Here is a 130809-nt window from a genome sequence, read left to right as displayed (position 1 = left end):
CTCTTGCTCATCTTTTTTGCTACCCTACTTAGTGAATGTCCGTGCCGAAGTACAGGCCGATGTGACTACTCAAGTGGAGCAGAAACTGGTTATAGGATCCGCAAAGACCAAGTACTTCAGCCCCGAAGATGTCGGAGCCACGGTTCACCCGTACAAAGGAGCAAAACTAGCCGAACTTGCCGCTTCTGTCTCGCGCTACATATCCCTGAAACTGAAGTGTTTTACCATAGTAGCCGGCTTTAATGATAACTCATCTACAGACTCAGACTTAGCTAATGATTGCAGATTTTTAGTAAATTAACTTTGAATCAACTTGAACCTAATTGTGCTTATTATCCACAAAACCATCCTTTCTGCAATTAATCACTTCATAAATAGAAAAATTGATACACTAAAACAACATTTGTTTTGCCTTATACATAACTTTATCACTCAAGAATCAGATTTTTTTCGCAATCCAAACAATAATTTTAGTGCTATTATGTTTTGTAAAGATGGCATTCCTTTTTATATTAATGGTCATAAAACTTTTAGTTTGTTGCTCGCTCAGCCAACTTGTAAAAATTAGTTATAAATTTACCCTCCTCGCTGCCAAATCATAGCTGATCAAACGCATTGCCATATTTGCAAACGCAATCTTCAAAAAGGAATCATTTGGTTGTCTTGTACAAAACATACGTCCACGACTCATCTAGCGGGCTGCAGAGCAGCGAAACTTTTTACCATAGTTTTTTCCTGCATACAATGCAACCTAGAGAAATTTGCAAAAGGGTCTAACTCCACCAAGAGACCACTATGCAAGGTACCCATCACAACTGAAGAAGAAGCATCACTGGCAACACCCGAAACAAACGTATTGCCCAACGCAACACAGTCTATTCCATCGTCTCCAGTAATCACTACAGTCCGCTCTGACTAGTGGAGTATTATCGTAGAAAAACTTAAAATTAAAACAAAGTACATATATAAAAATGTGTTAAACTGGAAAAGGCGCATTATTCTAAGCAAAAACAATCCCGTTCTTCAATTCGTAGAATTACTGAGCCAGCGTTAGTAGAAGAAATATCAATTTCTAACGTTGCAAAAAAGCGGCAATGATTCTCACGTATCTGCTGCTCTCGAAAACTAAATCAGAAGCAAACGGATCCAATTCCAAAACTCTGAACAGCCGCATAGTTTTGTGCAAGGATACTAGACAATTTTTTCACTGAAGCAAAAGCTCTCCAAATCAGACATCTAAAACAGAAGAAGTGCGAAGTGAACGAGGAATTTAAACGATTTATTAAGCTAATGATTACAGCAAAATATCCGTCGCCAGTGGCTGCACTTCAGACAAAAAGACAAACGGAGTACTTCTCCAAACGAAGGTATTGAAGGAAAAACAGTCCTTTGTATCCTGCAAGAAAAACACCCCCAAGCCAAAGTAGCGAACACTAATCAAATAATTGAAGCAAGTGAAGACACAATGCGACCCCTCTATATTGGAACAAACAAACGCCAACAAAATTCGGAAATCAAGCCTGAAAATGCACAGAAGCCACAGTCTCTCAGATCAGATGCGTGCGAATGGAGAAGGTTGTTAATTTTTCCAACCCGAAATCCATTGATTTTTGAAAAACACTTGCAAAGCTATCCTAAAACATAGCAATTAAAACTCTTGAGAATCTTACGGCGTACTAATTTTGTCATCAGATAACTCTCGACAAAAATCCAAGGGTAAAGCAGATTCTTATAGGCGAGATTCTGAGACCAATTTTTGGCAAAACAGTCACCCAATGTATATAATCAGAATTTGAAAATCTCGAAAAAAAGTCCCAACTCTACGTAGGCCAGAATCAAATATGCTATCCACAGCTTTAGGAACGAGTTTGAGAAAGCGGAAGCGGACGCCATACTTTTTATCGATGCAGAAAATGCCTTCAATTCGCTCAATACAGATTTTGCTCTAAAGAATATACCAGCTCTTTGTCCGGCATTACAACATGCCCTGGTAAACTCATATAGAACTCCCTCAAAATTATATGTCACTAACACGGTTTAGACACCTACCAAAAACACAAGGCAAGGTGAATTCCTCGCATTGGCTTTGTACAGATTAGGAATAGTTCCACTGATCGAGCTCCTGCAAAAATCAAATATCAACCAAAAACGGTATGCAGATGACGGAAGCGCTGCAGGTGATCTTGAGAGTATCCAATACTCGACAATCTGTATAAGCTCAAAAGAAAGTTTGCAGCTACAATGTGAAGCCATCCAAATATGAACTCATAAAAAAGAAAAAGTGACGGGAATGCGCCGTAAGTTTATTTGAAGGCACAAATAGTATAATGATTTTTGGTTTGGTGTACCTGTATGGGTTATACGAGCACCATCAGCAAGCAATGAATTCAAAAGGAATATTTTTTTACAAAATTTTTTTCAAAATACTTAAAACAACGCCACAAAATGCGTAATCCTGCTACACAAAGAGAGTTTAAATTAAATTAAGCATCCTTACCAGAATAACTCCGGAGGCATATAAGAAAACGGACTGAAAATAGTATTACTTGTATAGGCCATATAACCAGTGAAGATTACAGCCTTTTCGCACTATCACTACAAGTGGGAGGACTAGTTCTCCTCAGCAACACGGACTATCCCAGAAACTATCCTTAGTCACGAATCGTTTGTGATCCGCTAGAAAAGAGTGATCCAGAAATAGCTGAAACGGATCAAAAAAGCTTAGATTATATAAAAAAAATGTTCATCAGAAAAAAACTAACATTAAATCTTCAGTTCAGTTCAGTTCTTTTTCTGAGCTTTTAGGCCTTTTGTCGCCTCTATCGATCAGCTCATGATGTACTTTTTTTTCGATTAATTGGTCTCAATTTTATTAATTTCGCTTTTCTTCCAATGTTTGTCCAGGATCTTCATGAAATTGTTCAAGGTCTTCGAGTCATGGCAACATGTTCCAATCTGTAGCTGATCTAATGGTAAAACGTTTTTCCGCAATTCGAATTTGGCCTTCTTCCTTATCACTTTCTTGTCATTTGTCCTTGTGTCACGATTACTCAATTCGAACATGTCTTTCGTAGTTTTTGGGTCATATCGGTTGTAACCTATGTTAAACAATTCGATCATTGTTCCTCGCCTTCTGCGGTATTTAAGTGACGGTAGTTCTAGTTTCTTTAACCTTTCATTGCAGCTTAGTGTCTGCAGCCCTTGTACCATTCGTGTCAACCGTCGTTGCACATTTTCGATTAATTGTGTGTTCTTCATTAATCGCGGGTACCAGGTTTGATTACAAAACTCCAAATGAGGCCTTATGAAGCCTTTATAAATATTTAAAAACACAGGTATATTCATTTTAATGAATGTTTTCTTAAAAACTGCAATGATAGAACTTGCCTTTTTAATTTTTGCAAAGATATGAGAGTCAAAGGAGAGTTTACTATCGATGATCACTCCAAGGTTTTTTTCTTCTACCATTTCAAGCTGTTTATCGTAAAGTTCACATGATCTTTTTTTTCACGATTTGATCTTCCATTTGAGATTATCATATGTACTCATTTATCTTCATTGAAATGCAGAAAGGAGCATCGAACAGGCTAAGCGTACAAGGTACACCACTTCGTCCCGTCTTTTTTTACCTGGTAGCTCCTATGACAACCTAAATAAAATATTGGCAAAGTACTTTGATGAAATTGAGGGGGCAAACATAGAAACGAACACTCAAATGGCCAGGGAGATCTTGGAGAAATTGAGTTCGTTTCTGACGAGAGTATAACTCCCTTGATGTACAATGTTTGTACACTATTGTCTCGCTCAATGAAGCTGTTGAAATAGCCCTGAGGAGGTTATATGAGCAAGTCAACCCTCCGGAAACATCTCGCAAGACTATGAAAAAACCACTGAATTTGGCAGTGAGATAGGTACACTTTAAATGCAATGGTTTGTGGTATGTTCAAAAAGACGGTTTAGCAATGGGCGCCTCCCTTGCAATGATATTGGCCAATTTGTGGCTCAAAGAATACGAACCTGCATTAAAAAAAGAAGTACCAAAATTGACTGTGCTAAATGAGGGTAACAAGGAAGTTTGCTCTAGATGTCAGAAAAAGGTGACATATCGGACAAAAAGGATAAAATGCGAAGCTTGTTTGAATTGGTACCACTTAAAGCGTGGTAACATATCGGAATCCGAATACGCAGACATCGCAGAAACAGTATGGTATTGCATGACTTGTAAAAAACAACAGGAAGCAGATCGGACTGTGAATGGTGTTAAAGTTTTCTACGATATGTGGACAACATAGTTAGAACGGTCAAGGGCAATCCTGAAGTAGTTCTCAAGGCTGCCAATAAGTTGCATCCAAACTTGCAGTTCACCATAGAAGAACTTGATAGTAACGGTAATTTGGACTTTTTGGACTTAAACGTCAACGTGGATTCAGGAAAAAAAGGTCACACGTGGTTGGTACCAAAAACCCACTGATACCGGCACCATTTTAAATTTCAGAGGCTGCGCACCTTAGCAGTACAAAAGAAACGTTTTTGAAGGGACGGTTCATAGGGTTTTCAGAAGTACCTCAAAGTGGGAAGATTTTGAACAGGCATTTAAAAAAATTAGAAGCAATGGATTGAAAATCAAAATCCGAATAATTTGTCTGACAGGGTAGTGTTTGAATCTCTTAGCAAGATCATAAAGGGAAAGAAAAATTTAGAGGTGAAGGCATCAGAACCGAGAAATGATAAATTTTTGAAAAACTCAGCCCCCTTCTTACAATGCAATATCCAAGCAATCCATATCAACTGTTAGCTGCAAAGGTTCAGCTAGTATCCGAGGCACAAATATGTGACATTCGACAAGAATGGACGAAAATGCAGATTCGAAATTTTAGCAGCTAGCCTTCCGAATTGGCAGTTTTGAAGGATTAGCATGTACTATTGGAACGATTAGTCAAACTGCGAAGGCTAGAATATTCTGGTGTTTGAAAGTTTTAAATTTTCGAAGTATGACGTCATATTTCTGAGAAACGCCAGAAACGATCATTTTGGCAAAAAAACGAAAAACAAACACAACAACAACAACAACAGTAGTTGCGACGATAACAACGGAAAAACTTAGAATCGGAATTAGAGACGAGCAGAAATTGCAGAGACCGTTCCGAGTTGCAACTATTGTGTCGCTACAATAGTTGGAAGGCCGTTGCGAACAACGGTGAAAGGTAGAAGACAGCCTTCCGGAAGGAAAATAGAGGTCTTATTTCCCCGGATTCAAGAATCCGGAGGGGTCTCGGGACTGAAACTCTTAGCATTTTATACAAACTTTTAGCTTCCCTATTATGTCCTGAATTGAATTTAATTAACATCTGAATTCATTTTGCTAGGATGAGAAGCTAGGAGTTGGGGGAAAGGGTTGATCCATCTTCAATGGAGATGATGATTTTTATCTACTGAACAATAACATTAATGATTCAATAAATAGTAATAGCCTTGATTTTAGGAGCAACCTCGTGGTCTGGGGATACTGAGACCCAGCCATGAGTTCACTGATTTAGCTTGTAATTAAGTTAATTTGAGCATTCTGGTCGAAGCCGGAGAACAGTAACGCTTTTGTCGACCCGATGTTAGAAAGACCACCAAAAGAACTGGCTTGGTAGAGACGGTGAAAAGCATGTAGAGCTCTGTTTAGACATTGGCCAGTCGTCTAAGAACCTAGCTTTATTTTCCGTCGATATGTATCTTCCGGGTGAATGTTACATAGATGTTTTTATGGCGCTCCTGGGTGTTATTCTTTTTTAACATCATGACCAGCAGAACCGTTAACGAGCACTCCGCGCCGAGCGGATGCTCACATTAACGCCCTTAATAGGCCAAAACCGCCGGGGCGGAAGGGTAGTTCGGAACGCGGAAGCCTTCCGGATTACCGTGCATAGCTTTTTACCTAGTTAAGTCCGATAATTCACGAACCAGGAAGGGTGGGGGGATCGGCCATCCCCTTGTTCCCTGAGAGGTTCGTGACCAAAAACACTTAAAGATATATAAATAACCAAACAAAAAGTAGTATAGTACCAAAGAAAAACAAAAAACATAAAAAATAACCGAAAAAACCAAAAACAGTAAAAAAAAAAAAGTAAAAAATCAGTAGAAATCATCACCCCAGACAAGATGTGATCCGACCCCCCCGTTTGTTGTTGATAGATATATTGTTGTTACAGGCATTTATATCAGTCAGGATTGTTACGATCAATTTTTTGGCCCGTTTGTGAGGCTTGTACTGTAGGGTTTTTTGAGCGTTAAAGCACGTTAATGATAAATTGCGCTCAATCCGGAAGGGTCAGCTGATTTGCGCTCAATTCGGAAGGGTCTTGGGAGACGACTGATCCGGCAAGCAGTACAAGGAGCAACAAGAAGGGGCTCAACGACAACAACAATCGACTGTTGGGTATCGTTAACAAGTTTTGCATCCCTTTTGGTACAAAAATTAAGATAGTAATCTGTGGGGTGCTCGACAGTGCTGCACTGTAGTGACCCTTCACCGAACTGCGAATATCCGAGTTAAGCACCTTAATTCGGATATTAAACAAACCCGGAGGGGTATAGTATTACTACTATTATTACTTATATAGCCTATGTTAATACTCCTAAATCGTTTTTCAGTGAAAAACACAGAAAGCAGACCGGTTTTTAGGGTCAAAATAGCGATATTTTGATCCCCCCACAAATCGCGATTGTTGAGATATCGATATTTTTCGAAACGGAAAAAAGAACTAAATTAGTGTGTTACATCGTAACTGCACTTTTATAATAGATAGAACCGGTTAAGTTTAGTTCGGAAGTGGTTGGAACTATTTTGGAACCAAAAACCAAATTTTCGTGATTTTTGAGAAAACGGAACACTATAAATTCAGAAAATTTTTGGAAATTTTTGAGTTAGGACAGTAAAAATAGTTGTTCGGACAATTTCCACTAGTGAATCTACAGATTCTAAGACCCGCATCCCGAAAGACTTCCGGGTTGCAGAGAAATCGAACTTAACGTGTTTGATTTGGTGAATTCATCAATCCGGAGGGGTCCAGGTTTTTCGCAAATTTTTTCAACTAAAGCGTTTTAGATCGGGTCTTTTGCATTGAACGAGAAGAGTATAGGCCTTCTGAGCTCGGATCAATAATTATTAGGTCGAAAAGAACAGAATTGCGGAAAAAGTTAGGCGGAACCTATAAGAGAGAAATTTCTTGACTTTAGAAAAAAAAGACGTTTTGGTTAATAACTTTTGAACGAAGGGACAGATCCAGTTGATCTTAGTACCAATAGATCAGAAATTAGCTGAGCTTACTGATAGGGACAACAATTTTTCGAAAAAAAAGCGTGAAAATTTTTTGAGATTGTTTTTAGCAAATTCACCAATTTGGGAGGGTAGACCCTTCACGTTTTATAATTTTTTTTAGGAAAGCCCTTACACCCCTACCAAAAGGTAATAACGGTTGAATAAAGTAAATTTAGGCTGTTCTAGACGAAAAGGGAAGGCTAAAGGTACAAGAAAACCTTAATCGAGCCGAAGTTAGGTAAGCGATAAGACCCTTCACCGTTGGCGTGAATTGTCAAGTAAGAGGCTTAACTTCAATAAGGGTCTAGGAAAGGATCGCATACCTTTTCTAGTTAATTCAGACAGCATAATAGCATTGGAAAACGTATCCGGAGGGGTATAGGTTGGAAATCAAGGAAATCTCCGAAAAGCTGCTTTTACAAAACCAGAGGGCTACCAATCCGGACGGGTCAAATCTTTTTTCAAATTCGGAGGGGTCCCAATCCGGAGGGGTCTTGTTTTCACAAAACCGGAGGGGTCCCAATCCGGAGGGGTCTTATATTTGCTAACTCAGAGGGGTCCGAATCCGGAGGGGTCTCAATTTTGCCAATCCGGAGGGATATATAATTTTTTTGTCAACCCGGAGGGGTATTAATTTGTTAAAGGACTTAGGTAGACAGAAGAAAAGATTATAGTGAGAGGTACTAGGTTATTAGCAGACAGGCTAGGAATCAGTGACTGCACTGGTAACTTGCCTTTCAATAAAGACCAGACCAAAACAAAACAGGTCCGAACTCGGATATTCGTGACACCCAGCCTAAACTAAAAAGAGCGTAATTCGTTGGTGTGGATTGAAACCCAAAACGTTTTTGCGAAAAGTGACTGCCCTGAGGATTTTAGTAGGTCTAGCTCGGGCAGTCCGAAGGCAGATAGGTAACACAGTACTCGGTGGGTGCAATAGACGCCCACTTGAGAAAATTACTGCCTTCAAAGTTTTGTCTGTTTGGTGCAGCACCAAGCAGGGAAAGCTTTTTCTTTAAAATACAAGTTCGACTATTGTACTGCGATCGACTAAAAGTACAATACACATACGTTTTTCAAAGAGATATTCTTATTTTTTTTTAAATTTTAAATCAACATAATTTGTGCTCGATTGGGTAGTGAGTACACTATCTTTTAAATTGACTGATATCATCATATTGTGCTAGTTCTCAAATCTTACGACCGATAATCGGTTAGAGTGAATAAATTATATACAAGCTGTACTCTGATAACATACAGGGCTTCGTGGTCACTATTTAATAGAATCTTGTGAAATTTATTGTGTTGTGTCATTATTATTGATAGTCAAACTATAAGGTCACTAGCAATCGAATTGAGTGTATAGGCATTAAGAAGTGACAAATTGAGAATGAGTCTAGACAAGTCAAGGATACCTAAACGAGGTAATAGCTCTAGGAAATTCATACCTAAAAAGCAAAGAAAAACATGACCGACTCTTTTGTGGATCGGATCACACGAGTCCGGACCGACAAAGGGGCGACGGTTTCAGGCAGAATAGTTGAAACTAGGAGTCAGAAGTCCTCAGAAGAGCGAAAAGCTATGTTAAAAGTGGAGGTCTATACGGACCAGGCCATGAATGAGAACCAGTAAGTACATGGGCCGGAGGGGAGAGACAGAAGGCTGGCGAGTGAATCAACTCCGGTAGAACAAGGCCATGATTTTGCCACTTCCACCGGGACATTGGACCGAGAGGAGATGTCGGAACTGTCCGACATCTCATCTGAAATAGCGGCAACTAGAAGATCTCCAACAGACAACACAATGATGGCAGGCGGGACTGAGAAACAAACAACGTCCTCATCGTTCTCAGAAAGAATGAAGAACACCTTCGGAAACATCTTTCCATTCACCATGGGAGTGGGCACAGGAAATGAAGGTGAATCCCAGGAGGAAGAAGAGGATGAAGACGAGCAAGTGGACTTTCGATCTCAAGTCAGCCTCAATAGTTCGACCCAGGAGAATGAGGCATACGTCGAAAGTAAGACTGGAACCATGGACAAAATTGGTGTGGTGAGAACGATAAGCAAAGACGCAAACACACCAGGCCAGTCGAGAGGCTTTGCGATTATGACAAATTCAGAGACGCGAACTGGGGAGACTAGAAACAAAGGGTTAGGCAACGCATTGGCAGATTCTGAAGTGGATAATGAAAAGACGTCGAGGCAGAGAGTCAAAGCCCGAATCTCGACCAGCACGAAGCTACCTGGGACCGACAGGGTGACACCGCCACTAGTGACGCCACTCGTGGATAACGGGGCAGCATTAGAAGAAGCCTTGAACAACATAGTGGGCAGTATAGGAGAACAGAACGAACAGATGTCCTTAAGAATGATTGAACTAGAAAGAGCAGTTCACATTGAAAGAGAAAGTCTACGGGAAGAAATAAACTGCTATAGACAAGAAGTTGGTAGGAGCTAAAAACGCTTGAAAGAAAGAACGGGCGAGCACATAGCGAAGAACTTGTCGCGAATGACAAGAGAAGCGGAACAGAGAGAGTTACGCTTAAGGGACAACATGGAGAAGTTAAGAGTTCAGCAAGAGCAGTCTCTTGGGACTCTTGACACAAAGATAGATGCGATGATGGAGAGGTAAACTCAGGCTATCATGGATAGGTTGGACGGGCTACTAGGCAGCAAGAGTGGACCAAAAGAAGGGGAACCGAACTCGGGAGGTCCCAGCAGGGAGCCGAAGGTGAACTTCAATGACCATCAAAGGAGGAGGACATATAGATCCACTAGAGGTAGGGGCAATTCATCAGGCTATACCACAAGGGATAATAGAACATGGGACCCAAACAGTAGAGCAAGTTCAACAGGGAACAGACAGACCTCTAACGAAAGACCGACGCAAGGCACACATGCGACTGGGAGAGGTGATTCCGGTAACAGGAGACATGCGAGCCCAGGGAGGAGTCATGTGGGCCAAGGGGGAAACACTCACGGCGATTCGGATTGCAGGGATGCACCAAATACAGAGCCATTAACAAGGTGTGAGGTCACTCAGGCGGGGCACTCGAGAGATGCTGTGGCAATGGTCACAGCCTTTGAGCCCCTGAACAGGTCTTTGGAGACATTCCTGACGAGTTTATCCAGAACCAATGAACGCAGTTATAAGTCCAGAAGAGTCTTTAAGAAACCAAGATGCTACAAAGACGAATCTGATGGCTGTATTGATACCTAGATAGAGGTAATGAAACTGAATTTTGAGGAAGAGGATTTATCGGAAAGACAAGACTGCAGTGCGCTTACCAGTAACTTGGAAGGGACAGCCCTGAACTGTGTCATGGCCAACAAGCAATATCAGCGAGATACAGCGGAGAAAATCTTCGAAATCTTATTAAATCGTTTCGGATCAGGGATGCAGGGGCACGAGGCAATGATGCGCTTCGAGAAACGGAGACAACGAGAAGATGAGACGATAGACAAGTTTCTAGACGATTTGGAGATGCTTAGAAGACGCAGCCAACCGGATGAGTCAAACAGAAGGATGAACCTGGCGGTAGCCTCTAATTTCATCGATGGTGTGAAGAATGATGAACTTCGAACAATGCTTGCGACGCATTACACACCACTATCAACCAATGCGCCAACACCAGAGCAGTTGAGGCTCAAGCCGAAAGAATATCTTTTGTTGAAACCTCCTTCGAGATCTGGATATTATAAGAACAATTATGGCAATTTTAACAACGGACCAGCCAACCAAGGGAACAACTGGTACAAATCGAGGGATGATATGGACAAGAGACGCTCTTGTGCCAATTGCAGTTCAACGGACCATCATGTGTCAGCATGCCCAACTTACAAACAAGGCATGAAAGGAATAGGCTTTAGCCTCGAGGACGAAGATGCGTCAGAATTTGACCATGAGGATTTCATGAGAGGAGTAATTGCAAAATTCGGCCCGAGGTGTTTCTTTTGCAACTTGGAAGGTCATTTTAAATCAGATTGTCCGCAATTCTGGGATGCAGTGGCAGACATCAAGCATCCAAGGCATGAGGAAGCTTTATCAGGAGTGAAAGCCAGCAAGGCTCGCCTGTTGAGTGAAGAGGAGGCGCGCAGAAAAGACAAACCGCAAGAGCTGGCTACGAAGAAAATGCAAGCGGTAACCAAAGAGACATGTGAACCGGAAACAGTGACTGCGGCCGATGACTTCAAGATTGGTTATAGGGCAATCGCGAGGGATGCTCTAAATAGAGTGCAGCAGGAACTGGTGACAAAAGAGATCGAACAGAAAGTGAAACTCGAACTGGAAAATGAGAAGCTACAGGAGCAACTGAATACCTTCGAAGCAACGGAGGTCGAAGAGACTAAAGCACCAAGCAGTTTGAGCATGAAACTTAATGTGATCTCCGGTCAGAGGTTCGGCATGGTGCCGCAAGGAAGCAAGATACAGTCGATAATCTCGGTGGCTGGACACCAGGTAATCAGAAATCTGAGTAAACCATCCCAGTTCACTTTGATGCATTTGGACACATATGCAGATTATCTGAGGCAGGTGGAGCCACGCACTGAGTCGAGAGCTGTGCGAGCACTACTAACAACGGGTGGCCCTCGCATAAAGAAACTGCATGGACGCTACGTGGAAGTCTATGGGCCGTATCAAGTGATGCTGAACGTGGATGGAATCAGTATCTACACTAGGACTTATGTAACAACAGATAGTGACCAAATAGGGCAGATCTATTTGGGTGAGGAGGAACTCAAAGTCCGCAGGATAGGCCATGACGCTATGATGGAACCAGATGCAGTACACATTGGGTATGAAGCAGATGTGATCGCACATCTGCTCGACACCAACGGGACGAAAATTGGAGTCACGGGGCTTGTGGACACAGGAGCGTTAGTGAGTGTGATGCCGATAAAAACTTGAGAAAGAATGGGCTTCACGAGGGAAGATCTAATTCCAACGAATCTCCGACTGGCCGCCGCCAATCGAGGAGCGATCTACGTAGCCGGAAGAACACCAATAACGGTTCTCCACATGGGAGGACGGGATCTTTGGATGAGCTTCCTGGTGGTAGAAAATTTGGACGACGCCGACCAATTCATCTTGGGCAGAGATTTCGTCAGGAATTTTGACGTGATGATTGACTTGAACAACGGTCTGATACGGATTAAAAACTCGGACCGGAAGTATGTTAAGAAACCAATTAATAGGATAATAACAGACAAAAACAAGGTACCAATTTTTTTAGATAGAAAAGTGAAGCTACAGCCAGGACAAGCTGTGGTGGCAAATGAGAAATTTAAATTCGTTAAGCGTTAGTAAACAGGTTTGTTTAGTACCGAATCCAAATAGTCAGAGTTCGGTGATTTTAGGCCGGAGCTTCTCGGTAACGCAAAACGGACTGTGTGTCAGTGTGTTATTGAACACACTGGACACCACGGTTTCAATCCAGCGTGGAAAGAAGCTTGGTTACGCTTTGCCGATGAGGACAGACTATGAGGAGACACAAAACTTGAAGAAACATAGTGTGAAAGACTGTCCTTTCCATGCCAACAAAGATAAAATTTTAAAGAGGATTAATGAATTAAAATCTATTCATAAATTGTTTTCAATGAAATCCGAAACGGATGACGGCTTATCGAGCTGCTCGAATTTTCCGGAACGCCCATCGTCAAATGAACTAGAATCTGACAAACCGGTTTTGCCAGAGATAGAACATTTAAAAGGGAAAATAGGTGAGGGAGATTTCGAAAAATTGCGGGACCTCCTTAATCGGAACGCAGATGTATTTTCAAAACATAAGGCGGATATCGGTTGCTGTAACTTCGTTGAACACGAAATTGAACTAGAAGAAGGTGCCGTTCCGCACAGAGAAGGCGCGAGACGAATGACGCCACACAAGTCGGAAGCATGCCGAGCGGAAATCGAAATGCTGCTTGAATACGACATGATAGAACCCTCGAAATTGACGTGGGCTTGCGGGGCGGTAATGGCAAAAAAGAAAGGGGGCAGCTTAGGTTTTGTTGCAATAAAAGATGCGTACCCGATACCGCGGATAGACGAGAGCCTCTCCGAACTTGGTGATGCCAAGTTCTTCACAACATTAGACTTGGGTTCGGCCTTCTGGCAGGTCCCTCTGGGGAAGAAGGATAGAGAGAAAACCGGATTCGCGTGCGAATTAGGATTGTACCAGTGGAAGAGGATGCCCTTCGGCTTGTGCAATGCAACGGCCACTTTTCAAAGACTGATGGCTCAGGCTTTGACCAGAGTGACCAGGAAGTACGGGAATCTGGTGATGTGTTACGTGGACAACGTGGTCATAGCGACACCAACCCTGGAAGACCACATTGATTGGCTCGATGAGGTCTTTGGATGCATGAAAAGAGCAGGCTTGAAGTGCAAACCATCGAAATGTGAAATCTTTAGGGATTCAATCAAGTACCTGGGAAGAATGGTGGACAGGTATGGGGTGAGGCCGGACCCGGAAGCAGTAGAAGCAGTGTTGACATGGAAGGCTCCCAGAACAGACACACAGCTCCTGAGCTTCCTAGGGTTTGCCAACTACTACCGGGAGTTCATAAAAGGATATGCGGACAAGGTGTATCCGATGCAGAAGCTGATGCGCAACAAAGGGAAAAAGTTCGAATGGAACGATGAAGCACAAGTTGCCTTCGAGAACATAAAGCGGGAACTGTGCGTAGCGCCAGTGCTAGGCATGCGTACAGAAAAGGGCATGTATGTTCTTGACACAGACGCATCGGTAGTACACATCTCAGGAATATTGCATCAGGAGCAAGAATGGAATGGAAAAACGGTTCTCCGTCCCATTGCATACGGCAGCAAGGTCTTGAGTGACACTGACATGAAATATGGTGCACCAAAAGCAGAAATGTTTGCAGTAGTCACATTTGTGGAAAAATACCGCGCATATTTGGGGAGCGCTCCCTTTAAGTTACGCGTGGACATCAGAGCGTTATCCTGGTTGAAGACCTACTCGATGGATCAGAGTTTTATTGGTAGATGGATAGTAAGATTGGATGGCTACCCAATGATAATCGAGCACAGGATGCGTGATAAACACCAGAATGCTGACAGCCTCAGTAAGAAAACTGAGTTCTATGAAAGATTGGAACAGAAGCAAGCCAATCAAGCAGAAATAAAGGAGGGATTCTCGTTTCTGGACAAAGAAACTTATGAAGCGCTTCCCTTAACGAGATGGTTGGATAAGTCTGGACATCCAATTCCAGGGCATCCTGAGTTACCTGTCGAGAAAGCAGCCGAGATAAAAATCCTATCCAAGGAGGACCCGGTCCCCTTGGATCTGTTGCTGCGCTCAAACCTGGTCCAACAAGAACTCTCTCGCATGAACATAAACAGCCTCTCATTTTTAGATAAAACGGTGCAGGTCACACCGCAAGTGATGCGGATGCTGGGTGGATTGTTAGAAAGAGAAGTGACCAGAGATGACCCCGAGTGGACAGCAGCAGTGGCATCACTAACAGTTAGGGAGAAGGTGAAGATCATGCCATCCAGACGACAACACGAAGAGAACGAGAGGGATTGTAGGACAATAGTTCAGCAACTAGTATCCTCAATACCACATGAGATTTTAACCAATACTTCATACGGACGGAAAGAACAGGGGGCAATACGCGAAGGAAAATTGTTACCTTTGTGGACCAGGATAAAGAAGGGGTAAAGGTGGAACGAAACCTGGTGCAAGATTGTTTGTCCGGGGAGACGAATAATGAGAAGAGCCAGCGAGCACAAGAACAACACTCGGGACAAGGAAGTTTGTCCGGGGAGTCTGAGATAGATGAAGAAGTTCCTGATGAAAAACAGGATAGGGGGAACAAAGTTTTGTCCGGGGAGTTCAGATGGATGCGAAGAAGGAACGAACATGATCTGGAGCAGAGATGTACCAGGACCCTGATAGTGATCGCTACCTCATACCAAGTGAGAAGGTCTTTGACAACGCAGCGGATGATTTGGAAACAATAGCGGTATCGAAACGTTCGATAAGTCTGTTGCCACAAAAAGAGGTATTCAGGACTGATCTTCAGCCGTTCAAGCAAGAAACACAGCCGTTGGCGAAGATTTGGTGCGTTAAGATGGAAGAAGACACCCACCAGCCCAATGAGCTGAATAGTCAGATGAGGGTCATGAAGACGTACTTGAAGGCGAGATACAGACTCTCGGATCTTCTAAGGGCGCAGAGAAATGATCGCAATGACAAGCAACCTGAAAAGGTGGATCGAGAATGGTTCTCCTGATAAAGGAGACCTCGAGGAAGACAGTTACCGTATCCTGAGACAGTACTTCATGCAGAAGGAGGGGAGGTTATATTTGAATAAGGACGGGATTGTGGCTTGCAAGAGAAGAGAAGAAGACAAAGTCCTATACAAGTATAACGCGATAGTGTTGCCGTAACTCTATCAGACAGAACTATTATTCAGGTCGCATGATCAGATGGGCCATCAGGGGATCGACAAAGTATACAAGAGGATCCTGAAGCGCTTTGAGTGGCCTGGAATGAAAAAAGCATGCGAGAAGTGGGTAACACTTTGTCTATCATGCCAGCAGGTCACGAACCAAGGAAATTGCGATTTCCTTTACAATCGATCGAGTCGTCTGAATTCAACGAGGTGGTGCAGATAGATCACCAAAAGATATGCATGACAGACAATAGTTATAATCAGGTATTGGTCATGATAGATCATTTCACAAAGTATGCAGAGGCCGTGCCATGCATAACTGCCTCGGCGGAAGAGACATGCGACCATCTGATCAATACGTGGATAGCGAGACACGGTTGGCCGATGACGTTTCAATCGGATAACGGAAGAGCCTTCGTAGGAGAACTCACGAAAGAGCTAATGAGACGCTCGCAAGTTGCTCAAGCTCACTCCACGACATACCCTCCACAGACAAATGGCTTAGCGGAAAGGCAGAATCGAACGCTAGTGTCGATGCTGGGAGTATATTGTTCCAGGTACATGACCGATTGGAACAGATACCTTGATGGGAGCCTATAATAGCACGCAACATTCCACCACTGGAGTTCGTCCACACATGATGCTAACTGGACACGAGAAGTCTTTACCCTTAACCTTTTTCTACCCAGAGTATGAGGAAAAGAAAACGTCTCCACAGGTCTACGTGAGGGATGTGATCAGACGTCAACAGGAGTTGAACAATTTGTGTAGACGAAATACTCAGCAAGCACAGGCAAGGCAGAGGAAAAAAATCGACAAGAAAGCAGGAAAGCAGCTGGTGCAAAAGCTTACTCGATGAGAGACTACGTATGGGTATTTCAGAAAGTTATACCACCGAAAGGAACAAAAAAGAGATTTCAAAAAGTTGCGGGACGTCTTAAATCGGAACGCAGATGTATTTTCAAAACATAAGGCGGATATCGGTTGCTGTAACTTCCTCGAACACGAAATTGAACTGGAAGAAGGTGCCGTTCCGCACAGAGAAGGCGCGAGACGGATGACGCCACACAAGTCGGAAGCATGCCGAGCGGAAAAAGAAATGTTGCTCGAATACGACATGATAGAACCCTCAAAATTGCCATGGGCTTGCGGGGTAGTAATGGTGAAAAAGAAAGGGGGCAGCTTAGGTTTTGTTGCAATAAAAGATGCGTACCCGATACCGCGGATAGACGAGAGCCTCTCCGAACTTGGTGATGCCAAGTTCTTCACAACATTGGACTTGGGTTCGGCCTTCTGGCAGGTCCCTCTGCGGAAGAAGGATAGAGAGAAAATCGGATGCGCGTGCGAATTAGGATTGTACCAGTGGAAGAGGATGCCCTTCGGCTTGTGCAATGCAATGGCCACTTTTCAAAGACTGATGACTCAGGCTTTGGCCAGAGTGACCAAGAAGTACGGGAATCTGGTGATGTGTTACGTGGACAACGTGGTCATAGCGACACCGACCCTGGAAGACCACATTGATCGGCTCGATGAGGTCTTTGGATGCATGAAAAGAGCAGGCTTGAAGTGCAAACCATCGAAATGTGAAATCTTTAGGGATTCAATCAAGTACCTGGGAAGAATGGTGGACAGGTATGGGATGAGGCCGGACCCGGAAGCAGTAGAAGCAGTGTTGACATGGAAGGCTCCCAGAGCAGACACACAGCTCCTGAGCTTCCTAGGGTTTGCCAACTACTACCGGGAGTTCATAAAAGGATATGCGGACAAGGTGTATCCGATGCAGAAGCTGATGCGCAACAAAGGGAAAAAGTTCGAATGGAACGATGAAGCACAAGTTGCCTTCGAGAACATAAAGCGGGAACTGTGCGAAGCGCCAGTGCTAGGCATGCCTACAGGAAAAGGGCATGTATGTTCTTGACACAGACGCATCGGTAGTAGCCATCTCAGGAATATTGCATCAGGAGCAAGAATGGAATGGAAAAACGGTTCTCCGTCCCATTGCATACGGCAGCAAGGTCTTGAGTGACACTGAGATAAAATATGGTGCACCAAAAGCAGAAATGTTTGCAGTAGTCACATTTGTGGAAAAATACCGCGCATATTTGGGGAGCGCTCCCTTTAAGTTACGCGTAGACATCAGAGCGTTATCCTGGTTGAAGACCTACTCGATGGATCAGAGTTATATTGGTAGATGGATAGTAAGATTGGATGGCTACCCAATGATAATCGAGCACAGGATGCGTGATAAACACCAGAATGCTGACAGCCTCAGTAAGAAAACTGAGTTCTATGAAAGATTGGAACAGAAGCAAGCCAATCAAGCAGAAATAAAGGAGGGATTCTCGTTTCTGGACAAAGAAACTTATGAAGCGCTTCCCTTAACGAGATGGTTGGATAAGTCTGGACATCCAATTCCAGGGCATCCTGAGTTACCTGTCGAGAAAGCAGCCGAGATAAAGATCCTATCCAAGGAGGACCCGGTCCCCTTGGATCTGTTGCTGCGCTCAAACCTGGTCCAACAAGAACTCTCTCGCATGAACATAAACAGCCTCTCATTTTTAGATAAAACGGTGCAGGTCACACCGCAAGTGATGCGGATGCTGGGTGGATTGTTAGAAAGAGAAGTGACCAGAGATGACCCCGAGTGGACAGCAGCAGTGGCATCACTAACAGTTAGGGAGAAGGTGAAGATCATGCCATCCAGACGACAACACGAAGAGAACGAGAGGGATTGTAGGACAATAGTTCAGCAACTAGTATCCTCAATACCACATGAGATTTTAACCAGTACTTCGTACGGACGGAAAGAACAGGGGAGCAATACGCGAAGGAAAAGTATTACCTTTGTGGACCAGGATAAAGAAGGGGTAAAGGTGGAACGAAACCTGGTGCAAGATTGTTTGTCCGGGGAGACGAATAATGAGAAGAGCCAGCGAGCACAAGAACAACACTCGGGACAAGGAAGTTTGTCCGGGGAGTCTGAGATAGATGAAGAAGTTCCTGATGAAAAATAGGATAGGGGGAACAAAGTTTTGTCCGGGGAGTTCAGATGGATGCGAAGAAGGAACGGACATGATCTGGAGGAGGGTGCAGACTCTATCACGACCTCTTCAACAGATGACAACTCCCGAAACTCAGAAATTGACACATACTCAGACAGGAACTCGAGCTCGGGATCAAAACTGTCCGAACTAGCGATCCACACACTACTAGTGGAAACTCGTGCAAGGGATCTGGATAGGGAGATGTACCAGGACCCTGATAGTGATCGCTACCTCATACCAAGTGAGAAGGTCTTTGACAACGCAGCGGATGATTTGGAAACAATAGCGGTATCGGAACGTTCGATAAGTCTGTTGCCACAAAAAGGGGTAGTCAGGACTGATCTTCAGCCGTTCAAATAAGAAACACAGCCGTTGGCGAAGATTTGGTGCGTTAAGATGGAAGACAACACCCACCAGCCCAATGAGCTGAATAGTCAGATGAGGGTCATGAAGACGTACTTGAAGGCGAGATACAGACTCTCGGATCTTCTAAGGGCGCAGGGAAATGATCGCATGACAAGCAACCTGAAAAGGTGGATCGAGAATGGTTCTCCGGATAAAGGAGACCTCGAGGAAGACAGTTACCGTATCCTGAGACAGTACTTCATGCAGAAGGAGGGGAGGTTATATTTGAACAAGGACGGGATTGTGGCTTGCAAGAGAAGAGAAGAAGACAAAGTCCTATACAAGTATAACGCGATAGTGTTGCCGTAACTCTATCAGACAGAACTATTATTCAGGTCGCATGATCAGATGGGCCATCAGGGGATCGACAAAGTATATCAGAGGATCCTGAAGCGCTTTGAGTGGCCTGGAATGAAAAAGGCATGCAAGAAGTGGGTAACAGCATGTCTGTCATGCCAGCAGGTCAAGGATCCAAGGAAATTGCGATTTCCTTAACAATTGATCGAGTCGTCTGAATTCAACGAGGTGGTGCAGATAGATCACCAAAAGATATGCATGACAGACAATGGTTATAATCAGGTATTGGTCATGATAGATCATTTCACAAAGTATGCAGAGGCCGTGCCCTGCATAACTGCCTCGGCGGAAGAGACATGCGACCACCTGATCAATACGTGGATAGCGAGACACGGTTGTCCGATGACGTTTCAATCGGATAACGGAACAGCCTTCGTAGGAGAACTCACGAAAGAGCTAATGAGACGCTCGCAAGTTGCTCAAGCTCACTCCACGACATACCCTCCACAGACAAATGGCTTAGCGGAAAGGCAGAATCGAACGCTAGTGTCGATGCTGGGAGTATATTGTTCCAGGTACATGACCGATTGGAACAGATACCTTGATGGGAGCCTATAATAGCACGCAACATTCCACCACTGGAGTTAGTCCACACATGATGCTAACTGGACACGAGAAGTCTTTACCCTTAACCTTTTTCTACCCAGAGTATGAGGGAAAGAAAACGTCTCCACAGGTCTGCGTGAGGGATGTGATCAGACGTCAACAGGAGTTGAACGATTTGTGTAGACAAAATACTCAGCAAGCACAGGCAAGGCAGAGGAAAAAATTCGACAAGAAAGCAGCTGGTGCAAAAGCTTACTCGGTGGGAGACTACGTTTGGGTATTTCAGAACGTTATACCACCAAAAGGAACGAAAAAGCTCCTAAAAAAGTGGAGGGGACCCTTCATGATTACGGAAGTGCACCAGGAGGGACGCTTTTATAGACTGAGTACTGGCCGAGCCGCCCACTACGAGAACATAAAGCCAGACAATCCATCGACAGAAGACTGGTGTATACCCGCAGACATGGAAGAAGGGGATTATCTAATGATGGATCCTGCTTGTGAGGTCAACGAGAAGGGCACGAGGGAGAAGAACGATGGAAACGAAGTCGTGGAGGAAGGAACGAATACACCGCTGGACCTGGATCCAAACGAGGTGATCGAAGCGGACGATGAAACCTTACCCTACGCAGAGGAGGATTGGCAGGATCCCGAACAGATGGAGGTTCCGAAGAATTTGGAACCAGATCTTCCGCTTACGATACTGACTCGAGAGAACGCCGGGACAAGACCAAGAAAGAAATATGACCCTTACGGTGACGACTTTGTAGTGGATAGGTTAGATCTGAAGAAGATAGTGGAAGAAGTAGTGGGTCTATAAGAAATAACTGTGTCACAGGACATTGACATAGTCGATGATCACGACGATGAGTGGGTCGACGACCGATCGAAACCCGAGGTAGAATTCGACGACGAGCAACAGCAGTCATATGAACAAGACTTGACGAATCTGCGTGTCTTAGAATGGCTGAACGAAATGACGTCGGACCCAAAGGAGACCAGTGTCACGATTCAAGATGTAGATCGTGAAAGCATAAAATACATGAAAACCGAACGAGATGATCCTTCCAGGGCGACTACTCATTCCGGCTTTCAATCTCAATTTGATACCCGGTATGCAATCGACGGGGACGTCGATGGATATTTTTGTCCGGGGAGTGGGGGTAGGACCTACCCACACTGAAAACTTGATAATAAAAAAATTAAGAATAGCAAGAGAGACAGGAGACTTAGAAGCAGAAACAGGCGAAGACCCTAAGAAACCTGATATAGGGAGGGTAGTTGAGTCATATTTTAACCTACCAAATGAATATTCAAGTAGCACAATACTAACAGACAGTGATTTCATACTCACAAATTGAACATGTGCGATAGCAATCACGGCAGACATGAGTTTTAGGACAGGGTTAGCGGCAGATTTTAAGAGAGAGTACAAAAACGTGGAATTCCTTTGGAAGCAAAGACCAGGAGTAGGGGTGTAGCAGCCTTACATCCGGTGGCGTCACAGATACCGGGAAAATACCTATGCTTCTTGGTGACGAGGGCGACGGAGAAGCAGCACGTGGACCCAGAGAACCTAGTCTTGTCCTTGACGAGGTTGAGAGACTTCCTCGTGGAAATGGGCGTGAAGGAGCTCTCGCTTCCAGTGTATGATCCAAACAGAGGACGACTGCATCCTCGGGAATTGTACGCACTTGAACACGTAATATTCTCTGATACCAATATACAAGCTTATTTACATAAGAAATATTACTTAAGTATAGGCTGAGTGACGTGCGAGAGGGTGTTAGGCTAAAAGACTAAGTTGTGTGACATGTGTGTTATGTTATGTTATGTTATGTTATGTTATCTGTTATGTTATTAAGATCTTGGGTAAGAAGGGGTTAGTGACCATGATCAACTGAATGAAGATCTTAGGAATAGATCCAAAGTTTGGACTGTCCAATCTTAGGTCGAATTCCAAAATTTTAGAGACCGATTGATTTTAATAAATTTTAGGACAAAAATCTTTTTATCTGACTGTTTTTAAGTAAATTTTAACGAGAAATTAAGGTGAAACTGACAAGTGTGATATTCGTGACCTCTTTTCTAGATCCTGATTGATCACTTAATTGCTCACTTGAGTCAAACCTTGGAATCAAATCAAATCGAACCTGAAGAACAGTATGGATAATTTCAACTTGGATGAATTGATGGACCTGGCAGAGGCATATGTGGGACCGATGATAGATGCGATCTATCGTCGGCTAATGGATCGAGACTTCGCTCTGGAGGACCCAGAGGTATTCATGTTGCTGACCGCCCTGATAAACATATTGGGACATGACAACCGTGGGGACCGCCCCACGGAAGTCCTACTGATGGCAGCATATGGAGAGAGGTGAGTACTAGACCGCCCGAACATGAGGGTTATGAGGTGGAGAAACGGGGCTCTCTCAGGGAGTGACTTGGCGAATGAGCCTGGATTGGGAAGTTCTAGGACTTACCAACCAGGTGAAATGCCTATGCCCTCCAAGCCCAAACCTGGGCTGACGAGAACGCATGAGGAGATGAACAGCGAGGCTGCCTCGTCTAGTTCATCACTGAGAGCAGCTGTGCCACCAAAGAGGGCGAAAGTAGAACAAAAGGTTCAGACGAACCAAACCATGCAAGATCTGGATGGAATAAAGGACGAATTGGAAAGGACGAAAAGGGAGCTGGATGAGATGACTAAAACCATGCTCAGTACGGAGGAAGATAGGGACATGTGGAAGAGATTGTTCGAGGACTGCAGCAAAAAGCAGAGCGAAGAGATTGAGCGCTTGAGGCGGGATTACAGAGAGCGGATGGCGTTGACAACGGCCGTGGAGAAGGTGATGCCTGCAAGGAGTATTCCTCGTGGGCAGTCCCCGATGGAGCTCTTGACGCCTCGAGAAATGAGCCAGACAACGGAGACACGACTCCCGACAGCAACAGGTCGAGTGACAATCCCGGACCCTATTGACACCTTGGGTGACCCAGTCGTGGAAAAAACGGTGAAGAGGCTGATAGAGACAGCTGGACGACTAGTCGCCATCAAGAATGCACAAGGTTCCGGGGTGATTGCATCCTATGGAACGATATACGACACGGGCAGAGTACGACTCTTCCAAACCGTGATCAGACTGGGAGTTATCGACACGACGCCACCAATGGGGAGCTCTATGGCCCCAGAGAGAAAATTACGGACCGCCCTGATAAACATCTTGGGACTTGACAACCGTGGGGACCACCCCACGGAAGTCCTATTGATGGCAGCATATGGAGAGAGGGGAATACTAGACCGCCCGAACATGAAGGTTATGAGGTGGAGAAACGGGGCTCTCTCAGGGAGTGACTTGGCATGTGGAATTCCTGGGGACATCACATCTGATACTGGGAGATAGCTTGGTCAGAGTACTCTCGAATTTGAGGACCTCTTGGGTCACCACGGTGATGGCCTTCGGAGGCGCGACGATAGCCCAGTTATATCATATGGTGGAACTAATGAATCCAGGGAGGATCCCCAATGTGATGATCCTGGTTGGAAAAAATAACATCCATAGAGGTTCGGATGAGCAGGAAGCACTATGGGAATCAATGATGGTGTGCTTGTTTACTACTCTCTGGCAGAAATTCAACTAAGCGGTACTCACCGTTTGCACTGTGCCAATGAATACAAGGAGCTTGACGGCAGCAGGCCGAAGGCACAACGAAGGAGTGATCAGGTGGAATAATATCTTGAGGAATCTCGCAAGTCGGAATGCCGGAAGAATGATCCTCATGGACATCGAACATGAGTTGAGAGCTATGGATCAGGCCAGGCTGACCACGGACGGCATTCACTTCGATAGTATAGAAGGACAGGCTTGGTTGAATCGAGTCTTCCAAGAGCGGTTGGATGAGTTGGAAGTAGAACTCTTTGACACAGGAGTGCTAAAGGAGGAAGGAGCATCGAATGAAACGGTGATTACCACCTTTGTTCCTCCTAATCTGGAAACACGCTTGGGGACGGTCCCGGCCGCCGCGAATTACAGACAGCAGACCTCCAGCGAACCAGGTCAAAGAACAGACGTTCAAGATCGATTGGTAGAAGCGCCGGTGAGAAGGACCATTCATCCTAGGAGAAGACTAGGGCCTGTCAACCCGATGGAAGAGACAACTAGCACGTCTAGATCAGACACAAGATCGGAGACGACAAGTACCAGTCGAGAAGAGAGACGCCCGGATAGAGGCTCGTTGATGTGTTCAAGGCCCATACCATCTCCTTGACATGTGTACAAGGACGAACTAATGAAGCCGGATCTCCAGAGGGCGAGCTTCATCGAGGACGCCAGGAGGATGCTGAAGGGAGCGAGGCTATCCGTCAGTAGACTGTACTCGATAACAGGCGTAGACTGGTTGGTAGCCGCTGGCATAAACTTCAGCTCCACGACGACCTTGAGATTTGCTGACCTAGAGGGACTGCCCTCTAATAACACAATGGGACCAGTGAACGCAAGACCATTGCAGGACGTGAGATTGAATCATAATGAGAGGAATCGAGAAGAGAGACCGTGAAGATTTCTGACAACGAGGGCGCCGATTGGACAACATGTGAAGATGTTCAGGCAAGTGGCGACACCCCCGAGTCATGTGAAAGATAGAACAAACCCGAAACAAGTGAGTCAAGATGGTGAAAACCAAAGGTACGACGGATTGAAAGCGACAGAGAAAGATGAGACCATCTTTGCCGCGTACGACAAAGCAGAAATGAGGAAGGCCAAGATTATGATAGTAGTGAATTCAGAGTTCGTGTACACTTCCAAGTCTCTGTTTTTGCCGGATGTCATAATGTTGGCAGCGGTCGATCTGGACCTGCTGCAAGCCGTATCTCTGGCAATAGGGGTACAAAGTCAGACGGACATGAACCCGATCACGATCGTGTTTGCTGGCATCAATGACCTTTTACACAGTAGAGGTTTTCTGAGCAGACTCAGAGATCCTACAATGGCAGAAAATGCTGTGTGGCCAGCAATAAAGGATATCCTGGAGTCAATGGGTGAAGTGGTGGATGCGACGAAGGAGGGGTCGTTCACCAAGGTGACACCGAGAGTAGTGTTCGCGCTGTTTGCGGGGTATGCATGTCTCCCGGATGGATTGAAATTCGTGTATGCGATCGTGACCTTGCTTTGGGAAGGGAAATATGATGTGATCATATCGGCCCCAAATCGCATGATAGAGATGGAGAACCTGAGACCACGCAGGGCTGAACTACCTGCGGTGTGGTCAGATATCTCGAACGCGATGAGATGATTCAAGGACTATGCGCTGCACATGTTAGTGTTGGATGAGGTGCTGGGGTTGGAACTGTCCAACTTCAGTCGACAACTCAAACTTAAACCGGGAATAGACGACGACCATCGAGTGATCATAGCGATGTCGAACGACTTATGGTTCCGAGCAATAGAAGTGACAGGTGAAAAAGCGAGAAGGAAAAATTCCAAGGAGACTAGAGCTCATTTGGAGGCGATGGTTTTAAGGACCAAACCGGAGGCCAACCAGTGGTTACATCTAAGTCTTCGAGTAGCGGCATTGAGTGCAGATGCTTTTGAGCAAGGCCCCATAATGATTAAGAAGATCCATGCCTACTTGTTGAAGGAGGTGAATCTAGCGGAAAATGCTGAAGAAAAGACAGCTGAGTTTATGAACAGAATGTGCCAGATTACCCTGGAAATCTTCTGGTTGGGAGCCGGATGGACCGCGTCCTTCTTGGCGAAAGTTTACCCAAAAGTTTCTCATTACTTGATAAAGGAATTCCTCCAAGCATTAGTGGAAGTATCGATTGTGGAGCTACTAGCCTTGTTCGTGACGTTTGGAGCAGAGAGTTTCGTGAAAGGACCGGCGGTACTGCTCACCGAAGGAGTTCAGAACCTGCGGTTAGATGGGCTTCTAACGTTGATTGCAATTACCCACGGAAACTTGGGAGGATTAATGAAGCTGACACGTTGTCCAGAGCAGATGAGAGAGAAAGTGAGAAGATTCGACATGAAGAAAGCCACAGACTCGTGGAATAAGATAAGAGACCTGAGACACACTCTTATCTAATATCTCTTACAACAAAATCGCTTTGGAACGGGAGAAGATGAGACTATCGGAAGAGAAGAAGATGTGAGACGACATGTTGAGACATGCCCCTACTAACCGATCTGAGCTTGGCTATGAGGACCGATCCCTTAGCGTTGATCAGAGGAGCCACGGAGTTTGTGAAAGTGATCTATGGACCAGCAGTCACATTTGCGTTCCCTGATGTGAAGGTGGAGGCGTATAGGAGGTCGGTGCTGCACCTGAACCTCATATCAGCAGTGGACAGTAGTGCGCTGAACTGGTGTGAGCAGCACGTGTTGCTGGAGCTCACGAGCGAAGATCTGTTGTTTGCGAAGATATCAGAGCCAGAAATGACGGTCATCAATTTTGACGATCACTTCCGTTATCGCATGGGAGAAGTAGAGAGAGGACACATCGAGGTGTTTCCGAAGCTTTGGAATCTGAGACCCTATGATAAGACGAATGGTGAGATAACCAGAGTTCCTCGTCTCACTGCAGCATATCAAAAGGTGAGAGAAGAGACGAAAGATTGGGGTGATTACGAGAAGCTGCCGGAAGAAGTCCCTGAATTTCCTCTGATAAGAAGGATGTTGCTCGGAGCAGTCTCCGTGGTACAAACTCCTAGGTTGAGAGCATTTGAAACCAATGAAAGGAGAATAGGGAAATTCGTGGGAACGATGGATCCATACTTTGTGGGGAGGAATACCGCCGTGTTACAGTACACACAATTTGCCTACACGGATCAAGCGACGAGAAGGCGAATAAGCAATGCCGCGACTCCAAAGCCTGGAGGATTTGACGAGGAATGGGCGGAATTAGGCTTAGCGCCCTTGAATATGAGAGGCAGGACCGAACTGTCTGAGGCCTCCTTGATCCTGACTAGTGTGAAACCGGAATTGAAAGTAGGAGGAACATTGCAAGCGAGAACCTTCCTAGCACCTTTCGGCTGTGAGGAAATCGAGGTGGTCCATGGAGAAGAGGAAGATGGATCGGCTGGCACACTGATCATACCGAAATTTCCGGAAGGGGCCGACAATGAAAAGCAAGGACCCTCAAGCTCGAAGAAGGTTATGTCAGAAGGAGATGACGGGCAGGGAGAAAGCCGTCAAGTGGAAGAACCCATGCAACAAGATGCAAATCAAGCTGGTGGGGAAGACGACAGGGCATCGACAGGAGGAATATCCAGAAAGAAGGGGTAAAGGTGGAACGAAACCTGGTGCAAGATTGTTTGTCCGGGGAGACGAATAATGAGAAGAGCCAGCGAGCACAAGAACAACACTCGGGACAAGGAAGTTTGTCCGGGGAGTCTGAGATAGATGAAGAAGTTCCTGATGAAAAATAGGATAGGGGGAACAAAGTTTTGTCCGGGGAGTTCAGATGGATGCGAAGAAGGAACGGACATGATCTGGAGGAGGGTGCAGACTCTATCACGACCTCTTCAACAGATGACAACTCCCGAAACTCAGAAATTGACACATACTCAGACAGGAACTCGAGCTCGGGATCAAAACTGTCCGAACTAGCGATCCACACACTACTAGTGGAAACTCGTGCAAGGGATCTGGATAGGGAGATGTACCAGGACCCTGATAGTGATCGCTACCTCATACCAAGTGAGAAGGTCTTTGACAACGCAGCGGATGATTTGGAAACAATAGCGGTATCGGAACGTTCGATAAGTCTGTTGCCACAAAAAGGGGTAGTCAGGACTGATCTTCAGCCGTTCAAATAAGAAACACAGCCGTTGGCGAAGATTTGGTGCGTTAAGATGGAAGACAACACCCACCAGCCCAATGAGCTGAATAGTCAGATGAGGGTCATGAAGACGTACTTGAAGGCGAGATACAGACTCTCGGATCTTCTAAGGGCGCAGGGAAATGATCGCATGACAAGCAACCTGAAAAGGTGGATCGAGAATGGTTCTCCGGATAAAGGAGACCTCGAGGAAGACAGTTACCGTATCCTGAGACAGTATTTCATGCAGAAGGAGGGGAGGTTATATTTGAACAAGGACGGGATTGTGGCTTGCAAGAGAAGAGAAGAAGACAAAGTCCTATACAAGTATAACGCGATAGTGTTGCCGTAACTCTATCAGACAGAACTATTATTCAGGTCGCATGATCAGATGGGCCATCAGGGGATCGACAAAGTATATCAGAGGATCCTGAAGCGCTTTGAGTGGCCTGGAATGAAAAAGGCATGCAAGAAGTGGGTAACAGCATGTCTGTCATGCCAGCAGGTCAAGGATCCAAGGAAATTGCGATTTCCTTAACAATTGATCGAGTCGTCTGAATTCAACGAGGTGGTGCAGATAGATCACCAAAAGATATGCATGACAGACAATGGTTATAATCAGGTATTGGTCATGATAGATCATTTCACAAAGTATGCAGAGGCCGTGCCCTGCATAACTGCCTCGGCGGAAGAGACATGCGACCACCTGATCAATACGTGGATAGCGAGACACGGTTGTCCGATGACGTTTCAATCGGATAACGGAACAGCCTTCGTAGGAGAACTCACGAAAGAGCTAATGAGACGCTCGCAAGTTGCTCAAGCTCACTCCACGACATACCCTCCACAGACAAATGGCTTAGCGGAAAGGCAGAATCGAACGCTAGTGTCGATGCTGGGAGTATATTGTTCCAGGTACATGACCGATTGGAACAGATACCTTGATGGGAGCCTATAATAGCACGCAACATTCCACCACTGGAGTTAGTCCACACATGATGCTAACTGGACACGAGAAGTCTTTACCCTTAACCTTTTTCTACCCAGAGTATGAGGGAAAGAAAACGTCTCCACAGGTCTGCGTGAGGGATGTGATCAGACGTCAACAGGAGTTGAACGATTTGTGTAGACAAAATACTCAGCAAGCACAGGCAAGGCAGAGGAAAAAATTCGACAAGAAAGCAGCTGGTGCAAAAGCTTACTCGGTGGGAGACTACGTTTGGGTATTTCAGAACGTTATACCACCAAAAGGAACGAAAAAGCTCCTAAAAAAGTGGAGGGGACCCTTCATGATTACGGAAGTGCACCAGGAGGGACGCTTTTATAGACTGAGTACTGGCCGAGCCGCCCACTACGAGAACATAAAGCCAGACAATCCATCGACAGAAGACTGGTGTATACCCGCAGACATGGAAGAAGGGGATTATCTAATGATGGATCCTGCTTGTGAGGTCAACGAGAAGGGCACGAGGGAGAAGAACGATGGAAACGAAGTCGTGGAGGAAGGAACGAATACACCGCTGGACCTGGATCCAAACGAGGTGATCGAAGCGGACGATGAAACCTTACCCTACGCAGAGGAGGATTGGCAGGATCCCGAACAGATGGAGGTTCCGAAGAATTTGGAACCAGATCTTCCGCTTACGATACTGACTCGAGAGAACGCCGGGACAAGACCAAGAAAGAAATATGACCCTTACGGTGACGACTTTGTAGTGGATAGGTTAGATCTGAAGAAGATAGTGGAAGAAGTAGTGGGTCTATAAGAAATAACTGTGTCACAGGACATTGACATAGTCGATGATCACGACGATGAGTGGGTCGACGACCGATCGAAACCCGAGGTAGAATTCGACGACGAGCAACAGCAGTCATATGAACAAGACTTGACGAATCTGCGTGTCTTAGAATGGCTGAACGAAATGACGTCGGACCCAAAGGAGACCAGTGTCACGATTCAAGATGTAGATCGTGAAAGCATAAAATACATGAAAACCGAACGAGATGATCCTTCCAGGGCGACTACTCATTCCGGCTTTCAATCTCAATTTGATACCCGGTATGCAATCGACGGGGACGTCGATGGATATTTTTGTCCGGGGAGTGGGGGTAGGACCTACCCACACTGAAAACTTGATAATAAAAAAATTAAGAATAGCAAGAGAGACAGGAGACTTAGAAGCAGAAACAGGCGAAGACCCTAAGAAACCTGATATAGGGAGGGTAGTTGAGTCATATTTTAACCTACCAAATGAATATTCAAGTAGCACAATACTAACAGACAGTGATTTCATACTCACAAATTGAACATGTGCGATAGCAATCACGGCAGACATGAGTTTTAGGACAGCGTTAGCGGCAGATTTTAAGAGAGAGTACAAAAACGTGGAATTCCTTTGGAAGCAAAGACCAGGAGTAGGGGTGTAGCAGCCTTACCTCCGGTGGCGTCACAGATACCGGGAAAATACCTATGCTTCTTGGTGACGAGGGCGACGGAGAAGCAGCACGTGGACCCAGAGAACCTAGTCTTGTCCTTGACGAGGTTGAGAGACTTCCTCGTGGAAATGGGCGTGAAGGAGCTCTCGCTTCCAGTGTATGATCCAAACAGAGGACGACTGCATCCTCGGGAATTGTACGCACTTGAACACGTAATATTCTCTGATACCAATATACAAGCTTATTTACATAAGAAATATTACTTAAGTATAGGCTGAGTGACGTGCGAGAGGGTGTTAGGCTAAAAGACTAAGTTGTGTGACATGTGTGTTATGTTATGTTATGTTATGTTATGTTATCTGTTATGTTATTAAGATCTTGGGTAAGAAGGGGTTAGTGACCATGATCAACTGAATGAAGATCTTAGGAATAGATCCAAAGTTTGGACTGTCCAATCTTAGGTCGAATTCCAAAATTTTAGAGACCGATTGATTTTAATAAATTTTAGGACAAAAATCTTTTTATCTGACTGTTTTTAAGTAAATTTTAACGAGAAATTAAGGTGAAACTGACAAGTGTGATATTCGTGACCTCTTTTCTAGATCCTGATTGATCACTTAATTGCTCACTTGAGTCAAACCTTGGAATCAAATCAAATCGAACCTGAAGAACAGTATGGATAATTTCAACTTGGATGAATTGATGGACCTGGCAGAGGCATATGTGGGACCGATGATAGATGCGATCTATCGTCGGCTAATGGATCGAGACTTCGCTCTGGAGGACCCAGAGGTATTCATGTTGCTGACCGCCCTGATAAACATATTGGGACATGACAACCGTGGGGACCGCCCCACGGAAGTCCTACTGATGGCAGCATATGGAGAGAGGTGAGTACTAGACCGCCCGAACATGAGGGTTATGAGGTGGAGAAACGGGGCTCTCTCAGGGAGTGACTTGGCGAATGAGCCTGGATTGGGAAGTTCTAGGACTTACCAACCAGGTGAAATGCCTATGCCCTCCAAGCCCAAACCTGGGCTGACGAGAACGCATGAGGAGATGAACAGCGAGGCTGCCTCGTCTAGTTCATCACTGAGAGCAGCTGTGCCACCAAAGAGGGCGAAAGTAGAACAAAAGGTTCAGACGAACCAAACCATGCAAGATCTGGATGGAATAAAGGACGAATTGGAAAGGACGAAAAGGGAGCTGGATGAGATGACTAAAACCATGCTCAGTACGGAGGAAGATAGGGACATGTGGAAGAGATTGTTCGAGGACTGCAGCAAAAAGCAGAGCGAAGAGATTGAGCGCTTGAGGCGGGATTACAGAGAGCGGATGGCGTTGACAACGGCCGTGGAGAAGGTGATGCCTGCAAGGAGTATTCCTCGTGGGCAGTCCCCGATGGAGCTCTTGACGCCTCGAGAAATGAGCCAGACAACGGAGACACGACTCCGACAGCAACAGGTCGAGTGACAATCCCGGACCCTATTGACACCTTGGGTGACCCAGTCGTGGAAAAAACGGTGAGGAGGCTGATAGAGACAGCTGGACGACTAGTCGCCATCAAGAATGCACAAGGTTCCGGGGTGATTGCATCCTATGGAACGATCTACGACACGGGCAGAGTACGACTCTTCCAAACCGTGATCAGACTGGGAGTTATCGACACGACGCCACCAATGGGGAGCTCTATGGCCCCAGAGAGAAAATTACGGACCGCCCTGATAAACATCTTGGGACTTGACAACCGTGGGGACCACCCCACGGAAGTCCTATTGATGGCAGCATATGGAGAGAGGGGAATACTAGACCGCCCGAACATGAGGGTTATGAGGTGGAGAAACGGGGCTCTCTCAGGGAGTGACTTGGCATGTGGAATTCCTCGGGACATCACATCTGATACTGGGAGATAGCTTGGTCAGAGTACTCTCGAATTTGAGGACCTCTTGGGTCACCACGGTGATGGCCTTCGGAGGCGCGACGATAGCCCAGTTATATCATATGGTGGAACTAATGAATCCAGGGAGGATCCCCAATGTGATGATCCTGGTTGGAAAAAATAACATCCATAGAGGTTCGGATGAGCAGGAAGCACTATGGGAATCAATGATGGTGTGCTTGTTTACTACTCTCTGGCAGAAATTCAACTAAGCGGTACTCACCGTTTGCACTGTGCCAATGAATACAAGGAGCTTGACGGCAGCAGGCCGAAGGCACAACGAAGGAGTGATCAGGTGGAATAATATCTTGAGGAATCTCGCAAGTCGGAATGCCGGAAGAATGATCCTCATGGACATCGAACATGAGTTGAGAGCTATGGATCAGGCCAGGCTGACCACGGACGGCATTCACTTCGATAGTATAGAAGGACAGGCTTGGTTGAATCGAGTCTTCCAAGAGCGGTTGGATGAGTTGGAAGTAGAACTCTTTGACACAGGAGTGCTAAAGGAGGAAGGAGCATCGAATGAAACGGTGATTACCACCTTTGTTCCTCCTAATCTGGAAACACGCTTGGGGACGGTCCCGGCCGCCGCGAATTACAAACAGCAGACCTCCAGCGAACCAGGTCAAAGAACAGACGTTCAAGATCGATTGGTAGAAGCGCCGGTGAGAAGGACCATTCATCCTAGGAGAAGACTAGGGCCTGTCAACCCGATGGAAGAGACAACTAGCACGTCTAGATCAGACACAAGATCGGAGACGACAAGTACCAGTCGAGAAGAGAGACGCCCGGATAGAGGCTCGTTGATGTGTTCAAGGCCCATACCATCTCCTTGACATGTGTACAAGGACGAACTAATGAAGCCGGATCTCCAGAGGGCGAGCTTCATCGAGGACGCCAGGAGGATGCTGAAGGGAGCGAGGCTATCCGTCAGTAGACTGTACTCGATAACAGGCGTAGACTGGTTGGTAGCCGCTGGCATAAACTTCAGCTCCACGACGACCTTGAGATTTGCTGACCTAGAGGGACTGCCCTCTAATAACACAATGGGACCAGTGAACGCAAGACCATTGCAGGACGTGAGATTGAATCATAATGAGAGGAATCGAGAAGAGAGACCGTGAAGATTTCTGACAACGAGGGCGCCGATTGGACAACATGTGAAGATGTTCAGGCAAGTGGCGACACCCCCGAGTCATGTGAAAGATAGAACAAACCCGAAACAAGTGAGTCAAGATGGTGAAAACCAAAGGTACGACGGATTGAAAGCGACAGAGAAAGATGAGACCATCTTTGCCGCGTACGACAAAGCAGAAATGAGGAAGGCCAAGATTATGATAGTAGTGAATTCAGAGTTCGTGTACACTTCCAAGTCTCTGTTTTTGCCGGATGTCATAATGTTGGCAGCGGTCGATCTGGACCTGCTGCAAGCCGTATCTCTGGCAATAGGGGTACAAAGTCAGACGGACATGAACCCGATCACGATCGTGTTTGCTGGCATCAATGACCTTTTACACAGTAGAGGTTTTCTGAGCAGACTCAGAGATCCTACAATGGCAGAAAATGCTGTGTGGCCAGCAATAAAGGATATCCTGGAGTCAATGGGTGAAGTGGTGGATGCGACGAAGGAGGGCTCGTTCACCAAGGTGACACCGAGAGTAGTGTTCGCGCTGTTTGCGGGGTATGCATGTCTCCCGGATGGATTGAAATTCGTGTATGCGATCGTGACCTTGCTTTGGGAAGGGAAATATGATGTGATCATATCGGCCCCAAATCGCATGATAGAGATGGAGAACCTGAGACCACGCAGGGCTGAACTACCTGCGGTGTGGTCAGATATCTCGAACGCGATGAGATGATTCAAGGACTATGCGCTGCACATGTTAGTGTTGGATGAGGTGCTGGGGTTGGAACTGTCCAACTTCAGTCGACAACTCAAACTTAAACCGGGAATAGACGACGACCATCGAGTGATCATAGCGATGTCGAACGACTTATGGTTCCGAGCAATAGAAGTGACAGGTGAAAAAGCGAGAAGGAAAAATTCCAAGGAGACTAGAGCTCATTTGGAGGCGATGGTTTTAAGGACCAAACCGGAGGCCAACCAGTGGTTACATCTAAGTCTTCGAGTAGCGGCATTGAGTGCAGATGCTTTTGAGCAAGGCCCCATAATGATTAAGAAGATCCATGCCTATTTGTTGAAGGAGGTGAATCTAGCGGAAAATGCTGAAGAAAAGACAGCTGAGTTTATGAACAGAATGTGCCAGATTACCCTGGAAACCTTCTGGTTGGGAGCCGGATGGACCGCGTCCTTCTTGGCGAAAGTTTACCCAAAAGTTTCTCATTACTTGATAAAGGAATTCCTCCAAGCATTAGTGGAAGTATCGATTGTGGAGCTACTAGCCTTGTTCGTGACGTTTGGAGCAGAGAGTTTCGTGAAAGGACCGGCGGTACTGCTCACCGAAGGAGTTCAGAACCTGCGGTTAGATGGGCTTCTAACGTTGATTGCAATTACCCACGGAAACTTGGGAGGATTAATGAAGCTGACACGTTGTCCAGAGCAGATGAGAGAGAAAGTGAGAAGATTCGACATGAAGAAAGCCACAGACTCGTGGAATAAGATAAGAGACCTGAGACACACTCTTATCTAATATCTCTTACAACAAAATCGCTTTGGAACGGGAGAAGATGAGACTATCGGAAGAGAAGAAGATGTGAGACGACATGTTGAGACATGCCCCTACTAACCGATCTGAGCTTGGCTATGAGGACCGATCCCTTAGCGTTGATCAGAGGAGCCACGGAGTTTGTGAAAGTGATCTATGGACCAGCAGTCACATTTGCGTTCCCTGATGTGAAGGTGGAGGCGTATAGGAGGTCGGTGCTGCACCTGAACCTCATATCAGCAGTGGACAGTAGTGCGCTGAACTGGTGTGAGCAGCACGTGTTGCTGGAGCTCACGAGCGAAGATCTGTTGTTTGCGAAGATATCAGAGCCAGAAAGGACGGTCATCAATTTTGACGATCACTTCCGTTATCGCATGGGAGAAGTAGAGAGAGGACACATCGAGGTGTTTCCGAAGCTTTGGAATCTGAGACCCTATGATAAGACGAATGGTGAGATAACCAGAGTTCCTCGTCTCACTGCAGCATATCAAAAGGTGAGAGAAGAGACGAAAGATTGGGGTGATTACGAGAAGCTGCCGGAAGAAGTCCCTGAATTTCCTCTGATAAGAAGGATGTTGCTCGGAGCAGTCTCCGTGGTACAAACTCCTAGGTTGAGAGCATTTGAAACCAATGAAAGGAGAATAGGGAAATTCGTGGGAACGATGGATCCATACTTTGTGGGGAGGAATACCGCCGTGTTACAGTACACACAATTTGCCTACACGGATCAAGCGACGAGAAGGCGAATAAGCAATGCCGCGACTCCAAAGCCTGGAGGATTTGACGAGGAATGGGCGGAATTAGGCTTAGCGCCCTTGAATATGAGAGGCAGGACCGAACTGTCTGAGGCCTCCTTGATCCTGACTAGTGTGAAACCGGAATTGAAAGTAGGAGGAACATTGCAAGCGAGAACCTTCCTAGCACCTTTCGGCTGTGAGGAAATCGAGGTGGTCCATGGAGAAGAGGAAGATGGATCGGCTGGCACACTGATCATACCGAAATTTCCGGAAGGGGCCGACAATGAAAAGCAAGGACCCTCAAGCTCGAAGAAGGTTATGTCAGAAGGAGATGACGGGCAGGGAGAAAGCCGTCAAGTGGAAGAACCCATGCAACAAGATGCAAATCAAGCTGGTGGGGAAGACGACAGGGCATCGACAGGAGGAATATCCAGAAAGAAGGGGTAAAGGTGGAACGAAACCTGGTGCAAGATTGTTTGTCCGGGGAGACGAATAATGAGAAGAGCCAGCGAGCACAAGAACAACACTCGGGACAAGGAAGTTTGTCCGGGGAGTCTGAGATAGATGAAGAAGTTCCTGATGAAAAATAGGATAGGGGGAACAAAGTTTTGTCCGGGGAGTTCAGATGGATGCGAAGAAGGAACGGACATGATCTGGAGGAGGGTGCAGACTCTATCACGACCTCTTCAACAGATGACAACTCCCGAAACTCAGAAATTGACACATACTCAGACAGGAACTCGAGCTCGGGATCAAAACTGTCCGAACTAGCGATCCACACACTACTAGTGGAAACTCGTGCAAGGGATCTGGATAGGGAGATGTACCAGGACCCTGATAGTGATCGCTACCTCATACCAAGTGAGAAGGTCTTTGACAACGCAGCGGATGATTTGGAAACAATAGCGGTATCGGAACGTTCGATAAGTCTGTTGCCACAAAAAGGGGTAGTCAGGACTGATCTTCAGCCGTTCAAATAAGAAACACAGCCGTTGGCGAAGATTTGGTGCGTTAAGATGGAAGACAACACCCACCAGCCCAATGAGCTGAATAGTCAGATGAGGGTCATGAAGACGTACTTGAAGGCGAGATACAGACTCTCGGATCTTCTAAGGGCGCAGGGAAATGATCGCATGACAAGCAACCTGAAAAGGTGGATCGAGAATGGTTCTCCGGATAAAGGAGACCTCGAGGAAGACAGTTACCGTATCCTGAGACAGTATTTCATGCAGAAGGAGGGGAGGTTATATTTGAACAAGGACGGGATTGTGGCTTGCAAGAGAAGAGAAGAAGACAAAGTCCTATACAAGTATAACGCGATAGTGTTGCCGTAACTCTATCAGACAGAACTATTATTCAGGTCGCATGATCAGATGGGCCATCAGGGGATCGACAAAGTATATCAGAGGATCCTGAAGCGCTTTGAGTGGCCTGGAATGAAAAAGGCATGCAAGAAGTGGGTAACAGCATGTCTGTCATGCCAGCAGGTCAAGGATCCAAGGAAATTGCGATTTCCTTAACAATTGATCGAGTCGTCTGAATTCAACGAGGTGGTGCAGATAGATCACCAAAAGATATGCATGACAGACAATGGTTATAATCAGGTATTGGTCATGATAGATAATTTCACAAAGTATGCAGAGGCCGTGCCCTGCATAACTGCCTCGGCGGAAGAGACATGCGACCACCTGATCAATACGTGGATAGCGAGACACGGTTGTCCGATGACGTTTCAATCGGATAACGGAACAGCCTTCGTAGGAGAACTCACGAAAGAGCTAATGAGACGCTCGCAAGTTGCTCAAGCTCACTCCACGACATACCCTCCACAGACAAATGGCTTAGCGGAAAGGCAGAATCGAACGCTAGTGTCGATGCTGGGAGTATATTGTTCCAGGTACATGACCGATTGGAACAGATACCTTGATGGGAGCCTATAATAGCACGCAACATTCCACCACTGGAGTTAGTCCACACATGATGCTAACTGGACACGAGAAGTCTTTACCCTTAACCTTTTTCTACCCAGAGTATGAGGGAAAGAAAACGTCTCCACAGGTCTGCGTGAGGGATGTGATCAGACGTCAACAGGAGTTGAACGATTTGTGTAGACAAAATACTCAGCAAGCACAGGCAAGGCAGAGGAAAAAATTCGACAAGAAAGCAGCTGGTGCAAAAGCTTACTCGGTGGGAGACTACGTTTGGGTATTTCAGAACGTTATACCACCAAAAGGAACGAAAAAGCTCCTAAAAAAGTGGAGGGGACCCTTCATGATTACGGAAGTGCACCAGGAGGGACGCTTTTATAGACTGAGTACTGGCCGAGCCGCCCACTACGAGAACATAAAGCCAGACAATCCATCGACAGAAGACTGGTGTATACCCGCAGACATGGAAGAAGGGGATTATCTAATGATGGATCCTGCTTGTGAGGTCAACGAGAAGGGCACGAGGGAGAAGAACGATGGAAACGAAGTCGTGGAGGAAGGAACGAATACACCGCTGGACCTGGATCCAAACGAGGTGATCGAAGCGGACGATGAAACCTTACCCTACGCAGAGGAGGATTGGCAGGATCCCGAACAGATGGAGGTTCCGAAGAATTTGGAACCAGATCTTCCGCTTACGATACTGACTCGAGAGAACGCCGGGACAAGACCAAGAAAGAAATATGACCCTTACGGTGACGACTTTGTAGTGGATAGGTTAGATCTGAAGAAGATAGTGGAAGAAGTAGTGGGTCTATAAGAAATAACTGTGTCACAGGACATTGACATAGTCGATGATCACGACGATGAGTGGGTCGACGACCGATCGAACCCCGAGGTAGAATTCGACGACGAGCAACAGCAGTCATATGAACAAGACGTGACGAATCTGCGTGTCTTAGAATGGCTGAACGAAATGACGTCGGACCCAAAGGAGACCAGTGTCACGATTCAAGATGTAGATCGTGAAAGCATAAAATACATGAAAACCGAACGAGATGATCCTTCCAGGGCGACTACTCATTCCGGCTTTCAATCTCAATTTGATACCCGGTATGCAATCGACGGGGACGTCGATGGATATTTTTGTCCGGGGAGTGGGGGTAGGACCTACCCACACTGAAAACTTGATAATAAAAAAATTAAGAATAGCAAGAGAGACAGGAGACTTAGAAGCAGAAACAGGCGAAGACCCTAAGAAACCTGATATAGGGAGGGTAGTTGAGTCATATTTTAACCTACCAAATGAATATTCAAGTAGCACAATACTAACAGACAGTGATTTCATACTCACAAATTGAACATGTGCGATAGCAATCACGGCAGACATGAGTTTTAGGACAGCGTTAGCGGCAGATTTTAAGAGAGAGTACAAAAACGTGGAATTCCTTTGGAAGCAAAGACCAGGAGTAGGGGTGTAGCAGCCTTACCTCCGGTGGCGTCACAGATACCGGGAAAATACCTATGCTTCTTGGTGACGAGGGCGACGGAGAAGCAGCACGTGGACCCAGAGAACCTAGTCTTGTCCTTGACGAGGTTGAGAGACTTCCTCGTGGAAATGGGCGTGAAGGAGCTCTCGCTTCCAGTGTATGATCCAAACAGAGGACGACTGCATCCTCGGGAATTGTACGCACTTGAGCACGTAATATTCTCTGATACCAATATACAAGCTTATTTACATAAGAAATATTACTTAAGTATAGGCTGAGTGACGTGCGAGAGGGTGTTAGGCTAAAAGACTAAGTTGTGTGACATGTGTGTTATGTTATGTTATGTTATGTTATGTTATCTGTTATGTTATTAAGATCTTGGGTAAGAAGGGGTTAGTGACCATGATCAACTGAATGAAGATCTTAGGAATAGATCCAAAGTTTGGACTGTCCAATCTTAGGTCGAATTCCAAAATTTTAGAGACCGATTGATTTTAATAAATTTTAGGACAAAAATCTTTTTATCTGACTGTTTTTAAGTAAATTTTAACGAGAAATTAAGGTGAAACTGACAAGTGTGATATTCGTGACCTCTTTTCTAGATCCTGATTGATCACTTAATTGCTCACTTGAGTCAAACCTTGGAATCAAATCAAATCGAACCTGAAGAACAGTATGGATAATTTCAACTTGGATGAATTGACGGACCTGGCAGAGGCATATGTGGGACCGATGATAGATGCGATCTGTCGTCGGCTAATGGATCGAGACTTCGCTCTGGAGGACCCAGAGGTATTCATGTTGCTGACCGCCCTGATAAACATATTGGGACATGACAACCGTGGGGACCGCCCCACGGAAGTCCTACTGATGGCAGCATATGGAGAGAGGTGAGTACTAGACCGCCCGAACATGAGGGTTATGAGGTGGAGAAACGGGGCTCTCTCAGGGAGTGACTTGGCGAATGAGCCTGGATTGGGAAGTTCTAGGACTTACCAACCAGGTGAAATGCCTATGCCCTCCAAGCCCAAACCTGGGCTGACGAGAACGCATGAGGAGATGAACAGCGAGGCTGCCTCGTCTAGTTCATCACTGAGAGCAGCTGTGCCACCAAAGAGGGCGAAAGTAGAACAAAAGGTTCAGACGAACCAAACCATGCAAGATCTGGATGGAATAAAGGACGAATTGGAAAGGACGAAAAGGGAGCTGGATGAGATGACTAAAACCATGCTCAGTACGGAGGAAGATAGGGACATGTGGAAGAGATTGTTCGAGGACTGCAGCAAAAAGCAGAGCGAAGAGATTGAGCGCTTGAGGCGGGATTACAGAGAGCGGATGGCGTTGACAACGGCCGTGGAGAAGGTGATGCCTGCAAGGAGTATTCCTCGTGGGCAGTCCCCGATGGAGCTCTTGACGCCTCGAGAAATGAGCCAGACAACGGAGACACGACTCCCGACAGCAACAGGTCGAGTGACAATCCCGGACCCTATTGACACCTTGGGTGACCCAGTCGTGGAAAAAACGGTGAAGAGGCTGATAGAGACAGCTGGACGACTAGTCGCCATCAAGAATGCACAAGGTTCCGGGGTGATTGCATCCTATGGAACGATCTACGACACGGGCAGAGTACGACTCTTCCAAACCGTGATCAGACTGGGAGTTATCGACACGACGCCACCAATGGGGAGCTCTATGGCCCCAGAGAGAAAATTACGGACCGCCCTGATAAACATCTTGGGACTTGACAACCGTGGGGACCACCCCACGGAAGTCCTATTGATGGCAGCATATGGAGAGAGGGGAATACTAGACCGCCCGAACATGAGGGTTATGAGGTGGAGAAACGGGGCTCTCTCAGGGAGTGACTTGGCATGTGGAATTCCTGGGGACATCACATCTGATACTGGGAGATAGCTTGGTCAGAGTACTCTCGAATTTGAGGACCTCTTGGGTCACCACGGTGATGGCCTTCGGAGGCGCGACGATAGCCCAGTTATATCATATGGTGGAACTAATGAATCCAGGGAGGATCCCCAATGTGATGATCCTGGTTGGAAAAAATAACATCCATAGAGGTTCCGATGAGCAGGAAGCACTATGGGAATCAATGATGGTGTGCTTGTTTACTACTCTCTGGCAGAAATTCAACTAAGCGGTACTCACCGTTTGCACTGTGCCAATGAATACAAGGAGCTTGACGGCAGCAGGCCGAAGGCACAACGAAGGAGTGATCAGGTGGAATAATATCTTGAGGAATCTCGCAAGTCGGAATGCCGGAAGAATGATCCTCATGGACATCGAACATGAGTTGAGAGCTATGGATCAGGCCAGGCTGACCACGGACGGCATTCACTTCGATAGTATAGAAGGACAGGCTTGGTTGAATCGAGTCTTCCAAGAGCGGTTGGATGAGTTGGAAGTAGAACTCTTTGACACAGGAGTGCTAAAGGAGGAAGGAGCATCGAATGAAACGGTGATTACCACCTTTGTTCCTCCTAATCTGGAAACACGCTTGGGGACGGTCCCGGCCGCCGCGAATTACAGACAGCAGACCTCCAGCGAACCAGGTCAAAGAACAGACGTTCAAGATCGATTGGTAGAAGCGCCGGTGAGAAGGACCATTCATCCTAGGAGAAGACTAGGGCCTGTCAACCCGATGGAAGAGACAACTAGCACGTCTAGATCAGACACAAGATCGGAGACGACAAGTACCAGTCGAGAAGAGAGACGCCCGGATAGAGGCTCGTTGATGTGTTCAAGGCCCATACCATCTCCTTGACATGTGTACAAGGACGAACTAATGAAGCCGGATCTCCAGAGGGCGAGCTTCATCGAGGACGCCAGGAGGATGCTGAAGGGAGCGAGGCTATCCGTCAGTAGACTGTACTCGATAACAGGCGTAGACTGGTTGGTAGCCGCTGGCATAAACTTCAGCTCCACGACGACCTTGAGATTTGCTGACCTAGAGGGACTGCCCTCTAATAACACAATGGGACCAGTGAACGCAAGACCATTGCAGGACGTGAGATTGAATCATAATGAGAGGAATCGAGAAGAGAGACCGTGAAGATTTCTGACAACGAGGGCGCCGATTGGACAACATGTGAAGATGTTCAGGCAAGTGGCGACACCCCCGAGTCATGTGAAAGATAGAACAAACCCGAAACAAGTGAGTCAAGATGGTGAAAACCAAAGGTACGACGGATTGAAAGCGACAGAGAAAGATGAGACCATCTTTGCCGCGTACGACAAAGCAGAAATGAGGAAGGCCAAGATTATGATAGTAGTGAATTCAGAGTTCGTGTACACTTCCAAGTCTCTGTTTTTGCCGGATGTCATAATGTTGGCAGCGGTCGATCTGGACCTGCTGCAAGCCGTATCTCTGGCAATAGGGGTACAAAGTCAGACGGACATGAACCCGATCACGATCGTGTTTGCTGGCATCAATGACCTTTTACACAGTAGAGGTTTTCTGAGCAGACTCAGAGATCCTACAATGGCAGAAAATGCTGTGTGGCCAGCAATAAAGGATATCCTGGAGTCAATGGGTGAAGTGGTGGATGCGACGAAGGAGGGGTCGTTCACCAAGGTGACACCGAGAGTAGTGTTCGCGCTGTTTGCGGGGTATGCATGTCTCCCGGATGGATTGAAATTCGTGTATGCGATCGTGACCTTGCTTTGGGAAGGGAAATATGATGTGATCATATCGGCCCCAAATCGCATGATAGAGATGGAGAACCTGAGACCACGCAGGGCTGAACTACCTGCGGTGTGGTCAGATATCTCGAACGCGATGAGATGATTCAAGGACTATGCGCTGCACATGTTAGTGTTGGATGAGGTGCTGGGGTTGGAACTGTCCAACTTCAGTCGACAACTCAAACTTAAACCGGGAATAGACGACGACCATCGAGTGATCATAGCGATGTCGAACGACTTATGGTTCCGAGCAATAGAAGTGACAGGTGAAAAAGCGAGAAGGAAAAATTCCAAGGAGACTAGAGCTCATTTGGAGGCGATGGTTTTAAGGACCAAACCGGAGGCCAACCAGTGGTTACATCTAAGTCTTCGAGTAGCGGCATTGAGTGCAGATGCTTTTGAGCAAGGCCCCATAATGATTAAGAAGATCCATGCCTACTTGTTGAAGGAGGTGAATCTAGCGGAAAATGCTGAAGAAAAGACAGCTGAGTTTATGAACAGAATGTGCCAGATTACCCTGGAAACCTTCTGGTTGGGAGCCGGATGGACCGCGTCCTTCTTGGCGAAAGTTTACCCAAAAGTTTCTCATTACTTGATAAAGGAATTCCTCCAAGCATTAGTGGAAGTATCGATTGTGGAGCTACTAGCCTTGTTCGTGACGTTTGGAGCAGAGAGTTTCGTGAAAGGACCGGCGGTACTGCTCACCGAAGGAGTTCAGAACCTGCGGTTAGATGGGCTTCTAACGTTGATTGCAATTACCCACGGAAACTTGGGAGGATTAATGAAGCTGACACGTTGTCCAGAGCAGATGAGAGAGAAAGTGAGAAGATTCGACATGAAGAAAGCCACAGACTCGTGGAATAAGATAAGAGACCTGAGACACACTCTTATCTAATATCTCTTACAACAAAATCGCTTTGGAACGGGAGAAGATGAGACTATCGGAAGAGAAGAAGATGTGAGACGACATGTTGAGACATGCCCCTACTAACCGATCTGAGCTTGGCTATGAGGACCGATCCCTTAGCGTTGATCAGAGGAGCCACGGAGTTTGTGAAAGTGATCTATGGACCAGCAGTCACATTTGCGTTCCCTGATGTGAAGGTGGAGGCGTATAGGAGGTCGGTGCTGCACCTGAACCTCATATCAGCAGTGGACAGTAGTGCGCTGAACTGGTGTGAGCAGCACGTGTTGCTGGAGCTCACGAGCGAAGATCTGTTGTTTGCGAAGATATCAGAGCCAGAAATGACGGTCATCAATTTTGACGATCACTTCCGTTATCGCATGGGAGAAGTAGAGAGAGGACACATCGAGGTGTTTCCGAAGCTTTGGAATCTGAGACCCTATGATAAGACGAATGGTGAGATAACCAGAGTTCCTCGTCTCACTGCAGCATATCAAAAGGTGAGAGAAGAGACGAAAGATTGGGGTGATTACGAGAAGCTGCCGGAAGAAGTCCCTGAATTTCCTCTGATAAGAAGGATGTTGCTCGGAGCAGTCTCCGTGGTACAAACTCCTAGGTTGAGAGCATTTGAAACCAATGAAAGGAGAATAGGGAAATTCGTGGGAACGATGGATCCATACTTTGTGGGGAGGAATACCGCCGTGTTACAGTACACACAATTTGCCTACACGGATCAAGCGACGAGAAGGCGAATAAGCAATGCCGCGACTCCAAAGCCTGGAGGATTTGACGAGGAATGGGCGGAATTAGGCTTAGCGCCCTTGAATATGAGAGGCAGGACCGAACTGTCTGAGGCCTCCTTGATCCTGACTAGTGTGAAACCGGAATTGAAAGTAGGAGGAACATTGCAAGCGAGAACCTTCCTAGCACCTTTCGGCTGTGAGGAAATCGAGGTGGTCCATGGAGAAGAGGAAGATGGATCGGCTGGCACACTGATCATACCGAAATTTCCGGAAGGGGCCGACAATGAAAAGCAAGGACCCTCAAGCTCGAAGAAGGTTATGTCAGAAGGAGATGACGGGCAGGGAGAAAGCCGTCAAGTGGAAGAACCCATGCAACAAGATGCAAATCAAGCTGGTGGGGAAGACGACAGGGCATCGACAGGAGGAATATCCAGCCTGGATTTCAATTTACTCAGTGATCTTGAGAACAACGCGGATACGTTGGAGGCGACTGAGCCAGCAGATGAAGGCACTTCGACACTGGAACCTCCGTCGGCCTTTACCGAAATGAAACGGAATTTACCGGAGAGCAGCTCTCCTGGCAATTCGAGAAATAACGAACAAAGAATTCTCATGGAATCACCTAGGAGAAGAAGAATAGAGGGCTCTGCCAGAGTACCTTTCTTGGGAACGTTGCCCGAAGAAGAGTGGGAAGTACATCACCGAGACCATGAAAATAGGACGGGATGTAGATTGGACAGAGTGGCGTTCATGGAAGAAGTCTGGACAGTGGTTCACAGCTATGGGACTTAGTCCATTTTGAAAATAGGTCTCAACCGATCATTGATGCGGAAAGTCCTTGACAAACTTGATGAGTGTGAAGGGAGATTGAGTGAGTTGTTGATTGACTCAGCCACTGATGAAAGTGAGGCGAACTCTCCCATCAAGATGCCACCGCAGGATGATAAAGGAGAGGTGGTGTATCTGTCAAGAACCAGGAGGGGAACGATGCGAACAAAATTGGTGATTGATAAGATCAACGAGATGAAGATGAAGTTAGGCAGCAAAATGACGCCGAGGAGAGTAGGAAAGACAAAGGTGGATTCAGAGATATCAATGAAAAAGTCAATTCAGCGAAACGAAAACGAGTTGAAGAGGCCATGGATGTGGGACAAGGTGATTATCAATTGCCTGGCACGGACAGAATGTTAACCGATGTAGCGATGGTGCCACCCATTCTCATGGCAGGGATAAAGTCAACAGGTTACAAATCCAAAAGGAGTGACCGCACTCTGACTGGAGCAACCTTAGAAATGGAAATACTTAGCCAATGTGGAGAAAGCACAATGAAAGACTTTAAACCATCTCCCATGAACCACGGAAAGGAAAGTGTCGCAGGACAACTAGTACCAGTGGAGTATAACCGACTAACAGTGTCGGAGACTGTGTCAATAGATGAACCCGCCGGTGGATACATGGAGATGTTAGAATACCGAAACTCGGCTAGAGGATATGTGATGGCTCTGGAAGACAAGGATGCCATGGAGGGTTATCTGGAGAAGATGTTGTGAGGCACCACCCTCAAGCAGAAGGCGTACGGGACTCTAGCGTCGTCTGAGATGCAGGCGGAAAGGATTGAACAATTAGTGAGTCTTCCATGGAAAGCAGTGGCGTTGAAGTACTTTGAAGAGGAAATGAGGACTACGCCGAGAATACACGCCCTCATGGCAGTACCTTACGTGAGAACCGAATTACACTTGAGGTTCGCCTGGTGCATGATGGGATTAAAACGCGGGGAATATGACTCAGAAGAAATGAATAGGTCAAAAGAAGAAAAAGTATTCCTGATGACGAGCCTGAGGGATTTGATAATCCAGGAAGGAATGGCAGTAGCGTGCGCGAAGCGGAGAGATGCTCTCTGTTTCATTCGATTCCTGATAGAGCAGATTTCAGTACCAGCATTGAACACCTGTGTCAAGATGTTGAGGGAGGGCGATGAACGAGCAAAAGCCTTACTCTTGCTAGCACTACTGGAGATGCATCAAAGCAAGCCGATGAGAGTGAATATGAAAGAACCTGAGGAATTAGAGCCCATGAGAAAGATAGACGAAATCAGGAGATTTTGAAACAAGGAGCTGAGACTCACTAAAGAATCTATGGGGGCACTGCCGAAATCCAGCGAGTACTGTGGAACGATCAAGAAGAAGTCGTACAGCTACGTGTCCGGAATCATAGGGATAGCGTACAACCCTTTCCTGAGTGAAGACATACGCGATTGCTTCTTTGATTACGAGCAGGCAGTGTTGCTGAGATTCAGGACGTCGAGAATTGTAATGATCAAGAGCGCCAATAATACGCAGAACAAATTGGGACTGGTCTTGTAAGAAGAGGTGACTGCACCTTCCGTACCAAAATCCGACAAAAGAGTGGAGTTTGGGTTGGGATTCTCAGATGAACTACTGAGAACGAGCCTGATGGTATTGTGGGAACTGATGAGACCATCATGGTGTCCTAGTCCCAATGCTAACTCGATATTACGGGCGACACAAGATGTGCAGAGGGAGCTGAATGCAGACTGTAACCTGCGTGACCTTAACATCATATATAATGTGATGATAACAGCCTCTAGGAGCAACGGGGAAGACAAAGTGGAGTTGCCTGGCTGGGGACCAGAAGACTGGGTCAAACCTGGTAGCTGTCTGGCGGATGTCTGTGGATTGGCAGGTCACGTTTGTGGAGGTCTGGATTGTGTGAAAACCCTAGAGAGACAACACAAGCAATTGAACATATTGTTTGGGAATGTCGTGATGAAAGCAAGGACGGAAACGGAACTGATCGCAGGTTGTCATGGAGGAACTGAGGTGAATCTAGTGACTGCACTAGGATTCTACAGCATGTTTGGTTCTTTAGAGTCACTATTGAATCTAGAACAGAGACATGAGATGGTCACAGCCATCAGTGTAGAAGTGTTCCCAGGAGCTTTGCAAACTGAGCGGGAGCACATAGGAAAATGGAGGGAAGCGATCGAGGCGGAAATGAACATCAGACACAGTGAGACTTATTGTAGACCATCAGGAGCACGATATTTGGTGGGATCGACATTGGCTCCAATGTGCAAGAGCAGATACCCGGTGCATTTCGTAGCTGTGGATGTAAAGAGTACGAGAACGATCTTGGATCAAGCCTTCTCAGTGCCAAAGTGTGTGAGACTAACGAGAATGTCCAAAAAATCTTGCGAGTTGCTATGTAAGATGTTCTCAGCAGTTCCAGAGAGAACAAAGGAGGAGTTGGAATCGATACTGGGAAGGAAGTTCATGGGATACGTGAGTGGGAACTTCAGTGACTTTGAAAGACAGAAACAGAGAGGATCAACCGTTACAGATTACAATACAGAAGACGAGAATGATGAAGTCCACCGAGTGATGATGGAAGTGGAACCATTACTGGAAGCTTCGGGAAAACGTAATTGGAGGAGCATCATGTTGACACATGACGAGTTTCCCTGCCACTGCTTGCTGCAGACCTGGTGGTATCCCGAGCGTAGTAATCTGGTGTTGATCTGGGACTCTGGAGAACTGCTCTCCATGGGTCTACCAGACTCATCACGGCCCATAACGATAGTGATAGTGGGAGTTATGATGGCGGTACGATGGCTGGAGGCTCATGTGAGAGAAAACAAAAGACAGGAGGCACCAACGAGAGAACAGTTGCAGAAATTGGATTGTCTAAAAGATTTAGATCTTTTTGAGACAACGTGCAAGATTCTAAACATTCCGATGGAAGCGAAAAAGATATGGGCAAGAAGACGATTGATGCCATGGTTCAGAGCTAACATGACTGCATGGTTGTACGAATATGCCAAAAAGCATATGTCGAAGCACGGCAGAGTATACAGTGGACATCAACTGGACATTGGAGCAGGAGCTCTTTCAAGCGAGCTTTCGTGACTCATCGGAATGCAGTGACCACCATTGTAAAAAGAATTTCCAGGACAAGTGAACGTAGTGGAAAGGAGAAGGAAGAGATGTTGAGGGAAGATTTGGAGAGAAACGTGACGTTGTGTCTCCACAACAGCTTCTGGCGGAACAGAGAATCTAACGTGGATCCCCTACCTTTTTGCAAACAGAGGGTAGAAGAGCAGAAGTGTTGGAGGACTGCTTCCAACAGCGTCAGAATAGCTAACGATGTGTTGCAGGACACATAAACTGAAAGTGCAGAGTCAGTGTCACAGGAGGAAGAGATGGAACTTTGACAAATGGTCGAAAGAACAAGATGCGAAAAGAAACAAATTAGAAGAATTTAGAAGTTTTAGAACTTCTAAACGACGAAAAGAAGAGAAACAAAGGAGTGACGAAGAAGAAGAAATTAAAACTCAGAATTGTTTTATGTGTGTGAAAAAACTCAACTGAGAAACCAAGCAACCAAGTTGTAATTGAAAACTGAAACATTTAGTTGAATTTTGAACATTAAAAATTTGTTGCATTTATAAATTTGCATTTTGATTTTAGTTAGTGGCTTTAGAGACACTTACTATTTATTTAGAAAGGCTTGAGTAAACAGTATGTTTGAATATTCCAGCCTGCATGACTGTTTTTAATCAACTAGGATAACTGATCACTTTGTGGTGACATGAAAGGCTTGGGTAATCTCTTGAAGAGGAAGATTGTTTCATTTTTCTTTCTAACCACAGAGTTCCTTAGTTTTATTATTAAGGACAATAACAAGCAAGATTTCCGAAGGGAAGAAGCATAGTAGGATAATTTTAGCTGGTTGGTTGGCAGGACTGTCCTGCAAACCAACATCTTTTTAAATCTAGGAGAAAAAGTTTTTAATCAGGACATTGACATTGGAAGTCAGAAAAGATGTTTTTATCTTAGGTCAGATCCTCAATGTGCAGATTAGTGAAAAAATTTGAAGGCTATAGTGATGTAGTATAATGCCATTTATATTCTGCAGTGAGTCGAGATGACGCGAATAAAAGTAATTTCGTGCATTTTGTAAATTCTGTTCGATGACATTGTACCAATTTTACGAACATTGCGAGATTCAATGGGGACATTGACCGGACCGTCCGCTGAGTATGTGACATTCGACCAGAATGGACGAAATTGCAGCTTCGAAATTTTAGCAGCTAGCCTTCCGAATTGGCAGTTTTGAAGGATTAGCAGTGTTATTGGAACGATTAGTCAAACTGTGAAGGCTAAAAAATTCTGGTGTTTCAAAGCTTTAAATTTTCGAAGTATGACGTCATATTTCTGAGAAACGTCAGAAACGAGCATTTTGGCAAAAAACCGAAAAAAAAAACACAACAACAACAACAACAACAACAGTAGTTGCGACGATAACAACGGAAAAACTTAATATCGGAATTAGAGACGAGCACAAATAGCAGAGACCGTTCCGAGTTGCAACTATTGTGTCGCTACAATATTTGCAAGGCCGTTGGGAACAACGGTGAAAGGTAGAAGAGAGCCTTCCGGAAGGAAAATAGAGGTCTTGTTTCCCCGGATTCAAGAATCCGGAGGGGTCTCGGGACTGAAACTCTTAGCATTTTATACAAACTTTTAGCTTCCCTATTATGTCCTGAATTGAATTTAATTAACATCTGAATTCATTTTGCTAGGATGAGAAGCTGGGAGTTGGTGGAAAGGGTTGATCCATCTTCAATGGAGATGATGATTTTTATCTACTGAACAAAAACAATAATAATTCAATAAATAGTAATAGCCTTGATTTTAGGAGTGACCTCGTGGTCTGGGGATACTGAGACCCAGCCATGAGTTCACTGATTTTGCATGTAATTAAGTTAATTTGAGCGTTCTGGTCGAAGCCGGAGAACAGTAACGTTTTTGTCGACCCGATGTTAGAAAGACCACCAAAAGAACTGGCTTGGTAGAGACGGTGAAAAGCATGTAGAGCTCTGTTTAGACTTTGGCCAGTCGTCTTAGAACCTACCTTTGTTTTCCGTCGATATGTATGTTCCGGGCGAATGTTACAATACTTTTTACAACAAGAAAATTGAAAACATGCTTGCCATCCCTCAAAACTTCCTTTGCTCGTGAACTGAGATCCAGAGTGGTGTACAAGCTTACAGTTAGTGGATGTAACTCCACCTATGTCGTCCAGACAGTCCGACATTTAGCCACGATGGTCGATGATTACCGCAAAGGGGACTCCCCAGTAGGGCAACACTTGTTAGAATGTAATAAGGAGGTAAGAGGTACAGCTGAGTTGAAGTCAGAGATTATAGACCAAACAGCCAATACTCATAAGCTACTGACACTAGAGGCTTTGCATATTTGGAGGGAGAGGCCGAGGATCAACACACACGATGAATTCTGGAGCCGGGAATTAACACTAAATTTATAGTCTAGGTATAACATGGCTAAAAGTTAAAAAAACTGATATGTCAGAATCATAAATATTCTCAAATCGAAATTTTCTAACCATGAAAGGACAAAAAACTAAAAAATCTCAGAAATTTACAGAAAAAGTTATCCGTGATTACGTAATTATATTATGTAATTACAGTTGTTTAGATTTGATTAGTTAAAAAGTTTTAGAGCCTTTTTAGACATGTTTCTCATTTTTCAGATCTTTGATCGTTTTGTAAATATTGTAAAAAATTTCAATCCTGATGATGCACAGAATGTGCCAAAACGTTTGAATTGACATTTTAAATTTCTTATGAGCGATCTACTTTAAAAAAATACAATTTTTTTCTCACTAAGTCATAGTTTAATGATGGTTTACATCTGAGCTATGTATGGGAACCGTCAAACACTCATACGTGCCCATGTGGACATCCGTTCCCACTGACCATCTCTCTTCACTGCCAGAAAGGTGGATTCTTTTATCTAAGACATAATGAATTTTGTGATACCTGCGCGACACTACTAGACGAAGTAGGAGATGATGTTGAGATAGAGCCGATTTCAATAATTGGAAGGCGGAAGCTTTCACAACAAAACAACCAGTACTGAAGATGCAGCTCGACTTGACATCAAGGCAAATGGACTCTGAGGTTGATGTTGCTTCTCCAGGCTTTGCTAAGAGCAGAAGGACAACTGCTTACAGTTTTGATTAAAAACTGTTTAAGGGGCAACTTTTGGTACGGAAATCCGAGCAAAATTACTGTGCACGGTTCAATCAGGCAGTTTTGAGTTAATGCTCAGAACCCAGGACAACTCTTAATAGTTCGCCTTGTTCATTATGCGTGAAGCGCAACCAATTGTTGCCATTTGTTCCATAGTTTCGACTGACTTGAGGTTCGCAACCAGCGTTATTTTAAATTTTGGTTATTTCCAGCGGGAACTGATCAATATTTGTTTTTAATTTCTAAATGTTTCACAGGTTTAGATGCAGCCTTTTTTCTCGTGCAGAATAATCCTTAACGTCCACTATTCATAGATGGGGCGGAGTTCCGCTTTGCAACCGCATCAAAGTAACATGAATTAATATTATCAACTAAGTTGATTCATTATGTTTTGTTGTGTCTTACAATTTTTGTCAAGTTGGTTCATTATTTGAAGTTTCAGATAAAATGGCTACACTTGTTGCAACGCCAGGTGGAAATGAGGAGAAAATACCTAAGATTATCACTGAAAATGAAGGTGTAAATGGAATTAAAGAAGTAATCGTTCATCCATTAGTTTTGCTGAGCGTTGTTGATCATTTTAACAGAGCTGCTGCAACAACTGGCGACGGTAGAGCGGTCGGTCTTTTGCTCGGCACTATTTCAAAGGGCCGTTTAGATGTAGCCAACAGTTTTGCAAGTAAGTTAATGGACTGATAATTTTCTCGATAGAATCTTGAGACGCTCCTTATACATCGCTTTTCGAATACAGCCATTAGTTTTTGTAAAGTTTATTTTCCAAAAAGCTTATCTGTTAAAGCTAATCACTTGGAAATATGCAACTTTTCAAAGGTGACTGTGATCTCAACATTTGTTGCTTATTGCGCATGCTTATAGCATTCTTCACCCTTCGAAAGCCAACCTGACGACATGAGCTTCCATACCGAACACTTGAAGTTTTCTTAATAAGAATATGAATTTTGAAAATAATTTCCTTTAATATCAAACCTGCAGATTTTAATTTTAAGCATGATTGAAATTTCACGATAATAGTTAAGTGAGTCTAATTCTTCAGTTTGATATTGTTTTAGTCCCATTTGAAGAAGACTCCAAAGATGCTGCTGTCTGGTTTCTGGATCATGATTATCTAGAATCAATGTACGCCATGTTCAAGAAAGTGAATGGTATGTCCGAGCTATTTTTATTAGCTCATTATTTATTATTATTATTTCTCTAATTATTTATTATTATTTTCAATTCTCAAATTTTGTGATGAAGAGCGTATCACAATATAATATATGCAAGGGCCTTTTGGCGTTAAAATATCGTTTGCATTGTTTCTAATTTTTGTAATACTTGTTTTGGATTTTAGCCAAAGAAAAAATAGTTGGTTGGTATCACACAGGGCCGAAGCTGAAGAACAACGACATCCATATCAACGAGTTGATCCGAAAATATAACCCTAATGCTGTAAGTTTTGAAAACAATATTCTCGAGCAGTTAATGTCATTAGTCCTCTTTTTTTTTCAACGCAATATGGTCGAACATATTCTGATCGAAATTGAAGTATAAACTATATCCGGTAATTTTTCAATGTATGTGGAAGTTGTTCAGCCCAAGAGGCCGTGGCTTAGTTGTTACGGAATGAGGCTCTTGATCTATGCGGGGGGAGCAAGATTGAATGCCGTAGTCTCTGAGGTTTTAATTGTTTCAATAAATTGACAAAGTGGGATGGAACTACTAGGGAAGGCGCAGGGTGAGTTTTTTGATTTATGCTCAAAAAGCTATTTGTAGTGTCCTATTAAAGTCCTTACAGCCGTGATTCGGACTCTAAAAAATCAAAAAATATCTGTTTTGAGAAAATTGGTCTGATTATATTCGAATTTCCGACCAGAGACACTGAACTTGATGAGGCTCAATTTTGTTTTTCTTCAAATTTTTTTGAGCAGATTTACATCTGATTTTGCAGTTTGTTTTACTTTATCAGTTCATTACCCTGTACTAAAAATCAACAGGAAATTATTAAACACATGAATTTTATTTTGAAGTTTTAAAATTTGTTTCTATTGTTTAATGTTTTTTTTTGTTTCCGAATTGTTTACTCAATTCATAGCGGTTGGTTGGGAGAGTCTCTGCTATTTTTGTCAAACATTCTCAGCCATCCAAAAAAAATTCCGTGTTTTAAGTAATGCAATTTTGTTGAGATTCGACTCAAACTAATCGTGTTCACAGATAATCGTGTTCAAAGAAACCAACAGATATATTTTGAGCATGTCTCCATTTTAAATACTCGTTCTATTCACAATTTGATTCAAATTGATTTCAAAGAGCAGTCTCGAAAAGTTTTTGCTGGTCTCAAGCAGTTTCTCATTTGCCCGTTAATTAATATTTTAGGTTCTGATTGTCATTGACACACGAGACCACAGCAGTGAGTCGACCGACAGCCAACTGCACGGACTACCTACTAATTGCTACACAATGGTCGAAGAGGTGCACGACGACGGAACCCCCACCTGCAAGACATTCGAACACCTCCCAAGCGAGATTGGAGCCGAAGAGGCCGAGGAGGTGATTCTTCACGTTATTGTTGAATTTTTGATGAATTTCGGATGATATGTTGACTATTTCGGACTCGTCATGGTTCCGTCTAGTGCCATCTGTTGGAAGCATTAATTAAGGAAGCTTTCTTTAAGCATCAGAATGTTTTTTACGCTTGCGATAGCAATAGTATTGCAATCGGGCATGAGACTTTTTTCCCGTAAGTACATTTAGGCACAGGGCTCAACTTTTTCGTTTCGATTCGTCACAGAAAAAGAATGCTTAGATGCCATCAAAAAGTTGCAACCGAGAAAATCATCAGGAAATTCGAAAATACCAACTTGGGCGTTAACTGATGGGAAAACGGAACTTCACAAACCCCTAACAAAACTTATAAATGAAAGCATTGGCTCCTTCATTTTTTCAGAAATGTTCAAACAAGCCATTGTGACGCCAATTTTTAAAAAAGGTGACTTTTTAGACCCAACTATTTACAGGTCAATATATTAAACACCTGGTCTCGCAAAATTTAAACGAATACTAGCCAATAAAATTAATGATTATTTTTATTCTAATTCCATTCTAAATCATCAACAATTTGGTTTTAGAAAGCATTTCTCTACAACTGATGCACTTTTATTGTTAACTGAAAATTTGCGGGCAGACATAGATGAGAATATTTTCGTAGAAACTCTTTTCATAGACCTTTCAAAGGCAGTTAACTCCATCAGGCACAATTTGGTACTTCAAAAACTAAAAAAAATAAAGGCTTCAGTTCTAACTCTCTTTCTATGATTTCATCATTCCTTACTAATCCAACACAAAGAAATTTTATGGTAGTGATAGAGTTCTTCAAGTGAAATTTTGGGAAAACTTTAACTCAACCTCCTAGACCCTTGGTATCAAAATTGGTTCAAACATTTGTTGTTTTTGGCTGTACGATCGGCTGTGCTTCTAGAATTCTTTTTGGTGCAGATGAAATAGCTCATAAATTTTTGCAGATTTTTCACCATTTTTTTGGGCCTTTTGTATTTTCTTTTCTGTTGGATAGGTTTCGTTCTATATAAATTCAGCTTTAGTGTCTCATATTGCTTCTTTAATCAAGCGAAAATTTTTCATGTATATGAGTGTGTTATGAGGGTGAGGGGGACTAATTATCTTTTTATTAGTGATTTTTTTTTTGAATTTTTACTGTCTTTGATATTTGTTTTTTTTTTCGGCTCAATAGGTTTTGGTCTATATTATATGAAGTCATAATGTTGCACTTGACAAGCAAAGGAAGTCATAATCGTTCTAAAGGTGATAAGAGTAATGAACGCAGTGAGTACTCTCATATAGGATTTGGTGATTTTTTCAGGAAAAAATTGTTACGCTCAATTTTGATTTTTCGGGGTTGGATTATTGATGTTTTTTTTTAAGTTCACTTCATTTCCTTTGTTAAAAGGAAGGCAAACTCCACTATCGAACAGCAAGTATGTAAAGGTCACAAAAACGTGGTCGACTTCTAATTTCCAAAAAGAAATTTAGCCAGCGGTTACCCAGCGAAATAAAAATTGTACTTCTCAAATTGGGTTATTTTGTTAATGTAAAAAGGGTCAAACAATTTTTGCGCTCTTTTCCTACTGTCAGTTGGCTATGTTTTATCTCCAAGTCGTTTTGGACTATGTGGAGTACCAACTACCCTTTAAAAAATTGATTCAGGCAGGTTTTGTGAGGAAAGTTCGCGCAATCAACTTTACCAAAAAAAAATTTCGCACAATTTGAAAAAATCGGGTATTCCCTACTCAAGTACATCTTAGATGTAAAACCTCATGTTTGGGACTACTGGTCTCACATGCCTGATCAGTTGATACATTTAGGTGGGAGTGGAGCACTTGTTGCGTGACATCAGACAGAAGATGCACGGCACTCTGTCCCAAAGAGTCACCTTCCAAGTGGGAGGACTGAAGGGACTCTCGAAGAACCTCAAGGACATCGAGAAGTACTTGGAGGCAGTAGTCAAGGGTTGGTCCTGTTTTAAAGTCATAAATTGTTTTTTTTTTCTGTATGTTTCTCAGTCAGTGCTAACGCTTTGAGTAGCGCAGTAATTTTAACTACGCTTGCGAATAGCAAACGTTATCAAGTGGGAATAATGTTTCCTGTATAACGTTTTGAGTGTCGCTTTGACAATGATTTGACAATAGCGTTTTGAAATTAATTTTATTGACATACTATCATCTTGTTTAGTAAATGTTGTTGTTTTTGTTGTGGCCTCGTCTCCTTCATAGGCAGCGGGTTTTGTTTCGTTTTTGGTTTTTGTTAATCCTTCATCTCCGAAGGAGATGACAGTTCGTTTGAGCTGCTTTGTCTCGTCCACGTACAGTGTCGTTGGCCCCCGACGAGATATTTAGGATATTTATTGAGTTATTCACTTGCAATGGAGCTCTTTCTAGTTTTATGCCTGTGGCTAGTGGTGTAACCCAAGACAGCGTATTGTACGTAATTAAGACTTTTTTTATGTCGTGATGATTTTGTTTTGTTTCTAGGAAAAAGTCTTAAATTTTGTTCCCGTTCATATTTGATTTTTTTGCGGTTTGACTTTGATTTTTTTCAGTTAAGTTCATTTCCTTTGTTAAAGGAAGATAAACTCCACTATCGATCAGCAAAACTGTTAAAGTAATAAAAAAAACGTGATCGACTTCTATTTTCGATTTTTCTAGTTTATATTTTTAGTTTCTTTAAATCTTTGATTTAACAGCGGAATAAAAATATCCGTTTGATCCATTTTTCTCAAATGATTGGGCTAATGTTTTCAAAAATATTGTCAATCATAGTTTGTTTTGAATTGCAGAGCTTTGCGGGTTTTTGCTGCGAAAGTCGAACGTTTTTTCAAAAAAAATAAGTGAGTTTATTTTTTGTTTTTTGGCGGTGTTTGACTTTTCAAACTGTCTGTTGGCTGTGTCATAGATTTTATCGATGATATGCTTGACTACCTTGATTGTCGAGTTCTTGTAATCGAGAACTAGGCTTCATTTCCAGTTATCAACTTTTCTTACACTTTCTGCTGCTGCTCAGGCATGCTCAATTGCCTGAAAATTCAAATGAAACCACTTCTTAGCTCATTTGAGGTAGTAATTAATAATAAATAATCTGTTCAATATATTTGTTTGAAAAATGTTTAGTTTTGGTCGGCTGATTTTTTTTCCAATTGCAATTTATATTTTCTGGCATGCATTTCAAGCATACTCTTTTCAAAGCTAAGGTTTTTTTATTTAGGATTCATATGATTTGTGCCTAATTGATGAAACATGTATTATGAAATTGTATGGGATTCGCTCTCTATTTTTTCATTTTCTTTCGAGATTGGAAATAGTTTTCACTTTTGTAAAAAAAAACTTTTTTCTTTATTAAAAAGGTGGTACCAATGAAAACACCGGTCTCTGTGTGCCTGCATATACGCTCAGTCTCTTTTTACCGTACTCACTTTCTATAGCCTTTGAAAAATCTATGGGGAAATTTTTACTCAAATTTTTAGTTTTTCTTATTTTCTCGAAAACTACCCTCCCAAATCTGAGATTTTGGGTTCAATGCGTAGAACAGGAAGTGGAAAGCTCCATTACTTGAGCGGTCGCGACGTAATGCTTTTTCAGAAAAAATCAAGGTCCTGGGAAAAGTCAAAATTGTGATTTTTGGGCCGTTGTTTCTAACTGTTTCTTTTCGCGAAAACTACGCTCCCAAATCTGTGAGTTTTGTTTCAATCGAAAGCAATGGTTTAGTGAAGCTTCCTTGCATTAGCAGTTTTGCCCAAATGTTTTTCCACAAAATTGTTATGATCCTCGAAAAAGTCAAATATTTGTTTTTTTAACTGTTTTTTGAAAGTGTTAGCTTTTCGTAAAAAATACCGTCCCAAATATGAGATTTTTTCGTCAATAAAGAAAAAAAGTTGCGGAAAGCTCCCTTAGAGTAGCGGCTATGTCTTAGTTTTTTCTTATCAATTATTGCCATAAAGGCAGTTATGGAAAAATGGCAAGTCATATAAAACTAAAGGAAACTAAAGTTTGTAATTTTTAAATCTTTGTCTGCTTAGTCATTGTGGGTAACGCTCTGGACTTAACTGGAGCTAATTGGCTAAACAAAAAAAAAGAAAAAAGCAAGTATGAAAAATAGGGCCCGCAATTTTTTGAAAAGTTCCAAAACACAACCAAAGAAATGCAAATCATGTTTTCGAAGATGTTAAGGCCTAAGGTTTTTCTTCAGGGACCCATCCAAATTTAAGGGACCCAACTATCATAGTTGTTCCGAAATATGCGCCGTTTCATCTGACTCATCTTTTCTATGAAAAGCCTAGATTGTAATTCGAAACACAGCTACTGCAGTTATAGGTACAAGCTGTAGCGGATTTAGGTTGGACGCCCCTCTCAGGGATTCGAACCTCCTGCCGACCCAAAAGGTCCCCCTTTGTACTATTTTGAGATACCATTTTTTTGGCAGAGATCCACCCCTGCTTTTTTTGTTCACATTGTTCGATTGCTATGAAAATTGACATACGGACTAATTAGGTTATGACGAACATATTTGATCTTTATAATTAACCTTGTAAAACCACTCTTTACACCATAAAATTCATCATGTTCTTATGAGGTGGGGGAATTGGAATTAGGAAAAGAAAAAAGAGCCTTTAATTGTAATAATTTGCAGTGGGGGGGGGGAGGGAAGAGGGAGAGGAAAAAAAGAATCTTTGTCTGAAATAACTCTCATCCTTGAATACCATTTGGCCATTATGGAAAGCCTCCATTATTGTCTTCACGCCTCTGCTTCGTACTCGTAATGCTATCAGCTGTTAGCTGATAGCAGTACGAGTACGAAGCAGAGGTGTAAAGACAACAAAGAATAAAGGGTAATACAGTGCTGATTTAAATTATCCGGACAAAACGAACAAAACTTGAACTTTCAAACGCGTTTTTCTCAAATTGGGTTAAGATTAGACAAAAAGTGAAGAGAACAAAAGTTGCTTAGAGTTTCACCAGAATTAATATGGTGCCATTTTTCTCCGGAATTTTTAATTATTTTACCCCAAAAATGGGTCATTTTGGCTTTTTTCAATTAATCAAGAATTACGCTGAAACTACTTGGTAAATTGATAACAAAATTATATCACAGGAAGCCTCTTACACAGTTCAACAAAGTTTAAGCAGAATTAAATCTCCAAAAACCAGTATAAGAGAAAAAATTTTCTTTTGATAGTCAATAAATGTGATTTTTACTATATAAAACCCAGAATCTCTGTTTAAAAATAAATTTTAAACAATTTGCGCAAATTTTTGGAGATTTAACCCTGCTTAAACTTTGTTGAACTGCGTAAGACGCTTCCTGTGATATAACTTTCTTATCAATTATTCAAGTAGTTTCAGCGTAATTCTTGACTAATTGAAAAAAGCAAAAATGACCCATTTTTGGGGTACAATGTTTGTTGAGACTTCCGGAGAAAAAAAGGCACCATAATAATTCTGGTGAAATTCTAAGCAACTTTTGTTCTCTTCACTTTTTGTCTAATCTTAACCCAATTTGAGAAAAACACGTTTGAAAGTTCAAGTTTTGTTCGTTTTGTCCGGATAATTTAAATCAGCACTGTACTATGATGGAGTGGTCCCACGAAAAAGCAACTATGATAGACATGTCCCGCATGCATTTCGCATGTTATAATTTTAAAACTAGTTCGTTTTCAAGTTCTTGCGAAATATGCTGAGTCAGAAACGGTGCTAGGGGTTTTAGCAGACCGGTTTTGTAGCAGACACACAGCAATTTTGAAGTGTGATAGCTAACTTCAAATGCGGCATTGGTGATTAGCCACCGCTTGCTCCGTTGCGCTTCAATTCAACACGAGTGTTGTGCGTGTAAAGTTTTGTGCTGCCGCTAATTAAGACTGTTGTGTTTTTGAAGTTGATAGTTTTGTTGACAAATCGTGAGATAATTAATTGACTTAATTGGAGAAGCTTGGCCCCAGAGTGAGCGTCTTTTTGAGTCTGTCAATTAATCATTCATCACTTTATTACGTTGGTCTGCTAAAAGACTCATTTTTCACTTTTTTTGCTACAAGATTTGTCTGCTAAACGACGGTCCCCGTCAGAAACTTTTCAGATTACTAATTGTAAATACTATTTTGTTTGTCAAGAAATATGCTTTTCAAGAATATGCTTCAAGCAATATGCTTTAACTTTATTCTAAGATTAAACAAGACTGCTCGTATCAGGGTGAAGCCCTGAATGGTCCGACTGCCTTTTAAGGTCTATGGAACAGCAAGAACATGAAAAATTTAAATGTAATAAAATACAATTATTTTTTTTTTGAAAACATCCCCCCACACGCCATATCAAGTAGAAAGTGATAGATTTTGCTCCTACAGTGCTGATTTAAATTAACCGGACAAAACGAGCTAAACTTCAAATTTAAAATGCGTTTTCTCAAGTTGGGTTGAGTTTAGGTGAAAACTTATAAAGACAAAACTTGCTTAAAATTTTAGGAGAATTAATATGGTGTAATTTATTTTGCGAAATTCGGGCCCAAAATTTTACCCCAAAAATGGGTCATTTTGGCTTTTCTTAGTTAATAAAAAATTACGCCAAAAAATACCCAGTCGATCACAGTCATAATTATATCAAAGTGAGCTCCTTACGTAGCCCAACAAACTTTAAGAAGGGTTTATTCTCCAAAAAAATTTGCAAATCAATTAAAAAATGCTTTTAAATAAATAGTTGGTATTTTTTATAGTAAAAACGACCTTTTTTGTCTATCAAACAAAAACAAATTAACTTATACAATGTTTTGGAGAATATATCATTCTTAAAGTTTGTTGGGCTACGTAAGGAACTCACTTTATGTCTGTGATCGACTGGGTATTTTTTGGCGTAATTTTTAATTAACTAAGAAAAGCTAAAATGACCCATTTTTTGGGGTAAAATTTTGGGTCCGAATTTCGCAAAACAAATTACACCATATTAATCCTGCTAAAATTTTAAGCAAGTTTTGTCTTCATAAGTTTTCACCCAAATTCAACCCGATTTGAGAAAAACGCGTTTTAAATTTCAAGTTAACGCGTTTTGTCCGGTTAATTTAAATCAGCACTGTATTAACAAATCAATTATGACCTATAAGCTTATTTGAATCAATTTGGAACGATTTCTAATACGGATTAAATGGGTGCCGGACATCAAGCCTACGGGACTTCAAGCCGAATTGTAAAATTAGGGACTTCAAGTCGAAAATTTTCTCATTAAGTGATGAAGTAGGATTAATTTGAAAACTTTTTTTAAAGAATTTCCTACTTTTATGATCTTTTTTCAGTAATTATTCGTTTTTTCATAAAATTTAGGCCTCAAATGATGTTTAGGAAAGTTGAAATATAAAACACGGTTTGAACGCAATTTTCTTGTTTATAATTTATGCATTTCAAAAACCGTCTGAAATTATTAACGAATGCCAATCCTAAGTGATTCATTGTCATGAATAACGCTTATTATGGACTAAACTTGCCAAACCTTTAGAAAAGCAATGTTTTACAGATGAAAAAATTGTAATCTGAGGTGCTTGTAAAGTTTAAATTTCGGCCTGAAGTCCTTTCGGCTTGAAGTCCCGTCGGCTTGTTGTCCTAGACCCGGATTAAATATCGCTTACGCTTTAATATCGCGAAATATATCGCGCGTTAATTGTTCCGAGTTGGCCGAAATGGCAACCTTTAAACCCCCGTAACTTTACGAAAATTGGGTAGTCGAAAGCAACTATGATAGACAGGTCCTGCATGCATTTCGCATGTTATAAATTGAAAATTTATAATGGTGAAAAGTTCTACGAAGTAACGAAACAGAAAATTGATTTGCAAATATACTGCGGCTCCTTTCTGAATTGCAAAATCGCAATTATTAAACGACTTCAGATCCGTTTGTGTTTATTCGCAAGGGATCAGGATAATTTCAAGGGACCACTCTATCATAGTAGTACCGATACCGAATAAAGCTATGTACCGAAACCAATACCGCTGTGAGGGAGGAGCGCTGCATGTTTGAATTGATTTATGGTTTTTTCTATGGTTTTAAGAACATAGTGCTTTCGTGTGGTAAAATAGTGCTTTTGTGTGGTAAAAGAACATACAGAGAGGTAAATGAACAGATAGAAAAATAATATTGAGACTGAAATATTAAGATTCTACTTGTTTTAATACTAGATTTACATACAGACTAACGATGTAAATTGTAATATCAAGAAAAATATTTAGCAGGAGGTAGTTTCGATCTACCGACCTCTGGGTTATGGGCCCAGCACGCTTCCGCTGCGCCACCCTGCTATAAAGTATCTGAAGAACGTGCGTCTATATTCTGAATCCAATAGTGCTTTCGATTCAATTCAACTGTATTGTATATATAGCCATTACATTAGCATTTTAGACTTGCTTGCTTGCATTTGTGGTATTTTAGGGCTCTTTTCCAGTTCCCCCCTTTCAAATTCAATTTTGAAAAGTCGTTTTAACGTTGTCATAATGCATTGAAATTTGGCGTGGTGAACAAATCGACAATTCTGAACATATTTGTTCTTCATACTTTACAGCGTAACATCACGCATGTAGCCGTAATAACAAGTAAATCAAACATATAACTCGGTATTTTGAAAGGTGGGGGGAAACTGGAAAAGAGCCTATTTTAGTAAGGAAGCTACGTGTGCTCGGAGTTCTTCTAAAATATTCCCCCCCCCCCCCAAACCTCACAAGAGCACCAATTTTACGGTGTAACGAGTGGTTTAACAAGGTTAATTATGAGGTTCAAATATGTTTGTCATAACCTAATTAGTTCGTCTGTCAATTTTCATGACAATCGGTTAATTAGAACGGCTCTTTTCCAGTTTCCCCCCTTTCAAAATACCGAGGTTTATGTCGATTTGTTCACTACGCCATATTTCATTGCATTGTGACAACGTTAAATAGACTTTTCAAAATTGAATTTGAAAGGGGGGAACTGGAAAAGAGCCATTAGAACAGTAATTTTAATTATAAAAATTTCCAGGTGGGGGGAAAAGGAAAAAGAGCCAGAGCCGGTTATCTACCGGCGACCTTAAATCAAGAGCTCAAAATTGTCTGCTTAGTAGTCTTTGGCCAATTGAATACTTTTGGTACTAACGCGATCATTTGGAGGCTTAAGTTTTATGAAAAAGCCAATCACTACTGTAGAAAGATCATGAAATTGAGAAATTCTTCAAAAAAAGTTTTCAAAATAATCATATTTTATGACCTAATGAGAAAATGTTTGGCTTTAAAGTCCCTGATTTTACAATTCGGCTTGAAGTCCCGTCGGCTTGACATTCGGCACCCACCACAAATCTGAAGAGGAGGCAGAGGAGGATGTTAACTTGGTTATAATTTGGAATTTTCAGACATCAAATTCGAGCATTTAACATGCACTGCTTAGCAAATTTAATCTATCTATTGTATATTTAAATGCGGGCTTCACTATCTCACCATGTTTAAGCCTTTTCAACGTATTTTTTTTGCATGTTTAACGAAATTTTTTTTTCACGTTTAAGCTATATCGTATATTGCAATAGTTATGATTTTTTTTTTCGATTTTCGAGTTTGAATTTAGTGGTTGTTTCACCGAGTTTATAAATAAGCAGCCGAAGGGGGGTTCTGTTAGGATTCTTCAAGGGGTTGCAAGTTTGACCTCCAAAAATGAATGCCCAAATCATTTTAGTGTACGAGATACGACGAGTTTTGTGCAAAAAATTTCAGAAAACTCAAATTACAAAATAGTTTAAAAAAACTTGAAGTTTCCAACCTTGTAGTTGGATGCATTCAGACTACTCCCAAGGGTTGCGAATCTTGCCTCCAAATATGACTCCTTAAATCCTTTGTAATTTTAGAGATACGACGTTTTGTGATTTTTTAAAAAAATTTTCAGAAATTTAAAATTAACTTTTTTTCTTCAAAATTTGAAATTCTTAACCCTGTAGTTGGATGCTATCAGAGTACTCTCAGGTGTTGCGAATCTTTTCTCCAGTTATCACTGCTCAAATCCTTGTAATTTTTGAGATCTGACGTTTGTGATTTTTTCAACAAATTTTCAGAAATTTTAAATTGATTTTTTTTCTTCAAAATTTGAAATTCCAAACCCTGTAGTCAGGGGGCTATCAGGGGACTCCCAGGGTTTGTGAATCTTGCCTCCAGTTATGACTGCTGAAATTTTATAAGTTTTCCGCATATGACGTTTTTCAGAAAATTTAATTTTTTTTCTTCAAAATTTCAAATTCCCACTCCTGTAGTTGGGGGGCTATCAGAGTACTCTCATGGGTTGCAAATCCTGCATCCATTTATGGCTGCTTGAATCCTTGTAGTTCTTTTTTTTTCAAAAAATTTTTTGATTGTTTCCAAAAAAAATTTATAAGAAATTATATTAAAATTTGACAAAATTGATTAACTCAACTCAGTAATTGGGTGCTGCCAGGTTATTCTGAGGGATTCCAAATCTGGCCTCAAAATATGACTTCTCAGATCATTTTACCTACCAAGATTTGACGTTTTTTAAGGTGTCAGGTTTTATCAGGGTACTCTCAGACCTTGCAAATCATGACTGCTTAAATCATTTTACGTTCGAAGACATGACGTTTTTTCTATAATTCTCAAAAAAAATTTGATTTGAAATTTTTTTTAATTCCAAAACCTATAATGGGGTGATCTCATGGTACTTCCAGAGGTTGCAATTCTTTTCTTCAAGTTTTGACTGCTTAAATAATCTTTGTTTGGAGATATGCCATTTTGTATGCTGTTCAAAACTTTTGAAAAAATTAATCTTTAAAAAGAACATAACAAAATTTGAACTTCTCAAAATTATGATGGGGTGCTGTCGAGACACTCTCAGGAAGTTTTTATATGGACTCTGAAGATGACTGCTCAGCTCATTTCACTTTCCTAGATATGAATTACGATTCATTCTTCATGATTTTTCAAAAAAAATTGAATTAAATTTAAAAATATTCAACTATCAGTTAAACTAAGAAAAAAGTCTGCTGTTTTAAATAAAAAAGAACTAATTTTAACAAGTGTCTCATTCATGAATTCAGTGATTTTGCCAATGAAATTCTTGAATATGGGAAGTTTATTTGTATGCTATTAGCCATTCTGAAACCTAGTAGCTTCAGAGGTTTAACCATTTCAGTTGGAATTTTTTTGTTTAATTATTTTAATGAAAGCGTTGTTGGATGTGCCCGTGTCTTTTTACGGTTTGCATTCTTTTCGTTGTTTTTTTTTCATTTATTTTAGATATAAGCAGTTTTCATGTTAAATATTCTGTTTGAAGCATCGGAGGTGCGTTACACGCTAGTTCGAATGATTTGCTGGGTCCAGAATATATTCAAAAAATCTAACATTTTTGTTTGACGCTGTTTTTCGAATTTTTTGTTGAATTTTTTCATCTGGGGGAGGTGATTGTGTTCTCCAGGTTTGTTAACCGATTTTAAATCTCCAGTCATTGTAACACGAGATGGACAGTTGATTTCACATCATTTGAAGGAAATAAAATTTACAATTGTTATATTTCTTCTGAACAGAAATCTGTTTATAAGTAAACATAGCCCCCTTTTTTTGCTTCGGTAAAAAAATCCATATTTAGATACGAAGTAATAAATAAAACTGTTTTAAAATATGGATTATTCATTCTCCAAAGCTTCCTGGCATATTTTTTGTTCGGTTTGAAGTCCCGTCGGCCTGTTGTCCGACACCGTTCAAAATTGTTCAATTTAGTGCTTTGATGATGCCAATTGAAGTATCGAATAAGTTTGCGCGAGTGAGGCAGGTATATTTACATGGAGAAAAGTTCGACAATGACCGACCGGCGCATTTTGAATTAAGTTACATGCCGTAATTGCTTAAAATAATGTAAGTTGGGACCCCTCTATCACATTAGGTTTTTACCGGGACCACAGTTGTTGGTGTTTTCTGCTCTAAAACAACGTTAAAATGGTTTTTAAAACTTGATTTTAAAACCTGAAATTCAAATGTCGGGGGATATAAAAGAGCCAATTAACCTGCCTCACTCACGCAAGGTTGATTGCTTCATTATAGGGGTGGCGATTCGTTACTAGGTACCAAAGACGGGAAATAAAAGAGATCTATTGGTTATTTTACTGGGACCCCTCTATCACACTTGTATCGAGCATTTTGATCCAATTTTCAATATATGAAAATATCAGATTTAGGCTGTATAACAGAAAAGGCGGCACTACGTTGATCTGAACGCGATAGCTCGTCAAAAATTTGACAATACTTTCAGCGTGATTGCTTAGAATTAACGTGATTTGGGACACCTCGATCACACCTGTACAGAGAATTATGATCGAATTGTCTAGTGTGATAGAGGGGTACCAGTAGAAATCAAGTCCAAACCAAGACTAAATAAAAGCCAAGATTAAGGGGTCCCAAATCAAGTTAATTGTAAGCAATCACGCTGAAACTATTTTCATTTTTTTTTCAACGAGCTATCGCGTTTATTTATTGATATTTAATGCAAAGTAGATCTTCCTTGGGTTTCTAATATGATTTTTTCTATATTCCTCATTTGTACCTCATTTGTATACTTTTGATGGATTTAAATTAAATTACAATACGTTTGATAATGTTTGCAGGTCTGCAATCAGATTCATGCATTGAACAAACAAATTCCTCCTTGATTTGTCTCGTTTTTGAAGCGCATATGTAGTTTTTTATTTCAGGAGAAATACCTACTCACCATCAAATTGTGTACGAGCTGCAAAATGTGTTGAACCTCCTACCAGACGTGAACTTTGGCGAATTTGTGAAGAGCTACGAAGTACAGACAAATGACGAAATGGCAGTAGTCTATTTGGGAACTGTTATCAGAACTATAGTTGCTCTTCACAACCTTCTGAATAACAAAATTCACAACAGACAATTAGAGGAGAATAAAAAAGAGGACAAAAAGTCAAAAGAGGATAAAGACAAATCGAGTGGAGACAAAAAAGACGAAACGAGCAAAGGTGACAAAGACAAAGAAAAGGAGAAAGAAAAGGATAAGTCTTCCTCATCTGGGAAGAAATAGTTTGACCTGATCTGAATTATTTGTTTTTCGACTTAGAGATTGCTAAGCCTTCTGCGAAGAAATAAGTGTATGAGGCTAAAGATGTGGATAATTATGAGCTGAATGTATTTTAAACATGTTTGAGTGGAATCGGAATCAATGTTTCCGTTCTTGTAAATTGATAAATTTAGTGTTTCCGTACTCCAGTTTTTTTTAAATGAAGGAGTTATGTAAAAATCAGTCAAGCTCTATGAAAGCAGGGAGTTATGACAACACTTTCTCCAGTGAACAGGGTTATGTTTTTCTAAAAACAGAAAACATGAAACAAGGGAAGCCGATTACTGTGCAAGTAGCACAGACTGTTCCGACCGTAGTCTAAAAAAAAACAAGTTTTTTTTTTCAAATTGTCTTTTTTTTTCAGCGTGGTGTGACGAAAGGATCTGAACTAAAAACTAGAGGTCAGGCATATGCGACAGTCATAGTTAAATACGCAAATTGTAAAACAATTTTCAAAGAACAATGACTGGAATAACAAAAAAATTTCAATTTTTTGCAGTTATTTGAATTTTTTTAATTTTTCACAAATGGTGAAACACTAAACTAAAATAACTGCACTCGAGTGAAGCTAAATTTTACGGCTTAAATTAAGTTTCGTAAGCTTTTAAGCCATCAAAATAAGCTATTGCAAGCTTGTTCGCTGGCTTTTTTCGCTCGAATTAAGACGAAAAATCAAAACATTCAAACCGGTTTTCCTCGACAATGGGACAACTTTTTGAAAGTTTGAATTTCGATTGAAAAAATATTAATATGATATATCACTCGACACATTCCAATGATTATTTGTGGTCCCTGGTTTTGCTAGAAAAAAATTAAAAGACTCGAATAAAAAGTTCCTCCCCATTTTTGAAATGTTTGGAACAATAAATAGAAAGGTCACTTTCTACCAAAAATTGTTCAATTTATCAAAGACTACCAAGCCGACTGCCTAGTTTTCAAATTGCCCAATTGCATGCTACGCGCACATATTCAATTCGGGGCGATAACTGGCTCTAATTTTCCTACAGAGCTACCCCCTGTTGCCAAGCTCGCAACTTGCTGACGCGACTGCACTAATCATTTTTACACTTGCCAGCAAAGTGTATTAGTACGACTTTTATTTTTTTTCCAGGTTAAGTTGCAAACAAAAGTGATGCTTTTGGTGGCACTTTTGAATTGCTAGGCTGCGGTAGCAGTATAATATCATATGTGCTTTGACATTTGATTAGTAAAAAGTCAACACAGCTGATGCATTTTCAATTCATCAAATTATTCGTTTCAAACAGCAGTAAAATGATTACACAAGCAAAGATTGTGTTCTAGTATGAACTCTTTTTTTTCCAATCTACGTCGCCAATATAGTAAGCATGCTAACTTTTATTTGGTAAAACTTATTAGCTCGAATTTAGAGCAAAAATTAAAATTTTCAAAAGGGTTTTCTCGGCACTGAAAAATTATTTTCAAAAATGTTAACTGTCGTTTAGTCACGACTGAAAGGGCTTAAATATGATATATAACTCGACTCATTCCGATGGTTATTTTTGAAACCTGATTTCGAGCGGAAAATCTCCCTACACTTCAGAAGAACACAATTTCCAACAAAAAAATCTTTCTTTACTGCAGTCGGAACCATGTGCTTACTAGCACAGGAACCGGCTATCCTAATTAGCATTTAAGTTCAATTCAAAAATTACAAAAACCCACCAATTTGAAACATGTGGAGGACTTTGCATTGGGGTGTGTTTTTATTCCGATCATTTGAAAAATGTGGAGAAACTTCGTATTCGAGTATTTGTTTTTTTTTTTTACCGGAGAATATAGATTAAACTTTACCCGGAAAAGTTTTATCTGGCTTCAGAAACTAGAGTTATTGTAGCAAATCATTCCTAAATCGAATACTATGATTATTTTAGAAAAAATCTATTGTTAAAAAAAATGTTGAGCTATTTTACCGTGTTCGAAAAGTGCTAATTAAAGCTCCAAAAACTGCTTATTTAATCTTAACCTTCATTTTTCGTCTTATTTTGAGCTTTGCGCTGTCTACTTGCTCGCTTCACTCACTCGATTGAGCCTAAAACGTATAAAATTAAATCAGTTTTGACGACACAGAAAGTTTTTTGGAATTGCATAATTGTTCGAAACAATTGGGATGATTATTTGCGATGCCTGATTTTGCTTGGAAATGAAAGTGAAACAAACTCGGAACAAAATCTTCGAACGAGTTTCTGTTGCTTATGATTGCGGATTTCAAATCACGTCTAAAAGGATCTTAATATGACAGTGCTCTTGATCTCAAGATCCTTTTTGAGTTATAAAAGCTTAAAATAGTTTCTGTGAAAGAATTTTTCATGGTCGGGAACAATCTTGAACCAAATAAATCACATTGAAGAGGTACAACCGGTTGCTCAAAGGATCTCAAAGTGTTCTGACCATGCTTAAATTTAATTCATTGTCTGTTCCAAAAAGTTCTTTGAAATTCAGATGATCCTGCTTTATGTTCTATTGTCTTTTTTATCTCCCTATTTTACATATTGTTTGTCAGAAGATTTGGTCGCATCTTTTATGTTCAGTCGCTAGTTTGTTTTTAAGCCTAGTTGTTAGTTGCCCATAGGGAGCGCCTCATGCGAACTTGGCCCGAGTCTAAAGATCATTTTTACTTCGGTAGTCCGTAGCCACAGTTTTATTGGGGTCAGTTCAGTCGGGTTTGTGGGGCGGTTAAAAAGGTGAAGGGTAGTATGGGAAGACGGACAGTGGGAACAGTTTGGGGGACATTGGGGTCTATTCTATTGAGATAGGTATTTAAAAAGGGGGAGTAACCGGATCTGAGCTGTGCTAACATTGAATTTTGATGACAACTTAAAAAATCACAAACTATGGATCAAGGATAGCGAGTCGCTCTATACAAAGCAATATTCTCGCTGCGTAAAATATAAGAAAATAAAAATAAAGATTGAAAAAAATACTTTTTATCTAGTATTCTTCTATAACAAAAAGAATGGTAAGATTTATTTTTGCAATAGCATTTATGATTTTTCCATATGGAAGAGTACCAAAGATTTTTGTCCCCAAGTGCAGTTAGTAACAAAATATTTAATTGAGTTAAAATTTCTGTCATCCACAAATTAAAGGCTTCAATTGCAGTAATTATTAGGTTGCATTATTTCAGATAATGCAACTAAAGCCTAACCTCCATGACACCTTTAAACTGAAAAATAACGCTGACACTGTCGAATTTGCACCTAGATCAATTCAGTCTGCGCCCGAACTCGCAGTTTGTGGTTGTTACGAATTCGATTCATTGACAAATAAACGAATTGGAGGAGTTTCGCTTTTTCAGATTGATGACAACCGTTTTGTTAATATTCCCAAAGTTGATAATAATTGTGCTGTCTTGAACAGTAGCGCAGATTTTGGAGTTTTGGATATTAAATGGTGTAACAGTGAAAAATTCATTTGCGCTTGTAGTGATAGTTGTCTTCGAGTTTACGAAACAAGTGAAGTTAACGAATCGATTTCTGGTACCATTAATTTGACTTACAGAGAGACAAGCTCCTTGATTGTCAGTGAATCTATTGAAATTATTTTGTCGCTGGATTTCAGTGATGGCAAAATAATTTCATCGACTGATAAAGGTCAATTGTATTTAACGGATATTGAGTCAGGGTTAAGTGAAGTGAGTGGAAAGCACGAGAGTGAGATTTGGACCTGCGTCTTTTCACAACATGATTCGCGTATTGTTTTCTCCGGTGCTGACGATTGTTTTTTGAACGCTTGGGATACGAGAACACACAAAAAACTTGCGAAGTTTCCACATACTGCTGGTGTTTGTTGCGTGCAGACCGATAAACGATTAGAAAACTATGTATTGACTGGTTGTTATGACGACAAAATACACGTTTTTGACATGCGATTTCTCCCAGACTTAAACCAATCCTTGTTACATAATACAAACTGTGAATGGAGAACATTGAAAACTTTAGAGATTAAGGGTGGACCATGGCGGATAAAATTTAACCCTGAAGATCCGCAATTAGTAGGCGTTGCCGCAATGTATGAAGGCTATAAGTTGATAGAAAATCTATCCGAAGTTGGTGAAAAATTTAGCAATCCAGAAGAAACTGAGTTACTGGGATATGGTTTTGATTGGTCACGAAAAGACCCAAATAAATTCATGACTTGCAGTTTTTATGATAAAATTGTGTCATTATGGGAAATTCAAGCATCTTAGATAATCGTCTCGATTTTTTTAAATATTCCATGTCTGCTCATGCCAGCTTATGTATGATTTTGAGAACATAGATATAGATTTTATATTGCCATTTTGAGAACATAGATACTCTTGCGCAGGCGCGGATCGAGGAATTTATCGAGGGGGGGGGGGCGGATTTTCAAAAAAAAAATGAAAATTTTGTCTACCTTTTTTTTAGGTCGACCAAATTGATTTTCTGAGCTCTCCCAAATCACTTTAAAGACCCTAATTTGAGCAAATTTTCTGCGCCTAAGGCCAAAAAAGGCCTTAGGCGCCATTAGAAAAATTTTACCATCAGTCAGCCAAAAATGGCTATTTCAAAATAGTACAAAGGGGGGGGGGGGCTTTGGGTCGGCAGGGGGTCGAATTAAATGAGGGAATCACTTGTGGGTCATAAATAAAATTTCTCGTTTTCAGGTTTTATGTGTCACAGTTTAAGTGCAATGTCTAAAGTGTTTACATCTGCCAAATTAATTGCAGTAAGTATAACATGATATCAGTAATAATTTTTATTGCAAGTTATATCGCATGACCACTTGCGGTGCATTAATGAAACCTTATGAAGACCGAATGAGATTTACGAAGACAGAATAATAGAAAAGTGAATATATTGAAGCTAAGTATCTTAGATGATCTCGTTAAGGATAGTTTGAGAGAACATTTAGAATAGTTTTCTTTCAGTTCGGCTTCAGCGGTGGGTCGACTCAACTGCGAAATGCTGCATCTTTATCTGCTTCAAAAATGAAATTCGACCTGAACACTAAACCAAAAGCGAAGCCAGAGTCGTACGAGGACATCGTATTCGGCTCAGTGTTCACAGACCACATGTTGACGATAGAGTGGGATTCGAAGAGGGGCTTCCACGCTCCCCATATCAAACCGTTCGGGAATCTATCGTTGCATCCCGCTGTCAGTTCTCTCCATTATGGGTTACAGGTCAGGCGAACTCAATTATTAATGGAATTAAATGAAATGAAAAATTATAATTAATAAAATTATAATTTTAAACGAATAGACAACAATTAGATGTAGTAGTATTAAATGAAGCTTTGGCGTTAATGCTTAATAATTTTGAGGGGGTGGAAGCGCGCCCTGAAAATGCATTTTGAATTTTTTGAAGGTTGACCAAATTGGTTTTCCAAATTTCTTTGGAAGTCCCTCTTCGCTCGCGAAGCTCCTAAATCTGCCCCAAGCTTGCAGCGATCTGATATGCTACAGCTGTAAGAGTGTTTTAGCGTGGTCAACTTGGTAAGGTTTCAAAATGCGCTTATTAAATGCCATGCATTGAAATCAAGCGCTGAATTCTAACTGATATCACTGCTCAATTGAATATTCTTGATTAATCACACATTGTTGCAAAGTTGTGCGTAAAATTAAATTAAAAATTACAATGCTGTGTTTTAGAATTACATAAAAATTTACTCCGTATCAAAAAAAATTCTTTTTTTTTGAACCAATTTAAGAAGGACTTTAGCCAAGTGTCGTAGGGAAAACTATCATGGAAATCCTTTTAAGTTATCTGAAAGTTATTGTTTTTGTCAAATCTTTGTAATTTTTCAGTTTCTACACTGCCTGTAAACTTTGATTATTATTATTACATATCAAATTACAAAAAAATTCTGTGTTCTGTTTAATTAAAAAGATGGAGTTTGTTTCAGTTTAACAAGATGGAATTTGTTTCAGTTGTTTGAGGGCATGAAGGCCTACAGGTCAATGCGAACTGGGAAGGTGAATTTGTTCAGACCCAAGAAGAACATCGCCCGACTGAACCAGTCTGCCTCACGAATTGCACTACCAGTTAGTTTCAAGTCGTACATGCCATGCGAAATTGCAAATTTGAAACACAAATCATCAACCGACTAACTTATTTTTTTTGTACATGGTAACGCTCATAAACCCTTCTGTTAATTCTGGCTCGTTACTCATTCAATTGATCAACAGTGTGTTTGTTAGTTCGTGGACAGTGATGAGTTCCTGGCGTGCATCAGTGAGTTGGTGAGTTTGGATCAGGACTGGGTGCCCCACTCCAGAAGAGCCTCTCTCTACATGAGGCCCACATACATTTCCACTCAGGTACAATCCAATTTTTTCAGTTATAAATTTTAATTTAAGCAGATTTATTTCTTCATGTTGGGTTGGCTCTGTGTTGCTTTCTTTTTAACCTTGGCTCACGATTAATTTAATACTTTGAAGGCTCCGAAGATGCTTCTAGGAATTATAATCGGAAAACCCGTATCACACGGAACACATGTTTTCACGCCTACTCCCCCCCCGCCCTCATTTCTCGAACTTCTAGAAATAGCAGCGAAATCCTCTGCTTCCGAATTGCAAACGGGGGGGGGGGGGCTTCCGAATTGCATAAGGGGGAACAATAGATTCCATAATGTGGACGAGGTGTTTCTCAATGATGCAGTTCTAACTATGATGACAAACAAGTCATTAATTAGAAAGTTGAGTTTGTTTCAGCCAACTCTCGGTGTGTCGCCTCCTCACCGGGCAATGCTGTTTGTGTTACTCAGTCCAGTGGGTCCCTACTTCAAAACGGGCACATTCCAACCTGTGAGGCTTCTGGCAGACACCCAATATGTCAGGGCGTGGGAAGGGGGCACTGGCAAATACAAACTGGGAGGGTAAGTCGCAAATCTGTTTACAATTGTTGCTGAATTGTTCAGAAATCTTGAAAGTTTCGTAGATTTACAGAGATCTCATGTAAACCGCAAAAATACATCTTTTTTTGCAAAAATTTTGATCAGTCATGTCGCAGAAAATTTGTCGGTAAATGACATTTATAGACGATAAGCTTAATTTTTTGTGTGTACCATTGTATCAGGTGTTTTTTCTGCCAGTGTAATTTTTGGTCCTGGTTGTAAAATGAAGATTTTTATAGAAACTACGGAGCAACGATTGGAATTCAAAAGAAAGCAGAAAAATTGAATTGCCAGCAGCTGTTGTGGCTGTATGGGCCCAAGCACCATGTGAGTTATTAGTCTTTTTGTATGAAAGAGATTAATACAGAGTTTTTCATTTATTGTGGAAATGTATGACTTTACAACAGAAAGGTATTCATCATGATCAGGGGCGGATCTAGGATTTTCTCGAGGGGGGGGGGGCGGCTTTTCAAAAAATTTTCGAAAATTTTGACCTTTTTTTTAGGCCGATAAGATTGATTTTCCGAGGCAATTTTTGAAAAAACAGGTCAAAAAATCCGTTTTTGGGCACTTTTTGGGAAAATTTTGACAAAAAAACGCGTTTTTTTGGCGCGCGCTCCCCCTCAAAACTAGTATATATTGGCGCTCAAGGCGCCTTTAGAAAAATTTTAGGGTCGGTCGGCCAAAAATGGATTTCTTAAAAAGTACCAAAGGGGGACCCTTTGGGTTGGCAGGGGTTCGAATCCCTGAGGGGGGGGGGGGGGGGGGGGGAGCGTCCGCCACATAACCCAACCCCCACCCCCCCGCCCCCCCCCCCCCAAATCCGCCCCTGATCATGATAGAGGGACCGAATGATGGAAAATTAAAGTTAGCGAGTCGATTGATAATTGAAAATTTGAAAGATATAACGAAAATCTCAAGAAAGCAAATAAATTCAGGGCATCATAATGCAAATAATGCAAATAGTTTGGTACGTATTACCAGTTTGCCGATCCTGGGATACTGCTTTCTGTTTATTTAATTTTTGGTTCTCTGCATGATCCGTTCAGCGAATAGGAACTTGTTAGTTAAAGACGATTCTGATTGAAAAGAAGTTTTCCATCATTCGGGCCCTCTTACATAAGCATAGCCAATTTTTTTCCAGAATTATTTTAAGCTTCAGGAACTTGTTGATGATGTTAGCTAAAATAACATTGAAAAACATTTTATAGTCTTTTTGAAAATCATAATATGTTTAATTCTCTCTTCATTTCAAAAGCGAATTTCCCCAGGGCACCTTGATAGAAGCTGAAAATATCGCTCAATCCTATCGGAAGTTTATTTGTGGTACATCATTTTTAGGCGAAGAACCTCACCTGAGGCCTTAGTTTTTTCAGTGGTCGAAATGATGTTCAGTAGTCGAAACAATCAGCAAAAGACTGAGCTTTCGACTAGCTGCACCAAAATTTAATCCACGTTATTTACACTTGTAAAAATTAATCTGCTGTTGTGTTTAGCTGACAGAAGTGGGTGCAATGAATATATTCGTATATTGGACCAACAAAGACGGAGGTACGCAATCTTTATTAAGAACTCATTGATATTGAGAAAAAGTCGACGAAAAAAGTTATGAGGAAAAAATAAAACCGCTGTTGTATGAGACCGACTAGGAAAACGAGATCCACTTGTACCGCTAAAAAGCGCATTATCAAAAGGATATTTTGACCATGGAAGACATTTATTTTTGTAAACTTGCTCTTGTTAAATTATTATTGTGATTTTTTGTAAGATTTTTTTGATGTTCAGAGAAGGAGCTGGTGACACCTCCTCTGAGTGACCTCATATTGCCAGGGGTGACACGAGACAGTATTTTGGAACTAACCGACAGCTGGGTTAGTCACTTTTTCTTGACCAGTCAGCTCAGCGAACAATATTGCCCAGCTGCATATGTCTGAAATGACATTGACTAAAACTATTTTTGAACGATCTCGATCTTCTGTTACTTTCAAGTTACCCAATATATTATATCACGTGTTTCCGTTTAAGGATGAATTTCAAGTTGAGGAAAAGAAAATTTCAATGCCAGAAGTATATCAAGCAGCGCTTGACGGAAGGGTGAGTCAATTCAGTTTCTGATTGTGCATGCGTTTTTTCGAAACAAATATTCAAGGAATAGGTTTTTTTCCGAGTACTGAAAATGGGGAGCAACTTTGTCTTCGGGTGTGTTAAGGTTTTTCTTGTTTTGGTTTCCCACGCAAAATCAGATACCACAAATAATCATTGGAATGGGTCGATTGATATATGATATTAATGCCCTTTCAGTCGTGATTGGATCGACATTAAAACATTTCAATAAGTTTTACCAGTGACGAGAAAAACCGGTTTGAAAGTTTTCAGTTTTTGTCTTATTTCGAGCTAGTTAAGCGAGCGAGCAGGTCTAACGACGTAAAAGACGTTTTTTTCTTTAACTTGGAAATTTTTTTGAAACACTCCAGCAAAACAAGTGTTGGAAGCTTCATTTAGCGCTTTGTTTGCATAATTTTTTTTGAAAATCAATAATTTTAATTGATTATTCATTCTTCGAATAGAACCTCTGCCAATTATGGCTAAATCACTAAAGTTTGCGTGCAAAAGCGAGCTGGAAAAATAGAAAAAAATTGTTCTTTTTATGAATGTGGTCGCAACATTCTGTGCTTATTGCACAGCAACCGCTTACCCTTGTTTCAGTTAGAAACAGTTTTTTCGTTTCAGTTTTTTTGTTTCAAAAGCTTACTTAAAATTTTCTAGAATTGCATAATTGCCATGGTTTTTTAAATGACTTTGAATGAAGTGAAGCCACTTTTTAGATCGTTTGGTTTTTTCAACACATTCATGAAGTTTGTTCACGCTTAATCTAAAGTTTTTTTGTGGTGTGATTTTTGATTTCTTTCGAGTTCAATTCACAAGCTTCGAATATGAATTTCAACTTTTAAACTTTCCGGCGGAATAAAAAAGTTATCGAATCAGCTTTCTCTAATAGGGTTTGTTTCATCAAATACAGAGGCGGAGCAAAGCTTCTCCACAGCAATAATACAACACAATCATAGCATTGTAAGCTAGAGAATAGAGATTGTGTGGAAAGCCACAGAAAGAAAAAATGTTTTAAAATTGGTGTTGAAAAAACAGACCTTTAAAAATTTTATCTGTTTGTCTCGATTGACCTTCAGTTTCTGGAAAACATCCGAGAAATGCAATCATCAGTGATAAATGAGGCCTCAGTTTTTTTACCGAGCAGCCAGATAACCGAAATTACTTGAGTAGACGCCTGTTGGGCCGAAAATATAATTGCCAAAAAATTTATTGTTGTCAGAAAAACTCTTACACCCCCATCACTCCTGAAGCATTCAATAAATCTATTCTGTTTTTCAAACTACTAATTATAAGATTACTAAGGAGTTATAAGGCTAGCCGACACCATTAAGTTGAAAAAAAATTTTGAAATCAGACTTGGTAAATATTCAAATTTCAGAATTCAGAATGAATTTCAATTATCGTAAAAACTATTCTTTTCAAAAACAAGGATGACTGGGTAGTGTGCAAACAAAACAGCACAGAATGCTCCGATCCTAGTCTTGAGAAAATACCTTTTTTTTCAAATTAGTGACGTTTTTTTTCTGTGCAGTGTGATAAAATGATCTGAACGGAAAAACCGAAATTAGGCATATTAGACAGTCTAAGTCAAATAGACTAATTGTGAAACAGTTTTTGTTGAAAAATAAAAAAACCGAAAAGAAAAATGTTTTTTTTTTCAATGAATATTTTGTTTTGAAGCTTTTGCTTTCGAAAATGGCGCTAAAAACTCGAAAATGGCGCTGAAAAACTGAAGTTTTTGCTGTCGAAAATGGTGTTAAACAACTAGCTTTACACGGGTAAAACTAATTTTCACGGCTTGAATTAAGCTAAAAAAAAGCTTTTGTAAGCCTGCATGCTCACCTAATTAGCTCACAGTTAGACCAAAAATAAAAAAAATCAAACCGGTTTTTTCTCTGCAGTTGAGAAAAGTTTTTCAAAATTTTTTGATGTTCCAAAAAACGACTGAAAGAGCTGTAATATGATATATAACTCGTCCCATTTCGTTGACGTTTTTTGGTACCTGCTTTTGCGTTGGAAACAAAAAGAAAAAAAAGAGAAAAAACTAAAACACACCCGATTACAAAGTAAGTTCCTCCACATTTTTGAAATGGTCGGAACAAAAAGTCGACAAAAATAAGCTGACAAACAATATTCAGGCTTTTCAATTTTTACCAGAAAAAAAATCATTTATACATATCAAAAAAAAGGTCCGGTGGGATTCGAACTCCAGACCTTAAGATCCAAAGATACGAGCTTTACCTCTAGGCTGAGTGGTAATTGGGCTGTACAATGTCGATGTTCCATAATAAAGGAAAATCATTTTGTTACAGATTTATCAGTTGTTTTCGGGGAGAAAGTCAAGTTCCCCATTACATTCACTCTCGCATGTTAATCGTAGAAGATTTTTGGATTTTGAAAAACTTCAGCTTGATGCATTTTTTCCCTCGAAAAGGTGAAAAATGTGCAGAAAAATATTGAATTCCTTGAATTCATTGATTCTTTTCTAACTTTCCGTTGGCTATGTTCTTGAGCTAAATGTGTGTTTTAGCTGCATGAAGTCTTTGGCGCAGGAACCGCATGTTGTGTTTGTCCAGTGAAATCTATTCTGTATCAGAGATCACTGGACCAGCCGGAAATTGACATCGAGATTCCGTTCGACGAGAAAACATCCTTGGCCAAACGAATCTACGACAGTATCACTGCCATACAAGTAAGAAATTACAAAAAGTCTGTCTATCTGTGCTGTATAATATCTTGGTTATTTGAGAAAAACTGGAGCACCATTTGTAATGTAACCAGTTCACTTTCTTCCAATGTACCTCGCAAATTTTATTGCGCAGTTTTTGCACGCTTTCAGGGATTATAAAGTATGCGAATTTCTATAAAGTACATTGTTGTAGGGTTTATATTCCGTTTCAGTATGACGAAGTGGACAGCGAATGGTCTGTGGCAATTGAGGATGTGATCAGCGAATCAAAAGACAGGATTTTAGCTTCTAGCCTCAAGTAGTAAAGCAAATCAGATCAGCAGAAAAGCAATGGGATTAAATCATCAGATACGCAATGCAAGTAGTGCAAAAGATACTTACCAAATTTGGAGAAAAGGGTCACACTTGACGACACTTGTAGTGTTTAAGCCCATTAGTGTTTAGTATAGCATACTGTAAGGTACTCAGGATCTTAGTGTTTTAGTTTTAATTACGTAGATATCAGATATCGTTGAATTTAGTGTTCTATAAAAACTTGTTTTGCTATCAATTAGTCTGAAGCAGACCTTCATTGATCTCAAGATGTGTGACTGGTTTATTTAAATCCCCATTTCACAACAATAATGACGGATGTTTCAAACTGAATTGGCGTGAAGGGGAATTCTCGCTCGGCTAATTCAATTATATCTCGGCCAGTCAAATTAGTAATAGAGTCAGAACATTAAATTGAGGCACCATTTTCCCCTGCTTTCAGGCACATTAATTCATTATCTATGTGTTTGAATAAAAATATTTACTGATCAGATCGGGGAGTGGGAAGTATCTTTTCATTGGGTTTGAATTTTTACCTTCACAAATCAGATGCCTTTAAAACAAGTGGTGTAAGATAATGTATTCATCGTATTGAAGCCATTTGAATTGTAATTTGGACTGTGCATAAATCCAAATACTTCGCTTCTCAAAGTACATTTTGACGTTAAAATGGCACTTAGATGTCATTTTAGCAATTGAACAGACTGAAATTTTTGTTTTTAAACAATATTTGAATGTTCGTGTTATTAGTCTGTGGAATAATTTTTTTGACATCGCTCCGAGTATTAATTTTTTATGAATAACAAAACGAAAAAGTTTTTTTTTTAAATTCGATAGTCAATTGTACAAATTCTGCATTTGGGTGGCAGAGGTCGCAATATGTTGGAAAAAACGGCGAAGTTACCACACTTTACGAAAAGTTTTATATTGAAGATAGTTGAAAGAATTGCATTGCCATTTTAGTTTTAACCTGGAAATATATTTCGAAACTTCCCTGTGCGAGTGGGGTACTACATTCTTCTTAATCAACTTGATGTGCATCCGATTCGCTCAGTCAAATTTTTTTTTGCATAACTGTTTTTTTTTCCATCTGAATCAGCTTTTTAGTCATTTTCCGATTCATCAAGGCAACTTGACCTCTGGGGACTCAGTTTAAGAAGTGGATGAACCTAATGATCATGTTTTTATCGCGCAAATCCACTTGCTGAAAATCAACGACAGATTAGGTCGTGTAAAATATCACATTTTCGCTCCATGGCTCTTCAAGAGGTTGAATGATAAAAGAGCTTTCCAACCTTTTAGTTTCTAATGCTTCGTAGGCATCAAAGGTATAGTCAAATACGGTTGGCTCATAGATCAACATAAATGAGAGACCCTAGTTGAATAATTATGTCCTTGCTTAGGCTTTTGCAGGGTTTCAGATCTTTCACTTGTAGTTTCTCATGTTTGGGGCATTTCATGGTTTTACCTGATGTGTATGGGTCTAGTCTCTAAAACCCTTGTTGATCATATGATTAACATTAGGTTTTTTACGTGCTTGCAAAATTTTGTTCCCATGTTAGTTCGATTCGTTTTTGCTGTTTTTAGGTAAATTCACGAAGTCATTTATCATTATTTTAACCATATTTTTAACCAATGCAATTAAATCGAAGGCAGTTGACGCTCCCATGATAAATGAAGTTGACGCAAAAAGAAACGCGCTCGGCTTCCAGTTGGATTCCAGGTTCATAAGTTGATTTCAATTTTCAATCAAGCTAAGGCAATGGACTCGAAAGTTTACGGTAGTCGAAGGCGTAGTTTCGATTCCCGTAAGAGGTAACTTTATGTTTTTCTATATTTCAGTGTTTTTTTTGCATTTTCTTGCTATTTGAAAGCTCCTTTTTGCCATTTTTTGCTTGCGAAGTGAAGTTTTGACTCTGTGTTAGAATTCGCAACGGAGTAAAAACAGGTACCAATTGATCCGAACTTACTCAAATTGGGTTAATTTTTTTAAGCAATCGTCAATCATAAAAGATTCCTGAAATTCAATGAACTTCAAGGAGATGTGTTTTCTTTGAAATTCAGAGGAAAACTTTTTTTTGTTCCGATCATCGTCGTCTTACCCCCTCCTCTTAAAAGGCGGTGGGAATTAACTGCAGTACAGGGTAGGAACTTTCTGCCCGATTTTAGGTATCTATACGAGAGCTTGAAGGTGAAGGGATGAGAAGTCAAGTGTGATATTCAAGCCCTATTGGTTCGGATCCCAAATTCTAATGTCGAGAATAAGCTGTCTTATCTTTTTATAGCTACTATATTTGTAACTTTCGCTTAGCTATAATCAACACATTGTTGCAATTCCTTATCTCATTGAAATCTTTCCCAGCGCTTAGAAAACTGAAAAAAATCTTATTCGATTTGTAATTTGTTGGATAATTTTATGATTTGTTGGATAATTTTATGTAGACCACGGTGGTTTTTTAAACATTTTTTTTCCATTTTTCTCAAATAATATGAACAAAACTTGAGTCACCCTGCTACCGAAAGTAACGGAATATTTGTGCTCGGGATGGGTTTTTCTTCAGACAAATTTCGACTTTTCACCTAGCCTTTTTTGACGGAATTTTATAAAGCTTTCAAAAAATATTGTTGTCCTGAGCTGAAAGTCGTGAAGTTATGGGGGTTTAAAGACTGCCATTTTGGCCAAATTGGGACTAATAACGCGCGATATATTTCGCGCTATTAAGGCGTAAGCGGAGTTTTAATCCGTCATAGAAATTGTTCCAAATTGGTTGAAGGACGCTCGTTTGCCATAATTGATTTGTTACTAGGAGCGAAATTTATCACTTTGTACTTAACTTGGCGTGTTGGTGAATGATTTACACAAAAATCTCAAATTAAAAAAGAATTTCATTTTATTTATATTACTTAATTTTTTCATGATATTACTGCTCTATAAATTGAAGCATGTTAGTTGATAAATTTCCTTTTTTTTTCAAATTGACTGGTACTGCTTATGCGTCATACTTGGCGTGCGTTATCGGTCATATTTTTGCTTGTGCATGCGAAGTGCAACTTTGCCTCTATGTTTAACTTTGCGTACGCTAACGCAGCTTTGCCTGATACTTTGTTCTATTAAATCTAGATGTTAAACTCTATTTATTTTCAAGGTGTGGGCTATTTTTAAATCATCTCAGTTATTTGCTGATGTTTTTTTTTTCAGTGAAATATGACGGATGTTTGTGAAAGTGATGAAAAAGATTCTGCTGCAGAGGTGGAAAATTCCGAAATAAAAATTGAAACAGGAGGTGGAGACACTAAATCTCAACACCAAACCCCGTCCTATTCCGACGATCTAGATCCAGAACTAGATGCGCTCCTAGACGATGCAATTAAAGGGTTCGGGAATACTTCTGCACCCGAAAGCAGTACCATTCCTAAATCTAATTCTAGTGCTAACTCGCAAGCCAGCAGCCAATCATCATCCATCTCTTCTGGGACAAAGGTCAAAACAAAAAAGCAGTCGACTAAAAAGCAGCAGCAGCAAGCTCAAGGTATAGAGAGTTTGTTACATGGCAATCTGGGTGGCTCGGACTTCGAAGCAGAGTTCAAGAAGCTTCTGTCAAGTGAAGCGGCTGAGTTGGGAGACCTTTTAGCGTCTGAGTTTGAAAAGGCAATGACAGACCAGGGATCCGCTCAGGTATATTTCTAAAGCTTCACTTGAAGTTTGTGCTCAAAAACTTACTCTTTTTACATTGGAACAAATTACCTTGTTCTTATCTGTTATCACCGCGATGTGAAACCGATACTTACAAATTTTTAAGTGTAATCAGAAGTTTGTTCCTGAGTTTTTTTTTTGAAAAAGTCAAGGTACAACTAGTATGCGACGAATAATATAGTCATCACATCACATTCACTAATGAAACAACCTTATGGTTATTTACGTTTTATTTCTGAAATTGAGGAACATTTGAAGCTATCCTATTGCAATTTGTCTATAAATAACATTAATATGGAGGTGTATTACTTTTACTTGCTATGAATTGGATAAATAAAATTTTAAGTTACACCGCGTTGTCATTTGTTCTGTTTTGCTTAAGGCGAACTTTGATACAAAGGCTGTTGATATGGTTGATTCATTGTTTGGTTCCAGGAGTCATTATTTAGTGAAAACGATTTAGATGATCAAGCTAGTTATGAAGATCAGCTGTGTCGCAAAATGGAGCAACTAACAAAAGAAATGGAGAAAACTTTACATGAGTCAACTTCGACATCCGGGAAAGACCATCCGCATCACGCCTCGGGAGTCGGCCCGGACGAGTTTGAAAAAGTGTTTGGAGACTTATTGCCAGGTATGTACATAAATATTGTCATTGTAACCAACGAAAATTAATTAGAGTGGTTAATAGTGAGTTACCGTGGTTTTTTATGTAGGTCGTGCTGATTTTTTTTCAGGAAAAAGTCTGTTCACTTACAAGTTAGGTTCTTAGCATTTTCACTTGTGTTTTTTTTTCAAGCTTAGTTTTTTTTAGTTTAAAGGATTGCAAGCTCCACTATTGAGCAGCAAAAGTGTAAAGGTCGCGAAAAACGTGGATGACTTCTTTTTTCAAAAATCGACTTCGATTTCCTGAATACCCAGCGGCAGGCTGCTCAAACTGGTCACTTTAAGCGACCTGGTCACTTTTTGGTCACTTATTTTTTCTAGGTCACTTTTTGTTGAAACTGTTGTGTATATCAAGGGAATCCTAACAATTGTCGAAAGTTTTTCCAGATAAGATCATGGTACGTTGCAAGTTCAATCAGAAACTTCAACAAAAGTTCACCTGGGCGCTTAAAAATTGAAAATTTGTCGACTTTTTTTTAGGTCGACCGAATTGATTTTTCGAGCTCTCCCTAAGCACGGTTTGGTCCCTGTTTTGGCCAAATTTTCTGCACCGCAGGCAAAACTTTGAAAAAACAGTCCAAAAATGGTAGGTCACTTTTTTCTCTGACCGATTTGAGCAGCCTGCCCAGCGGAATAAAAAATTATCTATTGATCCAGCTTTCTCTAAATGGGATACATTTCAGTAAAAAACCTAATCAGAATCAATCCTTAAAATTCAAAGAGCTTCAACGTGATATATATTTTTTCTTCAAATATCGGAAGTTCGAAATGTTCAAAAATTTAACCATCTGTTGGCAATGTTTTAGGACTAGACGACGGAGAATCAAACTTTGACGACGTCCTGCAAGACCTCATTTCCTCACTCCTTGACAAAGACATTCTCTACCCCTCGATACGTGAGCTAAACGAGAAGTATCCGCCCTGGATGGCCGAAAACAGACACTCGCTCTCAGAAGAAGACGCCGTCCGATTCGATAAACAGATCTCAATCATATCTAAAATTTGTAAAGAGTATGAAACGCAACCAACAAGAAACGAAACGAGTGTCGATGATGGACCATCTCAGGAGGCGAATAGCGAACCTGATCCAAAGTCAACGGAACGAATCGTATCACTCATGCATGAAATGAGAGAACTGGGGAACCCGCCTGAAGCCCTGATGGAAACCATACAACCAGAAGGTGGGGCTAATTTACCTGGTCTGTCATCTTTGTTCCAATCTGGGACAGGAGAAAACCCTGGATGTCCAGTGATGTGATTAATGATTCAAAAACTAAACTTGTGTACTCCTAAGTTCTCTAAATGAATTGTCCAGATATCTTTCATAATGAGCCCACTTTGTCTATTATAGATTACAAATATCACAATTCACGATCGCCACGTTTGAATATATATCTATTTTGGAAATTAAAGATTGATTTATACCTTTTCAAATACAGTTTGTCAAAATTAGGGAGGTACACAGTGTCACTTTAGTTATTCTTACATCAATTGACCCTGTTTACCTCCTTAATTTTAAACCTAAAGAATTGATCCGTTTTAAGGGTGTAATTTCGGTTCAAAATTTTGCAAAAAATTGCAACATTAAAAAGCTGGTAAAATTATCAGCAATTTATATAACCAAATTTGAGAAAAACTAGTTTAAAAAATCTGTTTTAGTTCATTCTATCCGGTTGTTGTTCCGACCATTGAAAATGGGGAGGAACTTTGTATTCGTATGAGTTTAAGTTTTTTCTTTTCCACGCAAAATCAGTTACCATACAAAATCATCGGACGACATCAAAAATTTTGAGAAAAACCGGTTTGAAATTTATGATTTTTCGTCAAAATTCGAGCTAGTAAAGCGAGCAAGCCCGCTTATTTATGCTTAATTTAGACTGTTTACAATAGCTTATTTATGCTTAATTTTAATTTTACCGGAATAAACTAGTTTTTGGAGATTTTTAATGCCATTTTGGGAATCAAAATTTCTTTTTGATTTTTTAAATGATTTTTTGGTTGTTTTTTAGTAATTTTTCTTCATCATCTGTTGTCCTGTTTGTCTTTATTACTATGACTGTCGATTATGACTAAATTATAGTTTCCCTCAGATAATTTTATCACACCACGCAGAGAAAACTACACTAAAAAAAGTTTTTTATTGTAGGTTTTTAAAGACTATTGTCGGAACATTCTGTGCTTCTTCGACAATAAACGGCTACCCTTGTGTTAATACATCATTATAGTAGCTTGTTTCGCGCAAGTTGCATTCAAATTTCATTAAATTGCGAAATCATGCGTGAACAAAAACAATCCAACTCAAATGAATTAAATCAACAGAATCCGGCAATTTTTTCTGAATACTAAAAAAGGAATCAATTCAATAACCCAAATATTTGTAAAATGAGAGATGATTTATAAAAAACAATTTTTGAAAGCACCCTGTGGCATGATTTTAATGAGGCAATATGATAGGCGTTAGAAGAATAATTGTTTTTGATGTTTTTTTTTCTGAGGTAGTCTTTCAATCATTTTTACCACCCATGGCAAACATCGCTGTTTTTTCATTATACAAATTCTGTTTTTTCTAAGGAAGGATTTCATCATTTCGCTTCAATGCTTTCGTTATTGATTTTTTGTTGTCTGGTTAATTTTCAAGCTCCAGTATAATCCAATCTATTTACAGCTACCGCATTTGACCAATTCGAAGTTTTGGTTTCGTGAAAATTTTCATTGATCTCAATTTCGATTTAATCTATATTTTATCATCTCTGTTGAAACTATCAGTTTCTTTGGATTTTGTTGAATTTCTGTTGCTAATTTTCCGTTCTCAAATTCCGTTCCCAAGTTTCCATTATTTTTACATTCCTAGGTTTCCACAAATTTCAGTTCCTAGATTTAAGTAACTTTCCTAGATTTTCATGAATATCTGTTCGTAGATTTTCCATAGTGTTTTAAACAGAATTCATGAAATTTCTTTGATAGATTTTTAGTCGAGTTATCTCTAACTATAGTCACTGTCTTGTAGATTAGAACATGTCTTCATCTACTAGTGTTAGTCCTCTGAAAGACTTCTTGGCCGGTGGGTTCGGCGGAGTTTGTCTAGTAGTATCAGGTCACCCCTTCGACACAATCAAAGTGAGACTGCAAACTAGTTCCCAGTACTCTGGCATGTTAGACTGTATCAAACAGATATACACCAAAGAGGGCCCAAAAGGATACTTCAAAGGCATGTTAGCTCCTGTAATGGGAGTTGCACCCATGTATGCCCTATGCTTCCTAGGGTTCAGTCACGGAATGAAGATCCAGGGTTATGAGAAACCAGGAACTACAAGTCCAGTTGGATTGTTCTTAGCCGGCTCATTAGCTGGATTCTACACTACTGCAATTATGGCACCCGGAGAGAGGATAAAATGTCTGCTGCAGATTCAAGGAGCATCAGCAGTAAAGGTAGGTCTATAATGTGGGCGCAGTTAACACAGATTTCTAATGGTGGCGTAAATAATTTTTATTGAGACCGCGATGACGAAAAAGAGGTGTGAAATATTTTGTATCTCAGCCTTCTTATACATAGATTGGTGGTTCGAGGCGCACTACAATGAGTCGTGCTCTTAGTAACGAAAAAAAATTAAGGTGAAATGTGAAGTTTTCTCTCATTAATGTACCAAAAATGTTTTCAATGGGGCGTGCTAAGGATAATTTTTGTGCGTAAATTTTGTTTTGTTAAATAATAAGCATTTAGACAACGCCTTAATTAATCATTACAATGTTTGATCTTCCTTAATGTTTCAGCAATACGCAGGACCAGTAGACTGCGCGAAACAAATTTTCAAAGAGGGTGGCATCCGTGGTCTCTACAGAGGCTCATGTGCCACTCTACTGCGAGATGTTCCCGCCTCAGGAATGTACTTCGCTTCATATCACTCTATTCAGAGACTAATGCGTGGAGGCGAACCAAACAAAAGTCTCTCTAGCGTCCAAGTCTTAATAGCCGGAGGGTTCGCTGGAATTTTCAACTGGCTGGTAGCAATGCCTGCCGATGTTTTGAAAACGAGGTTCCAGACGGCCCCAGCTGGTGCATATCCGAACGGAGTTAGAGGCGTTTTGAAGGAGCTGCTAAAAAAGGAAGGACCAATGGCCTTGTACAAGGGCATTACCCCTGTTTTAGTCAGAGCGTTCCCCGCCAATGCGTGCTGCTTCTTAGGATTTGAATACGCGAACTGGTTCCTTACTAAACTGGGACTCTAAAGCCAGTTCAAACTTATTACAAATGGCTCAAACTTACTTGCTATAACAGCAGCAAATTTTGTTAAATTAATCTTTATAATGCAGATGACCAGCCTTATTTGTATATAGTAATAGTAATAGAACAGTACCAAACCACTTTTTCAATTCTTGCTCAGCTGATTTTTAAAAATGTTCTACACGAAGCTTAAGTATAAAAACAGAACTCAACGAGACTTCAACGCTTTTTGATTGAACATTGTTGAATTTATAATATGACTTGAGGCTCGAAATCATTTTCTAAATCGATTGAAAACATATTATGATGGAACCAAAAGTCACCCTGAAACTTCCGAAGAAAGGAATATTAATTCGTCATTTGGAAACGCCAGAGGGCGATAAGCCAGAAGAACGAGTGAGAAGTCCACGAACACTGGAATTGAAAAAGCAGCAGAAGTCAGTGTTGAGACAATTCAGAAAGCTGTCACCGTTGTGTAGTGCTGTAAGGGAGAAGTTTCACGAAAAGAAAAAGATAGAGAGCACCGCTGATTTGTTCAAGGTTGGTTTGGTTTTGGAGAGAATGTAGCATTAATTTCTTGAAAATGCGGTACTACTATGATAGAGTGGTCCCTTGACCAACAAGGTCCCTTGAGATTAAGTCACCTAGAGCTCTCAAATCGTTTAATTTAATGAGTTTGCCATTCAGAAAGTTGTCGCAGTATATTTCCAAACAAATTTTGTTTCGTTAATTCGAAAAATTTCATACCCTCACCATTTTAAGGGGAGAAATCTGCAAAATTAGGTTTTGATGACAAATAAGTTAACCCAATTATGGTGGTTAAGTCGTAGAATAAGTTGAAAGCGAGTATATTTCTTGATAATAAGAATATAATAATTGCAATTTTAAACCTGAGAAATTTCTGACTGCATTTCAAAAAAACTAATCAACCTCAAATGCTAATTTTTGACAGATTAAATTGCTCAAATAAACTATAAAATCCGACGCCTAAATAAGCAGTTTCAGGTTAATCAACGTCGCTAAAACTCGTTGATCGAAAAGGATGTTCCACGCAATTTAGCATTATTTACTAAAATTTGTCTCAAACGTAACTAACCAGCTCTTTTCCACTCCCCAACCCCCGGAAGGTACTATTGTGGAAGAGTGGTTCTTGAAACTATCCTGGTGCTTTGAGAATAAAACACTGAGAGCTCTCAAATAGTTTAATAATTACAAGTTCGCCATTCAGAACTGTCGCAGTATACTTTCAAACAAAATATCTTTTCGTTATTTTGTTAGAATTCCTTTCTCACCATTTAGGTAGAGGATTCAAACAATGCCAAAATTAGGTTTTGATGACATAAATTAAAACAATTATTGTTGTTAATTAGCAAAAAAAAACAAAAAAAGTTTCGAAGAGAGCATTTTTTTGATAGAAACAATATAGCCATTACAATGTTTATCTGATAGGTTGCTGAAGTTTCTGAACATATTTCGCGAGATTTTTGAAATGAATAATTTATACACAAATGACTTTTCAAAATTTTACACGCAAAAAGCATGGGGAAACTGTCTATCATAGTTGCTTTTTGATTGGATTTTTCCGAGAACAGTTAGAGTTTCGAGTTCAGAGCCAAAGCAGAATTCATGCCGAAAAATAGAGGTGAAAGTGTAAACTTGTGTTTTAACGTGTTAACAGGCGTAGCGAAGATTTTTATTTGAGTCGTGTTGATTTGGTCAAGAAAAAGTCCAAAAAGGTGTTCACGCTCAAGTTTGATATTTTTTCGGGTTGACTTTTACTTTTTGAAGTGCAATCGCAGCATTTGCAATTCACAAAATTCAACGGAAAGCAAAACAAGCTATCCAAAAGCTCGCATGTGATGCCATTTAAATGACGTCTAGCACCTGATTTCAATTATAAATTTGCTCAGCGCAAAAAAGTACATGTTGAAAGATATTTTTCAAATTGACATTGATTTATATAAGAAGTGCCAATAAAAGACTCTTGAAAAACAAAAATCTTGAAATTGATGTATTTTTTTACACATTCACAACGTAATGTGATGTTGGGATCCAATTTTATTTTCCGACCTAACCCGTTCATTGCATCTGTTCTCAGCTTTATTGGTGGCTAGTGCATGCCGTTAGTCAAGTGTCCGTGGCTCAGAAATAAGGAAGTGAGTTTCCCAAGCATTTGTCGGAGGGCCAACGTCGAACTTAGCATTAGTTTTATTAATATTTAGTGGTATTTTTGCAATTTATTAGCATCTATAGCTGCATCATTGATGGCTAGTGCTAGGTAGTTTTTAATGGCCCGTCGCGTAAATGCGAGAACTCTCGAAATCGCAGGTTAGAATTTGTCGCATAATGAAAATCTTACTAATTCAAAGCTTTTTTCCATTTTTTCTTTTTCCATTTTTTAGAACTGCATTTTTGTTTCCTCGCTTGTGTTTGCAAAGTCCAGCTTGTCATATGTGTCAAAATTTGAAGGTTTAATTTACCTGTACAAATCAGCTTGATCCTCCAAGTCTTTTTTCGCTCGGAACTAAAAGTGCATGCAGATGCTTAACCTTTTTGCCGGTTTAATTAAGTTTTTTTTTGTTTGCGTGGAAGTAAAGGTTCAGATAGATTACTTAACCTTATTACGGGTTTTGTTAGGTTTTTTTATTGTTCCGACCTTTTTAAAAACGGGGAGGAACGTTGTATTCGGATGTGTTTCAATTTTTTTCCACGAAAAACCAGCTATCACAAATATCATCGCAGAGAATTGTGACATAACATATTTAAGGCCTTTCCTTTCAGTTGTGATTCGAACGATATTATCAAATTTTGAAAAAGTTTTCCCAGTGCTAGTTTTCGCAGTGCAATGAGGCGTGCAAAAGGTTATTTTAATGGCTGAAAAGCTTACAATAGCCTTGGTTTTAATCGCTCACAATATCCTACAATAGCCTTGGTAAACACTTGGTTTTAATCGAGTGCAGTTAGATTTTTTGGAGTGTTTTAGCGTTTTTCTGGAATCAAAAAACTTCAAAAATTCAAAAAGTGTAAAAAAATCAAAACAATTCTTGAATTTTTTTTGCTTTTTTTACTTTTCCTAACATTTTTCTTTTAAAATTGTTATAGCAAGGGAATCAAAGTTGGGTACTATACCTTTTTCCCGTAAACAACTTTGTCCACAGGACTCATTGGTAGGACCTTAGTTCACAAGGAATTCAAAATTTGTAGTCTCTCTTGCACGCTTAGCCTGGTGTTAACGAATACGCCTGGAATGGCAAAGGTCCTGGGTTCGAAACTGGCCAGGGTCAGTTTTTTTTTCAAATGCTAATTGTTCCGGTTCAAAAAAATTTCGGCCTTTTATTTGTCTGCTTATGTTTTGTGGGCTTAGTTGCCAAATCTAAGAATTGGTTATTTGTACTGTAAACAATTTCAACTGCAGTTGCTTTTAGCATTTTAAAAATCCTGCCAAATCGAAATTTGCTTTTCACATTGGTTGTAATTTAACCAGCTCGATTTGTCAAAAATTCACTTTTTGGTATTTTTATCGGTTCAATAAAGTTCGGCCTGATTGATATTGACTTCGGGGCCTTTTGTTGCGTCGTTAATTGCGAAAATTTGTTTTGCGTGCCTGTGCTCTGACCATCAAAACGGCTGCGGGTGCAGTATATAGAAAAAGCGACATTGCAAGATCTAAACTGTCAACACAGCCCAAAGACTATAGTCCAGAGAAGAAAAGGAGCCCAACCGGAGAGGAACCGAGAAGTAAACAACAGAAAACAGGAACACTTCCAGTGGAGGAAGACAGCGATTCTGCCGAAGAACACGACGCGAAAGACCGGGGGCTGAGAGATGAAAATCTAGAAGATAGTCAGCTAAAAGAAAAATTCCAAAACTCACCGAGCGTAGTCACATCAAGAGACACAAGAACCGGCGGAGGCCTTAACTTAGGAGGTAAACGAGGAAAACCGAACAGAGCAGGACCGGTAGTCCAGAACACAAAACCGACAAGGGGCAAAACACAAGAATCAGGAACGACAAAAGCTGCTAAAACAGTTACCAAACAACGTGATACGAGTAACGAGGTAGTATACATACCGTCGTCGGCACCAAAGGAAGCTCCTACTACCAAGAAAATCACACAACAGACAAGTGAAAAAGAAATTCTGGACACATTTCAAAACAATAACATGACATCTCAAGAATGGGAAGATGTAACAAATCAAGTGTTGACCCGCGGAGTCCAAAAAGAAGCCGAAAAACTAATGTCACGACAAATGGACCCGGTAGATTATTCCACACCAGGATTTGCGGATGAATCCGATAAAGAGGAAGACACCACGACAGTCAGACGGAGCAATAGACAAACAAAAAACCAGGGACCGAAGAGGTATGGCAGTCCCGTATCACACTCGATAAAACTGATTGGTTGTGAGGATGATGTCACCGAGTTGAACCTGGCAGCACTTGAGGCCTACAGATTGCGACTAGCGAAGTTGAACATAAACAACAAAGAAACGTCGGAAACCAACACGTTTGACAGGCTAGAGAGACACCTCTTCAAGAGAAAGTTTGCTGCTACGTCACTGGACGAGGCGGGATCATGGAACGCCGCTAGAAACAAAGAAGAAGTATTAAAGAAAATAACAAAAGTCTAAGGAAAAGGAGAACAATTTTCTGTAAACTTTGAACAACTCGTATTATTTATAAAATTTTATAAAGTATTATATAAAATTTTGTTGTCGTCAGGGGAATGTGGTACCGTGTAGTACTGCTGCCACAGTAACCTCTGAGAATAGTGCTATTAATTATTCTGTTATGTATTGTTATTAGTATTGAAGGCCGTTCATGCAGGCCAAACGCAATAGTCAGTTAGGACATTGCTGTTGATAGAGAGACATGAAAAGACAGGCATGATCTCAGATCTAAAATAAGACAAGTTAGCAGTCTAACTTAAAACGTTTTACTTATTCGGTTTTACAATCCTTGAGTTAATCCAACAGCTATCACATACATAGATTGGTGGTTCGAGGCGCACTACAATTAGTCGTGCTCTTAGTAAAGAAAAAAAATTAAGGTGAAATGTGAAGTTTTCTCTTTAATGTACCAAAAATGTTTTCAATGGGGCGTGCTAAGGATAATTTGTGTGCGTAAATTTTGTTTTGTTAAATAATAATCATTTAGACAACGCCTTAATTATTCATTACAATGTTTGATCTTCCTTAATGTTTCAGCAATACGCAGGACCAGTAGACTGCGCGAAACAAATTTTCAAAGAGGGCGGCATCCGTGGTCTCTACAGAGGCTCATGTGCCACTCTACTGCGAGATGTTCCCGCCTCAGGAATGTACTTCGCTTCATATCACTCTATTCAGAGACTAATGCGTGGAGGTGAACCAAACAAAAATCTCTCTAGCGTCCAAGTCTTAATAGCCGGAGGGTTCGCTGGAATTTTCAACTGGCTGGTAGCAATGCCTGCCGATGTTTTGAAAACGAGGTTCCAGACGGCCCCAGCTGGTGCATATCCGAACGGAGTTAGAGGCGTTTTGAAGGAGCTGCTAAAAAAGGAAGGACCAATGGCCTTATACAAGGGTATTACCCCTGTTTTAGTCAGAGCGTTCCCCGCCAATGCGTGCTGCTTCTTAGGATTTGAATACGCGAACTGGTTCCTTACTAAACTGGGACTCTAAAGCCAGTTAAAACTTACTGCAAATGGTTCAAACTTACTTGCTATAACAGCAAATTTTGTTAAATTAATCTTTATAATGCAGATGACCAGCCTTATTTGTATATAGTAATAGTAATAGAACAGTACCAAACCACTTTTTCAATTCTTGCTCAGCTGATTTTTAAAAGTGTTCTACACGAAGCTTAAGTATAAAACAGAACTCAACGAGACTTCAACGCTTTTTGATTGAACATTGTTGAATTTATAATATGACTTGAGGCTCGAAATCATTTTCTAAATCGATTGAAAACATATTATGATGGAACCAAAAGTCACCCTGAAACTTCCGAAGAAAGGAATATTAATTCGTCATTTGGAAACGCCAGAGGGCGATAAGCCAGAAGAACGAGTGAGAAGTCCACGAACACTGGAATTGAAAAAGCAGCAGAAGTCAGTGTTGAGACAATTCAGAAAGCTGTCACCGTTGTGTAGTGCTGTAAGGGAGAAGTTTCACGAAAAGAAAAAGATAGAGAGCACCGCTGATTTGTTCAAGGTTGGTTTGGTTTTGGAGAGAATGTAGCATTAATTTCTTGAAAATGCGGTACTACTATGATAGAGTGGTCCCTTGACCAACAAGGTCCCTTGAGATTAAGTCACCTAGAGCTCTCAAATCGTTTAATTTAATGAGTTTGCCATTCAGAAAGTTGTCGCAGTATATTTCCAAACAAATTTTGTTTCGTTAATTCGAAAAATTTCATACCCTCACCATTTTAAGGGGAGAAATCTGCAAAATTAGGTTTTGATGACAAATAAGTTAACCCAATTATGGTGGTTAAGTCGTAGAATAAGTTGAAAGCGAGTATATTTCTTGATAATAAGAATATAATAATTGCAATTTTAAACCTGAGAAATTTCTGACTGCATTTCAAAAAAACTAATCAACCTCAAATGCTAATTTTTGACAGATTAAATTGCTCAAATAAACTATAAAATCCGACGCCTAAATAAGCAGTTTCAGGTTAATCAACGTCGCTAAAACTCGTTGATCGAAAAGGATGTTCCACGCAATTTAGCATTATTTACTAAAATTTGTCTCAAACGTAACTAACCAGCTCTTTTCCACTCCCCAACCCCCGGAAGGTACTATTGTGGAAGAGTGGTTCTTGAAACTATCCTGGTGCTTTGAGAATAAAACACTGAGAGCTCTCAAATAGTTTAATAATTACAAGTTCGCCATTCAGAACTGTCGCAGTATACTTTCAAACAAAATATCTTTTCGTTATTTTGTTAGAATTCCTTTCTCACCATTTAGGTAGAGGATTCAAACAATGCCAAAATTAGGTTTTGATGACATAAATTAAAACAATTATTGTTGTTAATTAGCAAAAAAAAACAAAAAAAGTTTCGAAGAGAGCATTTTTTTGATAGAAACAATATAGCCATTACAATGTTTATCTGATAGGTTGCTGAAGTTTCTGAACATATTTCGCGAGATTTTTGAAATGAATAATTTATACACAAATGACTTTTCAAAATTTTACACGCAAAAAGCATGGGGAAACTGTCTATCATAGTTGCTTTTTGATTGGATTTTTCCGAGAACAGTTAGAGTTTCGAGTTCAGAGCCAAAGCAGAATTCATGCCGAAAAATAGAGGTGAAAGTGTAAACTTGTGTTTTAACGTGTTAACAGGCGTAGCGAAGATTTTTATTTGAGTCGTGTTGATTTGGTCAAGAAAAAGTCCAAAAAGGTGTTCACGCTCAAGTTTGATATTTTTTCGGGTTGACTTTTACTTTTTGAAGTGCAATCGCAGCATTTGCAATTCACAAAATTCAACGGAAAGCAAAACAAGCTATCCAAAAGCTCGCATGTGATGCCATTTAAATGACGTCTAGCACCTGATTTCAATTATAAATTTGCTCAGCGCAAAAAAGTACATGTTGAAAGATATTTTTCAAATTGACATTGATTTATATAAGAAGTGCCAATAAAAGACTCTTGAAAAACAAAAATCTTGAAATTGATGTATTTTTTTACACATTCACAACGTAATGTGATGTTGGGATCCAATTTTATTTTCCGACCTAACCCGTTCATTGCATCTATTCTCAGCTTTATTGGTGGCTAGTGCATGCCGTTAGTCAAGTGTCCGTGGCTCAGAAATAAGGAAGTGAGTTTCCCAAGCATTTGTCGGAGGGCCAACGTCGAACTTAGCATTAGTTTTATTAATATTTAGTGGTATTTTTGCAATTTATTAGCATCTATAGCTGCATCATTGATGGCTAGTGCTAGGTAGTTTTTAATGGCCCGTCGCGTAAATGCGAGAACTCTCGAAATCGCAGGTTAGAATTTGTCGCATAATGAAAATCTTACTAATTCAAAGCTTTTTTCCATTTTTTCTTTTTCCATTTTTTAGAACTGCATTTTTGTTTCCTCGCTTGTGTTTGCAAAGTCCAGCTTGTCATATGTGTCAAAATTTGAAGGTTTAATTTACCTGTACAAATCAGCTTGATTCTCCAAGTCTTTTTTCGCTCGGAACTAAAAGTGCATGCAGATGCTTAACCTTTTTGCCGGTTTAATTAAGTTTTTTTTTGTTTGCGTGGAAGTAAAGGTTCAGATAGATTACTTAACCTTATTACGGGTTTTGTTAGGTTTTTTTATTGTTCCGACCTTTTTAAAAACGGGGAGGAACGTTGTATTCGGATGTGTTTCAATTTTTTTCCACGAAAAACCAGCTATCACAAATATCATCGCAGAGAATTGTGACATAACATATTTAAGGCCTTTCCTTTCAGTTGTGATTCGAACGATATTATCAAATTTTGAAAAAGTTTTCCCAGTGCTAGTTTTCGCAGTGCAATGAGGCGTGCAAAAGGTTATTTTAATGGCTGAAAAGCTTACAATAGCCTTGGTTTTAATCGCTCACAATATCCTACAATAGCCTTGGTAAACACTTGGTTTTAATCGAGTGCAGTTAGATTTTTTGGAGTGTTTTAGCGTTTTTCTGGAATCAAAAAACTTCAAAAATTCAAAAAGTGTAAAAAAATCAAAACAATTCTTGAATTTTTTTTGCTTTTTTTACTTTTCCTAACATTTTTCTTTTAAAATTGTTATAGCAAGGGAATCAAAGTTGGGTACTATACCTTTTTCCCGTAAACAACTTTGTCCACAGGACTCATTGGTAGGACCTTAGTTCACAAGGAATTCAAAATTTGTAGTCTCTCTTGCACGCTTAGCCTGGTGTTAACGAATACGCCTGGAATGGCAAAGGTCCTGGGTTCGAAACTGGCCAGGGTCAGTTTTTTTTTCAAATGCTAATTGTTCCGGTTCAAAAAAATTTCGGCCTTTTATTTGTCTGCTTATGTTTTGTGGGCTTAGTTGCCAAATCTAAGAATTGGTTATTTGTACTGTAAACAATTTCAACTGCAGTTGCTTTTAGCATTTTAAAAATCCTGCCAAATCGAAATTTGCTTTTCACATTGGTTGTAATTTAACCAGCTCGATTTGTCAAAAATTCACTTTTTGGTATTTTTATCGGTTCAATAAAGTTCGGCCTGATTGATATTGACTTCGGGGCCTTTTGTTGCGTCGTTAATTGCGAAAATTTGTTTTGCGTGCCTGTGCTCTGACGGGAAAAAGGACTTGACATTATCTATAAGTTTAGAATTTTTCTGAATTTCTTTTCGGCATGCAGTGTTTCTGCTTGGGTTTTTTTTTGGATCTGTTACTGCTTGGTAATTTTAAATTCAAATCAAATCAAGCATCTGTCGTAAAGGTAAAACAACTGCTTGAGATGGCAAAGATTCGCGGTTCGAATTCGTCCGGGATATTTTTTGCAAACTAAAGTTTTTGTGATTTTTCGGATTTTTGTCCGCCTGTTTAGTTTTGTCGGCATAGTTCCCGTAGCTCGTTTATTCAGCTTTATTCCGAGTTGCTGTAACCCCCATGCTTGAGACGACAAAGCCCGGGAGTTAGATTCCAGTTGAGTCTTGTTTTTCTTACAAATAGAAAATCCTGGCTAATTTAGTGTACTGCCTGTCTGCTTATTTTTGTCTGCTTAGTTCCGCAGAAAGGACTTTTTTGAAAACTTGGTTTCTGCATAGCATTTACAAAGCTCTTTGTAGATTTTCTTATGGTGCAGGCAATTTTTTTCCTGATTATTTAAGCATTTGTTGCACTTTTTATTGACAAAAACGATTTTTTGAATTTTTTTCCGTTTGATTTTCACAACATTCATATTTGTATCGCAAGTGGTGCGAAGCACAGCTTCGCCTCTGTGTTTACTATGACAGTAGAACATGCCTTATCTCTAGTTTTTGTTCAGATGCTTTTATCGCGCAACGCTGAAAAAAACTACAATTTGAAAAAAGTGATGTACAGTTTTTTAAGACTATGATCGGAACCTTCTGTGCTACTTGAACAGTAACCGGCTATCCTTGTGTTTCTTTGGACATTTTTTTTGTAGTGATGATTTGCAGCAAGACTCTATAAAATTTGTATGCCAGCAACTGGTTACTATTAATATCAGCAAGAAATATTTTTCCTCCGACCTCACGAAATGGTTATTCCTAACGAAATTGTCAGTATGAATAATGGGAAAGCATTGTTTTTTCCACGAATTCAATTACTTCAAGCAAAGTATGCAGAAGTGAAATCTGGTCTCATATTTGACCTCATTGATTTGTAATTGACTCATTTGTTCATAATTATAGTTAACTGATTGAATGTGGAAAAGAATTGGTCTGATTTATTTTCTGTCTTAGACAAATTCAGTATCTGGGAAATTGGGATCAACTGAATCAAATCTTTCTTTTCATCTGATTCGCTTACTCTTTTTTGTTTATGATTATTTACTAGATGCATGCAGTTAATTGTACAATTCAATGTTTTCCTAAGATCCAAGAGAAATAGAAGAACAAAAAGAAGTTGTTTCACTCGAATTTTTTTAGTCGGAGGTACACAAAAATTGTTAGCTACACAGAGAATGCTTTTTTTTGAAATATCAAGCATCAAATTCATCAATTTTGTATGATCAATAAAGCTAGTTGTTTTTATAATTTAATGGAAAACCACTACGATAGTACATTAAGGACATAAACCTCAATTTGTAAAAACAATTGTGTCAACCAAACCTCAGTGTAAAAACAAACCTTAGTTTTGAAAGCAGTTTTTGAAAAAAAGGAAGCAAAAAGTTACGCCTGTTACAACAGACAAAAACTAGCTCGGTAAATTCACAAGAATGAAACATTTTTCATGATTCAATATTGTCGAAAAAAGACTGTTCTTTTGATCCAAAGCATAACAATCTAACGTTATTTTTCCGTACTCAGATCTAAATAGTATAAACTATGTTGTTTGGCGACAACGCCTGATTATCTGAAAAAATACTATACAATCAGCCCCATCCCACATTAGAATTTGCTCATATTTAAGCCATGCTGCAAAAGTACATCGAATAGTTTTAGTGTTTTCGAATATAAAAGATACTCCTAATCTATGAACCAAGACTTTTAATTTTTTACTAGAAGGGTCTTAAAGCTCTATTAACACACCCTGTTGTAACATATGTCAACTGTGAGTTGAACTATTTGAAACCTGCATAAATCATAGCCCATGAGCGCAGCGCTTAAAAAATCCATTACAAAGCTTCAACAAAATCCTAAAATTTACTTTGATCACCATCGTTTTCATTGATACAACTTATTTCATCTTTTTTCTTCCCTGAACGCAAAAGCTGCATGATGAAGACACTCAGGATGACGCAATTGTTAAGGGGATCAAATCGAAGAACTTAGTTACCCTAGGCTTGTTTGTCTTTTGAGTGACATTTTTAATCATCGCTTTGAATTTCAGTCTACCGAAGACACAAACATTCTTTTTGGACCTGGTCACACGTATTCAAATAACGCGGCCACGAACAAGTACAAAACTAGAGGAAGACACAACCAATGTGAGGCTAACAGGTCACATCAGGTCTTGACCTTTGAACCCTTCCCCGAAATGGAGGGAAACTGGCACTTGCATCGACAGTCGGAATGTTCAATTCATTTCCGACCGGGTACAGGGCACAGTGGGAGGTCTTCACCTAGACCTCCGACTAATCTGAGTCGGAGGTCATCACTCGCAAGTCGCATCCAGTCTACAACTTTTAGGTATGAAATGATTATGATATTGATTATGATATTGAAAAACTTTTTAAGTGACCGACTATATATAAGATTAGAGGCTAAGCATATGAGGTTAGAGTTTGGAATTATGAAAGGTTAGGCATGTGGCGCCTCGCAATTCTTGAACCAATTATAAAAAATCTCTCTAGTTGAAAAAAAAAACACGGATAATATTGCAATTGCAATTTTGTCCTTGGATTACTTGTCATAGGGTTGAAATCCTACCTTTGCCTTAGAATACAGAAATCCATCTTCTCTTTAGAATGAAAAGTAACTACTTGAAAAGCAAAGTGGCTTCGACAGTGTCCAAACACATGGCAGAAGTGAACGCGTCTCTCCAAAATGGTCCAAAAGAACACTTGGAAACTTTTCTAGACTCACTAGATGCCGAAGTGAAAGCAGGCGAAAACCAACAGAGCGCACCAGATGAAAAGTTACCGCCAAAAGTTAATGGGCAGGGAGAGCTTAAGACAGATGGAGATACTCAAAACGAGGGTGCCGATCTGACTATTCCCTATTCGGGAGAAGATCTGAAAGTGAGGCGAATTTGATACTTAAAGATGTTGGTAAAATTACTTGGATAAATAACAAAACTTATATGCAAGTTCGATGAAGAATGACTTGCATTTGTTTTGTTAGTACTAAAATGTAATTTACAAGAATGAACTCTGCAAACAGTTTAGCAAGTTAACGAAGTTTTGATTTAGTTGTGGAGTTTGTAGATTTGAGAAAAAAAACGCATTACTAAGTCATCTAACTTTTTCAGCAATTCATATTTGGGAATTCCGATTTACCAACAACAATAACAAGTCAGAAACTCCTGCGACGACCTATGAACCCGATTGTGAAACCAACAGTTCTACCAAAATTTGACTTCCCCAAATTCCGACCCAGTCCTTTTGGTTCGGCACATCGAGGAGCCGAGTCTTACTCGGGAAAATTCCCGATCTCAGTTCGTGAAATGAAGCTGGTACCGGATTACATGAAAGAAACTCCCATTCAGGCGATAATGCGACTACCTTCTCTGACTAATAATAGAAGTACTGTGAATAATTTACGGTCTTAATTGATATGATTCTGATACAAACTTTCTTAAACTAATTAAACTGTTTTTCTGATTATGCTTAGATTTTTTCAGAATTTAAAATTTTTCATGCTCAAACACATTCTTTTAAACAGAGATGTGACAGTTAGGGTCTCATCTGAAAGGCTGTTGTTTGATGCGTTTCATTTTAAATATACATTCATTTTACACAAATAGATTTGCCAAATTTTTACAGCAACTCTTGAAGGAATTTTGAACAAAAGCTCGAAAGGTTTCTCAGTATGGTTTGATGAAAATAGACAATTAGACCTTGTAAAGAGTACCCCAGAAGTTCATTTGGTTAAATCTTAAGACTAAGCTCAATCGAATAGCAGGACGAGTCTTTCGGTGGAATCCCTCATACGCGAAGGACCGAATGCGCGAAAATAAAAATCAGCCAATCAGATTTCAGTAATCTAAAATGTGGAAGAAAACGTAACGTGAAAAACTGAAAGAAAGTAAACGATTTCAGGGACTTAATATTGATATTGGCCGAATATAAAAACGGCAAAAATATGCAAATTTTTCAAATTGTTACTGATCGCCGCGGAATTGGAACAATTCTTACAGTCTTACAGTTTCGTTGTGAAAAAGCAAAATATTGCTTAATTTATTTCATTTCAATTGAATGGCAATTGATTCTTTTTAAAAATTGACTTTCGGCTAATTTTGTTTTGGGTCCTTCGCCCACAAATTTTTTGCCCATTCGGTCCATCGCACATGAGAATAGGCCCCCGTTCAAAACCAATACATTGTTAAATTTATACAATGGAAAAATTGAACCAGTAACACAGCATGTTATTTTCCCGGGTTGACGTCCATAGAAGAAACATGCTTATCATACAGTTTCATATATGAAGTCTATGGAAAAAATGCATATCATACAATTATCATGTATGAAAATTATAAAAGAGTCATTTCGTCATAGAAAAATAAAATTTTCAAAAATCATCAAAAAACGTGTCTGGGTAACTTTAAATAGATTTAAATAAGTATATCTATGATAGAAGGCATACTGGCAATCAAAAACATAAATTCAATTTCGGTCGGAAAAATGCTTATCATAAAGTTTTCATATATGAAAATTGTATGATATGCATTTTTCTCATAAGCAAAAATAAAAATTTGAGGTAGAAATTTTTAATCCCTTTTTTGGCAGCAAATTTGCGTTTGTGCTAAAATATAATTTTTACGAAAAAAAATTTGCATGCAAAATTTGACACTTTTGTGTTTATAACGTAGTCCAGGATGAGTTTCTCACTCAAAAAACCCAAAAGTTACATGAAAAGGTTTTATGTTGTAAACACGATTACTATCTTTTGTTTCAATTGCTAAGATAAAAATAAATTTGTAAAAAAACAGGCCTTTTCTCCCAACCATCATAACTTGCAAGCTAAAAATTATCTAGCCATATTCAAAAAGTTACTTTTTTGCTATATATTTCCATGTGAAAATATTAAAATTAACTTTTATGGCTAAAACCACCAAATGCAGTTTATCTGCGTGGTAATTGCCAGTTACACTCTGGGTTTTCTCTTGACAAAAAAATCCTTGGTTAGTGTTTCGGTTGAAACACAAAATTTTGAAAAAAAATTTTGTTGAATTTTCATTTATGGAAAAAATGCTTATCATACAATTTCTTAGTATGGAAAAAATGCTTATCATACAATTTCATTTATGAAAAAAATGCTTATTTTGCTATTTTCATACATAACCTTTTACTCTATGAAATTGTATGAAAGAGCATTTTTTTCATATATGAAAATTGTATGATAAGCATTTTTTGTCAACCCGGCTTGATCTATGGTACGGCAGTTAAAACATCTTAAGGCAATTGATTGATGCACAACAAAACCATTTGAATAATTTTTTCAAAATGAAATAGCGAAGTTGAGTTTTTGCTACGCGTTCGACATGGGTTATTTATAGTGAGAAAAAATAAGTAAAAAAAACACTGTTGAAAATTTAATGTGAGCGTAAAAGATATCAATTTTCCCATTCCGAGCAACTAAAGACAGCGAGTTTGTGCAGAATAGTGGCATTTAAAACTTGAAATTTCAAAAAAACTCAAGTTCTATAAAAAAAAACAGTTTTCAATCTTCATCTCACCCTTCCTTCGTCACAAAAATCAAAAATTTTTAAAATAAATCTGAAAGAAAAATAAAATTTTCAATTGAAATTTTCTTTTACTTTCATATTCTGAATACTTTCATTTTTAATTGAATAATTTGTGGATATTTTTTTTTGGATGGCCTACAAAATAGTGAATTGAAAAAAAATATTGGCTCTAGTTATCTATATTTTCGAGTATTCTTACGACTGTGAGAGCAAGTGTCTTCTAATTTGGTACTAACAGACTTTTTTGTAAAAAAAAGTTTTCAAAAAAGATTATGCAATTGAACCTTTTGTGTATGATGTAAACCGTTTAAAATACTTGAAAATGATTTTTGGCCGAATATTATTTTTGTTCCGATTATTGAAAATGATTATTTTTTTTTCCGATTCACGCAAAGTCACAGGTACTACAAATAATCATCGGAATGGGCCCAGTGGTATATCATACTAAAGCCGTTTCAGTTTTCCCAGTGTCTAGAACGACGTTACAAAATTTCCGATGAAAAAATTGGTTTGAAATTTTTGAGGTTTAGTCTAATTAGAGTAACGCAATCGAGAAACACTGGTTAGATAGTAATGAACTGTTTTTTTTTTTGAATTTTTTGGACGAAAAACTTGTTCTTACTAAAAAGAACACTAGTTTTGGATGTTTCATCTAGCAATTCTTAGGCACCAAAAAAATCTTTTGAAGTTTCAAAACTTTGTGCAAAAAGTTGGAGAACAAATTTTATATATATTTTTAGTTTTTTCTTTTCAATTTTTTGTTTTTAATCATTTTTTGAAACAAATTTTGTCGACCAAGTTTTTTTTATCTAATGTTATACGCAATCGTATACTTCTTGAAAAACACCACTTAATGAAAACGAGCTTCATTTGAAGAAAAGTAAAAAAACATAATAAAACATATAAAAATGTATATTTTTCTTTTTTTATAAGAATATGGTTGTATCATTCTGTGCAGAGCAACCGGCTAACCTTATTTCCGTTTATAACCTTCGAAACAAGATCTCTGAATTTGGCAAACCAGTGATGATAAAATTTTGATATATGTCAGTGCATAGACTCATGCAGTGACGCATAAAAAAATTTGAAAGGTTTTCTTTTCGAAATTATTATTATTTTACTTGCGAGCAGCGTAGTGTATTAGTGGGAACCTTTTTTTTTCAAGTTACCTCACAAAAAATTTCTAATCAAAAGTGTTCACTCATTTGGTAGCACTTGTGCTATAACACGATCTGTAGCATTGGAAATATCATAGCAGCTGTTCTCGCTTCATTTGTGGCTAGTGTTTGTAATTTATTAAGCGTTCGTGGCTGAGTGGATAAGGCATGAGGCTCATAGTCTCTAGGTCGCAGATCGAAATTGAGGCGTAGCCAAATTTCAAACTAATTCGAGGCTTGTTTCTATTTCTCTTGTTGCTCTTTATAGAGCAGCTTCTTGTCGTGTTCACGCTAGTGTTCGAATCTGTGTAAACTTTTGAAATGGTTTTTCTAATTTTTGAATACAGACCTGGCTCTCAATTTTAACTTTCTGTGTTGAATAGCTTCTATAAATTTGATCACGTTGCTGTTGTCATGGTTGACCAAGTTTCAAAACGCATTGAGAGAAAACCAACTTTATATAAAAAGTTTCAACAAAAATTGTTCCTTCACATTTTTTTTCTTAAGGAGGTAAAAAATGTTCGTTTGAAGTTAACGTTGATCTCTACTGATACTATTCCTGTCTACTGGCGATATTGTGGATAGAAAAAACATTGCTTTAAAAGTAGGTGTACATTTTTAAACCTTAATAGTTTTTTCTGTTGCAATTGCGTTCGCATTTTTAATAACTTCAACACTTTATTGAATTGGAAATAATCTATCGATGTTTCCGGCTGTCTAAACCTAAGCTGCGAGGACAGAGATGTAGAAAATTTTATCAAAAATAATATGCTTTCCAATGAAATTGTTTTGAGTTTTTTTCCTAGTGTACTATTTCTTGTGCTCCTGTTTATTTATCTTTTCGTTAGATTTCGTTAATGTAGGACACAAACAAACAGTTTAGAAAGGCAGCTAAACTAGTTAAAATTAAATTTCAAAAATTACACGTGACCAATTAAACTAATGTTTTGTTTTCAAAACTGTTTTTAGTTTTTTTCAGACCATTTGAAAGCTACGGAGGAACTTTGTATAGTGTATAGGGTGGTTATAGTGTATTTTCTTAAGTTTTCCACACTAAATTAGGTAACATAAAATAGGGGGAAAAATCATAGGAATGAGTCAAAAATTATAGCACAGTAAAAAATTTTCAGTCGTAATTCGAAAAACAACGAAAATATTGAAAAAATCTCTCATTGTTGAGAGAACCCGGTTTGAATTTTTTGATTTTTAGTCCAATTTCGAGCTAATAAGGTTTGTCGAAAGACAATTTATAGGCTTACAATAGCTTATTCAGTTTTAATTTAGGCCGTAAAACATTAATTTTACTGGTATAAAATTAGGTTTTAAAAACTTTCAGCGCTATTTTTGGAATCAAAAACTTCAGAAAATTTAAAAAATATTTGCAAAAAATAAAATATTTACTGACTTTTTTTTACGTTTTTTTTTTTTAATTTTTCTAGCCATTTTTCTACAGAAACTGTTTTCCAAGTGGCTTTTTAATTTTGATTGTCGAAAATTTCTAATTTCAATTTCTTCGTGCAGATCTTGCCATCACATCACACAAAAAACGACACTAATTTGAAAAAAAAAGTTGAATATCTTTAAGACTATGGTCCGAACGTTCTGTGCTATTTGCATTTTGCCTGGGCTTACACTTTTCTTTAGGTTCATCTTTTGCTCTATCATTTCTGTTTTCCTTTGATTTTCGTCTATGTTTCTTTTTGTTGAGCAGGAGTAGAAACTTCTCAGTATCGTTATATTACCAACTTTTTTGTAGAACTTGGAAAAATATTTTTTGCCTTGATTTTTTTGTTTTTTTTATAGCTTTTATAACAATATTTTGCCTGAATGTTTTTATATTGCGTATAGTTTTATTGCAAAAATCTCTAATTTTGAAAAAAAAATAATTTTTTTTGATGGTTTCCAATATTACTAGCTCTATTTTTATAACGCTATTTGTTGATGCCCTGCTTCAAGCGAAAAATGAATTGAACAGTAAGATTGGATAGACATTCATAAGCCGCTGGGTTTTGGTGTCGTCTCTCATGATGAAGGGACCAATTATAGCAACTTATTTGAAATTGTATTCAGCCAATCAAAACTGAGTGATCAAAAATCTTTAAAAGGATCACAAAAATTTCAAAGAAACGAATCTTTCCAGGCCATCAAAACTAACAATGGCCGATTAGGAAACAAGCAGATACATGATTTTGAAATATTGCGAAATCCCAAACCCAAAATCGATTTTCAAAAACGAAAATTATAACAATTTTTTTTTATATCTGCGAGAAATGCTGAGTAAAAATTTTGCTTTGCTGCTAAAAATCATTTTCTCTAGATTTTAACAAGCCTGTGTTTTAGCATATCAACAACTTTGGGACAGCAAACCTCCTAAAAGTTCTATCCGTCCCGGATTTATTTGTGTTTTTTAATTGAATATTGTCAGTTTCAAAAAAATTGTGGGTCTACATTCTTTTTCATTATGTTTTCTCGGGTAAGTTGCCTGATAATAGAAATTTAATGTGCTGTAAACATTTTATACTTTATTTGCAAGTCTTTTTTCATGTCTTTTCATTAATTTTAAGTTTACTATCCTGGACTTTAGTTGTTTTCCGTTTCTCTTACTTCGCTTATAATTTTTGTTTGGATTAACTGGTTTATGTTTGATCGGTTTAAGGACCTTTTTCTGCATCGTTTCAAGAGCCATATAATTTTGACAAACCGCTTCCCTCCTAAAACACTCAAAATAATTTCATAAATTTCGAAACTTTAGTTTATAAAGTTTTTCAGATTTGCTGAAACATGTGTTTGCCGAAACATTTTCGGCTGAGTTGCCGCTCGCTAACTGCTTCTGAAAACCGTGTTTAAGCCAATGATTGTATTGTTGAAGGTGTTTTTCCGCAAAATGTACATCATCACTCGAGAAAAAATCATGAAATTTGTGTACGTGTGGTTTTTTCCCACTTTTTCGTTTTGAATCAGCAGCTTTCTTTTATTAACTGTCTGCTAGCTGAAAAACGTTTTGTTTACGTGGTATCGTAGGTGCTGCGAAATTCATTTTTTTTGAAGAAATATGTTTCGTAATCTGTTTTTGGAGGCTCGTACTAGAATTTTCTCGATAGTTTATATAACTAACCAAAGCAATCTATATTGATTTTTGGTTACTCTTAAAACAGAATAAGAACCGCATATTTTGCTGAAAGTTTTGGAGCAGCAGGATCGTTTTTGGAAAGAAATCAAGCAAGCAATTACATTGTTGGCTCTTTCGTAAAAATTTGACCAAAAAAATTTAGCTCTGTGTCGCGCACTTTTTTAAAAAAATTAGTGCATACTTGGGCCGAAGCAGACTAAAATAAAAATAGGAGTTGATTGACCAAAAAGTATTATCGTGAAAGAGTACCAATGGGGAGAGTTATTAAATATTAACAATAAAAGGCTATTATCTTCTTTGCAAGTGATTTAATCAAATTTCTTACCTATTTGATTTATCTTGCATTCTCAAAAATGACCTTAACAGACCGATTGGACCATCACCACCTCAATTCACAAAAGAAATTGTTTTGTTATATAATAGCATTCAGTAATGTTCCGAAAATCAAAACTGTTTGATCGAATATTTAGCTAAGTAATTTCAATATAACAAACATGATTATTCTGCGGCAAAACCTTTAAATTTTTTATCAAAAGCACTATAAAAATATAGCGAAATAGACAGATATCATTGATTGAGACAAAAAGAAACAATCTAACTTTGATTTTATAGTTTTTTAAAATGGTTTGATTTTACGCTCCTGGTTCGTGGTTAGCCAAAAAATTTGAAGTATATTCAAGAAGCCTATGTTTATCCAGCTGACCTAGATTGAGGAATGTTTTTCCTCATGTAGTCTGATTTCTCTTTACCGTAAAAACAAACAGGGCGAGCATGATTTAAAAAACTTTCGGTCAATCTGAGGGAGGCTAAATGGTTTATGAAGCAACAAATTGAACCTTTAAATCAGTGTCTCAGATTCAACGAACGGAAATGTATGGCTAAATAAAAAAAGTGCTAGAAAATATTGATAGTTGGTTGAAAACTATTCATTGTGAATTTTCTATAAAAAAAACAGACATTACAAGGCCAAACTGTGCATTTTGTGAATTGAAAGCGGATTCCGCAACAGCAAAAATCAGATTTGTCCCGGAATCCGCAAAATTGCTATTTTTCTTTGATCTTCTCTGCTATTTTGGATTCCACGGACAAATAGTTAAAACACTGTATTGCTCAAAATTGATCCAAAAACAGACAAATTTGCGGAACCACGACAAAGTGCGTGGAATTCGCAACAAGTTTGTGGAATCTGTGAACAAATAATAATATGTGTTATAAAATTAAGCTGTCGCAGAATCCGCAACTGTAATTGGAACCCGCAAATTGAAAGCGGATTCCGCAAATTGTAAGCGGATTCCGCAAATTGTAAGCGGAATCCACAAATTGTAAGCGGAATCCACTTACATTTGCGGAATCCGGAACAACTACCTATATTTGCTCGTTGCGGAATCCCCAACAAAATCATTGTGCCGACAAAACTTACGTTACAGGTATTTGTACGCGGAACTCACTGAAGTTTTGTAAGTGGATTCCACTTACACTTTGGAACATGTTCTAAGACTTGTCTCTGGAATTCAGGAACATGCAGACACAAAATTGTGCGCCTATCCATTTCACAGTTTGGCCTCGTAATGGATATCCTCTGAGTTTAGTAAATCCTCCAGAACTTATGGTAGTGAAAAAAAATTGTTCCAATAAGCATATGAGCTGATTATTTGAAGCACTTTTTTTGAACGTATTTTGAGCAAATTGTGGGCCTTCCATGATACTTTTTGGCAAATTAACGAAGTGAATGGAAACACTATGATTCAAAATGAGGACTGCTCGCTTGGGGGTTAACAGTGGTATCATTTTGTGGCCATATTTGGCTAAAAAAACCAACAAATGTTGTCACAGTACCGAAAAGAACTGGTCTTTTTTTGTGCAAGATCAGATTAGAGCAAACTAGATCTTTCCCATAAAACCCCCAAATTTTAGCTCCATTACAGTTACAACATCAAATTATGAGTGGGGGGGTGCAAATGTTTATGTCATTAGGCTGCGGACAAAATAATGGGAGAAATTGGTCCAAAATTGGTCATAAGGTTCTTTTGCAAATCCAGTTCTTTTTTTTCTATTCCGGTTCTCACCATTTTGTAAAATGACAATAAAAAAATTATTCAAAAGTTATACATTCGTCCTTTTGTATATAAAAAATAGTAGAAATTGGTCTACTTGCTCACGCTGGTCTGTTTTGTTGCAGGTAAGATCATCAAAATTAAGTTCACATACAATTTTCGTAAATCGTCTTTCCAAGACCTAAAAAGAGCCTCCTTTCCTCCATCTAACATAAACATCAATTTTATGGTGTAGCGAGCAGTTTTACTCTATAACGTATGCAGAACAAAAAGTTTGGAACAACATTGTTCTGAGCGCGCCAATTTGTAACAGTCGTTCGATCAATTTTTGGCTCAGCGTGTCAAACAAGCAAAAAATTACTGCTTCTAGCCTTCTATCAAAATTTCACCCTAATCGTGTGTAAATTGAATGAATAGCTCTACATAGGGATCTCGGGATATCTAATACACACGCTTATTGTTAAAATCTGAAAGCGTTTATTTCAGTAGGGCTAAGTATTGTTTTTTTACTAGTTTTCTTTTATCTTGAAGGATACTGTAAGTCGGCATAGGTGCAAAAATCTCCCTAGAGTTACGAGCCAGAAATTAGGATATGGACTCTTTAAAACTACTAAAATAAATTGTGAAATCTATTTTTGTCTCTTTTTGACTTTTTGACTCTTAGTGACTCTTTCGTTGCTTATAATTCTGATAAATGTTACTCAAATCCGATGTAAACATTGTTTGAAATTTTTGTTTTGAAATAAAATTGTGGTATTTTGTTCTTTTTTTGATACAAAAGGCTTTAAAACAAAAAAATTTCGCACAATTTTTTTTGAGAAACCAGAATTCCCGACCACTACAACTCAATCTACCTTTACTTTGTAACTTTTTTTAGCTTAGCTTTTTCCAGTTTCAGCATAGCGAGACTCGATCACCTTTTAATGTTTAATATAGCGACGTCAAAACCCAAAATCTCGAAAAAAAACGATGAAACTGAAAATGTTTGTTTTTTTTTCAAAAAAAAGGAGGATTTGCAAAAACTTCAGAATTTTTTGCTGAAAAAAACAAAAACAGAAAAATGTCTAATTCGATTTTTTTGTCAAGATTTTTGGTTTTTGGAACTAATTTTTCAGAAATGCATTTTTCCGAAAACACATCCAGTTTCTTATAGATCTTTAATTTCTGAGAAAATTCTTGACAAAAAATCAAAATTCTCGAAAAAAAAACTAGTTGTATGAAAATTTCAGAAAAACATCGTAAATGAAATCGAAACGTGATGCTCCTATGTTAAGCTAGTTAAAGTCATTTGAACAGCCATGGGTTACCCGAAAACTGCAATTCGCTGGCTTTTTGTCACAGCCTTGTATACTCAGGTTGTCTTAGGAGTCCAGGTCGCGTTTGCTTGATCCCCCTAAAATTTTGCTTTCTCAAAAATAAATGTTCATGCTAGCTGCTAGTTCGTCGCACCATGCTTTGACAATCTTATAACTTTCCTCGCAATTGCGTGTTCTGCACTCTTGCATTGCATTACATGGCTTAAACTTTAAACTCAAAATTGTAAACGCTCGTACTGTGTGCTTGTTTAAATTTAGTCGTATAAGATTTGTGACGCAAACTACAGTGAACTTGGAACTACCCATAATTTTTATGGTAAACTATAACCTTCCGTGATTTTAGTTGCTTAATATTTTATTTTTTTTGGGGTTTTATATAATGAGGTTTTCAAGGTTAACTGCGATGACAGGTCGACTTAAGTGGTTTCGTTAAAAAAGTCTATAGGTCAGTTCTGTTAGTTAATGCATTCCCGCCGTACAAAACATTTATACTTAATTTTTTTTTCCAGAACGTTCAATTGTTCATAATTATGCGATGTAGATTGTTCATTCTCAATCTACCTTTTTGCGCCGGAAAACCGTTTTATGCGTGATGTTCATCCGAACTCCTCGCCCGCTTCTGTCCGCCTCACGGTACGTCGGTATTCATAGCTCCACAACCGAGAGATTCTAATTTTCTTCCCAAATGCTTCAAGTGTATTATCCGAAAATGATCTTGTCAGCCAAAAAAAGTTCTAGTACAACAAAGAGTTGTTTAATCCAGGTAAGCTGGTCAATCTCCGTTTTTATTTCTGACTGAAGAACATCTGATTCAATCGAACGTCAGCGATTCATATTGAGTTAACAAATAGTGTAGGCACGCTCTGGGCAGAACAGAAAGTCACCTTGCATGATAATCAGTTTTCGGCAGTCATTCAGCTTGAACTGTTGAAAAAATGCTTCGAAAAAGGCAAAAATAAAAGAAAAATAAACAAAGATTATCAAGAAAAATTTTACAATTTGAAAATATTATAAGTGACTCACAATTCTCCGGATCAATTTTCAAACCGCAGCAAACGCGAATTATTTATCATTTGTCCTCCAATGGTGAATCAAGGCAAGCCTGGTAAATTGAGGCGTACTCTTAACGGAGCAGCTGAACTTGATGGCTTATCTTTGAAAACGCGTTGCTGATAAAAACGCGTTACAAAATCTGGTATTTTGTACTTTTTCTTCTCAGTTTTCATCGGGCTGTTTTGATTGATTTTGAAGGACATTTATATCATGTGGCAGTTCTGCGAATGGAGCAACCTTAACTCTACTTTCTGTGGCGGGAGGACACCTCATCGGATGTGTTCGTAGATCAGTACATCAGACATAAATTTTGTGCAAAAGATTCGCCGACGTGTTAAAATTTTGACCTGCTTTAAACTGCGATAGATAGTTAGGCAATATTTTCTGAGGCTGCGTTGGCAGTCCTTGAAAAAATTTCCTAGACGATTATTTACACTCCTCAGAGAATATGGATTGTGCGTATAATTTGAGTCAAGACTTAGTTAGGTTAGTAGCGCAAGGTTGCAATAGGTTTATATGTAAAAGTCCTAAAATTAATAATTTATCAACCCACTCGAAAATTTTTAGTTGTTTGAATAAGTCTTAACAATTCCGCGGTTCAAAATAATGCCACTGTGATGAAATTTTTCTTGTTAACTTTTGTCTTAAGTGACGGCTTAAAAGGGCAAAAACGCAGCGAGACTTAAGGAATGTTGTACAGTCTGTTTTCGATACCATAAACCTCGTAGTGCCCTGCTTTGAATGAACACGATTACTCTTAGATGTAGTTTGGCCTATTCATGGCCTGCAATGTGAAGTTGATTCACCCCTTAAAATCAAGTCAAAGTTCCTTGCCTGTTGTTGTTCAGGTTTACCGATTCTCTGGAGGATGGATGCGTTGAGTTACTAGTGTTTGGGGACAGCTTAGGAAAAGTTTTTTTGCTGTAATTTTTATTCGAGACCGTACAAGTTACGTTTTTATTTGGAATGGCAAATAATTGAAAGCTGAAAGCTGAATTGAAAGCCGCTCTCATCGCTTTTCTTTTAAAAGAAGACATCATCAAACCTTTGTTACACCTTTTTTTTTTATTTTATTTTTTTTTTATTTATTTGCCCCCGGCCTGCTCAGTGCAGGACCAACCGTGGGGGAGGGGGAGATGTCATCCATTTTGCCGCAGCCGGTCCCACCTTGAGGAGGCGGATGACACTGGGACCCCTCCAGCCGTGACCGAAGCGGGATTCGAACGCATGACCCTCGTGTTAAGAGAGATGTGCCTAACCCACTTGACCACGACTGCTCACTTGCAGTTCACATTGACTGATAGCACAAGCTTTATTTAGTGGTTGATCTCAGACATTAAACGACACAAATATATGAGAAACAGGATTAGAAAAATTGTTGAACTTACGACTGTAGAACGGGGGCTCTTAGTGTTGAGCGGAGACAATCTTGCAGACGCTGGAGCATGCGAATGCTTCTTTAATTCTTTAGAAAGCAGCAGTTTGATGAGTTGTCGGATTTTTTGAAAACCAATGTCTGACTCTCGAGCCGAGTATAAGTCAATGTGATAGTTAAATCACAGACACTTCATTATTGAAGTCAAGGAGAGAACAGATTCAATTGAGTTTGTTTCGCTGAAAAGAAGCTGTTATTGAATTTTTGGAGGCTGAATTCTTATTACCGTCCCTTGACAAAGCCCTCAAAAAGTCTTGTCGTATCACACATTATACATGTTCTATACATCAGCTTCACTTTGTGAACTATCTGCAGGCAATATTTAACTTAGTGTTTCTAATTGGTAACATTTGCGCTCTGTTGAAGTATGCTCTTCTTATGCTCCTTCATTTTAATGCTGCTCTTTATTTCCGTGTTTGACCGCATGGACTAAAATGATTGAGATTGTTTCGTCAATGGACACAAAAAAATGTGTATTGGCAATCGGTTGATTCATCGCCCGACGGGAAACTCAGTCAGCCTTTTGGTCTGATAAAGATAACACCTGTGAGCCGAGAGGAACCTAATGATACAAGTGAGCCGAGAAAAAACTCCTGCTCTATATTTAGTCTTGGAACAAAAGCACCCACACAAGTGACCCAACACGGTTTGAAAATGAAACTCAAACCGCCATCAGCTCCGCATTATGGTGGGTCGTGAGAAAGATTTGTTTCTCGTTGCCAGCGAGTTTTCTATGCAATTCTAAGAAACAGAGTATTTACAAGCGAAGTTCTTAAAACGACCTTTTGCCTTGTCGACAATCGCTGTAAACTCTCCCAATAACATCAGTTAGTGCAAGTGATGATTTCCCCGATGATTTTAGATTTCACCCAGATGATTTCAAAATAATAACTCCTAGTGTCTTCTGGTCAACATGGTAGTAGCTTCCCTTTGCTCTCCTTCCAGAGGCATTTCGACCAGTGTGAACAAAACGCCAATAATTAGAAATATCTAACTGTTCTACCCGCCATAGTTACAGCTTGCACCGGATACCTAACGCGATCGACAGTTAAACTCGCTCTAGTTTTTTCTACGTCGGGGGCAAGGGATGTTCTTGCTAAAATTACGAGCTCTAGACTCTTCAAAAGTCCTGAAACAACGTTTTGAAATCCGCGTCACTTCTTGATTTTAAATGAATCTTTGTGCTACTACCCGCATTTTTGTTGCATACAAATGAAAAATTGTTTATTATTTCTGAAATAATATATTGATATTGGTTTGGTTTCGAAGCAAAATTACGTTGTTTAAGTTCTTTTTATTCCAATAAAAAACTGAATAAAAACGAGTTAGCTCAATTTTTTGATATCTGAAAAAGTGAACATTCAAAAATCAATTTTCGAACAAATTGTTTAAAACGCTAATTAACGAAAATGTTTAAGGCCTTCAGGCTTTTTTTCCTTTTCCCCCCACCTCACGCCAGTTTCAACTTATTAGTGTAATGAGTGGTTTTACGAGGTTGAGTATGAAGAGCAAATATGTTTGCCGTGGCCTTATTAGTCTGTATGTAAATTTTCATAACAATCGGACAATGTGGTCAACAAGTTTACATGTAAAAATTTGCAGGTGGGGGGAAAGGAAAAAGAGCCGGCCTTCATTTATTCATCTTTTATGGGGGCTGTATTTTGCTGCGGGGCTATAATGGGAAAAGGCAAAACTTGTCGTCAGAACTTTTGATGCGTCTAAGCACAATAATTTGTGATTGCATAGCGTTCATTGAAAAGCTAGCTATGCGAGCAATGCTAAACTGCATGTGAAACTGCAATTCAAAAAAAATGCTAATAAAAGAGAACAAATATACCCTGAACATAATTGAATGAACTACCTTCGAAGCACGTGGTGTTGGAATATTTATATGATTATCAAGGCAAAATAGCTAATGAAACAGTCTAGCCCAGTTTTTGCACTACATCTGTTATCCGTATTGGAAATATTAGAATGAAATGCTTCAGTTGTTTCGGCTATTTCATGATGTTTTGCCACACCGCTTATTCGTGTGCGACATTTGGGAAGTACAAGTTTCACAAGTTTGGAGACTCCTGTTATCACTTCACTAAAGATACATTTCCCAACATCCTAGAGGCAATGAAGTTTTGTCAAGACCTGTGAGTTATGATTTGTAACCATCAACTTTGACTCTTCTTCTACTATCAATTTTGATCTTCAACCGTACCTGTACATGCAACATTCTGTGGTTCAAAGTTTATCTACCATGAAAACGAAGTCTACCAAGTCAGATTGCGGTGACAAATGTCATGTGGCTGCATTACGCCATAACCAGCATACCTTTTCCCCCTAAAATCAATAGTTAAGCTGTAAAACGGCACAAAAACGGCATTGGCTGCATTACGCCATAACCAGCATACCTTTTCCCCCTAAAATCAATAGTTAAGCTGTAAAACGGCACAAAAACGGCATTGGCTGCATTACGCCATAACCAGCATACCTTTTCCCCCTAAAATCAATAGTTAAGCTGTAAAACGGCACAAAAACGGCATTGGCTGCATTACGCAATAACCAGCATACCTTTTCTCCCTAAAATCAATAGTTAAGCTGTAAAACGGCACAAAAACGGCATGTGAAACTGCAAAAGAAATGGCACTTGAAATAGCAGATGGCAGAAGAGCCATGATGTTTTCGGCTCTTGGCTCTTCCCCCCCCCCCACCTTCAAGTTTTTACTAGTGAAAGGTTGTTCACATTATCGAATGTTACAAAAGTTGGTATGTGCGAACTAGTTAGGCCATGTCAGACTTATTTGGTCTCCATGTTTAACCCTGTAAAACTCCTCGTTACCCCATAAAATTGATGCTTATGTGAATTCTTAAGTGGGGGGGGGGGGGGGACAAAAAAGAGACCGGATTTTTTTCCAGTTACCCCCTATGTGCAAAAAGCCGCATGAACAATTTTTGGCTCTTTTTCCTCTCCCCCCCCCCCCCCACTTCAGACGAGCTTCAATTTTTGAGTGTAACGAGTGGTTTTACGAGGTTGATTATGAAGACTAAATATGTTTGTCATGGCCTAATTAGTCTATATGTCAATTTTCATAACAATCGTACAGTGTGGTCAACAAATTTACTTGTAAAAACTTGCATGTGGGGGGGGGGGTAAGGAAAAAGAGCCCAATTTTTGAACAGCTTTTCTTTGTAATTTTAAAAATGCGTAAAAATTGTAAATTCAAACAAACATTTTCGCACATTTTTGTGCATCTTCAGGTTTTAAAAATCTAACTTATCTGTACAAGATGAACAAAGATCGTAAAAAGTTAGTAATTTTAGGAGGGGTGGGAAACTGGAAAAAAGCCATGTTTTCCTAAGAAAAATTTCGATCTCCCGGGTTGACCTCTGTTGCAATGCAAATTTAGAGTATAGATGCATATAAAACAAGAGTATAAATGCATATAAAATAAGCACAGTGCATATAAAATAAGCAGAGTGTAAAAAAAATAAGCACACCGACCGGTTCTTGTGGCTATCTTGCGCCAAATGATCTCATAAAAAAACGAGTTGTACCGAAACAATCGGAAGTTGATTTTGTGATCTTGATTATGCAAACCGTTTACAGTTGCTTATTTCTTGTTGTGTGGTGTGTTTACCGAAAAATACCCATAAATAAACTTGTTTAATGCAGTTTTTTCAGAGATTGAGCGCACATTTTGGCGCCCCACATAGGGACCGATTGATTTAATAACGAGTGACCCCGAAGTCTATTTTTCACGAAGTTGGTCGACACAATTATTCACAACGTATCGGACAGTTATTTACGCATTTGAACAAAGGACCGAAGAACGAAACAGAGTGACCGAATGTCTAGTTGGCCGATTGTCCAGTTAAAATTTTTCCCGCAAGCTAGCACCCGGTAATTTTTCTCAATAATCAAAATTTTTGGACAGTTCCGTTGAACTGAAAGATCTTACAATCGGTACATACACGAACTGACTTGACATTTTTTCTCGACACCAAAAGTTTTTGGATATATAAGAACGTAATATTAATCCGTGAAATCGGAACATAGACAAGAGGTACTGAACTAGTTTTTTGGATTGGTTTATGACTCGAACCTGCTGACCAAAATTTTCCGAAAAATGTTGTGAAAAAAAAGTAAAAAAAATTGCCAAAAAATCCTCAAAACGTCCCCAGAAATCTGCGAAACTGTGCGGTAACATGACGCCAACCTTATGGTAAGTGGTCTGGTTGCAAAATATTAGGCAATTTAAGTTGACTTTTTTCATCCTCAGGTTTTTTCCGCGTGTGTTGTTGGAACTTAACCAATTGGACTGATCCCCCACCCATCATTGGTGAAACTGAAAGCCAGTTCGCTTCAAGTAAATCAAAGCCATTTCTGTCCGTCCGATTAATGACTTCGTTGCGTGACAGTGTTGGTAAGTGGTCAGGTACCGTCATATTAAGTGAGTTAAGTTGAATTCGTTTATCCTCAAGTTTACTCCGTGTGTGTTGTTGGAGTTCAACCGACCTTTTTTAATTTTCCAAACCCATTGGTACTTAAGCGCAATGAAGCCGTCGCATAGGTCCCCTTAAGTACATGATATTCATTCTAGGAGCTAATTCCTTGGATCACGCGCTCCGAAAATTTCCCGCTCCGTCTCAAAAGCGCGTCAAAGATACCTGCTTTACGAAGCCAGGTTTAGGTTTGAACTTTAATTCTAGGGACTCCCAGAAAACAATACAGTACTACCTTCATCACGAATTATCTCACTGTAATTTGGCACGACGCCATTAATAACTCAATAAGTAGGCACCGCAGTAACAAAAACCGCAAGCTGAGTAATGAGCAACTTGTCAATTTGTTATTAAGGTATAGGACAAACATTTGTGCAATCGTATACTGTACGGAACGGAACCGAGGATATAGAGGAACGTTTAGGTTCAACAGGTGTTCTCGTTCTGAACGTCATTAAAGACTTTATCTCTAAGCGTAAGGCTAAGGACCAGGTACTAATTGAGAAGTACAAAGAACTTTACCAGCCCCCTTCCCTTGAGTTAAAGACTCTCCGCCTTCTAAGGCGTTATAGCGCTAATCTTAACATCCTTAAGGCACGTAAGAAGCAAAACCGCTTACCCCTCAAAGCTCGAAAAGCTATAAAAATTAGGCTTCAGGCAGAAGTTTTGTGACGCCAAGTTCCCCCATCTTGTAAGCTAATGTTGATTTAATAATGCAAGTTTAATTACGTACCAAAACAGTATCTCATTTCATTGATTGTTTTTTATAAGTGAGCATCCGTAGAATATTGTCAACTTGTGATAAACATGGACGAAAAATTCCAAAGTAAGATACGCAAGTTATTTGAAACCCGTGTAAATCTAGAAAATGAGCTGCTTAGAGGTCACTCATTATTACTTGAGTACATTGAGAATAATAGTTGCACCACAAAAATTGACAATGCTGTTTACAAATGTAAAATTGCGTTGGAAAAAGCTGTCGACGTCAATGAGCAATTAATTAGGTTAGCGGGAAAAACAAAAAATCCTGAAAAATTTTTTGCTCAGTAAGACCTTTGGCTTAAGAAAGTAACCAAAAGGAACGAAAAAGTATTGCATGAAGCTCAGAGTTACAAGATGAGCCTTGAACCTTCGTCATTTCCAGAAGCCGTCATTACAGGGAACAAGGGATCTTTACAACAAACTAGGTCTGAGACATCCTCACGCTCGCACAAAACAAGAGATTCGGAGGCACGAGTATCTGAAAACAGGTCTAAGGTCTCTAATAAGTCTAAGGAAAGTAGAAAACGTGAGTCACATAAGTATGATCCACTCGTTATACCTCGACTGTTCACACTATGTCATCAAGTGAGAAACGGCATGAGTTAGCTTTGGTAAAACGACGCCATGAGGAGCTAAAAAGGCAGTATCAAGTATCTTTAAGACTTAAAGAGCAAGAGAACCGTCTTAAGTTCGAACAAAGTCAGCTTGAACTAGAGAAATTGGCTGAAAATCATAAAAAGCAACCAATTGAAATGGAACTGAAAGCGTTTGAACTTGAGGACAGTTCATCTGAGGTTAGCGAGAAGGTAGCGGAAAGTAACTCGACAGGATAAAGTCAACCTATTTCAAAAGTAGCAACCGATCGGACTAATGATTGGGTAGACTCTGTTAGTTCACAAGCACCTCCTGACGTTGCTAAAGCGCCAGGTTTGCTGGCCTTCACTCCTGTACCAATTTCGTCAAAACCGACGACTTCCGCACACCTCGCTCATGCAACAAACACAAGTTATAGTCATAACCATGAGCACACTGCCTTTAGTGACCCTGGAATCCATAGTCATGGATATCGGGCTATGCCTCAATTTAGCAGTGCAAGCCTTTTGCCATTGCAAGCTTCTGTTCCATCTGTTTCAGTCCCAGTTAACAATATGCATTCTAGTGCACAAATTTTACCACCACCGTGTGCTGCTTCTTTACAAACCATGAGCTCAAACATAACTAATGGTAGTTTTGCCATCGCGCAACCGGAATCATTACCTGTCCCAATGTTACCGGCACGACCCGGTTCTGGTTTTGTTTCTTTGTCACCTGCATTTGCTGATGATGGCTTCTCATTCTTTTTTTCGGCACCTAATTGCCATGCAGCGCCAGTCCAGACGCAACATAATCTTCCCTTTGTTCCGCATACTGTCACCTAATATCAACGATTACTACACAAGTGATGCAAACTTATGGCGATTGGCAGCTACAACTCCAATCGTCACGCCTGCTCAGTGTTGTAATGCTGGAAACATTTCTTCTAATGTGACAACTGTTGTCCCATCGTGTAACACCGCCGCTCCGTATACTAGTGGTGGGACTGTGTATTTTAATACTCCCCCAGTTCATCCACAACATGTTCCGCATTTTGTCAATCATACTAATACTGGTTATCAGCCAGTCAACGAAGACTACACACCGCCTTCTGCTGATCCAAACCAAGGTTATTCATCGGATTGACCTCTCTCAGCTCGTGAATTGGCGGAATCTTTGATGCATAGCAGCAAAGATCATCTTCCTGAATGGAAGTTAGCCCAGTTTGACGGCAACCCGTTAAACTGGCACGAATGGTTTGGTCAGTTTAAGTCCACCGTTGATTCCGCTGTTCTCACCGATGATACGAAACTGACATACTTAAAAACGACATACACAGGCAAAGCAAAAACCGCAATTGCAGAGTTTAGTTATAGTGGCGTTATGTACAAGGATGCACTGGCCACCTTCCAACGGAAGTTTGGGCAACCACATGCCATTGTTGGTGCGCATCTTGATAAGCTGAATACCTTTCCTCCCCTTAAGATGCACAATTCGGAAAATGTCACTAGTTTCTCCACTGCCATATCTGGCCTCCTAGCAGTTTTCAAATCATTGTTATTCAACGATGATCTAAAGAGTGTTAACTTGTTAAACCAAGCTGTTAGTAAACTTCCGGCTAACCTCAAGGAAGCTTGGTCAATGCATACTGTTAGCTACAATTGGCAGCAACCATCACTCTTAGACTTTAATGAGTGGTTGAAAGAAAAGTCCGAGGGACATGAAAGATTACGTGTACTCAACTCTAAGGCAAAAAACGAGGAGCCAGTTAAACCAAAAACAACCAAAGTTTTTGCAGCCAATAGCCAGGTAACTAATAAGGATCAGGATAAGTCTAAGTTTCCGCCGTGCGTTTTGTATAAGAGTAGTCACGCATTGTGGAACTGTGCCGTTTTCAAGGAAAAGAATGATACTCAGCGAGCAAAATACGTAGCTGAACAGAAACTTTGCTTCGCTTGCCTCAATGGCAATCATAATTTCCGGCAATGTTCTAGAGCGAAAAAAAGCCCGAAGCCAGATTGTGAGAGCACACATAATGTCTTGCTCCATGAAGCCAAAGAATATTTCCTCGGAAGAAAAATTCAAATGTGTCAAAAAAGGCTGGAACAAACAAAGCCGAGGAGAATACAAAAACTTCCACCCATGCCGCTGTTAGTGATGTACATGACATTGAATCATTTGAAAGGTTGTTGCCAATTGCAAAACTTGGTGTATCCTCGGATGTAACCAGTCTCCTGACGTTGGTTCTTTGTGAGAGTGCATCGACTCACTCCTGGGTGTCTTCTTCACTCGTTAACCGTTTCGGCTTAGTAGGTGAGCCCGTTAACTTGTCAATTAGGTGTTTCAATTCAACCACCGTTGTTGAGAGTCAGAGGGTCAAGTTTACAGTTTCTCCGAGCCGAATAATAGTGATTTCGTATTTTCTCTCTGTGCATATGTTAAAGTCAATATTCGAATTGGTTCCGAATTAATCAATTTTGCTGATTTGCAGAACAAATATCCACAATTAGCACCTATTAAGCCCACTCAATATAATTATGAGGACGTTAGAGTTATTATAGAACAAGACTACTACCACGCCGTAAGAGCCATTGAATTCACCTTGGGAGATGATAAAAAATCACCATGTTCCGTTCGCCTATCAATAGGTTGGGTCATAAGTGGTCCGTTGCCGCCGTCCGTTAATTCTACTTCTTCTTGTTTCAAGTGTGTTGTTTAAGATTCTTCTCTGACCGACCAGATAAAATCCTGGTACGAGTTGGACTCTTATGGTGCTTTCAAACAAGTCGATGCCCGTTCCGCCGCGGATAAACATGCTTTATCCATCCTAAATTCTGAAACCGTTCACAAGGGCGAAAGAACATTGTGCCTATGCTTTGGATTGATAGTAATGTCAGTCTACCAAACAACTAGTACTCGTCACTCGCCCAATTTAAACATTGGAGAGAAGGTTAAATAAAGACCCTGAGCTGCGCGAAAGATACGCAGAAACAATTAGAGAGGACATTAGGAAACGCTATGTCGTTACCGTCGAACCGCATGATCCACGTAAGCGTTCCGATCGCAAGTGGTATCTTCCGCACCATCCCGTCGTAAATCCGAATAAGCCGGGTAAGGTGCGCCGAGTCCTTAATGGGGCTTCTAAGCTTCACGGCACATCCTTAAATAAGTCCTTATTGGTGGGTCCGGACCTACTCCAAAATTTAATTTTTGTACTTTTGCGATTCCGTCAACACAAGTACGCCGTCTCCGCGGATATAGAGAGGAGAGTATGTTCCTCCAGGTAGGAGTCCTTTCCCGCAATCAATTTTTGCCCCGTTTTTTGTGGCGGGAGGATACCACATCCGATGTGGTAGTTCATCAGTACACTCGCCATATATTCGGCAAACGGGATTCGCCTACGTGCGCCAATTTCGCGTTGCGAAAAACAGCAACTGACAATATGTCCACATGCCCTGAGGCCGCCTCAGTCGTAAATGAAAAATTTTACATGGACGACTACTTGGATTCATTCGAGAACGTTACCCATGCAATTAAAAATAGTCGCGATTTGGTTTCCTTACTTAAGTTGGGAGGATTTAATTTGACTAAATTTGTCAGTAATGGTGATGAAATGACTTCAGCAATGAGCCCCGAGGATTGCGAAACCTCGTCTTCACCTATAAAGGAAAAATGTAACGATGCGGAACAATCATCACACGTCTTAGATCTTAAGTGGGACCATGTGAAAGACACATTGGTTGTTAGCAGAGGCGTGGATCGTCCTCTCGAAAAAGCAATAACTCAAGGAACCGTCTTGAGTTTCGTCTCTACTGTGTTTGACCCTGTTGGGTTGGTAGCTTCATACACAGTTAGTGCCCGTCTTTTGCTTAAAGATATATGGAAAATCAGTGGTCAAAGTTGGGAGGACGAATTGCCGGAAGACATAAGAGATAAGATTCTCGAGTGGCACTCCGGTCTCCCTCTTGTAGGGCAATTGACTATTCCCCGTTGTTACTTCACAGAGCCTGTGGATGAAATTGAGCTCCACATGTTCGGTGATAGCTCGCAGGACGTTTTATGTGCGGTTGGGTTTTTGCGTGCGCGACTCTCGAGTTTGCACAAAACTCAAATATCCTTCATCTTTGGTAAAGCTCGCGTTGCGCCCATGAAAGCGCTATCTATACCGAAGCAAGAGCTTCAAGCTGCTCTACTCGCCACACGACTGAAAGATGATATACTGACCGTTTTACTGTCTCTATTAATCATGCCTACATGTAGACAGATAGTACAACAGTTTTACAGTGGCTAAACTCTACTGAAAAATTACCTGAGTTCGTCGCTAATCGTGTCGGCGAAATCCTCGAATCGACCACTATTGATGAGTGGCACCATGTTTTGAGCGGCGATAATCCAGCTGAAACCGGTACGCGGGGGATTTCTTCGGAAGCCCTCAAGGATAGCAGCTGGGTTATTGGTCCGAGCATTCTCAGCACTACTGATTGGCCGTTTATACCCGATGAACGTTTAATTAATAAAATTCTTTTGAAGGGTTTTTCTTGTGATGTTGATAATTGCTTGGAGACATCATCTTCCTTCGTCACCGATGTCACATCCATCAAACATCCCAAACACGGGTTCAATTGGGAAAGGTTCAGTTCCTTTACGAGATGTAAACGAGTAGTTGCTTTTATGTTGAGGATGCTGCCTTCACATAAGCATTTTCGTGACAAGGACTTACTAATCACCGACCACATTGAACTTGATATTGCAGAAAGCAAAGTGATTCATCTTGCTCAGATGGAGTCCTTCCCCGTTGAGTTAAAGACACTCACCGCTGGCAAACCTATTAAGAATAGTGGTAAAATTGCCATATACTCGACATTTATCGGTCCCGCTGGTATCAATCGTTCCACCGGACGGATCGTGCGCTTGGTGAAAATTGAGTTTGATACTAAGCACCCAATCTTACTCGACGCCCGACATACTCAGTTCGTTTGTTGGCCCGCAGCCTCCACCATAAGCATTTTCATCAAGGACTAGATTACATGAGCTCCGTTTTAAATATGAAATATGCAAAACTTGGGTTGCGTCAACTACTTCAATCTATCGAAAATCATTGTGTAGCATGCCGTTAACGCAAAGCAAGCACCATCCAGCTAATTATGTCGGATTTACCTGTCGAACGTCTTGGATATAAGCAACCACCCTTCAATCATACGGGTGTTGATTTTTTTGGACCGCTTTACGTTCCGGTTCGCAGAAGCACTGAAAAAAGATAGGGATTTCTTTTTACTTGCCTCTCTACCAGGGCTCTACCCCTTGAGATTGTACCATCTCTGGACACCAGTTCTTGTGTCATGGGAATTGAACGGTTTATTGCGCGTCGTGATACGCCAAGCACAATCTGGTCGGATAACGGCACAAACTTCGTTGGTGCGAAAAAGGAAATACTTGCCTGCATCAAGAGCTGGAATGGCATGGCTCCGACCATTTTCGCACACAAAGGTGTTACTTGGAAACTTAACCGGCCATGCGCACCCGAGCATGGCGGCTCCTGGGAACGCCTCGTCCGAAGCGTGAAGCGCGTGCTGTACGATATCCTAGGCAGTAGGCGAGTCACCGAAGAGGTGTTAAGAACAACACTCTGCTTAGTTGAGCAGGCTTTGAATTCGAGGCCAATCACTCCCGTTAGTACTGATTCACGTGAGTTAGAAGCGTTAACCCCAAACCACTTTTTGCTTGGACAACATGCCACAAGCTTTCCTTCGCTTTTACCTGGGGAGCACTTCGACCACAACAAAAGATACGTGCGAGCGCAGTCATATGCTAACGCGATTTGGTCTCGTTGGCTTCGAGAAAATGTTCCCTCGCTGATTAAGCGTGCCAAGTGGCACACTCATTGTGACTTCACTCTTAAAACAGGCGATCTCGTGTGGGTGATTGAGCCCGATAGTCCGCGTGGGTACTACCCTCTTGCCCGAATCGTCAAGCTAAACTACGGACAGGACGGTTGCGCTTGATCCGCCCTTGTTAAGACCGCAACCCGTGAGGTCGCTCGGCCGACCGTTAAGCTCGCTCCGGTTCTTCCTTCTTCAGGTGGGGAGGATGTTGCAATGCAAATGTAGGGTATAGATGCATATAAAACAAGAGTATAATTGCATATAAAATAAGCACAGTGCATGTAAAATAAGCACAATGCATTTAAAATCAGCACACCGACCATTTCTTGTGGCTAGCTTGCGCCAAATGATTTTATAAAAAACGAATTGTACCGAAACAATCGGAAGTTGATTTTGTGATCTTGATTATGCAAACCGTTTACAGTTGCTTACTTCTTGTTATGTGTGGTGTGTTTACCGAAAAATACCCATAATTAAATTTGTTTAATACAGTTTTTTTAGAGATTGAGCGCACAACCTCCATAAACCGAAAATGCTTATGTTACAATTCCATACCTTTGAACCAAACAAAACAGTCTGGCGATGAAAAAAAAACTGATTCTTTTTTTAGGAAAGTAATGGTTATCATACATTTTCCATATATGTAGTATAATTGTAAAGTAGTAATAAAATGTGTAGTAAAGTATATGAAGTAAAATTAAAAAAGCACCAAAATTTTTTTTTCAATCGCGATCGAACAGTCCTGGATAAACAAAAATTGATTTTTTTTCAGGTTCTCTGGATAATTTCTTTCAAACAGGCTGAAAATTCCTGTTTCTTTTGTATGGCATGTTTATATATGCCTCGATCAATGTCTGATATCTTGAAACTTCTAATTTTGAAAATAATTATTTTTGAAAATTTTTGCCAATATTTAAAACTTGATGCATACAGTATATGATTTGTGAAAAGAACTCTGGCACAATTCAGATAGTTTTAAATGCTTTTTGAATGTCAGGCGATCAACTTTTCGGCGACTCTAATGATAACTAAAGTATGGGTTTAGTCAGTTGTGTTCGGTCACGAATACATCCTAAAATGTTTGAGATTTAAATGTTAAAAAAAATCAGTTTTTTGGTTTATAAAAAATGCTGGCGCTTTTTCTTTTTTCCCCGCCTACAAATTTTTACATCTAAATTTGTTGAGTACATTAACCGATTACTATAAAAATTTACATACAGACTGATAAGGCCACGAGGTTCTTTTCCAGTTCCCCCCTTTCAAAATACCGAGTTTTATGTTTGTTTTACGTGTTATTACGGCTAAATGCGTGATGTTACGCTGTAAAATATGAAGAAGAAATCTGTTCAGAATTTTCGATTTGTTCACAACGCCAAATCACCACACGCATTATGACAACGTTAAGTGGACTTTTCAGTATTGAATTTGAAAGGGGGGACTGGTAAAGAGCCGGCCACGACAAACATATTCGGTCTTCATACTCAACCTCGTAAAGCCACTCGTTACACTAATATATTGAAGGTCGTGTGAGGTGGGGGGAAAACGAAAAAGAGCCAAAATGCTTACTCTATCATTTCTATCTTTGAAAAAATGCTTATCCTAGAGTTTTCTTAACATTTTCTGTATCTATGGAATTGTACAATATTCTATGATAAGCAGTTTTTCATATATAAAAATTGTAGGACAAGTATTGTTGGTCAACCCTGGCTACCAGTTCAACCGTTACAATTTTTTGCACATACACTAGGTAACCATGCCAATCTACCCGTTGTTCTTATAAATATTTTAGTTGGTCAGAGATAACCGAGGTGACTATCTCGGTTCAAGGTCGCCGGTGGGTGCGCTACGCCTGATATTATAATCAGGCCCCAAAAGATTCCGCTATCAGCAAAAATTAGCACAATTGGCAGTGCAGAAATTTTTTTAGGGCAGCAGATAGAGCAAATTTTTAATTATACGGCAGAATTTGTCGATACTTCTCACTCAAAAATTGTTTAAAAATAATAAAAGGAAAGCTGCATTTCGATTTCTCGAAATTACCAAATGCGTCTCTATGCTCTACCCGACTCAGTTTCTAACACAAAATGCTCTGTTTCTCTGAAACACAAACAAATGAATCTGTCTGCGAATCTACTTGGTTTCTATTTTGCTTCCTGAAAGTGCTCTGCTTGTTTTTCAAACTGATGTTTTTTTGAAAAGCGATAAAAACACTACTTACTTTTTTCTAAAAAACGCATGAACAATGAAAGTTTTCGTAGAGCAGATAAAAGCAGCGTTTTTCTAAGAATCAGCAAAATTTGCTCTATGCGGCAGCAGAAATCTTTGCGTCCTGATTTTGATGCAATAAGCATAAATACCAAATCTGTGGTCAATTGTTGGCTTGTTAATCATGCAAAATTTCATTGCATTGGGACAAGGGCTCTTTTCCAGTACCCCCCTTTGAAAATACCGAGTTTTATGTTTGATTTACGTGTTTTTACGGCTCAATGCGTGATGTTACGCTGTAAAAGATGAAGAATAAATCTGTTCAGAATTTTCAATTTGTGACAGGAAAAGAGCCGGGACAATGCTAAATTATGTTATAAATTTGAAATTCAAATGTGGGGAAAGTGGAAAAGAGCCAAATTTATTATAAATGGGCTTTCATAAATTGACTTTCAGAAAAAATTAAAGGGTACTGGAAAACAGCCGATGGAGGTAATACACTTTTTAGAAAGAAGTAGACGCCTCCCTTGGTTTTCTGGCTCCTCTACAGTTTCCGACACCCCCTGTGAAAATGCAATATAACGTTGTCTAAAAATTGTTAATACGGCAATCTTCATCTAAGAAATGTTGTGTAACTTTTTTTTAGTTCAAACTGAGAAACTGAATTTCAGAAAAAAACAAAGAAGGGAACTGGAAAAGAGCCGATGTTTCCCCTATTTCGATTAAGAACTCTTGTTTAAAATGACTTCAGATGTTTTAAACTGCAATGAAACGTGTCAGCCCGCATCAGCAAAACTAAGCTTGCAATAGATTATAATCGATTTTTATACAGATTTTCTACTATTTAAAATCGATTGATGTTAAATCGGTTCATTTCAGAAAAAATAGTTATATAGTCTACAATTTTGATTTTTAGCGATTGCAAATCTGTATTCAATCTTTATAACGCTTTTTTCCACTACCCCCTTCCACCACTTTTCAGTTTTTCCTTTTTTCTAATGTTTTTCGCGTGTTATGATGGCTGAATGTGATACTTTACTAAGTAAATTATGAATAACAAACATGTTCATAGTAGTTAAGTTGTTCGCCAGGCAAAGTGTCTCTTTGTTATGACAACCCGCACTCAGTAAAAAGAGAAGTGAACCAATTATAATGAATTTTTATTGTCAGTCTTTATCATTTTCAAAAAAAAATCGACTATTATTGATCAAAAAGGATTAAAAAGTTACTATCTTTCGAAAAAAAAGAAAAAACATTCTTCAAGCTTATAATCGATTATTCTTGAAAAAAAATTCTCAAATTTTTTTGAACTGTAATCCATTTCAATCGATTAAAAGCTTTTTTGATCGACGACAATATTTTTTAACAAACGTCAACGCTTTTTTTTGTTTTGAATTATTGTGTTCTTTGTGATTTTAGTTGGTATCAATTTTTTTTCCATTTTTTTTCAATTTGATTTTTTGAAGCAGTTTTTCGAAAGTAAAACCTTCAGGTAGTGCGACCTCAAAAAATGCTTCAAAATGCAGAAACATGATAATAAACGTCTTGTAAAGAGTATTATTTAATAATTATTAACAATACTATCTTCGGGAAATTTCACCTGCTCACTTGTAATGCCATACAACCTGGAACGGAACGGGACAAAGTGCTCCAACTCTACCAAAACCCACACATGAGACACCAAATTCAGTGAACTATGTGTGCTCTAATGTCTATTCTATTCTTTGCTTTTGCTTTATAGATATGTTTGTTTAATACTGTCCAGTCAAGACGTAATTCAACTTTTCTTTCTCTGTAAATAGTATTAACTAAGTTGAGTCAACGTCTGATCAAAGAAGCGACCATTTAGGCGATTGATTTTAGGCCAAAATTAATCGTAATCAGTTAGGCCTAAAATCATAATAATCATTATAAATTTTTTTTTCTTGCTTCTTTATCAATCTTTATTATTGGGTGGAGGTTGGGGTGAGAGATAGGGCGAGGTTGGGGTGAAGGATGGGGTGAGGTTTTTTGCTTAGCCACCTCTTCTTGTTATTTCGACACCTCTTCTTGGCCTCTTTCTTTTATACTTATTTGAAATGTATTTCAATTTTCTTTCAAATCTTATTTCAATGGTCTGGAGTGGTCGTTTCTATGGTAAAAGGTGTTCACGAACAAAGATGACTTTTTCAATTCACAGTATTTGAGTTTTACTTAACTGGGGGGATTGAACTATCCATCCTATAAATTTTTGAATTTTTTTGTCCATTGAAACCATTTACCATTTTTACTGCCACTCCCGACCGGAGTGATTTTTGATTTATACCAAACTGAATCGCTCCCGACCGGAGTGATTTTTGATTTATACCAAACTGAAGCGCGATCTCGAAAGAACCTATGTCAGTAGGAGACATTTTTTTTATTTTGTGTCCCTGTAAGTGTCTCGATAAGTGTCTCTGCATGTGCCCCTGTGAGTGTCTGAATATGTGTCCCAATACTTGCACCTGTGAGTGTGTGAGTATGTGCGTCTATGTGTGCACCTTTGAGTGTCTGAGTATGTGTCCTTATGAGTGCCCCTATGTGAGTGTGTCCCCGGGTGTTCAGTTTTTTTTTGGTGGGAGGGATGATGTGTTTGCTAGTTCTTTAAAATAATTTTTTCATGTACTTTTTTTAAAAAAATTTTGATTCTTCTGTTTATGTCGCAACCACTTGAAGGTGCATCCTACCTACAGACAACTGTCACCTGAAGGTGCATGAATAAGAGAAATTGTAGAACTAAAAGAAACTGTAATTTCGTCCTTATTGCCTAAAATTTAATTAAATTTGGTATTTACTGTGTTTTCATGCAGATCAGCTTACTTATAGACCATTATAATTGGTTTTATTATGAAATAATTTTTTGATAGAAAAATGGATTATAATCTATCATAGCAGATTATAATAGATTATAAGAGATTTAAGAGATTTTCGGAAACATTTTAATCAACTATTATTGATTATAGTTTATTGAAATATTACCAAAGGTGTTATCATTATCATGGATTTTAAATCGCTTAAACATCTAAAATTGGCGCATATAATTAACAATAATTTTGCTAAAATCACGATTATAGTTATAACATGATCGATTATTCTCTCTCTTTTTACTGAGTGCGGGAACGTAAACACCGTTTTCCAAAACTGAAATTTAATTGCTGGCGGACAATGGAAAAGAGCCCTGTAGAAAATCGATTATAATCGATTGCAATACATTTTCTAAGGCACCAAAAAACATCAAATTACGCGTCCGCTTTTACAGCCTTGCTTGCAAGCAAACTGCCTTTTAATATTTTTTAAACAACTTCATATAGTAATTTTATGAGGGATGTGAGAAATTTGAAAGCAGCCAGGACATGGCCAGGGAATCATTTACAACCAGATTTTTGTCTTTTTATATACAAGCATTCCTGGAATGGCGGGAGGTTTGGTCCAGCCCAAATCAGCCGGGGAACTTGACTTCCTATGGAACAATCTCACCCATGAGTATAGAGCATGGACAGGCTACGCCAAAATCAGAGTCGAATGTGGCATGAAGTGCCCCCAAAAGAACAAACTTCTTGGTAACAGCACTTACTATGGCAGTATTTACGACTTCAAAAAGATGCCTGGAAATTTGTGGGACCAAGGACAGCCCCAATTTGGCCTGGATAGCCCGGGCGAGAGTTGCGTTGTGTTGCAGTACCCTTCATTCCACGACTACCCTTGCGTTTATGACTTGAGCGCAATTTGTCAATATTCGCCTGAAGACTATGTCAGCTTCGTCAAAAGGAGAGGAAAAAAGTTATTTGGTTAGAGAAAAAAGTTATATTAATAATCAAAACGAAGACTAAAACAGTTTTTATTAATACTCATTAATAATTTTAGATGTTAAGATGTTATAAAATGGAGCGTTGTGACATTAAGTATCTTATGTTTTTAAAGTAAATTTAAATATATCGTAAAAACCAACAACCAAGTTCAAAATTCAACCTTTCCATTTTAATTTCTGCTAAGTTTGAGTTTTTTTAC

General features: G+C 39.9%; 5 protein-coding genes and 1 non-coding gene across 6 annotated transcripts; 5 read left to right on the top strand and 1 right to left on the bottom strand.

The window, feature by feature from the left end:
- The first annotated feature begins 10680 nt into the window (after positions 1-10680).
- On the top strand, positions 10681-79325 carry LOC134840250 (branched-chain-amino-acid aminotransferase, cytosolic-like). Its single transcript, XM_063855997.1, has 12 exons — positions 10681-10690; positions 71789-71852; positions 72055-72309; positions 73057-73170; positions 73327-73446; positions 73840-74003; positions 74261-74348; positions 75518-75572; positions 75807-75892; positions 76047-76115; positions 78661-78822; positions 79032-79325. Exons 2-12 carry the CDS (start codon positions 71796-71798, stop codon positions 79119-79121), a joined length of 1260 nt encoding a protein of 419 aa, XP_063712067.1. The 5' UTR covers positions 10681-10690; positions 71789-71795; the 3' UTR covers positions 79122-79325.
- On the bottom strand, positions 62282-62353 carry Trnam-cau (transfer RNA methionine (anticodon CAU)). The gene has a single exon. It is a non-coding gene; the product is annotated as a tRNA-Met (tRNA).
- Positions 70252-71356, top strand: LOC134839596 (diphthine methyltransferase homolog). The gene has a single exon (XM_063855201.1). The coding sequence runs from the start codon at positions 70294-70296 to the stop codon at positions 71350-71352; it is 1059 nt and encodes a 352-aa protein (XP_063711271.1). The 5' UTR covers positions 70252-70293; the 3' UTR covers positions 71353-71356.
- A 3009-nt stretch (positions 79326-82334) lies between the features above and the next one.
- Positions 82335-84913, top strand: LOC134839424 (peroxisomal biogenesis factor 19-like). Its single transcript, XM_063854965.1, has 3 exons — positions 82335-82807; positions 83261-83459; positions 84298-84913. The coding sequence occupies exons 1-3, from the start codon at positions 82337-82339 to the stop codon at positions 84747-84749; spliced, it is 1122 nt and encodes a 373-aa protein (XP_063711035.1). The 5' UTR covers positions 82335-82336; the 3' UTR covers positions 84750-84913.
- Positions 84914-86495: 1582 nt separating this feature from the next.
- LOC134840227 (mitochondrial carnitine/acylcarnitine carrier protein-like) lies at positions 86496-87848 on the top strand. Its single transcript, XM_063855965.1, has 2 exons — positions 86496-86920; positions 87263-87848. The coding sequence occupies exons 1-2, from the start codon at positions 86507-86509 to the stop codon at positions 87716-87718; spliced, it is 870 nt and encodes a 289-aa protein (XP_063712035.1). The 5' UTR covers positions 86496-86506; the 3' UTR covers positions 87719-87848.
- Positions 87849-93371: 5523 nt separating this feature from the next.
- LOC134840226 (uncharacterized) lies at positions 93372-100626 on the top strand. Its single transcript, XM_063855964.1, has 4 exons — positions 93372-93907; positions 99207-99505; positions 99783-100056; positions 100287-100626. Exons 1-4 carry the CDS (start codon positions 93671-93673, stop codon positions 100584-100586), a joined length of 1110 nt encoding a protein of 369 aa, XP_063712034.1. The 5' UTR covers positions 93372-93670; the 3' UTR covers positions 100587-100626.
- Positions 100627-130809: the final 30183 nt, after the last annotated feature.

This window comes from Symsagittifera roscoffensis, chromosome 2, assembly GCF_963678635.1.
Source record: "Symsagittifera roscoffensis chromosome 2, txSymRosc1.1, whole genome shotgun sequence".
Classification (NCBI taxonomy): Eukaryota; Metazoa; Xenacoelomorpha; order Acoela; family Convolutidae; genus Symsagittifera; species Symsagittifera roscoffensis.
This window is presented reverse-complemented; position numbering and strand designations above follow the sequence as displayed.

Bases quoted from the DNA above. Each gene is read 5' to 3' on its own strand.
- LOC134839596 (XM_063855201.1), top strand. From the start codon at position 70,294: ATGCAACTAAAGCCTAACCTCCATGACACCTTTAAACTGAAAAATAAC.
- LOC134840250 (XM_063855997.1), top strand. From the start codon at position 71,796: ATGTGTCACAGTTTAAGTGCAATGTCTAAAGTGTTTACATCTGCCAAA. The intron at 73,171-73,326 runs GTTAGTTTCAAG...TGTGTTTGTTAG, and splicing joins CCTCACGAATTGCACTACCA to TTCGTGGACAGTGATGAGTT. The intron at 75,893-76,046 runs GTTAGTCACTTT...TTTCCGTTTAAG, and splicing joins TGGAACTAACCGACAGCTGG to GATGAATTTCAAGTTGAGGA.
- LOC134839424 (XM_063854965.1), top strand. From the start codon at position 82,337: ATGACGGATGTTTGTGAAAGTGATGAAAAAGATTCTGCTGCAGAGGTG. The intron at 82,808-83,260 runs GTATATTTCTAA...GTTTGGTTCCAG, and splicing joins CAGACCAGGGATCCGCTCAG to GAGTCATTATTTAGTGAAAA. The intron at 83,460-84,297 runs GTATGTACATAA...GCAATGTTTTAG, and splicing joins GTTTGGAGACTTATTGCCAG to GACTAGACGACGGAGAATCA.
- LOC134840227 (XM_063855965.1), top strand. From the start codon at position 86,507: ATGTCTTCATCTACTAGTGTTAGTCCTCTGAAAGACTTCTTGGCCGGT. The intron at 86,921-87,262 runs GTAGGTCTATAA...TTAATGTTTCAG, and splicing joins AAGGAGCATCAGCAGTAAAG to CAATACGCAGGACCAGTAGA.
- LOC134840226 (XM_063855964.1), top strand. From the start codon at position 93,671: ATGATGGAACCAAAAGTCACCCTGAAACTTCCGAAGAAAGGAATATTA. The intron at 93,908-99,206 runs GTTGGTTTGGTT...TTTGAATTTCAG, and splicing joins GCACCGCTGATTTGTTCAAG to TCTACCGAAGACACAAACAT. The intron at 99,506-99,782 runs GTATGAAATGAT...TCTTCTCTTTAG, and splicing joins ATCCAGTCTACAACTTTTAG to AATGAAAAGTAACTACTTGA.